The 144,179-nt window shown below is 33.4% G+C and overlaps 1 protein-coding gene across 1 annotated transcript; it reads right to left on the bottom strand.

Annotated features, from left to right (window-relative positions):
- Positions 1-11,481: 11,481 nt before the first annotated feature.
- On the bottom strand, positions 11,482-104,840 carry kug (FAT atypical cadherin kugelei). The gene is made up of 23 exons (XM_023162607.2): positions 104,618-104,840; positions 94,983-98,349; positions 90,410-90,516; positions 88,462-88,669; positions 82,420-82,481; positions 78,405-78,563; positions 77,977-78,129; positions 73,351-73,561; positions 63,945-64,987; positions 57,802-59,059; positions 57,513-57,737; positions 56,747-57,184; positions 48,891-49,745; positions 48,673-48,834; positions 48,301-48,618; positions 47,700-48,242; positions 44,935-45,953; positions 39,190-39,471; positions 37,740-39,134; positions 25,640-27,188; positions 24,058-24,333; positions 20,548-20,739; positions 11,482-15,094 (listed from the first exon to the last, which is right to left on the bottom strand). Exons 2-23 carry the CDS (start codon positions 98,323-98,325, stop codon positions 14,952-14,954), a joined length of 13,941 nt encoding a protein of 4,646 aa, XP_023018375.2. The 5' UTR covers positions 98,326-98,349; positions 104,618-104,840; the 3' UTR covers positions 11,482-14,951.
- Between the last annotated feature and the right edge of the window lie 39,339 nt (positions 104,841-144,179).

Here is a 144,179-nt window from a genome sequence, read left to right on the forward strand (position 1 = left end):
TGAATTCGATCTCTAAGAAATTGCACCGCTTGAAGTTTTGAAAAGTTTAGATAATATGAGGAACAAAAATTCAACTGGTATTGATGATATGTCTATTGTAACTGTAAAGCAAATTATTGATATAATTATTGAACCATTAGTTTTTTGCTTAACCAGTCCTTTTATGGGTTTTTTTTCCCAGATGAATTGAAGAGGGCTCTTGTCTTTCCACTGCACAAAAAAGGTCGGATAACAGAAATTGACAATTATAGGCAGATTTCGTTGATTTCATCCTTTTCAAAACTCTTTGAGAAAATAATAGGTAATAGAATTTTGATGTATATTGAACAAAATGACCTATTCTGCAATAATCAACATGGTTTTAGGAAGAGTTAATCAATTGAATCTGCATCTTATCAACTATTGAACTATATTTATGCACAAGTGGATAATAATAACCTGGTTTTTTCACTTTTTTTAGATCTATCAAAAGCATTCGATACTGTTTCTTCCAAATTTCTATTGAAAAAATTACTTGTAATGGGATTTCCCAATAATGTGTTGTGTTGGATAGAATCGTACATGGAAAACCGTAGTTTGGTGGTTAAATGTAATGGAATTACATCAGTTCCATATGATGTGAAACTAAGTGTTCCACAAGGGTCTGTTCTGGGTCCATTGTTATTCTTGACTTTCATCAATGACTTGCCTGAATTTATATCAGATTATCACATAACTATGTACGCTGACGATACTACAATCACTGTTTCTGGAAAAAATGAGAATGAATTATCGATGAAAATTAATTTAGTTATTGACGAATTCAGTAGTTGGTGTCAACGTAACAAACTGATTTTAAATAAATCCAAGTCAGTGCTGATGAAAACATTTGTTATGAGGGATTTCTGTTGTAATTTAGTCACTTTGAATGACATAAAAATATCAAAAGAAGTTGATTTTCTTGGAACTATTTTAGATGAGAATCTCACCTGGAGAAGTCACATACAAAAAGTGTGCAGTAAACTCTATTCCGCTTATTATTCGATCAAACAGTTGAAACATTGTTTAGATAGGTTTGGTTTACTAAATGTTTACTTTGCGAATGCATACTCCCACATTAGTTTCAACATAATGGCTTGGGGATGCGCAAAGGAATTTTCTAGAGTTTTCATCTCTCAAAAACGACTGATAAGATTGATATTCAACCTGGGGTACCAAGATAGTTGTAGACCCGTTTTCAAAAGAGAACGCTTGTTGACTGCACCCGCAATTTATATAATGAAATGTGTCATTTTTGTGCACTGGAACCTTGACTTGTATATAACGAACTTGAGCATTCACGGTCGTGATACTCGATATGCTACTGCTCTGAGGGTCCCTTCACATAAGAGTGATCATTTCAAAAAATCTCCATTATATAATGCCATAAATTTTTATAACAGACTGCCACTTTCTATAAAGAGATTGAATTCTTCAACTTTGTTCAGTAAGAAAGTTAAAAACTTATTACTGGACAAATGTTACTACAGTCATAAGGAATATTTAGAGGATTCTTTCACAGAAGGATAATAAGATATATAATCGTTCTAAATTTTCACTTGCTGTTTTGCTTTAGTTTCAGTGTTCTGACTGGCGATTTTATCGTTTTTTTTTTAATATGTGTGTACATGTTTGTAAATATATGTATATATGTAAATATATACATATGTATATTTATTTGACTACGGCAAGCAAAATTGCCACATTTTTTTTCATTCATTTTTTAATTAGCATTTTATATATCTATATGTACCTATACCTTTGTATATGCAAATATTAATTTTTATTCAAGCTTTGATCTCCTAATTTTATTCATAAGTGACGTATTGTTTTTTGTAAATAATCATTGACCTACCATATATACGCTATGTATCACAAATGGTGAATAAATATTATTATTATTATACATCTCTCTATCAATACTGCGTCTTTACAAATTACGGGTATACTGCGTCCCCCAGAACCAATAGAGCTAGAGTAAATCTGATTGAAGTATATTAAAAATCACATAATTTTGGGTGGGGCATGATATCACAAAATTATTTTTCATTGAATCTGAAATATTCATTTCTCTTTCATTTTTTTATCATTTGCGATACCTTTCATTGGTCTATGTTTGTTGAATCCATTGTATATTAAATGTATACATTGAAGTTATTCATGCGTCTTACATGAATATTCAGTTTCAGTTATTCAACAATCCTACATCTGCCTTGTTGCCATATTTATTATCGAAGATAACTTGTATTCTTTGCCAGAAGCCTCCAGTGTGTGATTATTGAGATTATTGCAGAAGTGGAGATTCTTACTTCATTCAAAGTTATAGAATATTTCTTGGTTTTTCCGATTGGTTTACGATTTGCAAATGTGCTTGTCTTTACTATGAATTGAACCTCTAGAGTTTGACTTTTGAATTAGATTTTGTATAATTTCACGGAAATTGAATGAATGAATAAATAAATTCAACTGATATGGGAAGAAAATCCATATCGACGTGGACAGTTTCTAGTAAATAAGTTTTTGGTCACTGACACCAGACAGAATTATTTTTTCATTTTATTATGTCATATACGAGACCTTGTTGTTTATTATCACTTTCTGTTATGTACAGGGTGACCCTCGAGTGATGACTTCAGACTGAGAGCTTGCATCGAAAACGCTGCCCTTTAACATATAACAAAACAATTCACTAGATATTGTTATTTTATGAGTTTACAAAAAAAGTTCGCGATGGCATATGTCTATCTTTCAATGGATGCTTATGAGATCCATTTCAATGTTTGAAATAATGGTAACATATAAATTGGTAAGTAATTGGAGAACTATTTAGACGGAGATGATATAATTTTTTATTAAATAAATGCATTACTTGCCTTAAGCATTTTATACACATTATATTATAGTTACCTTTTGCCATGTAATTCAAATGAATTTTTTAGAAGTTGATACAAAATTGAAACTATCACACAAGAAAATGATTTTAGGCGGCCTGACAAACCATTGCGACAGATCTGATGAAGAAAGGTTTCAAATGCATTGGTTTTGTTTTCCGTAGTGAACAGATTTTAAACAGACAGACATATTTTGAAGGTTGAGGTGTATCTTTACTTTTTGTTGTCTAAAAGTAGATATATTTTCACCTTTTTCAAGCATACTTTGGTCAAGCGAATTTTATCAAAAGACAGATTAGTAGTTGCTGAGGCCTTTGCTCAAAGAGTCAAATGAGATAATATAGTTGAAATAAGAGTATACATTTTCAATCATAAGGGGTCAACGGAACTTGCTCTATATATCTTTATCAATTGGTAGCCTCATCCACACTAAAAGGACTTCGAATGGTTCACAATGTTCCAAAACATCCCACAGTAATAAAGACTGTTCTGAGATGTTTCACAATGATCTGGTATGTTTCAGAATATTTCCGAACGTTTCACACTATTCTCAAACATTCCAGAATATACAGGTATGTTCTGGAATGCTCTTGGTAAAACTTCCTCATCTCTTCACAAGCAAGTTATCCAGATAAAAACGAGAAGTTTTTTCATGGATTGGGCACAGAGAATTACCACGTCATATAATTATCTCCCTTTATCGTGGGATGCGCCTGAACATGATTTTTCTCTCTTATCTGAAGGAAGACTCTTTGCCTTCTCTAGATCATTTGGCAATGAGTTCTCTTTTTCGTCGATACTAGTAATCTCCATCAGTTTAAAATTTTTGTTAGAAAAACAATTTTCTCGACACATTTCCATTTCGGCATACTCATTTTTATCAGCAACCGTTACTTCTTCCAAGGGTTTTTTACAAAACCACCTTTTCTTAATTTTTGAAGAACATTCTATAAATTCAAACGGTTTCCTCTGAAATATCAAAAATATTAGTAAAGCTTATTTTGTTCACTATCGATATAAAATTGACTATAGATGTATATGATGGAATTGGCCGATATTTGATGAAAATCCACAACACTTTATTGTGAGATTTTCACTTAAAAATTTTATGAAAACGCAACACGTGATTTGCGATACAATGGCTTCTTCGGGCGTATCTTTACTAACAATATTCTACATAACAATGCTTAATATATCTAGTTTTACAATTATACGTACCTACATTTCAAGTACCTGTTTTTTACCTAAGTTTGTGATGAATTTAAATTTCTGAGCTATGTCCCAGTTTCCACATTTGAAAAAATATTTAGTGAAGGGGAGTAATTCAATTCTAATTGTTCATTCAGTAAATTACCCCAATTCCTGATTATATTGATTTCTAAACATTCTAGAATTTGAGTTTCAAACTCTTCTCTTCTTACTGTAACACGTCGCTTTCATGATTGAACTCATGTCCTTCTGCTAAAAGGTGGTTTGCAAATGTGGAATTGGTCTTTATATTTACAAAACTACTTCTATGCTCTTTAGAATAGAAAGGCCAATTCCACATTTGCCAACCACCTTTTAGCAGAAGGACATGAGTTCAATCATAAATACGACGTGTTACATTTAGAAGAGAAGAGTTTGAAACTCAATCTTCTAGAATATTCAGAAATCAATAGAATTAGGAATTCGGGTACTTTACTGAATGATCAATTGGAATTGAATAACTCCCCGTTACTAAATATTTTTCAAATGTGAAAATTGGGAGATAAGCTCAGATGATTCAATTCATTACAAACTTAGGTAAAAGTCAGGTACCTACTTCTAATTGTAAAACTAGATATATTAAGCATTGAATAATAATAATAATATTTATTTTGAGTCGCTAAGAAAATTTACATTTTATGGACCAGTCAGTTGATAAAATACAAACTACACACAATAATACAAACTACAATTAAATATAACAATTTCAAGTTACAAGAAAATACATTTATCAGTTGCTATTTTAGTAAAATCGTCAATACTATAAAGACAATGCTCAGTCAGTATGTTTTTCAATTTGTACTTGAATATTTTAAACGATAAGTTGCGAAAATGGATGGGTAGGGCATTGAAAAGGTAAGTGTCCACTTTTTGCGTCTTTTGCAACCTCAATTGTGGTTTTATCAGATTGTTCTTTGACCTGGTGTCATGGGCGTGAACATCAGAATGAGCTGAATACTCATAATAATATGTTTCCTGACATATAGTAATTTTTCATATACAATGACGGCATATAAAGTCATGATCTTCAGAGCTGGGAATATTACTTTACAGCTCGAGTCCCAATTTGCTTTGACAATTTTTTATTGCAAATACATAATTGTATTTTTTTTTTGCAAATACACATTTAGCAAGTTTGTTACAGAGAGTACTTATGTGTTCAGACCAGTTTAAGTGACTATCGATTAGAAAACCAAGAAATTTGGTGGAAGTATAATTACAGCTGTTGTTTAAGGCTCTCGAATCAAAATTAAGAGTTACAGTTTTTGTTTCATTCAGTAAGAGATCATTCGCAGAGAATCATGTTTTGGCTTGATTCATAATTGCCTCAAGGGCAATTTCGGGATCCTCCCGTCTATCAATACTAGCACTGATTGTAGTATCGTCAGCAAAGAGAACTGTTGCTGTATTATGGTAGGTAATAGAAGACGTCATATCGTTGATATAAATTAGGAAGAGTAATGGTCCCAAAACTGATCCTTGAGGCACACCCCTCATTATTTCAAGGGGATTACTTCTTACATTATTACATTCAACAGTCTGAGTTCTGTTGCATAAGTAAGAGGAGAATAAGTCAAGCGTGTTTCCCCGAACACCATAATAATTGAGTTTACTCAATAAAGTTGAGTGATCAACACAATCAAATGCTGCTGATAAGTCAGTGAATAATCCTATACAATGTTGATTGTTTTCAAAGCAATTTTCAATAAATTTGGTTAAAGAAAGAATAGCATCAGAAGTTGAAACACCTTTTCTGAATCCAAACTGTTGAGGTATTATTGTATTAAACATATTAAGATAACTAAGTTACTATAGATTGCTATTTCAAAGATCTTTGAAAACGAAGGTAGTATTGATATTTGTCTGAAATTTATTGGTTGAGATGGATCTCCTTTCTTATAAATAGGGATGATTTTAGCTTTTTTTAGTTTAGTAGGAAAGTGACCTTGTGATATACAGCAGTTTATTATATCAGCCAGGGGATCAATAATCCATAATAACATTTTTTTATAATAAAAATATTTATACCATCAAGATCTTCAGTTTTTTTTATTTTTAAGACCGTTTATTATTACTCTCACATCATCTGGAGTGACTGGTTTAATGAATAGAGACTGTGCAGAATTAAGTTTCATATTAGAGAGTAAAGTTTCAGAGTCAATAGGGGATTTAGGTATTTTCTGAATCATTCTGTCAGCATTTTCTACAAAAAAAGAGTTTAACCTGTCTACAGATATGTCATTGGGATAAACCTTTTTTTGGGTTCTGCCAGCTTCACGATTTATAACTTGCCATACAGCTTTGTTATAATTATTTGATTCATCCAAGAATTTTTGATTATGAGCTTGTTTAGCTGATATTAATAGAAGATTGTACACTCTTTTGTACTCATTGTAAGCTTGTTTATTATTATCAGATGGATATTTTTCACAGTAAGAGTGCAGAAAGAGCAATCTGTTTTTTGCAGCAGTCACTTCAGCTGTAACCCATTTTTTAGGAATATTTTTACGTTTTTTATTTGGACCAATGAAGCAAATATTATAGTAATATAAAAATGTTTCATAAAACGCATTATATTTATCCTCGCTCGAGACTGCATTATAGGAGTCCCGCCACTTTTCAGCTTTCAGGTAATTTATTAGCATTTCAACGTTGCCTTTGCTATAGTTTTTACTTTTAATATATTGTGTTAGGGATTTATCATAATCACACACATAATTCATTTGCTGACCGTAGTGATCCGACAAGCCAATATCGATTATATTGACGTCAGAATAATTGAAGTTAGCAAAGATATTGTCAAGACATTTACCTCTATTATTTTGAAATCTAGTATTCAGAAACACAACTTGATTTAGACCATATGTTGAGAATAACTGTTTTACTTTGCTGCTATTGTTATCATTTACATCCAAGAAGTTCACATTAAAATCTCCCGCAAGAAGTATTCGGTTTTTAAGATTTGACTTATAAGATTCAGCAATGTCAAGAGCATTTACCATAATTCGTAGAAATTCATCAACATTTTGGCAGAATGTTGATCTATAAATTGCAATTACTATTAATTCTAATTGTTTTATATAACAAGCTGCTAGTTCACTTACTCTTTCTTTTGACAGCTCAACACAATCAAATGTTTCATGAACAAATATGCATGCACCCCCATTTTTGAAAGAAGATCTGCAGAAACAACTTACCATTTCAAAACCAGTTATATTATAATAAGATTTCTCATAATTATTTAACCAATGCTCAGTGATACAAACTATTTTCAAATTGTCATTTTGACTAACAAACCTATCAATTTCTAGTATTTTATTTCTAATACATTGTGTATTGAGATGGAAAATTGAGATACATTTGTGTGATTGTACTTTTGGACTTAATTGATCTATAATTCTGTTATCATCGCTAATTAAGTAATTTGATTCTTCATCTGCTCGGTGTGAAAATTTGATATCATGATAGATGGTTTATCATCTGCCTTAGGAGCATTTATCTTTTTTCTATGAATATCGAAGTCAAAGCGTCTAAATCTCACACCTCTTGGCCAAAAGTTAGGATCATAAAAATGTTCTTTAAATTTGAAGTCACCTGCCACCATGAATTCCTTGTATTTGTTTTTCGAGTCTAATCTATTTACTATAAATTCTTCACCATTTTCACCAGTTTTATGTTGGAGATATTGTTTTATATCACAGTCATCTACATCAGGTTCAACTCGATACAAATACATCCACACTTTTAGTGTAGCTCCTCTAAATTTGCTAATTCCTTCCTCAGCCAGTCCTTCCTGATTTCGTCGTTTCTTTGTTCTTTTTCTGTGTGATTGCCAGTCATCATTCTTAATGTCACTATTTTCATAAGCTAAAGCACTATTTCCATCCAGGTTGAATAATTCATTGCACACTTCAATTTGTTTTGCTTCAAGGTTAGACATGTTATGATTCGTGGATCCCCCTGTATGATTCGTTTTGTTAATCTTCTCTTTATCAGCTCCGTTTTTTATGTTTATATTTACCTGGTTTTTGTTGGAATGTGATTTGATGTCGGGTATTTTTATTTCAGGAGATGTTTTTCCAGCAACTAGTTTTTTTTTGTAAGTTGCCCTTATTTTGAAGATTTGAATTTTCTGCATTTTGCGAAAAGTAGTGGTGAACAAGTTTTCAGATAGTCTCTTCTACTACATTAGGGCTCTCCTGTCTGTGTGAGTGACAGGGTGTTCCGAATTTTTCTGTATTTAGCTGTTCCAGTGTATGAATTTTTTCTTCTAGTATTATCGTTTTTTCTTTCATCAAGGTATTTATCTCTTTTAGTTCGCTATTCAGGTCTGTCAGTAACTTATTTTCTAGTTTTAATGACTTTATTAGGAGATCTTGTGTTAATACGTCCTCCATCTCTTCAGAGCTATCACTTACTTTCCCATTAGAGATGAATTGTCTGTCACAGCAATTTTTCCTTCCAGCGCAACTATTATGAAATACTGCATCACAATTTACACCTTTTTTCACTTTTTTATTACAATATAAACAGAGCTCATTTGAACGTGAGTCCGTCTCGCCCGCCATCTTTGCTATGTAGAATATTGTTAGTAAAGACACGTCCGAAAAAACCATTGCATAGCGAAACACGTGTTGCGTTTTTGTAAAATTGTTTAGTGAAAATCTCACAATAAAATGTTTTTTAAATACGTTGGCTATGAATGGTCTCAAGAATCAAAAAAACAGAGGTAGATATACAGTTTATTTGACTATATCATATACATATATATGCATATTCATAGCAAGTCATTTGGTCTCAAAAGATATCGAGTAAACTATTTAGTAATACACTAGTACATTTTCAAAAGTAATTGCAAAATATCGCATCACATAAACATAGAAAAATATAAGTAACAGTTAAACAATTAGTACATAAACGGTAAGTATGTTCTCAGAGGCTAAAGGTCACACCTTGAATATCTTCCAAGTACCTACTCATTGATTGAGTAAAAACTGTTTTTTAGCAAATACGATCTGATGATTCGTTTAAACTTATTCACATTCATCGTTTTGATTTGATGAGGCAGTGCATTGTTGAGACTAAAATCTAAAGAATTTTTTTGTGAAATAGGAAGCTTATGTCTAGGAAGTCTGATCTTGTCAGAGTTTCTAGTGTTATGATAGCGAGTGAATTGTAAATGTATAGGGACGAAAGTATCATGATTCTGAGTTTGATGAATATAGGTCTACACGTATTTCTATACCCTAGATTACCTAATATTCTTATTGCCTTTTTTTGTTGAATGAAAATTACATTAGCAGCCGAGGATTTTCCCCACAGTAAAATGGCGTAACCCATATAGACTTAAACAGTGAGAAATAAACTGTTGTCAAAGTTTCGTAGTTTGAAATATGCCTGAGCTGCCGCAGAAGAAATAATATGCTCGACAGTTTGTTTTAATTGATCAATATGAGCATTCCAATTCAGTTTAGAGTCTAAAGTTACACCAAGTAGCTTCACATTCTGGTCTAGTTGTTCACACTGACGGGTCGTTACCAGCAGCCTCTGAGACTTGTTCACATTAAGTTTCAGATTGTGGGCTCTAAACCATGTTCCAACTTTTTCTTCAATTTCTTTAGATCTATCTAATAAGACGTGGTTATCTGGACTTGAACATATAAATGACGTATCATCGGCAAAAAGAACACATTTGAAGGGAATTAAGAAGTTACTTAGCTCATTAACATAAATAATAAATAAAAGTGACCCCAGGACTGATCCTTGGGGTACACCATGATTCATTTCCTTAAAATCCGATGTACTATTATTGAAACGAACTGCCTGAAATCGATTTTTCAGGTAGGATTCAAAAAGTGAAAATGCAACTCCTCTCATTCCATAAAAATATAATTTTTCCAGTAGAATTTCATGATCGACACAGTCGAAGGCTTTCGAGAGGTCCCACAACGTGATAGCTGTATGATTCCGTTGTTCAAGGCTCTCGACTATGCCACTGATTATATCCATTACCGCTGCTGTGGTTGAGCCACCAGCTCGGTAATTGTTTATACATAGTTACTTTCCAAAATGCATATATTCAAAAAAGTTTTTCCACTTATCAAGCATTTTCAGTATTCTGACACCCCGACCACTTGTACTCATTTTTATCAGAAATGTACATACACGAACAGATATTAAATATGAATTCAAATACTAACAACTGCCTTCCGTAGACAATCTGCAGTGTTGCCAAATTGATGGACGCAGCATTATTATTGAATTAAAATTTAAATATTCAAAACGAATATTTATGAGCGCCTCTGGCGGTATTCCTTCCAACTGAAAATATTCATTTTCTTTGAAACTTCCTTGAATTCTGCGTCCGAATGTAATATCAATATGCAGCAATGTTTTCTGATTGGCTGTTGGAAAATGGTCCGAACGAAAGGGGTGGTTCCGATAACCAATCCTCCAACAGAAAAATGCGTTAAGGCGAGTTCATATTAGAACGATTGCGATAATATTTTTGCGGTTCAGCAAATTTGCCCCAATTGTCAAAATACCCTGTTCATGTTGAAGCGGGCAATATCTAGGGATTTTATTGTTGAATTTTAAATTTCATTACATGAACCAGAATGATGAAATACGACTCATACAACTAACGACTTTTAAGACCAGACCCCATCATATCAGAAAATAGGACTAACAATTTTCTCAAGTTTTGTTTAATAGGAGCGTGTCTTGAAACCACTTATCTTAACGTTACTGCTAACTTAAGTGTAGGAGCGTCGCGCAGTTTTTGATGAGTCATATCATTCTTAACTTGGATGAAATGAAATTTGTTACCTTTCACTTAGTCTTTTATATTTGTTGTCAGTAATTAAAAAGACATTTTGAATTATATATGGAACTGTAATAATTTTTTTAAACATAATAGCACAAAAATGAAAAGGGAACTCGGGTAAATTTATCGAGATTGGCTCGCGAGCCGCAGGTTGACCTTCTCTGGTATATGTCTAAATTTATATTTATTCAAGGGAAGTTACTCCTAGCAAAACTAATGTTACCTACTGTTAATTATGATCAGTTTATTCAATAGTATCACCTTCTCTAGTAATTTATTAAATGATAGCAAGAGCTATGCATAAGTATGTAAGAAGTTTCAAATTCTTTTAAGCTATTGATCAAAAGTTTTACTGAATCTTCTTTAGATTATTCTTGGAATAATTTATTGAAGTCCGCCAATTTTTAACAAATGTTTATTCATATTGTATTTGAATTCCCATTGAGTTTGGAAATCAATAGTTACCTAAAGATAGTCAGCAGTAAAAATACTCAGATATTTAGGTTGTAATAGTTTATTATGAAATATACAAATCATACTATTTTTCAAAATGGCAAAAACATGGGTGAAATATGTACAAGCAGTACTGGAAATTAAAAAACCATGGGATCTATGAATTGAAAAGGATTAGTTACATCATTTGGTATAGATAAATGTTCTCAAAAGTGAACCAAAAACATGTTTTTGTTTTCATGGAAGTCACAGAAAAATAAAAAATAGAAAATATGTTGCCCGATTGTATAACATAAAAATATTACATAAGTAAACTTATTCAAAAAAGCTGCTCAAAACAGTCTCAACTTTTTATGAATATTTTCTATGTGTAAAATAATTAAAGAACTATGTAGTCCTCTCATGAAAAATTATTTTTTTTAAATGAAAGATCTAGAAGTAATATATTATATAATACTTGCTGCCCTCGTAAAAAAACTAATCTTTTTTGTCTTTCTTTAATTGCATCGACTTGTATGATCCTTAGATTTGTGTTCTACGTAGGTTATATTAACAACTTCCCTAGTTACCTAGGAAGCATCACGGCTATTCACCATGTTCTGCTAGGGCACAAACGAACCAACTACTCAAAAGACCCAAAACATTCGACCTACTTAAAATTCTATTGATTTCAAATTCAAAAATAAAATATAATATTTGAATATTTGAACATGTTACTATGTATAACTAATAAAAATGTATCAATGTTGTTTTTGTCATTTTGTGAAATCTCTCACAGAATATGTAATTTATGGGAAAGAAAATTTTTGCTTTCTACTACTCCATCTTGATACAAAACAATGTGGGAATCTTCCAAATGAAAGGAAAAAAATAATCAATTTGAGAATAGGTAACTATATGAATGAATGAATCGTGTGTATTTTCTTATAATATTATCCAGATTGGTACTGAAGAGCCCTAAGGCAAGTGTCTTACTGCGAAACATCGATGTCTACCAGTGAGGATGACAGTGTTCCATATAAGTGAAATTTGTTACCATTCATTTAAAGTAGAACTCCTGTGAATGATATTTGATTTTATTCCATAACGAATGTTTGGAATACAAACTGAGTAAAGAAAACTATCTTCTGTATAATTCAGTGTTCATATAAAATTATTTGTTTCGAAAGATTTTTTTTCTTTCATGTAATTCAATGTTTATATGAAAGTAGCTCTTTCAGGAGTGTTTTCTTCCAGTTTGTGTCTGAAAGTTGCTTCTTTGCATGATCTACACATCCATGTATAGAGTTACTTAGTTTCAAATTGATTACTTTCTTCCTTTTTTTGGAAGATTCCCACATGTTTTTGTATCAAGATGGAGTAGTAGAAAGCCAAAAACTTTCCCAAAATTTATTCACTCCTAAAAATATAACCCCTTCAATTCATGTAATTTATTTTTTTCATGTTTCCAGTAAGAGCATTTTCGGACTTTTTCAATATGTATCATTCCAAAGAATTTCCTTTTCTTGGTATTTCGATCTGATGATTTGTAGTTATTTTATGCTTTTTTAATGTCGTTCCATATGTGTGCAACGACCTTAAAAAAACATCATTTATACAATACACAACCACAGCAAGATATACAATCAAATTAGAAGGGATATTTTCCCTTTAGTCAATATCATTGACACATAGAACACATATGATCAAATAAAATGCTCGCCATCCATTAGAATAACAATAGAGAAGAACTCTCCTTCTCATTTTGACCAAGCAACCATAAATTCAACTTTGTGCAAAACTTCTCTAAGAAAATATCTCAGCTATGAGAAAAGTAAAAGGCAAAATAATCTCTTATTTTTTACCTTAGAGGTGAGGAAAGTAAGCAAAATAAATAATATTTCTGAGATTCAAGTTGAATAATTTTAGTGGTAGATTTGATGAGATTTGGTGACCTGTTGAAATAAATAAATATGCAAACCAAAATCTCATTCAGAACATGATTTGCTATAACGAACCAGCACAGCTGGTTCATATTGACATATTGATGTCTTCAAACCTACATAATATAATCATGATATTAGACTAACATGATCTTCAAACATGACTCAACCTCTGACGGAAACAACAAACTCTTACGAAGGTTCGAAATAGATGAACACTTCAATCTAGCAGACCACTATTATAATCTGCATGCAATCATTGTTCACTGTGGTTCTAGCGTTGAATCTGGTCATTATTACGCCTTGATCAAAGGTGAAACGGACTGGTTTAAGTTTGACGATAGTCGTGTCACTAAGTATTCTGGCGATGTATTGAATTTATTGAAGCCTCTGGAGACATTTTGTTTTGAGCGCCAATTAATTTTTGTTGTTCTATAATTTCATGACTTGTATTCAAGAGATGTTGAAATAGAAACAGAAATATGATCATATCGTATTCAATGAATATCTACCACTTCAACCTTTCTAAAAGTTATAATAATATTCACAAATTGAGATACAATAGAAAGGGATATATTTTTAGGAGAATTAATTTTGGGGTAAGAAAGGTTTTGGCTTTCTTCTTCTCCATGTTCATACACGTTATTGTACAAGATAAAAGTTATTGAAAATAGTTTTGTAACTCTTACAAAATTTGAATACAAAGAGATAAGTGTTGATTACTGTTGAACAAAAAAATATTCCTGTTTTGACAACATATCATTTTGATGGAAATATATTCCCTTACCTTATTTGATACTTTGGAAAAGTTAATTTCTTCAAAGATCTTAAATAAATAGTAGACAATATTTTGTCTATCGTGGAATGATGAAGTTCTTTTTCTCAATAATTTCATATTATCTATGTTGGAGTTTTTAAAGAAAAATACTGCAAAAACAAGAGAGCTATGAAAAACACTCAACTATATCTCTTTTATAATACTGATGCAAGGTTCCTCAATGAGGACCTTTTCAAGACTAGTACTTATAATTAAATATGGTTTTTCATTCAAGTTTTCGAGAGAACTTATGTGACATTTTTTAAGCAAAAACAAAAAACTATTTGAGTGTTCAGCTGCCTCTATCACAATAATTATTTTTTGTCAATGATGGATTTTTACGTTTAACCAAGACTGCATGTACATTAAAAATAATATCATCTAACCTAATATTCTTAACATATAACATATTAGAAAAATATTCAATTCCTTTGCTTTTGTTTGTTAAATGAGCATTATTGTTTAGGGAGCAGTACTTGTATCATTTGAAAAAATAAACAGCTAGTCATTAATACAATCTCAAATGAGACACCTATCACAATTCTGAAGATGAATTAAAAACTGACACAATACTAATTGAATACTCCCCCTGAACATCTAGTGAATGATATGCCAATTCTAGATAGAATATTTTCAGTCAACACTTGGGGAAACAATTTTCGTAGCCTAGTCCTAGACTACGAAATCATAGCCCAAGGACAAAATCTTATGTGATTTATATCACGGGATTCTGAAACTTTCCATTCAGCAAGTTAATGTGTTAAAAGAAATGTGTATCATACAGACGTCTGCTGGACTACATTTGCATAACTATTCAACGGTTTATGCTCAGTTTCACACTCTGAATCCTCAATTTCGCAAAGATTAGTGGAAAGGTCACTATTACTCACATAACCACCAAGCAAAGAATGTCTTTCTTCTGAAACAAAAACAAAACAAATTACAATATAATTCACAACATTCCACGATTGAGAAAATGAAATAATAGAACCAAACAATTCTTATACAACATAAAAGCTAATTTCATATGAATTTAAGACAATATATTTGTTTTCACATGATTATTTCGAAAAAACTCGAACTATTATTCCCCTATCATACAAAAAAAATGCTGGAGAAAATAACTACTCCGCAGACTGATGCCTGGTGATTTTGAATTACATAGATACTTGTGCAAGTTTCCTTATAATAATATTTTCCCAAGAAACATACAATGTTTATAGCAGGGAAAAAGAATGATAATTCAAAAACTAACTATAACATAACTAAGTACGAACAGAGCACAAAAAAAAAAGATAAATCAGAATTGAAACTTGGAGAAAATATAAATTTACATATACACATATACATGCATATACACATATACATGCATATACACATATACATTGCATATACACATATACAGGCTATTTCAAATTTGATCCTCACCACTGAGATCTCGGAAAATATGGGAGATACGAAGATTGTTAAATTGAGGCAAAATTGCGCATTTACCTAACTAACAATATGCCGTTGAGAAAGTTCTGAAATTCCGAGTATATTCGGAGATATCCAGGAAAAACAAAAATTTCGGAAAATGGTTTTTATTTTTTTCTGGCTTCATTTTTCGAGGAATTCGATAATAAATTGCACTTCCACATTGCCACTTTTTTCCTGCTACATAATGGTGTGTTCAGATTTGCTATCCGACGTTTCGTCTTCCGGCCACCATCATCAACTATATTTTTTATAATGGGCGCTACATTGGATTCTATCGAAACAAATCAATTCTTATCATAATAGACTTTGACTTTTGATGTTTCTAAATTTGACTTTCAATTTGTTATCAATAACATTTTATTATCGTACAAATCATTGAATTTTTGGCGAAAAATGGCTTTCACCAATGAAGAAAAAAGAGATATGATACAAATTTATTACACATACGATAAAAACAGTGTTAGGACATCGAAAATGTATTTTAACTTGTATCCCGAAAGACGACAACCACATCGAACTATGTTCAAGTTATTGGATCAAAATCTCATCGAGTTTGGTTCATTTGAAAAGCCGAGGAAAAAATACGGAGACAGAATGGACTAGGAAACTAAAGAAAATTTGATAAATGAGGTATGTATGAGGTAAGTCAGACATTGTGCCCTTTTCAATAAAAATTCATAATTTGCAGATAAACATGAACCTGAGGGAATCTACACGTCAAATTCCCTCCTAAATGAATATTTGTCATAAAAGTGCTTGGATACATCTCAAAAAAACCGCTTTAAAATGTTACAAAATACACATATCTTAAAAATTGCATTCAGGTGATCCCGAAAGACGATTAGACTTTTGTAAATGGCTAACAAGAAGACCCAATTTTCCTGTTTTCCTGGAAAATGTAATTTGGACAGATGAAAGTACTTTTACGAATTGTGGGATATTCAACCGAAATAACGAACACGTTTGGAGCATAAACAACCCCAGGCAGTTCCGAGAAATTCCACCTCAAGTGTGATTTAGTATTAACGTGTGGGCCGGAATTTACAAATATAGAATTTTAGATCCTCATTTATTTGACGAAATTCTGAATGGAGAAACCTATCAGCAGTTATTAATGTCGATTTTCAAAAACTATTTGGATGATCTACCTTTGGCTAACTATAACATCTGGTTTCAACATGATGGTGCTCCACCGCACACTACCAGATGAGTATAAATTTGTATATCTCTTTTTTCTTCATTCGTGAAAGCCATTTTTCGCCAAAAATTCAATGACTTGTAACATGTAATTGAGTGTAACAAATTGAAAGTCAAATTTAGAAACATCAAAGTCAAAGCCTATTGTGATAAGAATTAATTTTTTTCAATATCTCCAATTTTTCAAAAAAGAATGATAACTTCGAAAAAGAATGATAACTACGAACGTTCTCACGCATGCACTAACGGATGCACACAACCAAGTTAGCAAATGACTAAGACCCCCTGATCAAGCTAACTTAGTTAGCAAAACGCACAGCGAGACTTTTGCTATGATGTAGGAAGAATGTTTTAATAGATCTACCCAAATTATTGAACAAACTACTTTTCAATGTAATAACCATTAAAGAAATTCAACAAAATAATAATGAAACAAATCATAATAACAACATTACCATTTTTAGTTCAATTCCTTCCATAATGAATTATCATCTTACGATACAAATGAGTTCAAACAATAACCTCATATTAAAATTGCCAAATGAAATATCAAAACAATTATTATATATTCAGGTTGTATCTTAAAAGATGCCATCAATTGCAGGTGGTGATTACTTGTCATGTTTTATGAAAAAAGTTCATATGCAAGTGTGTACTAACTTGCTACGTTTCCAAGTAACGAGGTGTCACAGTTTTACTAAAAATATTGTTCTTTTATGATTAACTCAAAAGTCTTTTCGCCGATTTTAATGAAACTTGGTGTGTTTATGAGCAGTAACAAGGGGCTTCTTTTGATGAAATAAGATTACAGATAATTCCACAGATTGATATTTATGGTAAAATTCATTGTACGCCACTGTTTTTCTCCAAGTTTGATAATTTTATCAGATTGAATAAATTATTTAAAAAAAAACGTGTTTGAAGACAAGCTTTAATACAAATGCATTAAAAATGAAAAACTGATTCATTTTATAGTTTGATCTAGGTTATTCTGTGAGTAAGAGGCTTGCCGCAGAACATGTCATCGACCAAGACCACAAGATGGAACTTTGAGGAATTAAAAATGTAATCGAAAGATAAAATTTCAAAAATGGAAGAAATTGAAGGTGAAAATGACTGACTGAATAAAAAACGGACATAAATCAATTACCAAAAAAAAAAAAAATTCACATTGTTCAAACAAATTCTCAGCTGTATATGTATGTACTGAAATTCTGAAATAATGAAATTATTATTTTTTTTACCGAAGGGTAAGATGGTCGGGCCCTATCCCCGAAGCTCAGACACATTCAGGAAGGCGCGCCAGCATTATTAACCAATGACTACTTCCCACACCTCGGGGTAAGAGATCATTGGGTCCGAGAAATCATGTGCCCTGAGCAGACACAATGACCTGAAATGACAGCCTGCTCCATTTTTTCGGTCAAGATTTCTGCCTTCATGCGGCAAGACAGCATGATCTCAAGATTTGAAAGTGGAGAGGGCATCATTACACCAAGGACTCCAATAACCAGAACAACCATCTTGACAGAGAGGTCTGGATAGAGCCTGTGGAGTTCAAAGAAAAAATCTCGATATTTCAACCATTTATCTTCTTTTTTCGGAAGATATTCGTCATGCCAAGAGCTGAAAACCCCACGACAAATATCATCTTGCTCTGATGGTCGATAAGAACTACATGAGCCTGAGGGTGAGAAACGATTAGTGCGCTCACCAAGCCATCCGAGTGTGAAACGCCAACTGGTGAACGAACGGCAGAATGTCTCGATACAAGTATTGAAATGACCTTCAGGGGACTGCCCTGAGACTGAGACTTGCAGTTATTCCTCTAACCACTGGGTCTCCTTGAGGACTGAACGCTTCAATGCATAAATCTGTTGACTGTGGCGTTCAAGTGTATAGTAGTGGCCGGTAAGCGTTCGAAGATATGAGATACAAATTACTAGCACGCTAGATCGCATGGCCATATGTCTATGATGTTACTAGTGGTTGGGGGAGGTCTAGAATCGGGTTTAGTTTCCAAGGTCATGTGACGTGCGACCCAACAAAGTGGTCGAATCGTTGCGGGTTTCAAAGTCACATCATAGGCGGACGGCTAAAATGGAGTTTTATGGTAATGACGTAACTCAAGGTCATGTGACGTCACACGCAACGCAAGGCCAAGTTATAGACGGAGAGTGGAAAAAGCGTTTTAAAGTCGATGTCAGTGTGGTGGCCCTCGGGGGGATATTGGAAAGGAGAGTTTCAGAAACGTCATTTGCACTCTACTCACATATAAAATATCTCAATGAGAACTAAAAAAATCTTACACAGTGTCATACAAAATTAATATAAAGATATTAGTCAATGAAACAAACATAGTTAATTAATAATTTTTTTGTTTTTCTTTCAAAAAAAGGTTGGTATAACATGAAGTGAATTCGATAACTAACTATCTAAACAAATTAAACAAACTCAAATGACCTCTTTTATTGATTTCATCTAATGCAAAATATGAAAAAATCATTCTCAAATATAATATACCAATAAAAGGTCTGTAAACGATACTGAAAAATCAGAGACCATCGTAACATCTACAGTTGGAAAGTTATGAGAAACGTCTTTTTGAAAACCTTTTTCCATTTTATGAATATTAAACGCATTATTTGGCATCAAAAGTAAGTAACAAAATATGGTAAACTCTTTTATACTTCAACTTGAACGTACAAAGTAAAAAATGAAACACTTAAGCACCCAAAAAAATTCAAATGAATGCTAGGAATTTTAATTATGTTTTTTATAGAAAGGGATGTTAATTTATGTTGTATTTTGAGCATTCATTGTTGAAATCGTTATTTGTCTTTTTACATAGTTGAAACAAGATTAATTTTTTTTATGAACATCCTTACTAGGACATACTCTACTCAATATATATGTGAAGTTTGGTTGACAGTGAAACATTAACGTGGAGGTTTCATGCTGCTTAAAATTTACAGGCATCTATTTAACTTGTCTGTAGAAATAAAATTTCATTGAATTTTGTAGAAATATTTTGATAAAAACTTCAATTATATGTACCAATTGTAGCGTTAATGACTCAAAAGTGAATAAAATTAACTAGCAATTTTTAAAAGATAAATTAAATTCTATCACTATTTCCCAAAATAATTGAAAAGCCGATGAATCAAAAGATTGTTGCATTATGGTCATTATGGATTTCATCTTGCTTCTGAAAGTGGGAACAAATTTTAGTCAAAATAAATTTTCTGAAAAGATACCGGATATTACAAGAAATTGTTCATTACTCAACATCGTATAGTGAATTGACACTGAAAAATAGTATCAAGAACAAATTTATCTATTTTTTCTCCACTACAAACATAAAGGTATCCACGTTTTTTGAGATTTAAATTTTCTAAAATTAAATTTCTAGTTCATTTCGAAACCAATTCCAGCAATGAAAGTTGTTGAAATTAACGTATTCTTAGTAGGGTAGGTAGGTAGTTGGATCCAAAGTGAGTCAGTCAATTCGATCCTCTACTACAATGTGCAAGGGTGGATGGCACCTATTCAAATTCTACTTAATAAATCCAGCTTCTCAACAGAACGGATTACCCAATTTTTCAGGTCAGGTCTTAGTAGGGAGAAAATGATCTTAAAACCGAATCAAGTTATAACGAAATTCTGTTAAAAATGTATCATTTTCGTTGAACTCACCTAAAGTTGTGATTACAGATGTCATATCATCTTCACAATTTTTGATTCTGTTCCGATTACTTGGAAATCCATAAGGTTCAACATCATCTGATTCTGCACCAGGACTTTGTAAGCTATCACCCTCTACTTCGTTTGTGATATTGTATCCATGAAGCGGAAGATACGAATTTGGGTGACGTATATAAATCTCAGCTGGAAGAGAATAAAAATGTATTAGGTCATTAGATTACTTCATTGATGTGAATCAATCGATTATTTATTTTGAAATGCATTATTACCAAATGAAATATTTCAATTCATACACTAACAAATACAATAATAATAATACCATTTATTAACTTCTCTTGTTGAAAATTATAAAATTCATTTCAGAAAATAGTACACAGTAACAAGGAAGACGTCCATAGGGTGTAAAATACAATAATCATAATACAATACAAATTAAAAAACATTTACAGTCAACCATACACATGGACTGTAAAACATAATAAATATATTACAATACAAATCTACAACATTTATAGTCTAACATACATATGAAAGGGTAGATTGTTTAATAATAGCTGTTCAGCTAGAGTGAAGAACTATTGATTTGAAAAGAATTCATTGATGGCATAGCAGTTTATTTGATGAGATAGGCTTTCAATTGTGCTTTGAAAATCGATATATTAGGCGATTCTCTTATTGTCCTGTCCAACTTATTGAAAAATTTTGGGCCAAGGTATAGATGACTTTTTTGAAAAAGTGCGGTTCGATGTGCTCAAGTTGAGTAGCCATGATTTTGTTGATTCGCTTCAAATGAAGATCTATTTTTGAATACATAAATACATGATTCATATACATACAAACTACTTTCGCACAGGCACCGCTCTTAGAATGTCTTAAGGATTTTTCTGTAGTGCTTGTGTATTATCTTAAAAAAAGTAGTGAAATTGTGTGTTCAGATTGAGCTAACTTAGAGTAGAATAAAAATAAACTACTCTTTTTTTTTTGACACTGTTTATTGTTGTGATGTCAAAAATGTTACACAGTTCGATACAGAATAGAAAGACCTATCAAAGTCTCAATATTAACTGTATTATTTAAGGAGGCTCGTTTTAACTAGAATGCACTATGTACGTGTGTGCGCGAGCGTATGTGCGTGTGTGCGCGAGCGTATGTGCGTGTGTGCGCGAGCGTATGTGCGTGTGTGCGCGAGCGTACGTGCGTGTGTGAATGAGTACGTGTTTTTATAATATAAATTTGTGATATCCATAGTAACTTTTTCGAAAGAATAATATCTCTCACAATATATGTCTTTCACAATATAAACTTTATTAACAATATGCCAGTCCCACCGATGATGCTACTAGGTAATTCAACGCGTATTGGAAATAATTTGTGAAAATTCATAATTACTATCATGAATAGTGTTATTGGTTTTCACCAATTGAAAAGGTCAGTATATTCAAAAAATCTACAACTGAAATTTCAAATGAATCATTTCCTCTACATTAGCTTTGTCACATTACTAGCTCTGCTGTACTAATTCTGGTTTTTTGTTTACTTTATCAATCTTATGTTTAATTCATGCTCAAGAAAAATTCAACTGATGCTCATACGGTATTCATTTTGCAGAAAAAGGGAATAATACTTTTTGCTGGTGTCAGATATAGAAAATCTTGTGGGAATCTATTCATACAAGATAAAATTATGTAAGTGAGTTTGTTGGGAAAGGAAGGTTTCAGATTTCTATTTTCTCATCTTTATACGTATGTTTGTCTTCTTGAAATTTATAACAAGGTTCTTCTATTTCAGAAACACTCTTATATATACACATATAATACTCGAAGATTTACTTTAATGAGAACACAACCAATTTTGTTTTTTTGATTTTACATCATAAAATGCCCTGTCTGCCCACATTAAAAAGAATATGTTGTTTTTTTAAATATCAGTTTTACTGTCACACTTTTTCGTGATACAGGAACATCCTCGCCAGACTCCACATTTGAACATTGAAGAGGTGGTGATGTTTTTCATAAGTTCCAGTGTACATAAATGGTTTTATATTATTGGGTATTTAAGGTATCCTGTTCGCTGACCTGCTACAAACAATAACATTTATAATGTAGTGAATAAACTAATTACAGTAGAATTCATATATAACGACTCCGCTTATAACGACTATCCGTTTACAGCAACGATAATGTTTACTCAAGTTTAGTTTTATATTTAGTAATTGAGAAAATATACCATTTAGTGCGACTATGGTTTAAGCGACCAACCGCTTATAGCGAGCGTTTTTCATGATACTACATCCGGTTAAAACGTCGCGCAATGTTTTGTTTACACAATCTGCACACCAATACCTCGGCGCACTCCTTCTTCTTAGATACGTCTAATGATAGATACTACTAACAGATATTAATAGATTGATTTTATGCCAGAGGTTCCAGTATGAAGTCTTTGTCACTTGTAAGTCCATAACGTTCGACAAAATGAATTCTGTGAATCAAAAGTGTTTTGCAATTGAAGAAAAAAGTGCAATATCACAACGATTAGAAGCTGGTGAATCAAATGCAGCCCTCGCAAAGGAGTTTGGCGTATCCCATTCTACAATATTCACAATTAAAAAGAATGAAGATAAGATGGAGTCGCTGTTCAATGCCAACGTTTTGAAATGCAATCGTGTAAGGACTTCTACTCATGAGCAGTTGGATAAGGCATTGTTACAGTGATTCAAGCTTCAGCGTGACCGGAGAATACCCCTTAATGGACCTCTGCTTCAAGAGCACATTCCCATATTATAGACTTGAAAAGCATAACGCTGGTGTTTTTGCCTCCAAACAGGACATCAGTGTTGCAACCCATGGACCAAAGGATCATTCGAACTTTGAAATCACATTTTCTTAAAAACGCTAACGACGCGAATAGCAAAGATAATGACGGTGATGATGCCGCACCAGAGGAGATTTATCCAACCTTGATGTGTCTGAAGGCTGCGGAAACGCTCAATGTGTTTGCTCAGACTAACAGCGAATTCATAATGCTGTACGAAATTCTTACTACCGATCAAAAGTTTGTCAAAAACAAACTCAAATAACAGACTTTTACGTTAATAACACAGTTTTTTCGTGCAATGCGTGTGTATTTTATCTCTTTGTATAACAGTACATATGTTTGTACAGTAGGATATTTAAGAACTATAAAAATAAAGCATATGTGATTCCTATAAAATGTTTTATTCACCTATCGATCAGCAATTCGAACAGCTAAATGAAATACTAATGAACTAATGATGATTCACTACATGAAATTCATTTAGGTGGCATTCGATTTTTTCCAAAATATTCTCCTTAGCCCCCCATCTTTTCAACATATTGATTACATCAGTCAAAACATAAAAGGTGAAGCAACTATTGGATTTTCTTCAAGAAAAAAACAACTCTTAAAAACCAGCTTATGAGGAACAATGTATGTCGTTAAAGAATGTTTTAATGGGGGGTAAATGTTAAATTCATCATTTACCTGGGGTGAAACCATAATCATCATTTCCTGTGTTTAGGGCATTGATTGGTTCATCAGGACTCATATCGCGTTCAGTTTCAATATCTTCAGTAAGTGTCCCAATGTGTCGCTGTGGGTCAATAGGGGCAATCACTGATGAATACATATGGCATCGAGACTCATTGCTTTCATTGCTGTGGAAGCTGGAAGAATCAGGGACTTCACTTCCTGGAACTTCCGTTATATTGGGGAGTGTCTGACTATGACGTACCCAATCGGAACAGTCCCAATGATAACCTGAAATTAGCCAATATTCAATTTTATGTATATTATATGCTCTTACCAAAAATGAACTAGGTAAATCAGTCGGTAAATTCCCGTCGAATCATTACCTACTGGGATAAAATTTACTTCGATATTAAAAAAATATTTTCTTCAAAAAAATTATTTGCTGACAATTGCTAAAAAAACCCATTTATTAATTAAAATCAAAATTCAATATTTTTGACCTATTTCAATAATCAAAACTACACTTGTACCATTTTTGATTGAAAAATTATAACAAAATTATTTGTCTAGTGTTTTCACCGAGTTAATCAAAAATATCTTATAAATCACCTCTACCTGATTGAAAATTGATTTTTTTTCATAAAAAATAATTTATTCATAATTAAGAATTCTAAAAATGAAGTGTCATCAGTATACAACTATATACAAGTTCACACAAGTACAAGTACCTATAGAATATAGAAGCTATAAAGATTTTGTACTACACACTAGTCAGATCGAAACTTAGAAATCAGAAATTTAGTTAGGAGAATATCAAACTAAACTTTTCGAAGTAAAAAAAATTTGAAACAAATTTTGGAGATTTTTTTACTACAAATCTACGTATCTATCCTAACCACAGAATAGTTAGAACAACACAATTGAGAAATTAATTCAGAATATTGTCTCTGGACGTTAAAAGAAACCAAAATACATTTATTTCTATTCAAAATACTGAGTCATGAAGTCAACTCTTCTGAACTCCTTACAAGGATAAGATATAATGTACCTGCAAGAAGAATAAGAAATTCTTTCATGTTTAATATACATCTAGTTTGTACTACTGTTAGGTCACCGCTCATAATCATGTTGCGAGTAGCCAATACATTCAACTTATTGATGGATATAGATTGGACAGATTCATTGAGCACTTTTAGAAAATTCGTTACACAGTACATAAGAAACTTAAATCGAGCATGTATTAGATATTCGACTTTAAGCCATACAAATGTATCAATTTAAATTTATATTTAAATTTTTTTTATTCATGTAATAAGGCCGTGTAGGTCTGTTTGAATAATAAATAAATAAATAACTCTTTTATAAAATTCACAATTTCTTTTTAACTGAACAAGAGTAGTATCCTCTTTTGATCCATTCATCAAGCAATTATTTCAGTACAACTAACAATGCAAAGCAATAGGTCATATTTTGGAACCTTCTAGCAATTTTGGATATTTTCAATTTGTTTTCAAAGGAAAACACTTTTTTGAAGGGTGGAATAGACTTTCATTATTATAATACTGGATGTTAGTAAAATGTAAAAATATCTTACTTTCAATACTTCTTTGTTCGTCTTCTCCACATGACAATCCATTTGGTCTAACATTGATAGTATTAGCCCTATTGTTATACAATCTATTTGCTGTATCGCAGCTGACAGGACTTGAAATTTTGAAGTCTGGTATATTACCATTTTTAATTTTTGACTTATCTGCAAGTGATGATGCTAAATGCATTTGTTCAGCCCACGTGGTTTTATCTGAATCACAATTATTACTCATACAACCAGGAGGTGTATTTCTGTTCAAATTCTTCACATAATCAGGGGGTACATTTTCTAACTCATCTCCTGCAGATCCGTAGCTTCTGAGAGTATCTAAGTTATTCAACATGACATGAGCAGCATTGCAGTTGAATAATGATTCATTCTGAGAATTTGCAGTGTACGAAACTGGTCGTGGCGCAATTGGAATTTCTCTTTGGTTTACTTCAAGATTGCTGAGTTTAGATCCTCTTTTATATTCACATATTTCCTGTGGTCTATTGGAATTAAGAACAATATTGTCTTTGAGATTCTTGTTATGTGCATTACGTTTATTTTTTTTACTGATATAACACTTGCATGAAACGCATACTATGATGAGCAATATTATGATAGTTGCTCCACTACCAAAATATACAAGTTCTTCCCATGTGATGTTGTAGAATGTTGTGGAGATAGGGGTGTTGAATATGATATTTGCACAATAAGTTCCCGTTACATTAGGTGGGCAAACACATTGAAATGAACCAAATTCGTTCATGCATGTTCCCCCATTTTGACAAGGCGAAGAATCACATTCATTCAGATCGTATTCACAGTATTCTCCAAAAAACGATCTACATTTGCATAAAGGTCCATCATCACCTTCTTCACATACTCCTCCATGTTTACAAGGGTTAGGTGAACAATATCTACCATATTCACATCTTTTCCCACTGAGTCTCAAGACGCAATCACATACAAAATCACCTGTGATAGTAGGGGTACATTTCCCACCATAAAGGCATGGAGCAGAGGCACATGGATCACTGTCATGTTCACAAAGGGTTCCCTTATATCTTTCATGACAATCACATTCATAACCATTTTTAGTTTCTCTGCAAGTACCACCATTCATACAAGGTTGCGATCCACACGGACCTGGTGGTATAAGAATGGTACCTATGTCACAACTGAATTCCACATTTGCAAATCTTTTCAATATAACTGCTAAATTCTCTCCCGATTTATGTAATGGAACAGATACTCGCGATATTTTTATATCATCCATGCATCCAGAAAAACCTCTTTGAACATCTTCGAATCCTAGAATAGATGGATGTTGATGGACTTCTGCTCCTAAATACATTTCGTCACTTTGTAAATTGAGGATTTCGCTTATTCCTGGAGCAGAACCTTGGGCAGTGTATGTATTATCAATAACGATTTTTGCAGTATTACGTTCTCTTTCTAATTTGACTTCATGCCAGCTACCATCAGAAACATAAATATCAGAAACTCTAACTATACCTTCTCCACTGCCCAAGTCATATCTGTACTGAACTCCACCATTAACAACCTGAAAAATAAAGACATTTATTCAATAAATATGCAGACTTTGTATTTGTGGATTTTTACCTAATACTACAATTATATAATCTTATCGACATAGATTTGACCAATATCATTGAATATAATCATTTTCATAAAAGATAAAACTGGAACCTGTATTATAGAATAAATTCAAAACAAGCACTTTTCTCAATCATCAGAAATGCGATACTTTTCCCGACGCGCGTTTGACAAACTAAGTTGGCATTTTCAGGAGATGAAGAAAACCGATTTCTAACTGTTAAACTGGTCTCAATTTATATCTAACAGAGTGCACTTTCACTTTCCGATACACACCAATCATTTTGGGTATAAATTTGGGGGAAATTTTCTCTTGAATGTTTTCGAAAATTTCAACAGGGTGATTCATAAAAAGAAATACAATGAGCATTTTGGAATAGGACCTTCGTCACTGTTCATAGTTCTCATGCCACACTTTTACTATTCAAAAACAATCGAAAGCATTCAAAAATCTATTGCCATCTACCAATCCCAATAATTTCTGACAGTTTTCATTTATTCTGCCGCATTTCACCAAGGCGTGTTGAGCAACAGTAGATTTTTCTGGTCTTCAAAATCATTGATCTGTATCAAAAAGTGAAAATGAATTCTGTTAAATATTAATAGACACCAGTTTCATAGTTAGGAATTAGTTTTCTTTATCTCTTGAAGTGAATTTTTCTTTAGAAAAGATAACAGAAAACCAACAAAAAAAATTTTTCCAAAAGCTAGTAAATATACTTTGAAACACATTTTGGTGAAGAAGTCAAAAGTTTCTTACTATTTCCTGAGTGCATAACTTTTCAAATATAACTTTTTGCAATTTGTTACAGTCAGGATTTCATAGAAGGTGGTATAGTCTGAAGTAATTTAATACCTGTGACTGTAACTCATTGTTGAAATACTTGTATATACTATTTATGTATAAAAATATCCATATCTCATGTTGAAGTAGTTTTTTGGACATATGCTGATATAGTATAATTCTAGGTTATTGATTCACAATCGAATGCGCTGAGAACAATAAATATCATATTTCATGATAAACATAATGGAGACCATGGTATAAATCCATATTTCGAGCCCCCACTGATAATTTATTTCATTTCAAGTATCAGCCACGATCGCAAAAATATCGGTAGTATGACTTCAAACCGCCATAAGAGTCGCACCAGTATTTCTACAATTAATAAAAGTACCATCATTCATCATCACTGGGTTGATTCTAAAGGTCATTTTATTTTGCAACTTTATTCAATTATTTGGCCAACGTTCTTTTCATCATTTCATTAAATGTTGCAATGCTTGTTATAAGGTTTCTTCAATTAAATGATACAACTCTGAAGCTCGAATGTTCATAGTTCTACAAGAAACACGGTTAAGGCTAAAGTTTTCTTCTTGGGAATATTTCTATTCATTCTTTTTGTGAGGAAACAGTTAACGGTCGATTGTGAATACAATTTCCAAAACAAAAAGGAAATCGTGTATTTTTAATTATATTGCAATTACTTAAATGAGTTTTCCTAGAATGGAATAATTGGGGATTTGAATTTGCATAAATAATACTGAGAACTTTTATTTGTAACTAACGTTACTGCAGTTTCGTCCTATAGGGACATTTTCAAATGTATACATTAAACTAACAATTGTTCATTACATTAGCCCTTATATAGAACCCCTCTAGGTGATAATAGAGGTACTTGGCTTGATAATCAATTTTGCACTATGCAAGGAAGGGTTACAAACTTAATTATTTAGAATCCTTGGAAATTCACAAGCATAAACATTGCGGGTGCAACCTGTTGAATGATCAAATCGATTTAGTCCACATAGTAAATTGTAAATTCAGGTACTCAATCAAGCCAAGCATCTCTATTATTACCTACAGCGGTGCTATATAAGGGCTAATGTAATGAACTATTGTTAGTTTAATGTATAAGTTTGAAAATGTCCTTATAAGACGAAACTGCAGTAACGTTAGTTACAAATAAAAGTGGTAAAAAACATAGAAAGTTTCAATTATCTTTTTTTCATTATGAAAACTATGTCTTTTGTAATGTATGGATGTGTTCGTCAAAATTCTGGAGACCCAGAGATATCTGTCTTTGCCGTTACTGAGAGTGTCACCACTTTTTCCACTACAATAGTGGAACGACTGGAATTCTGCCTACCGAGTCAGTGTGCTGTGATTGGTCGAAAACATTTGGACTTTTTCTGGAAAATTTTGCGGCCCTTCCTTACGGAACCAGATTTGAGTAACTTTATATTTTTAATCTGTTATATATTTTACAACCTCTTCACTTGATTTAATTCCCACTCTATATACTTTACTGTACTGAAATTTAAATATTGTAGTAAAGATAGGAGATTGATTTTTACGAATATAGAATTAAATAGCTTCATTTATGTACACCTTCTGCAATTGCATAATGGTACCCGTCACTTTTGGTAAGCTACCACTTTGGAGCTCAACCTATGACCTATTTTTTTTGGTAGCACCTAGTGATCTAGAGTTATTTAATTCAATCAATTCTCTGCAATGGTGAGAGTTGGGGTCATAAATATTTGTTTTTAAGGCGATATGCATTGTGATTTCAATTATGCACTATTCAGTGAATGTGAACCTTATTTTACATCTTATGTGACTCAATTGAACCACTTATTCCCAGATTGTGTTGATATTAGATTGTTATTGAGAAAGTTGATAACGTGTTTTGATGTTTCTAGCACAAGTATAAACGCCCTGAGAGGAAGACTTCAGATCTGCCTCAGTACCACTGTTCATAGGCAAAAAAGCCCTGATTTTTTCCCTGATAACTTATTTTCAGAGCCAGAGATGTAGCAAATTGAGGCATTATTTGTATTTTAAAACGGAAAAGATAATTTTCCAAAACGTCAACTATCTAAAGAAAGGTTTCCATTGATAATAAAGTTTGAAGGCAATATTCATGATAACGACTAGTTACTAACTAGTCTTTTTAGTGGTTTATATTACCGTGTCACTTTTCGGGGAGAACTTTTTGATGTGCTCTTGATTACAATATTGCAGATTCTCTATTGATTCAACTTCAATTATTTTTCAGATTGTATTATACACCCAAAAAACAGTAAGAAACGTTTTCAAATGTGTATGTGCATGTTTGTGTATGTGTATATTTATATTAAACGACCAACAAAAAGTTAAATACTAACCACATTGAACTTATTTTCATAAAATTCCGAGAAATGATCGTTATTAATTTGAAACTTTCAAAGAAAGGAAGAAAGCAAATTGAGTTCAATAAACTATTAAGTAAAGATAATATAAAATTTTTAGTATAAAGATGGAGAAGTAGATATCCAAAAAGCATTTTTCCCAAAAATGTATCTCTTTCAATTTATAGATATTAGGAGGTTCAGACCATAGGAAATATTTGAAATAAAAAATTGTCTATTGCAATAATTGTCAAACACCCCTTCTATTCTGAAACTTCCGTAGCTGCAAGTAATATGAATATAAAAACTTACTCAGTTCTGCTGAGTAAATAAATACAATTAATAGGAAAAAATGATTTGTAGAGATTAATCGAATCGTATATATTAGTTTGAATATGTAGCATATTGAATATTTCTTAGGCTAAGGTTGGCACCATTGATTATGTTGGTGTAAAAATGTCATTCGTCATTCTTGTGTCAAGTAGAAATCTGGTAGAGAAATAAAGTGTTCATATTGAAATTTTGAGTGTCATTCATTCAAAAGTTTTATCGGCATCTCGCTTGAGATACAACAATTATTTGGCGACGAGGATGGGATACTGTAAAGTTAAAACCATTATACAATTTACTTGCGAAAGACTCAAAATTTATTTGGAATGATGAGTGTGAAGACTCTTTTCAAAATTCAAAATTGGAAATAGCTTCAGATAAGGTTCTTGTGCATTTTGACCCAACAAAACCAAAAAGATTAGCGTGTTGCAAAAGGAGGCTTTGAGTGTATATTGGGCTATCCAAAAATTTTATCAGTATCTTGCAGAAAAAAGGTTTGAAATTGTATCAGATCACAAGCCATTAGACGCCCTCTTTGGAGAGTTCAAAAGTTTACCTAAGATGGCTGCAGGAAGATTGCAACGTTGGTCATTGTTTTTGTCAGGTTTTGACTACACTTTTCGATATATCAAAGGAACAGACAATGTCCATGCAGATTGTTTGAGCCGTCTTCCATTGAAAACAAATTAATCCTTAACTGAAAATTTTGATTATTTAAATTTTATGGAACAAATAGCAGCTATTAATGTAAATGTAGTACGCTCTGAGACTAGACGTGACCCAGTTGTAGGAAGACTTTATGATTATGTTAGGTATGGGTTCCCTAATGAACCTGATGAATTGATGAAACCTTTTTATAGCCGTAAAGAGGATTGATAATGGTGTAGTTATGTGGGGGTATCGATTGGTAATACCAACAAAATTACGTAACCATTTATTGAAAGAGTTGCATGTGACTCATCAAGGTATTAGCAAAATGAAGGCTAGTGCTAGGGCTTATTTTTGGTGGCCTTCTTTAGATAGAGATATGGAAACTTTCGTGAGAAATTGTAGGATTTGCACTTCATCTAGAGCAGAGCCAGCTAAAGCAGTGTTAATACCGTGCAATCGGTCTTCATATTTTTATGAAAGAGTTCATTCTGATTTTCTTGGACCATTTCAGGGCAAAATGATTCTAATAATTGTGGATACATACTCTAAGTGGCCAGAGGTTTTTATATTGAACTCAACTAACTCTACTCCAACTATTGAAAAATTCAGAGAGTGTTTTGGTAGATTTGGTCTACCTAGGGTAGTAGTAACCGATAATGGTTCCCCATTTTGTTCTGAAGATTTTTCTAAATTTCTATCTTTGAATGGAATTAAACATAATACATCTCCACCCATCTACAAATGGATTTGATGAGAATTTCGTGAAATCTCTCAAAATAGCATTGCAAAAAGGTTTGAAAGATGAAATCAACAAAAACGTTTCTTTGGAAACTTTAATAAATCGATACCTATTTCATTATCGCAATATGGTTCGTTGTAGTACTGGAGTGACACCAGCGAGCTTGGTATTCAAGCATAAAATGAGAAATAGATTGGGTTTATTAAAGTCTAACTGTAATGAGAGATTTGATAAGAATGTTACTTATTATAGAGGAAATAGAGAAGAATCATTTGTAGAAGGTACTAGAGTACTGTGTAGGGACTATAGAAATCCAAATAAGCAAACCTGGGCGGAAGCTTCTATTGATGAAGTACTCGGGGATAGAATTTATTTATGTAAATTGAAAAATGAAAATTTAGTGTGGAAGAGACCTGAATCAGATTTTTAGAGATAGATCTGAATCCGATACAGATGTTCTTGTCCCTCGTAAAGTTGTTGATAATGTATCTTTACCTGTAGCACATAAGTCAGAGGAAGATTCATGCAATCTTTCTCTAGGTGAAAACGAAGTGGTGAAATCGAGTGGAAGTGAAATGTTACTGACTGATAATAGTATAGAAAATAATGATGAGATGACTAATAAGGGTTTCATTGAAGAAAATGTAACATCTTCAAAATCAACTCCTGTAAAAACTATTAGTCCTAAGGGTATAAGATTGAATATTAACGAGCGCCCAAAAAGGCAAATCAAATCCCCCTGCAGTTAGATTTGTGAGGAGGATATGTAGCATATTGAATATTTCTTAGGCTAAGGTTAGCAACATTGATTATGTTGGAGTTAAAATGTCATTCGTCATTCTTGTGTCAAGTAGAAGTCTGGTAGAGAAATAAAGTGTTCATATTCTATCTATCGCATGGCCATCTATCGGCATGGCGGGCCGAGCAGGTTGTTCGTCTCCAGCTCTTACAGAAAACGAGAATTTTACTTGTAAACATTGCTCGAAAAAAGTAGTAAATAAAGTGAAGTGTATCAAATGTAATGATTACTTCCATCCAAAGTGTCTCAAGCAATCTAGTGACCAAAAAAAAAGCGGAATGCAAGCATGAATCAGATAAACAAGCTGATGACCTACTTTATTTATCTGAAGAAGACTTCCTGAGAGAGGAAAATAAATTACTTAGGCAAATTTCTGCTGATAAGGAATCCATCATTGCAGACAAAGAACGAGTCATTATATTACTGGAAGAGAAAATTGCATTTTTGGAAGACAAATTCATTAAAGACAGACCAACCCAAACCATAAAACATAGTATGACAATACCAACAAAAAATGAAGAATCCAATAAAGAAAAACAAATCCCCAAAAAAAAAACAAAATGAATAACCAGGAAAAACACATTCAACAACATATGGATGTATTAGACATTGTGAGAAACCACAACATACAGGGTGTCACAATTAACAAATCTAAAATTGAAAATAAGTCACAAACTGAAAATCAAATAAATGCTCTAGAAAATGAACAAAGGAGGTTTATGACAGATATTATTCATATAAATGATGATTATAAAAGCAATGAAGGTTTTCAAGAGGTCACACATAGGAGTCGTAAAAATAAAAATAAAATAAACATTGGCAGTGGTGAAGGTGATAGTAATTTTCATGGGCATGATGATCAATACAAAAAGATATGGTTATTCATAATCAAAGTACCCGATAATATAAAGGAGGAAAACATAAGAAAACATATAGAAGCACAAACAGAACAATTACTAGAAAACCAAGTAATCGAAGTAAAAAAACTACAGACACTAAGTACAAGGCGTAACAATCAATCATTTATGATAGGTGTTACACAGAGTCTGAAAGAGAAGGTATATGATCCCAGTTTCTGGCCAAAAAATATAGGTTTTGAGCGATTTAACTTCAGGAGAGGCAATCATCTTCTTGAGAACCAAAATACAAAAAACAGAAATCCACACCAGCCTGTTACTTTTTTAGAAGGAAATCAGTCACAAAATATTCCCATGTAAAAGAATTTCTAATGCATCAAAATGTTCAGTCTTTGGGAAATTGCATCAACATGATGCATAAGGTCATTGAAGATCTGAATTGTCCTGTAGTGTGCATTACAGAACACTGGCAATCACAACATAATATCAAGAATTACAATTTCAAAGATTACATTCAAGTCTAGCTATTGCAGAAGAGAAGGCCAACACGGAGGCTCAGCTGTATATGTATCCAAGGAGATCGTTAGCAGTCCAATCGACGAAGTGAACGCCTTAGCTGAAAACTATGTTTTTGAGTGCTCCAGTGCAGCCTGTAAAATTGGTGAAATTAAGTTCAATGTAGTTTGCATCTACAGGTCCCCATCAAGTGAAGTTAAATTGTTTATAACTAAATTTCAGACCATGTTAGATATTTTATATAGAAAAAACTGTATTTATTTTATAGCAGGTGATTTTAACATAGACACCCTTTCTCTTACAAGCAATACCTGTAAAGATTTCATAAATCTGTTAGCTACTTATAATTCCATTTTAACCATCAACAAACCGACAAGGGTTACCTCCCATTCCAGTTCCTGCCTAGATAACATAATTACGAATCTCCAAGGTGATAAAAAAGGGATAGTTATTGAAACAGGTATATCTGATCACTCAGCGCAAGTGTTGTTATGTGACTTAAACAAAATCCAATCAGCAACAAAAGTTCAGAGACGATATTATGATTCCCAATCAATAAGTGAATTTTGTACAAACCTAATTTCCGAAAACTGGACAAACGTATACAGTGCGAAAGATACAAAAGAAGCTTTCTCAAATTTCAGTAAAACTTTCAATTTTTACTTTGATCAACACTTTCCAAAAACGCATAAACACCAGAAACGTATTGAAAGTAAAGTTTTCAATTCACCTGAGATTACACAAATGAAAAACCAACTTGTCTTTTATCAATCCATTTCTAAAATTGATCCTGATTATAAAAATGCATATAAGGAGATAAAGAGAAAGTACATCAATCACTTGTAATCTGCAAAATATGACTATTATAAAAATAAAATTTTTGAGTCGGATAATAAATCCAAAACGATGTGGCAAATTATTAGAGAAGTGACAGGTGCATCCCAAACCGTACAATTTGAATACGATAATCCATGCGAGATAGCCAATAGCTTCAACATATACTTCATCGAATCTGCTCCTAAACTCTTGTCAACACAGAAGGATATTGGTAAGGTGAGTGGCTTTGAAAGATCTACAGCTTTTTACAGCAACACTCTGTTCTTGAACCCTGTCACAGAAGATGAGATACTCTCAATAATAAACAAAATGAAGAACAAGAGAAGCTCAGGTATTGATGAAGTACCCATACACTTACTGAAAAGCTGTGCTCATGAGATTGTATGTATTCTGACCTTCCTGATCAATTAATCTTTTGAGGAAGGAGTTTTTCCAGATGAACTGAATATAGCGATAGTGAAACCACTTCACAAAAAAAGGGGATAAGTCGGACATTTCCAACTTCAGGCCAATCAGTCTTTTAACATGTATATCAAAAATTTTTGAAATAGCAATGGTAAATCGATTAGTCAAATTTTTTACAAACTTCAAAATGTTTTCTAATAATCAGCATGGCTATCTGAAAAATAAGTCAATTGAAACTGCTTAGATGTATCTCAGCAATGAAGTCCTAGAAGCAATGGACAAAGGAGATCTATCATGTGGAGTTTTCATGGATTTATCTAAAGCCTTCGATTGCATAGATCATGACATTTTATTATGGAAACTCTATAATTATGGAATTCGTGGAAAATCGTACGACTGGTTCAATTCATACTTGAAAAATAGAAAGCAAATAGTAGAACTGAATCAAAAAGACAAAACGGCTCACTGCTCACATGATCAATTATGCTGATGATACCAATCTTTTATTAACAGGTGCGAACTTACCTGATATTATAAAAAAAGGTAGCAAAATAATAGAACAATACAAAGATTATTTTTTAGAGAATAAGTTAGTTCTGAACGATGGAAAAACAAATTGTATCATGTTCAAAGTCAATAACAGTATAGAAACACCACAAAACATAATTATGCACAATCAAAAAATCATTTGTAATACTTCAGTGAAGTTTCTAGGAATATACATTGATGACACTTTAAGTTGGAGTAGTCATATAGATAACCTTTGCAATAAACTATCCTCGGTAACATACGCCATGAGAGTTCTAAAAAAAAATGTTGATCTTGAAGCAATAGTTGCAGTATATTATGCGAATTTTTACTCCGCTATGAGACAAGGGATAATCATCTGGGGCTCATGTCATGGGTTTAATAGAGTTTTCCTATGTCAAAAAAAAATTATCAGAATTATCTTTAATATAAATACAAGAGATTCCTGCAGAGGAGCCTTTAAAATCAACAAACTACTTACTGTGTCAGCAATCTATATATATGAATCGATAAAATTTATTATCAATCATCCAGGCCATTTTGACATACATCGCAAAACGCATATTTACGAGACAAGACAAAAAAAAGACTTCTCATATCCCATCCATGCAAAATCCCTATATGAACGTAGCACTATCTACGCTGGAATGAAATTTTATAATAATCTTCCGAAAAACATAAAAGATATTGTCGTTGCTAACAGATTTCTGAAATCTGTAAGAAAATTCTTATGTAATCTGGAGCCCTACAATACTGATGAATATTTTCTGGCCTGTGGAAATTTATGAAACAAAATTTTATTCAAAATTGCGCTATGTATTTATAGAAATTATTTCTACTTTCAGTAATCATGCGCAATATGACGCACATTTTACTATGTTTGTAATCGTGTTTGAAACTTGAAGCAATTCATTTTGAATGCTTCATTTTTAGATTTATATGTACACATATTTGATATCTTTACAATTTTCCTTTTGACGTATTTCTCAGACAAAAATTTTCTGCCACTCCTGTGAATGATTATAAAATACTCTGTTGAAATAAATGTATCTATCTATATTGAAATTTTGCTGTGTGATTTATTCAAAAGTTTTATCGGCATCTCGCTTAAGATACAACGGAATAAATCAGAATAACTAGATGAACTTTTCTGTATTATCCATAGAAACAATTTAAATTGAAATTATGAGCGCGTGCAAGGGATTATAATTTCAAAATTATATATTATAATTAATGTAGGGAGCTGCCATCAATGCTATTCAAGTTTACAAATATTACAAAAATGAAGTGTATTTTCAAGTTATATTTTCTGGTGAAATAGAACACGCTGAGAAATCCGTAAAAGCTGTAGCAACTAATTAAACTGAAAATATGTATTTATTCATTCAATTTCAATCAATATAAAATATTTTGCATTGATATTTATTCCAAACTGGCGGTCATAACTATAATACAAGACAATCAAGTAACTAATCAAGTTAAATTTTGCTAAAATATCACTTTTTCATAATGGAGTTCATATTTATAACTTACCAAAAAAAATTTAAAAATTTGATAAAGCTCAAATCTTATTTGAAATCAGTAGGTAATGAAAACAATTTCTCTATATTCTCCTACATTTTTCTGAAAGTGATATATATATATATAAATTATCATACATACCTCTAGAATATTGTAGTCCACTTTGCCAGCAGCATACATCAGATTTCCAGTGGGTTGTACTGTTCGAATTCGCAAACTCAAACTCAATTGATCCTCAATTGATTTTTTATTTATAATTCTATACTGGGAATAACTCTTTCCACTAAATGATATTGGATTCCTGGCAACATAACAACTCTTGCTATGACATTTGGATATATCAATTTCACAAGTTGGCCCAGTGTAGCCTTCTGGACACTGACAAGAGTATCCCACTTGAGATGAATCTGGTACACATAGTTTGAAAGTTGAACATGGATCTCTGGCACATTCATTTACAATGGTATCACATTTGTCTCCTCCATAGCCTTCCTTACAAATGCATTCCAGCCATGGACGATGTCTAGGGGACACAAAGCTTGTGACATCTGTGAAGATAGGATCAATAACATCATTTTCTAACACATAATGGTCCTGACAAATGCCATACAGGCAGTATTTGTCACTACATTCCAATCGAATAATTTCTTCTACAACCAATTTGGTGCTTTCCTCTAACTCATTCAATCTCACATTCAGTCCCTTTCGTATGGCATCGGACGAGAAAAAGCCACCATCAGATTTACGAACAGTGAAAAGTACATCCAAATTTTTGCTTGTGTAACGTTTTGATCTTGGTGATTCATTACCTGAGGGCTGTACACTAACTATCACCACATCATCAGACCTACACTTCATTGCATTCCTAACTGCTCTAATAAAACCTTTTCTATGGCTAAGAATGAATGTTTCAGGTCTAACATCGCGAAATCTCAGAGCAACCGAGTTCTCTAACATATCTTCTGATAGCAATTCAACACTTATTTTTACTATAGTGTAACTTGAGAATTTTCCATCGGTCACTGTAACGTTGAGGCGATAATTTCCAATATCCAATCTTGGCAAAGCAGTTAAAGTCCCATCTGTTTGAGTTATTTCAAACAAGTCCTGTGTTGAATATGATGATCCAAATGTCGGCGACAACGACCAAGTCAAAGTATCATATTGATCTTGATCATTTGCATAAACTTTTCCTATAACACCACCAGGATACTCCTCTAAAAATGAATTGATATTCACTTCTAGAGGTGTTATTATTGGAGGATAATGTGATTCTTCAATTATTTTTACTATTACCCATGTATCTGAGTACAGAGGAGGAATTCCATTATCAAATACTCTTATTTGTAATAGGTATGTATCTTTTATTTTGTGGTTGAATTTTGTTGCAGTTCTTAAAATACCATCTTGATCCAATCGGAAAGTGTTTCCATCATTTCCACTTCGAAAATCAAAAGTGTAAGGAATTGTGTTTGGAAAGCTATCTTTATCCGTGATTTCAAATTTGACAACTGAGTATCCAATCGGCTTATCTTCCTATAAAGTGAAATTGAAATATAACAATAGAAAAAATCTCAAAGAAATATAGTACCTGAATAACTGCAGTATAATTAGGCATTGAAAATAATGGTGGGTTGTCATTCGCATCAGAAATTTCAATATTCAATAAACACTGACGAGAAAGAACTGGCAGGCCATTATCTTTAGCAAGAATTTCTATGACATAGCTTGATATATTTTCTCTATCTAATTCTGCAGCAACTGAAACATAACCTGTTTTCTCATCAATTTGAAAGTGTTCCATTGTATTTCCTTTCAAAATATAATATAACACCTCTCCATTTTTACCACTATCCAAATCTGTTGCAGTGATCTGAAAAAAAAATACAATTACATGAACAAAATTGGAGTTATCCATGATAATAATAATATAATTTTCACACTATGAATTTCATTCAAGACGCGTTTCACTACACTGTAGTTTCATTAGTTGGACTGATACATCAAACAATTCTACAATGTATTTTATATAACGGTAGAGAAATACAAAGCTCAATTAGATGATTATATGAATATTATTATTATTTCTGGACACAGTTAACTAATAAATATGTTGATTATTAAAATTTCATTTACGAAAACATATTCGACAATTATTAAAGTGAAAAACTTCTTGTTGCTCATTTGAAGAAAATTTGAATTATTCGTTTTCACAGATACTAACAGATAAACTTATGTCCCTTATTTTATGTATCTGAAATGTCGTAGTCCATGTTGAAACCGTGGTTGTTCTCTTAAAGACTCAAGCATAGGTGGAATTGGTTCTCTTTTGTTCAAACATTTTTTTATGATCCTAGTAACGAAGCACCTACAAAACGCTCATATATACAATGAAGTTATCAGATAAAATTAAAAGACGACTAATAAATGAGCACATTAACATAGCATATAAGACTGGTAACTTCTCCATATTAAGAACAAGTTAAACATGGACAAAGATAACAAATCATTGGTCTACATAATAACATGTGGATCATGCCTAAAAATAAATATTGTTGTAAGTCATCCGCTACAGAAAATAACGCCGGCCGCCACTGGTAGCCATAAACCAATCGTGACATAGCTAAGAGCACGCGAATGTACGATGTTCCCTGCCGCTCTAGAAGCAGAGAGAATAATGCAACCGATTCCGATGGAACTTTGGCGAAATTTCTACTGCATTCGATTACGATATATTAATGCTAGCCACGAGCTTATCGACAGAGTCAAGTAGAGGTTACAGTGCGGTACGCGAAGCGATCAGTAAGGCGATAGACATTCGAGTAATAGTTGAAGTTTTATTTGATGTGATTGTTGTATTTAAAGTGAAATAAAGTTAAGTTTGACTATTGTTCAGTGTAGTCAGTTATTGGTCAACCCACAGGGAAAAACGTAACAATATAGTTTTCACATTTTTTGAAGTCCTTCCTACAAAGAAATTTAAAATTTCTTGAATGCCTTCTCATGCAAACTTTGAACACAATCCATATGTTGGTTTGTAGGCACTTCATTTGTTATCTTTGTCTATATTTGACCTGTAATTCTTTATATGGAGGAGTTACCAGTCTTATATACTATGAAGTTTTATTTTGTTGGTAGTCTTTTTGTTTTATCTGATGATTTTTCTGTATGTATGTGAATGTTTTGTAGGTGTCTCAAAACGAAAATCTTCGGCCATAAAATTTTTGAAATGAAGTAAACCAATTTTATGTATGCTTGCCACCTTTAAGACAACAACCAAGATCTCAACACGGTCGACATATTACATACAGAAAATGAAGAACAAAAATTCAACCTGCTGGAATCACTGGAAATAAATGCAAACATTCAAATTTCCTTTTAAACGACCAACAATAAGTTACTCACTCACCAGTTGAATTTGTTTTTATAAAATACCAATAATTAACATATTTATTAATTAGTATTTGTTTTTTCAATGCTGCTATTTTGAATATTTCAAAACTTACTGTTTTGATGAGACTTTAAGCAATGAAAGGATATACCATCAGGGGTGCCAGGACCCTTGATGGTCTGAGCCATTTTCCAAAATTTGAAATTTTTCTCGTGCCGAAATTTAATACGTGTTTAAAACGTATGCAAAAAAGGTAACAGATATTTTTTACACAAATTATGTTTATTGAAAATATATAAATATTAGGAATCACACGTTAAAAGGTAAGACCTCGTAAAGTTTTAGCTCGCACAAGTTTCTCAACTTCTGAGAGTTGTCGTTCGTATGGGGGCGACAGCTGATTAACGGAAAAACATATTTTAAAAAACAAATTTAACAGAAAGTACAAAATATGTGTATTGAATTTGAACATTATAAAAATTAAACACATTTATATTACTTTTCTTTTCTTGGTAATTCTTTGACATGCTGATTAGTTAATTTTGACTGGTATGTTTGGATTTCACGAATTTTAAAATGAAATATAATGATTCTCATAAATACGTTGTTACGAATATTGAAATAATTCGACAAGCAGCTTTTTTAATTTTAATTTAGGATACTTCGATTCTGATACAAATTTCCAAAATTTAATAATTGACCTCGACTTATATGTCAATTGTAGAGCTTGATCTTCTTGCATCTTATTACTTCTTGCATCTTATTACATCTTGCATATTTCTAATTCTCCAGATGCTTTTTAGGTCATAATTATATTGGAAATGAAAAACTCATCTTGAATTATGTTAGTTTTAAATGGATTCAGAAAAAAGTTCTTGTTTAATATGGGGAAAAAAAAATTTAATTCGAGAAAAATTACAAAATTACGCCAATGTTTATGTTCGTTCGCGCAGTTTTTGATGAGTCATATTATTGTTTGAAGGTGGTTGACGATGTTTTTTGGTGCATCATCAGTTCGGACTTTCATTGTTTAATATGATATTGAATTGATTTGAAATCCCTGAAATAATCTGTAAAAAATTAAAAAGAGAAATAACAATTATATTAAGCAAAAAACTGAAATTACAATGAAATGACATACAAGCAATACAAGGCCATTGAAAGTTCGCATTGCCGAGCACAAAAAAACACCCACAACGAGGAGAAACCAGCAAATCCGGAATAGCAGAGCATGTTTGAACTCATCAACATAACATCAAGTGGGCTTAAGCTGAAATCATCCACAAGGAGGAACACTGGTTTAGGAGAAAATTCAAAGAAGCCGCATATATGTTGTCCAACAACGCATTTAGCCAAGCTAGCGTAGAGATACGTAACACATGGAAACCTCTAATCAAGCGGAACACGACCAACTCCCGCCAAACGGTCAGCTCCCGCTAAAAACCAATGAAGCGGAGAGAGGGAAGAAACAGTCGAATGACCTATAAATAGTCAGATTTTGAAGGGACAAGTCCAGTTATCACCAAGACGATTGTGGATACTAACAATCGAAACGTCTTGAAGTAACTTGGTTTGGAGTCTTTTAATTTTATATTTTCAATTTTCATTTCTTGATCATTTTTTAATTTTTCAGCTCGTGTTTACAGTTCAATTTTATTGGGTTTTCTTGGTTGTTGCTTGTATGTCATTTCATTGTAATTTTTTGCTTAATACAGGGTGTAACTGAATAAGTGTAAAACATTTAAGGAGGTGATTCCTCATCGAAAAAAAGTTAGGATCTTTCATATAAAGAAATTTCATTGGAGCATCCCTTGTTAAGATACAGCCCCTTAAAGGGGGTATATAAAATTTGTATAACAATTTTTTTCACAAGCACTGAAAAAGTTACAATATTGAAATTAACCTGACGTTTTGTACTATCAAAAAGATACTTAGCCAGTAATTTATTTGGTTTACCCCATGGTTGTAAGGGGTGAAAAACGCAATCCCTAAAATTTATTTCCAATGTAACTTTTTGTCTTATCATTTGTTTACCATTTAAAAACTTATTTCCGATAGCCTGTTTCATTCTAAACAAAAAATGTCTCTGGGGTTTTTTGCCCAAAATAAACCAGTTCGCAGCAAAAATTTATTTTATGAACAACTACAGAGATACATTGTCATAAATGCGAACTGGATTTATTGTTATTTTGTAGTTAGTACCTGCATTTAACGATTAAAGGGTAATAAACAAAACTAATTTATTAATAACAAAACACACAACTGTAGAAATCATAGTAAATGTTCAATATGTCTACCTTCAGATATTACGCATGCGTCTAGACGTCGGCGCATTGAGCCACATATTCGCTCAAATATTCCTGGAGTCTCTCTGATTACCCTGCACGCATCGATGATGAGGTTTCTTAAGTCCTCTACATCGCGAACAGGAGTACGATAAATCAAATGCTGTAAATGGCCCCAAATAGAAAAATCGAGAGGATTGAGATCCGGGGATCGAGCGGGCTAGTTCTGTGGTCCTCCTCGACCTATCCACTGATTTGCATATATTTCAGTTAAATGCTGACGTGCTACTTGACTAAAATGGGCGAGAGCCCCATCATTCATAAAAAACATATCCCTTCTGACGCCCAAAGGAACTTCCTTCAGCAGTACTGAATTCACTTCTCTTAAAAATTGAACGTACGCCTCACAAGTGAAATATTAAATTAACAAATTAAGAACAGAACAACACACAATTAGTATTAATTCAATATCGAAAATTCACAAACTAACAGCGTCATACCAATTTAATTGTCACTATCGCTAATAGCGACCTACTAGATAGATTAGTTTCGTATTTTCGCATTTATGACAATGTATCTCTGTACTTGTTCCTAAAATAAGTTTTTGTTGGGAACTGGTTTATTTTGGGTAAAAAACCCAAGAGACATTTTTTGTTTAGAATGAAACAGGCTATCGGAAATAAATTTTTAGATGGTAAACAAATAATAAGACAAAAAGTTACATTGGAAATAAATTTTAGGGGTTGCGTTTTCCACCCCTTACAATCATGTGGTAAACCAAATAAATTTCTGGCTAAGTGTCTTTTTGGTAGTACAACATGTCAGGTTAATTTCAATATTGTAACTTCTTTAGTGCTTGTGAAAAAAATTGTTATACAAATTTTATGTACCCCCTTTAAGAAGCTGTGTCTTAACAAGGGATGCTCCAATGAAATTTTTTTATATAGGAAAGATCCTATCTTTTTTCGATGAGGAATCACCTCCTTAAATGTTTTACACTTATTTAGTTACACCCTGTATAACTGTTATTTTTCAGCTAATCTCTTTTTATATTTTTACAGATTCTTTCAGGGATTTCAAATCAATTTATATTAGACAATGGAAGTTTGAACTGATGAAATGCAGTCATATTATTCTTGACTTGAATGGAAATGAAATTTGTTACAACGTTGCACTTAGTCTTTCATATTTGTTGTCAGTAATTTAAATGATATTTTTAAACACATACGAAACGATATTTTTTTTTAATATAATAGCACAAAAATGAAAAGGGAACTCTGGTATATTTATCAAGAGAAACGAAAAATTCTTTAAAAAGCCGCATGTGGCTCACGAGCCGCAGGTTACCCTCCCTGCACTATATCATTGTTTGAAAAAATTAACACTATTGGTCTTATATGTTCAACCAGAAAGATGTCAATCACGTCCTACAATTTTTTTGTTATATTTTTTATGCAGCCAGTGAAAAAATACCACCATTGAAATGTATGCCCAAGAGGGATAAAAATCGTAAGATTTATTTAAACGAATACAGTGTCGATAAACCTCTGATTCATCAAAAGTCTAATTCTCCATACAAAACACAAATTGTGTCAAAATAACTCAAAGTTTAAAAATTGTATCTTCATATCTTTTCTTTCTAGACTATATATGACCTTACCTGTATTATTTTTTCACCTATTTGAGAATCTTCTCCAACTTTAGCATTATAAGACTGTTGGCTGAAAACAGGTGCATTGTCGTTACAATCGGTTATACTTATGTTAACATTAGCGATATTGCTCAAAGGTGGTATACCACCGTCAATAGCCTGAATAGTTAGAAAATAGTCTTTGGCCCTTTCGAAGTCTAATGTATCAGATACAATTATGACACCAGTCGTACTGTCTATGCTGAATTTTTTATGTTCGTTTCCTCCTATAATTGAGTAGTGAACCTCAGCGTTTGCTCCAATATCTTTGGATGTAGCCAAAACTCTAACAACTTCTGTACCGATAGCATCAATTTCAGGAACAATTGCAAAATAATGCGATTTTTCAAATTCTGGAGGATTATCATTTATATCTTGTACGTTTACAACTATATAGGTGCTGCTTGATAATTGCGGAGTTCCATAATCCACTGCCTGTACCGTTAAATTGTATTTAGATTTCATTTCTCTATCTAACGGTTTAGCAAGGGTAACTATACCACTGTCAGAAGATATTCGGAAATGATTATTGAACGAGTCGATAAATGAGTATTTGATTTTTCGATTAATTCCTGCATCATCATCAGTAGCATGTATTTTGGTAACTAATGTTCCAACTTCCACATCTTCATCTAATGATACTGAATAATATGGCAGGGTAAAAACGGGAGCATTATCATTGAGATCTAATATTATGAGTTCAATTTGAGATGAACATTCCCAGTTAGAATATTCTTTATCATGTACATTAGCAGTTAGTAAATATTTCGGTTGCTTCTCTCTATCCAAATATGTTGCCGTTTTCAAATGACCAGCTTCTTCATCTAAGTGAAAGTCTTCTGATCCACTGCCAGATAAAATATATTTTAGTTTAGAGTATTCTGGTCCATCCATATCAGTAACTTCAATAGACAAAATGAATGATCCAGGTAATATTCCCTCGGACAATGTCTTGTAGTATCGATGTTTGAGACAAAACGGAGGATTATCTGAAAAAAATTACATGAAAGTAAAATATCGTTACTACTGAAAAAGAAGTGAAGTATGCAGATTTTTGTATTTCGCAGTTGTGACATGAAAAAATAACAAAATCGGTTGAGAATTTCCAAATTAATGTACAAATAATCCTTTAGAAACTATGTGTTCAAAAACGAAAAAACTACATGTTGGATACAGGAATCTACAAAGGGTAGACATCTCTGAAAGAGCTTTTGCAGATGACATCATACAATGTCACGAAAATTTAAAAAATTTACATAAAAACTTAGAAGTATCGAACGAAGTATTAAAGAAAAATGGAATGGCAATAAATAAAAACAAAAGAAAATTTATGATAATATGCGAACAGGCAAATATAAATATACAACTTGAGAACAAAAAACTTTGAACAAGTGAAAACTTTTGAGTCTTCAGGTGTAGAAATAGTTCACAATGGAAAACAAGAGAAAGAAATTAATAAATGAATAGAGAAAACAATCAAGCTTTATTACGCATACATTAATGAACAAAGAGGAAATATCTAGAAAAACAAAAATTAATGTATTCAAGTCAATATACAGACCTGTTCTAAAATTCGATTGCGAGTTCTGGGTACTAACACAACGAAAAAAGAACAAAATACAAACGGTTCCTTAGAAGAGTTAGAGGTGTCACGAAAAAAAAATAGAATGAGAAATACAAAGATCGTGGAAGACCTGGAAATAAAATAGGTGAAGAATTTTATCGAAACAAGGCAACTGAGTTGGTGGGAACATTTACAAAGAATGGCGAATACAAAGACAGGTGAAGAAGACATGGGAAGCAAAAGTAAATAAGAGAAAAAAGAACTAAGCAAACATGGATTGGAACACTTCATAAGGTACTAAAAATGAGAGGAATAACATGGACGGAGGCTAAGATATTTGCAAGAAATTAGAAAGAATGTGTAAAATTCGTAAACAAAACTATGTAAACAAGAAGTATCGTTGAATATTTGAACATATGACCTAACACCACACTGCGGTAACAGAAAATTTGTTGATTGTGATAAACTTGATAACTAAACTTTCATGCATTCAAATCAAATCAAATCAAATTTATTAATCTGAAGACCATAAGTGGTATAAGACATGTCAAAAATTTGGATTATAGAGACAAAAGCAAAATTACAGAGTAAAAAGTTAAATATTAAAATGATAAGAACAAGTACAGACAGAGTAGGTACACTACAATTTAAATATCAATATCAAATATCAAAATATCAGATCAATAAAACTGTGAAAATGTGGTAAAGAAATGTTTTGGCTCTCTACTTCTCAATATCTTTATACAAAAAAATGTGGGAATCTTCCAAAGAAAGGAAGAAAACAATCAATTTCAAAATGAACTCTCTACAATGATGCGTAGATCATGCAAAGAAGTAACTCTCTTAAAAACGACTTTTATATAAATATTGAATTACAGTTTGTCTAAAAGTTACTTACATAATGTACACATCTTTCTAAAGAGTTTATTTTGAAATTATTTGTTTTCTTCCTTTCTTTGGAAGATTCCCACATTTATTTGTAGAAAGCCAAAACCTTACAATATACCCTTTTCAATTGAAATTGTAGTATTCACGAGTACCTGTAGCACAATTGGTCCCACAAAAACTGTTTCTCCTATGCACATTGTACCACAAATATAGAGAAACACACACAAATACATACAGACCCACACAAGTACATACACCTTTCTATTATTTTTTTGTGACTTACCATTGGCATCTAAAATAGTAATCTCCAATTTGGTTACATCTGTGAAATAACCATCTGTTATAATCACATCCAAATTATAGAAAGGAACAGTCTCCCTATCTAACAGTTTAGCAACATAAACTTCACCAGTTTGTCTAATTTGGAAATGTGAATTGGGATCACCAGATACAATGTAAAAGTCAATTGTTGTGGATAAGTCTTTATCATTATCCACAGTATCAAGTGTCACTATCACAGTACCTGGTGGTGCATCTTCATTCACTGAAGTTTTGTATATAGTCTTTTTAAATTTTGTTGGACAATCGTTATAATCTTTCAGCCGAATTATAACCCTTGTTCTGGTAGAATGTCGTGGGATTCCATTGTCATTAGCAATAACATAAAACTTGTGTTCCGACTTAGTTTCTTTATCAAGTTTAGCTATGGTGGTTATCCACCCTGTGTGGGTGTCTATCGAAAAAAAATTCGATGTTTCTGCTAAATCATTTGCGAAGTCGTATCTTACTTCTCCATTGTTACCCTGATCTTCATCATATGCCAATACTGAAATATAATATGTAGCATTATAAAAAAATTAATATCATGAAATATGCAAGCTTGCCTCTTAACACTGAGCTGCCTTCTTTTATATTTTCAGCTACATATAAAATATAAGTTGAACTTTCAAACTGTGGTGCATGATCATTTTCATCCTGTACCTGTAACATAATCTCTGCCAACGTAGCTAAGGGTGGGCTAGAGTCAGTTAAAGCTAAAACACCAATCAAATGAAATGATTGAGTTTCAAAATCGAGGGGCCTAGCAATAGATATTTGCCCAAGTGAATCAATATGGAATTGTGGATTTTCATTTGAATCAGAAATGATCTGAAAATTAACTGGAATATCTGGAACTATTTTCAAACGGGTAATGACAGTTCCTGAAATGTAATTTTGAGTGTGTAATTGTTACATTATATATTTTGGTATATTACCTGTTGGAGAATTTTCTGACAGAAAAAATTTTGCAACTCGTCTTTCGAATATTGGAGGAAAATCATTGGGACCCATAATTATAACATTCACTGGTACATCTGAATGTTTTTTAGGTTTACCTTTGTCACTAGCCCTAACAAAAAACTGAAAAACTTGACCAACTGAAAGAAAAAAAAGAAAAAAGTATTTTTCATGAGGTATTTCAAATATGACTCACCATGGTGATTAACAGTTGTTAATAAGTAAATATCTCCAGTAGTGCCATTGATTTCAAAAATATTTGCAATATCAGGTGACTTTCTATCATAAAGTGAGTATTCTATTTGTGCATTGATACCCTCGTCGACATCAACTGCTCTTACTTTAGTGAAGCTAATACCTTTGGTCAAGTTGGCATGTATACTGATTTTGTATTCTTTTAACAAAAACGTTGGTTCATTATCATTTTCATCTGTGACCTTCACTCTTACTGTAATGAAATCAGATAACCCACCGCCATCAGTTGCAGAAACCAAGATTTCATATATATTTTTTTGTTCTCTATCTAATGAAACTTTGGTTGTTATTTTCCCAGTTTTCTTGTCAATAAAAAATAATTTATCCAATAATTCCGAACAAATACTATAACTTATAATTCCAAATTCCCCCATATCGTTATCGGTTGCCATAACCGTAGCTACTAAATAACCAGCTGGATGATTTTCTGGAACTTGAACATCTCTGATTACCTCATCAAATTTTGGTGCATGTATATTGGCGGCTATTAATTCTACTTTCAATTTTGCAAAGGTGGTGTAGACTCCATCAGAAGCAGATACATTAACGAACATAGTATGCTGTGAACCAAAGTTTTCTATATTAGTTAAAGTCATTATTCCTGTCTTTGGATTCATCGAAAATATCTGTTGGTCATTTCCAGCAACTATGGAATAGCGTAAGTTGTTTTGATCTACTTCATCAAGATCACTTGCATGAACCACTGTCATAAATTGATCTCTTTTTGCATTTACGGATAACCTACACGTATATGTACTTTGTCCAAATTTAGGTGGATTGTCATTCATATCTAGTACTGAAATAAAAGAAATAAAATTAGTAAATATACACAGAAGTAAAAACAATGGGAAATTATAATCACAAAATAATAATGATTTGTCTAAAAATTGATTGTTGAGCCTATTTAAAAATAATTTCTTTCATATATTCTATAAAATCTACTGAAATGTATTCGACAATGTTAGAATATTATCGTGTGTTCAAAATAATCAAGCAAGAGTTTTTATGTAAAAATCTACTAAATGAGACATAAAAAACCACTCAGTTAAAGTTTCAAATTTTACAAAATGGAAAAATACCAAAATGAACATATAGTCTAACAAAAAAAAACAGATACAAGATGCAATTGGGAATCATAATTGATGGTCTTGAAACTGGATTTTGAAACACCAATAATGGTAATACGAGCAGAAGATTTTTTTATGCACTATAAACTCCTAGCAGAAATATTGGACTAAGTGGTCACAAAACATTGATACTGAAATATTGGAATTCTTTGTTCAGACTAAGTCAAACCATATGTAATTATATATTTGTCATCCAATGACACCGACTCTCTACAAACTATTGCGCCAATCCACTATTATTGAAAAAATCTGTTACCTTTAGGCATGATATAGAGAAGCTTGTAATTATGATGCCATAGTCTACAAAAATCCTTTTTTTTTTCTCGAAAGGTGGAATAAATAGGTTTTTGTGTCTTTCAAAGCTAAATTAGTCACAGGAGAGTTATAAAAATTATGTTCGAAGTGGAAAACCTCATTCTAACCTATAGATATTTGGTTAAGTTTTTGAGAATAATAAGCGAGTAATCAACAGGACCCCAGTACAATAATAATTTCATTTAGTGATCATCAAATTATAGAGACTTTAGGAATTACCGAAAAAACTTCTATTTTACGATATTATATGAATATTGCCTATCAAAAATTGCTATAAAAACAGATCCGTGTTTAGAGTTTCAAAGTTGAGGGTGTTCTAATGCAAAGTGTAAGTAAATTTTCAACATATCTGCATTTAATGAAGCTAGAGCAAATAAAAGAGCTTAAAAATTGTTTTTTTTTTCGTATATCTCCGGAATCAAACCAGTCAAAATCGATTTTTTGGTATCATTCAAATGTTCTCGAAAATAGTGAACTTTGTCACAATTTAACCTACTACCTAGCACTTATAGTTTACGTGATCCGTATGCATAGACTCGAATTTGTATATTCCTATATATTCTCATATTGCTAACAATTATGTATCATTTTTTGACGTATCAAAATCATTCAGTACGGTTAATTTTGAATATCTTTTGCAAAAAATCAAAATGTCGGGTTTTTCTCATGAAATAATGAATTGGATAATGAAGTCTCTCATGATGAAGAAAAATATGTAATTTTATATAATGGTTCAGTTTCTAGTCCTCAGGCTGTAAAACTTTGTGTCCCAGGGATCGGTTATCGGACGCTCAATGTTACTGCTGTATGTGAATGATTTACCCCAAAATATATTAAATCGTCATCTGTTTATGGATGACAAAACTATAACCATCGCTTGTCTGCAAGAAACTGATTACATCATTTTTTACAGGAATATTTAATGACATTAGGAACTAGTATTTTTTTGATTGTTGATATATGTTTCATTTAAATAATGCATTTGAATATGTTTACATATGATCTGTGATGTGGTGTTTGTCTGTATTTTTTATTATTATTTTGACTAACCATTTGCACATGCAACACCAGAATTTTCAGTGGCAATCATATTTTGACGGTTATTTTCATTTATATTTTGAAATGTATTATGTTTGCTACAAATAACTTTTCATTGTTTTATGAAAATTCATCTGAACGTGAACAAAACACAATATGGAAATATTTTTTGAATACCTCTGCACAGAACATCACTGCATAACAATTCCCTACAGTATAATGCTATCAGTCGTTATAACAAGCTTCCAAATGAGCTACTCATTTCACAAATTGAGTGAGCACACTTGGAGACTGGCTGTAAATCAAATTATCTAAAAGAACAATTCGTTCGGGCAAGTCTCAAATTACCTACACTGTAGGTTAATGGACTGACACCTATCAGAAAACAACTACTCCCTTGGTTAATACCAAGAAGGTCGTTGGATTATATCCGACAGGCGTCAGTGCAGGATTCTTCACTGAAGTTATTCCTGCATATGCTGTTGGCGATACAACTGCCGTAATCAATTTTCAATTATTGAAACACACCTGCAGACCGGTTTCGGCCTGTTTGGGACACTCGACAGTGCAAGGTAGTGTCCTGCATCAACATAAACTCAATGATTTCTGATAATTTAAAATTCAATTCCTTCAAGTATCATTCCTCGAACTAGGCTGAAGCGAACCACAAACAACATGTTTGTCATCGCCCCATCTGCCTGAGAACGAGATAATAATAATAATAATAATAATAATAATACCGTCTTTATTATCTTCTAATACATTCAAATCAAATTAATCATGTACAGTTCATTTATTATAAGAAGACAAAAGGCGAAGTTCAATTTACATGATGACAAGTCATCATTCAATTGCTCTTCCACTTAACCTCAAAAATGTCGCCTAGTACGCAAAGGAATAAACAAAAAGAATTTTTAAATATCTTAAAATATTATGACTATTTATAGATTTGTAATAGGTAGGTAGCTATTGGGTCATTAATAGTTTGAAGATAATAAGAATCGTTTGAAATTGATATTAAAATGATTGAAGTCATCTCGTTTCATGGGCTCGGGAATGTCATTATAAATTGCACAGATTTGGTAGCTGAAACTCCTTCTAAAGAACTCTGTGCGAAAGGATGGCGGAGTTAAGTCGGCCTTTATACCTTACATTAATATTATGCACATCAGTTCTAAAAGTGATTTTCTGGTGTAAGTAAGACGGCACTTTACTATTAATTATTTTGTGAAACAAAGTTGCAGCATGTAACACTCTCCTGTCGTTCATATTTAACCAGCCTGTATCCTTCAGTTTATGTGATATTCTTTCTCTTCTTCTTATACCAAAAATTAACCGTAGGCAGGAATTCTGAACTTTTTGTATCTTTTTCTTGAATTGGTTGGTTAAACATGGACCATACAAAACATCAGCATAATTGAATATAGATATAACTAATGATTCGCACAAATTCGCCTTCACCTTCATGGGTAGGAAATTTCGGTGTCCATATATAATTTTGAGTGAATAATATGCACGCCGAATAAACTGATTAACCTGGCTTTCGAATGTCAAGTCCTTATCTAAAATGATGCCCAGGCTTTTGGCTTCTGGGACAACCCCAAGTACATGATCATTTACTACTACTTTCACAGATTTGCAAATATCATTTCTAGTGCCTTTTGGTCCGAAAACAATAACATTGGATTTACTACAATTTATATTTAAGCAGTAATCAGAAGCATTTTTCACAAATATTTTAAGTCACTATTGATTTGAGTACACGCAATATCTATCATTTCAGGTGAGAAGCTACAATACAACTGGATATCGTCTGCATACAAATGTATATTACAAAATTTTAAACATTTTGCAAGTTGAGATGTGTAGATAGCAAACAAAAGGGGTCCCAAAATAGAGCCCTGTGGCACTCCACATGTCAACTTCAAATATTGTAAGCTGTTTCCTTCTATGGTAACCTTTTGTTGACGGTTGGTGAGATACGATCTGATTAGTGATAAAGCATTTTTAGAGAGTCCTATATAGCCAAGAATTAATAACATTAAATCGAAGTTAATAGTATCGAACGCTCTACTGAAATCAAGAAGTACCAATACTGTATTATTTTTTTCGTCACGTGCTCTTATAATATCGTCCACCATATGCAACAAAGCAGTTGTACAACTATGTCCTTTACGAAATCCGGATTGAGTTATTGGAAGTATAGAGAAATTGTCAATGTGTTCTTTCAACTGAACTTCAATAGCTCTTTCAAGAACTTTTGACAAAGTTCTAAACTAATGGCGCGTAGGTCTTTGTATTCTGATGGATTATTTTTTTTTGGAACAACTTTTACAATTGCTTTCTTCCATACCGTGGGAAAAATATTATTTTTCAGACAAAAATTCACAATATGTGTTACATATGGAATTATATGTGGACAGCACATTTTTATGAGTTTTATATTCACTAAATCATATCCCATTGCATTTGTTTTTATATTAGAAATTGTTTCAAAAACGAACATATCATGTATTTCTTGAAATTTAAAGTTAAATTCTATCATATTATTGTCAGTATAGAAAGAGGTGAGTTCGGGGGGTGGTTCATTAATAGAAATTGAGTTAACAAAAAAATCATTTAACTGCGAGGGATTCTTCAAATTCTCTGGAATGCTGTTAATTGTATTTGGTATGAACTCATTAGATTTTATGGATTTCCAGAGATCTTTGTTGTTTTTTTTTATTGAGCTCTGAAATAAAATATGCCTTCTTTTCTCTCTTAATCGCCTGATTTTTGACGTTCCGCATGTCCTTATAGAACTGAAAATGAATTTCTGATTTATTTCTTTTGAATCTTCTGAAAGCTTTATCCCTTATTAACATCATCTCTTTTATTGTACCAGTTAGCCAAGGGGATTGCTTCTTAGTTATTCTTGATGTTTTCAAGCATATGTCTATCGAAAAAATTGGTCAATTGGTCAAAAATTGGTATTTTTTCATCAGCTCCTTCCTGATCAAATATATTGAAAAAAGGAATACAGTAAAGGTCTCTCTTGAAATCATCTTCATTGAAATATTTGAAATCCCTAAATTCATGAATTTTAAACTTATCTTCATAAGTCCTAATATTTACTTTACAGGAAACGAGCATATGATCTGAAACTCCATTAGTGTCAATGATATCTTTGTCAATAACCCATACAGCTTTAGTTATAATTACATCTAAAAGTGTTGATGTTGTTGTAGTTATTCTTGTTGGGGCATCTATAATTTGATCTAAATCAAAGCACTGTATAACTGACAATATTTTTTCGGTATTGTTATTATCGTAATCTAAAAAATTGATATTGAAATCTCCCCCACAAATAATGCCATCTACTGTGGGATATATAAGACCGAGAACATCTTCAAACTCCTCTATAAAATCTTTATTATCAAAATTAGGTGGCTTATATATCACTCCAAATGCAATTTTCTTTTTCTGAATAGTTGCTTTAATCCACAATTGTTCACTGGAATGGCAAGTCTGAAGCAAAATAATTTTTTCACTGGAATATTTTTCCTTCAGAAAAATACACAACCCTCCACCTCTGTTAGCTCGATCCAATCTGTACAACTTATAATCATCAATGGAGATATCATCATCACTTATATTGCTTGTGAGCCAAGATTCACATATAAGTAAAATATCAAAGGAATACTCCGAAACTAATAATTTAATATCTGTTAACGAAGGTATTAAGGATCTAGTATTTAAGCTACCTACCTGCAAAAATCCACGGTTCATGTTTAAATTCCCAAACAATAAAAAAGAAAAAAAACAATGATAATACTTTGAAATCCTTATCTACAATTTAAGATAACCAACCGCGTATTCGAAATTTGCCTAATTCCTCGTATAAAGAAGAAAACTTTACAAAATGAGTTTTCTTCACTTCAAGTCATGCATTAATAAGTCAAGTATTAAAACCGTAACCAATAACAACCCACTGATAGGTACGGCGGGAATTAACAGGTAATAACACTTCAGCCAACAGCAACACATCAACAATAGAGACAAACTACCTGAGTCAACATAAATACAACCTACGAACTAGAAATCACCAGCCATCGGTGAATCATCAAGATGAAAAAACCTCTGAAGAAGCCAGACACTCGTCTTGGCGAAACGTTGGGATACAGTTCCAAAGTACGACGGCCTTCAAATCCGAATGAAAATAGTAACACTGAAAATCTTGGCCGCGAAAGCCTTAACCAATTTTTCCCTTGAGAGTTTACAAAACCGCGACACGTGTTTCGCTATACAATAGCATTTTCGGGCGTCACAATAGTAAAGTCGATATATTGTGACGCCTGAAGATGCAATTGTATAGCGAAACAAGTGAAAATCTCACATAAAAGTGTTTTTTTAATAAGTTTTAACGGATTCTCATCAAATGTCGGTCAGTTATATCATATTTTTTTATAAAAACAACATGTAAACCTATGAGACATTTCTTTAAAAACCCAAAAGTTAGGGTAAACCTAGAAAACCTAGGCATATATAAGATCGCATGTGGAGATTGTAGCGGAGAATACGTCGGCCAAACAAAGAAGCCAATATAAGTCAGATTAGAGGAACACAAACTCTCACTTTGCAATGAACAACCCCAGCCCTATACAAATACCACCTTGATGTAGGTCACAACATCGACTTCAAAAGCTGCAAACAGATTGCACCAGAACACCAGGATCATAAGGAAGGCAATCGAAATTGAGAAGATCAGCAGCTTAAACACGAGAGATCATGCATACTACCTCTCAGCTGCATGAAAAACCATCATATTCAAAACTAAGGTCACCAACAGCGTACGCTTGGCCGGAACAATAATCAATGTGCCTTCAGTCGAGCGAGACACATCACACCTCTCCAACTAACCAGAACAGGACATTCCATGCCACAATTACAGTCTATGGCAGCGTATGAATAGGCAACCATCGACAAGAACGACATCAGTTTCGATTTCAGCTACCAAGCAGAGCACACGAATATGCCAAGTGCTATTTTGTTGAAACGTCGTTAGTGTATCAAGGACGGGATGTTGACATTCAACAAAACAAATTTTTCTTCTTCACTAATATCTCTGAAAACGTTTTGTTTTTTTTCAACTTTGGTACATGCAAAGTACACCTGAAACTGTGAAAGACTACGCCAGAACAACACTCTAGTGCTGTTCCGTGAATTCTCCTCTTTTCTGATTTAAATTATTAGTGGAAGAATGTAATGAGTTTTTCGAAATTAAAAAGAGTTGTTGAAGTGATAGTGTATGTATCAAGAACATGAAATGTGCACCTACCTTTCAACCAAACATGGGCTGTACTAGATATACTGGGTACTCCTTGATCCGTAGCAACTATAATAAGATGATGCATATTTGACAGTTCATGATCTAGAGAGGTTTTTAAAAATATTGTCCCTTCTTCCTCATCAATGTAAAAATAATCAGTGTCGTTATTGTAGTCCTTTTTGATAGAATATCTGATTCTTCCGTTTAGACCAGTGTCATTATCAACTGCAGATACTGTTAGTAAAGCTGTTCCTATCTGAGATGCTTCTGTAATGGATACTCTGTAACTTTCTTCAGTAAATTGTGGTGGACAATCATTGAAGTCTTGAAGTTCAATTGAGACGGGTACTTCAGAGGATATACCAGATACACAGTCTGTTGCTCTTACTAATAATTCATACTGTGCTTGTTGTTCATAATCCAATTCATCTACGACTGATATTACACCTGTTGAAGAAAAAAAAAAGGTGCATAATTCAATTTGAATACCGCTGTATATGAATGAATTTGATATAAATAAATCAAATTGAGGATTCATGGACAAAGCTCCCAAAAATGCAAACTGCAGATACATGTTTTTGACCTATTGGCACTCAACAGTACTTAGCCAAAGGCAAGAATAAGCAACACTTGATAGCAGGAAACAGCACAAACTTACAAAGTCATCAACAGAAGCCATTCACTCTTTATCAATCAGTACACCAATTATTCATTGGTGTACTCTACACAATCAATTCCAAATTTATTGAAAAGTTTTGACATAATTTAAACTCACCTGTATTGAAATCAATTGAAAATTTTTCCATTTCGTCCCCTTCAACAATGCTATAGATGAGTTTACGTGACAGTGGAGATTCAGCTTCTATAGAAATAGATAAAGGAGAATGTAAAGCAATATTTTCTGGAATACCAACAGAGTAGAATTGTTTCTTGAAAATTGGCATGGATTTGTTAATAACTTTGATGTGTACAGTAGTATCACTCCTACACGGTGTTATACCTGTAAAATATATATTGGTGTTACTCTTGTAAAATTCATTTCTATAATAGATATATAACTTCACCTTTATCATACGCTGCAATTAGTAATTCGTATTCCTTGTTATATCCTTGCAAACTCTGTTTGATTTCTATTTCACCAGTTTCTCTCTGAACCTTGAATAGTTCACCTTGACCTTTAATCAACTCGTACCTAACTTCTCCATTTTCAGCACTATCGAGATCTATAGCAAGAACTTTAGTTATAACGCTTCCCTTCTCAGCATCAAATGAAACAACCGCATAATAAGGCAAATTAACAAACATAGGACAGTTATCGTTGATGTCTAATACAGTAATATTCACTGGAACACGAGCTACTTTAATTTCAGAATGTAAAGATCTGCTTCTAGCTTCAATGATGAGTTCATATTTGTCTTGTAGTTCTCTATCAAACTTCAATCCTGTTGTTCGTATCACTCCAGAAGTAGGACCAATTGTAAACATATCTATTGGGTTCAAAATTCGAAATTCCAAATGTTCATTCAGAACACTGCCTAGCACATTCACTACACAGATATAAGAAATTTTGGTTGAATTTTCTAATACAGAGCCCTCGTAAAAAGATTTCTGGAAGACTAAACTGGAATTTTCTACTTTTTCTGTACGGATGTTCACTTTGGCTACATTGGAAAATTTACCATCGGATACTCTAACATGGAGTTTATGAAATGATTTTAGATTTTCGGGCTCTAACAAAGTGACTTGTCCTGTTTTCTGATCGATTTTGAAAGTTCCATGTTTATTTCCCTCAATGATATCGTATCTTAAAACTCCATTTTCAGAACTATCAAGATCTGTCGCAACCACTTTTATGATTTCTATATCTTTATACGATGGCAATAAGAGTGTTACATTGTATACAGACTTAGAGAAAATTGGTGAACAATCATTAACATCGGTTACAGTGATGTTAACTTCAGCGGTAGTATCTGAAAATAATCTTGGCTTTCCCAAATCAGAAACTTGCACATGGAAAATGAAGTTGTTGAAGGTTTCATGATCTAACAATCTTGTAGACTTAATAGCACCAGTATGAGGATCAATTTGAAAGTATTTTCTAGAATGAGATTCGATTATTTCATATTGCAGTAAAGCATTCCTTTCAGAATCTTCGTCAAAAGCTTTCAAAACTAATGGTTCACTTGAGTTCGTTAGTACCAAAGTTCGTGCTGGGGCAGATTCACTTATGAAACCCAAATAGTGCAACTGGAGGAATTTTGGAGGATTATCATTCCTATCCAATATATGAATTGCCACGTTACAGGTTGCTGAAATCGAGGCCTGAAAAATAATACGTAAGTATACATAAACGTAAGTTATATAAAATAATAATAAAAAAATCATTGCTGTTCTTTATAATTTAATTGAGATGTGTGTGAGTGTGTGTATATATCTGAGGATCCTCAGTCCTCGCTTGGGAGTAGGCCATGTGAAGACCAGTGATAAAAACTGGACTTCCGATTTGGACTGCATGTCCATCCACTGACCACTGAATTTTTAAGAAATTTGTTTAGGTAAGGTACAAATTACTTAAATACTAGGAAGTTTAGGTAGGAAGAGACACATATAGACTGAAAAAAGAATGACAATAAATGGATGCTTAATGAAAGCATGCTTGTGTAATAAAGAAATAACGATTTAAAAAGAAGATAATTTAAAGGGTTATATTTTTAGGAGTCATTAATACTTGGGAAATATTTTTTTTTGGCTTTCTACTAATCATCTTGATACAAAAAAATGTTGCAAAACTTTTCTCATATTTATGATGCACTGTTTGGAACCTTTGGTGTAGTAATAAATATTACTGGAATTTTTTCCAACACCAAATCATTATTTTTAACACATCGACACGTGTTTTGATCACCAAGCGATCATCTTCAAGAGGAAGATTTAAGATGATCACTTCAAGCGATCATCTTCAAGAGGAAGATCAAAGATGATCACTAGGTGATCGAAACACTTGTCAAGGTGTTAAAAATAACGATTTGGTGTTGGAAAAAACTCCAGTAATATTCAAAACCTTTCTTACAATAAAAGATACGTTTCTAAACTTGACACAATTTGCAGTTAGAGATAGTGATTTACCACATGTGGACAGACATTATTAAAAAAAGTAAAAATACTTCAAAACAAAGTCGTGAAAATGTTATACAGGCTTGACTACAGAACCTCAGCTGACACTTTATACACTATAACCAAGATACTGCCTATTCAGGATGTTCTAGAAATCGAGCAAGGTAAATTTGCATACAAGGTTATACATGAACAAGTCAAATGTAATACCAACTTCACTTTCGTTAATCAGCTTCACGAATACAATACTCGTACCCATTATAATGTCTTTTTAGAACCTGTACGTACTAATATTGGCTTAAATAATCCCATTACACTATCCATGAACACTTATAATTCTCTTCCCAAAGAAATAACAGATAGCCCTAATTTCAGTATCTTTAAGAACAAAATAAAGAGTTTTTATACTAGCATACTCAACGAAGGAACGGTTTAAATCTATTTAATTCTGTATTAATTACTATTAAGTTTTTTTATTCACATTTGTATTATGTATTCTCAAGTGAATCTAAATAATATTCTTTTTTTTTTTGGGAAAGAAAGTTTTTGGCTTTCTACTACTCCATCTGATACAAAAAAAATGGATGAGAGAATCTTCCAAAGAAAGGAAGGATTAATCAATTTGAAAATAAGTAACTCTATACATGGATGTGTAGATCATGCAAAGAAGTAACTTTCAGACACAAACTGAAAGAAAGTCCTCCTGAAACAGCTACTTTCATATAAACATTGAATTACACGAAAGAAAAGAATTCTTTCGAAACAAATACTTCTATATGAACACTGAATTATACAGAGGATACTTTACTCTATTCAGTTTGTATATCGAACATTTGTGGAGGAATAAGAATCAGATATCATTCACATGAGTTCTACTTTGAATGAATGGTAATAAATTGTACTCACATGGAACACTGTCACCCTAACTGGTATACACGTGTTTCGCCTTAAGACACTTGCCCTAAGGCTCTTCAGTACCAAATTAGATAACATTATAGAAAATACACACACTTCATTCATGAATTACGATTTTGAATGTCACGGAATAAGCTTGATCTGCTTATGTCATCGATGACATCGTAATGACATTCATTCACCTATTTGATTTAATCCCAGCCATGAGGAATCTTATTTGATTTGAAAGGGTTATATTTTTAGGAGTGATTAATTTTTTGGGAAAAATATAATCAATTACTATTTAAAATGTTTATTGTAACCATGATTGTATTATCTGAATAAAGTTCTTAAAAAAACACAAAGTGACAATATAGAAATGTAGGCTTTCACAGCTGGCGTCAATTTTTTGGTTGGTTTCCGAGTTTTGCCGTGGTCTTCTTCGGTTATAATATACAAAAGTTTCAACTGCAACTCAACTGAGTTTCAGTTGATACGTCAAGAAGAGTACTTCGACCACGCCACTGAAGATGGCTGCCGCAGTTCCAGTTGAAACATTTGGAGATTATAACCAAAAAACACCACAACAAAACCCGAAAAGCAAACAAAACATATAATTGTTTATTTAAATTAGTTTCTGGGAAGAGTGGGGAAAACTTCACCTAACTTTGAAATTGAGGAAGAGGAACCTGAAACTGAGGAAGAGGAACCTGAGATAGTTTCAGTGACGAATATCTCAAACTTGAAGTCTTTTAAATATTAATGGACTCGCTATTGAAGATTCAATCTTCTCGTTCACGGCATTGTAAATAATCTGATATTGCTGACTTTGCGACTATTGAGATTTAACAATTTGTTATGTGAGCACAATCATAAATGTCATAACCTTACTTGTTTTTGCGTGCACCATGACAACTCTCATTACTTTATGAACCGACGTTGTTAATTTGTTTATGAGTTATTAATGGTGTGAATAACACGATTTTACAACTTTTTTTTGTATATTAGAATATACACAGGCCGTTTTTCAATTGATAACACTATTGCTTTATCTGAAATTGTAGGTCCTACAAGGTTAGTTGCCTTTATGAAGATGCAACAAAAAGCTAATATCTTCAGATGGAACAGTTTTTGAGATTTTTCCAAAGACTGAAAATGACAGATTTGGTTTTTTGCTATAGCCCCACCATTTTCAATAGTATCAAAAAGGTGTGAAGGAAATGTTTGGCTTTATTTCATGTTTGTCATAATCTGATTGTACCCAATTTTCATCACTCTATTTTTAAATACGGAACTGTATATATTTTTTTGATTTTGGTAGTCCTTATAATTACATATTCATTGATGTATTACTACACATGTATTTCTCGACTTTTATTTTCAAAAACGAATCACCAATATTCAATAATAATTAATGGTACTACATTGAATGGCCACCACATTTATTTGACCTTTCTCTTTCAGATTATTCATTGTGACATCATAAAAGACAAGGTATTTAGAATAAATTTTGAAAATATTGATGACTTGAAAGATTCAATGAATATATTTTCATAAACTACACCTCACGATTTGATCTCCATAAACTTTGTGGATCTTCATCAAGTAATGGCCGAATCAATCAGAAAATCAATGAATATAGCCTGCATGCCTTTAAATTCCCAAATGCAAGAAAAATGTTACAAGCACACTATTTTTAGGGTAAACATTTGTTTGAGGAATGATGCATTTGATGCAATAACACGTGCTATGATAACTTAAAAAATATTACATGAAACATCCGGTTATGATGTTCATTTTATAGTTTATTATTACATTCATTCTTCTTCGAAACTGTCTTTTCAATAACTATGTATCTGCAATAACAGTCGGAAATTTGGATTCTTGATTATAAAATTATAATGGAATATTGATGATGTGTGTTTCTGAAAAGAAATGTTGAGAAATACATGTGTTTTAATACATCAATGAATTTGTAATTGAAATGACAGTATTTATAAAAAAAAATAAAGGACCGGATTATAAAAACTTGCATGATAATGTATTTCAATAAACGAAACGTCGCATTAGAAATTGGCTTCAACCAGATAGTGACAAACATGAAATGAAGCAAAAAGCTCTTTTACCAATTTTTGATACTATCAACAGAATTTTTTTAATCTTAGAAATATCATTTAACCATCCTAGCAGGACTTACCGTTTCCGAGTAATAATGGTGGTAATCAGCTATGTGCATAGCTGCCTAAATATCTCCTGAAACATTGAGCAAATTCGAGGCACTCTATTTTCGATTTTCACCAACCGATGAAGTAATTGCATTTGAATCGTGCATAATCAGCAGAAGGTTGTCAAACCTTCAAGTGTATTCTTTTAAATCTTTATTTATCAAATGACGATTAATTCTTGAAGAGGCCCTGGTATAAAGGTACTCCCGACAGCATTTTTTCAATATTTTCTGAACAATACTGATTATAAATATTTGTCAATCTTTAATAAAAAATATTTTCTTTTCATTATCAGTGACTTTTTTTTTCAGATATTTTCTTGCACTAAAACCAATGTCAATTCCAGTGAACTTTATTAAATTATTTGAATCTTCGCAATTCACTTCCAATATATTAGAAACACGATTTTGTGCCACATCGGGTTTGACAAACTCTGTGAAAGGTTTCTCAAAAAATTTTCTAAATTGTTATATAAAAAAAGTTTACTTATTTGGTATCACCTAAAAATATTTCTAATACCTCTGCTATTGTTGAAAACAATGCCAGTTTCACTAACAGAGAGGTTTCTTCTCATTTGTAACAGAAATTAGAAGGCAAATGTGTCTTCTTATTGATCAAAAACATCTTTATACTATCAAATATTTTCAAGGCCCTATATGCAAAGGAGCCGTTTTCTACCCATTGAGTAACACAAAATATCTTTGAAAATATATTGTCCTTGGTTGTACATGAAAAATTGTTGGGGAGCACCATGTCCATGTGGTCCACATGATCCTAATCTAATAGATTCAGAAAATTATAATTTTGTGGAATTCCTTGATGATTTTCTTTTTCCATTTATGTATGCAGTCTGTTAAATATTTACTGTTTATTTAATTTTCAATCCATTAAATGATTTATAAGATACATTATATTTATACAAGAAATGACTGAAATCAGAAAACACATTTCCACTGTAAGAAATGAAGACTTACCATATTTGTAGCCATCACAGATAAATTGTAGGACTTTGTGGACTCGTAGTCTAGGTGTTTCATTGTTGTGATAACTCCTGTATTAGGACTTACTGCAAAAGCACCATCTACGTTACCAGATAATATTTCAAACTGTAAGGATGATGTACTCCTAACATTGAAATGTGCTACATAGCTGAAAAGGGGTTGATCTTCATAAATTTCAGCAACAATTTCTTTAGTCATGAATTTTGGAGGTTCATTGTCGGACATTGTAATCATTATATGAGCAGGTACTGTAGAAGAAAGTGGAGGTTGACCATGATCCGTTGCTTTAACCTGTAGGGTATACTCTGTAATGGAGGTAAGATCCAATTCTTTTGCTGTACTGATAATTCCTAGTTCTGAATCAATGTTGAATAAGTTTCCAACATTTCCAGAGATGATGGAGTATGTAAGTCGAGCGTTCTCCCCATTATCATGATCGACGGCATAGGCACGAAGAACGGCACTGCCTATGGCAGCCGACTCAAATATTTTTCCAACCAAAATTTTGTCAGAAAACTGAGGACTATGATCGTTGTGATCGTGAACAATAATTTTTACGCGGGCAAAATTCTTTTTTGCCGGAGTTCCCCCATCCCTTACCATGACTGTTAAGATATGTTCACTCAAAGTTTCCCTGTCTAAACTAGCAGCTAAAGATATTACACCAGAAATTGAATTGAGCATAAATGTTCTTAGTGATATGCTATTTTCTGCTGAGTGAAAACTATAGGTGAGTTTTCCATTCTGATCCTTGTCTGTTGCCTTCAACTTCAAAATTTCGGTATATAAGGGTACCGATTCTGATATTTCCACTTTATACATACTCTCGGTAAATGAAGGTCTCTCATCATTGATATCCAGCACAGAAACATTCAATACAGTGTAGACGGTATTTATTGAATCAGTTACACTTATATTAAGGTGGTATTCATTTTGTACTTCATAGTCTAGCTTTTGAGCAATTAATATATTTCCCATATCTTTTCTCACATAAAAATCGCCACGTGAATTACCACCTGAAAAAGGAAACGTGTCATACAAAGTTATTTTTGCAAAAAATGATTTGTGTGCAGAATATTACTAAATTTTTTACACATACGAATGAACAAAAATAAACGGTGAACAGAATAAATACCTTTTTTTTAACGAAATTTATATATTGAATTTGAAGAAATATAATGAAGCTGTATAAAAACTTTCCTGTCTTCGTATCAAATTATTTTTAGTCTTCATAGTTTATAAAGATAAATATACTCAAGAAAATACCTATTTTCAAAGATTCAATTTATTGAATTTTATATAGAAACTGTTTAACTTCTAATCAGGATTTTTGATTTTTTTCAATTATAAATGATCTTGAAAATGCTAGGTCGAGATAAATTCAATTACCACAAAATTTCTCAGGATCTTCTTGCCATGCCAGGTTTTCTTTAATAATTATAATAATAATAAGCGTAACCTCTCTATGGCCTGGATCGATTACCGTAAGGCATTTGATACAATTTCAGATGCCTTGCGGTACCCGACAACATAGTGAGATGCATTGAGTCCAAACAGGGTGGGTCACTTTCAGAAGGGCTGTATTTCAGAGTGATTTCCTTAGTCCCCATCTCTTCTGCATCTCACTATTGCCATTATCCGTTGCGCTCAGAAATACTCGAGAATATAACTGTGGCACCCCCGGAAACCGTAGGCACAAGGTCACCCAACTGTTTTATATGGATGATCTTAAACTTTATGCCTCTGGAGAGAAGCATCTCCATCAGTCCTTGAGGGTGGTGGAAGAGTACACGCATGCAATGGGTATGAAATTCGGGATAGACAAATGTGCAATGGTCCATCTCAAAAGAGGATGATGCGGGGACTACGGAGAGGATGTGCAGCTCGTAAATGGAAGCATCCTACACCATCTGGATGCCGGAGAAACGCATACTCACCTCGGGGTGGAACAACGCCACTTACAAGAGGTAACAGCAGTGAAGACCTCTCTCCGCGGCAAGTATCAGCACAAACTTCAACAGATCTGGTCATCGAAACTGTCGGGGAAAAACAAAGTTGCTGCAACAAATATGCTTGCCGTTCCAATCTTACTCTACTCGTTTGGAGTACTGAAGTGGACTCGGCAGGAGCTGTATCAACTCGACGTAAAGACCCGAAAAATGATGTACCTCTATAGGAGTTCGCATCCCAAATCGTCCGTTCCATGGTTGTACTTCCCCCGACAACAGAGAGGCCGTGGACTTTTGAGTTTGGAGTGTCTACATGACAGGATGGTACTGGATACAGCCTGCAAAGTCGTCAGGAATTCGGATCCCCTTCTCTGCATGGTCCGTGACCATAAAAGAGCAGGAATTGGAGCATTCCTCCTTAGGGCAGCTGCCCGAGCAGCTGATGAACTCGGTACAGTTTTCGACTCTCAACGAGGTGACCACAACTCTGTCACCGAGTTGGAACCCGTTCAGCAAAAAGCTCAGATAAAAGCTGCAGAGATCACCTTACTTCTGCAGAGACACAAGGATAAGCCTATGCATGGGGTCTTCTTCAATAAAATTGGATAATTTGGCTTATCAAAGAGCCTGACGTTCCCTTTTCTCAGGTCGAGTGGGCTAAAGTTAGAAACTGAGGGGTTCATCATGGCTTGCCTGGATGGTGTCTTCAACACCTTAGTCTACCGCAGTCGGGTGATGGGTATAAAGGTTCCTGACACAAGGTGCAGGGCCTGCCACGAGGCGCTCGAGACCCTAATGCACTTGCTATCAGCATGTCCAGCATATGCAGTCTCGGCTTATATCCATCGACATAATGCGGCCCTCTTACGGCACTCTCACGGTATTGATGAGACACCAATGTTGCCCTACGCTCCGGGGGATATTGAATCCGTTGTGGGGAAGGAGAAGTGCTAAATTTATTGGAACTGATCGTTCCACACCCTCAGGCTCATACAAGCTAATCAGCCTGATGTAGTCCTTCTCGACCACCAGAGCGAAACGATATTTGTCGGGGAGTTTTCAGCTCCTGGCGAGGCGAATATCGTCAGAAAAGAGGAGGAAAAACAGATAAAATATCGAGATTTTCTCTTCGAACTCCGCCGACTCTATCCAGGTCACTCTGTCAAGATGGTTGTTCTGATTATTGGAGTCCTTGGTGAAATGATGTCCTCTCTACTCTCGAATATTAAAATCATACCGGCTTGCCGCAGTAAGGCAGAAATTTTAGCCGCACAGATGCAGAAGGCTGTCATTCTTGGCTCACTGCGCTTGCTCAGGGCACATGATTCTCGGACCCAATGATCACTTACCCCACGGTGTAGGGAGTGGTAATTGGTTGATAATGCTGGCGCGCCCTCCCGAATGTATCGGGGCTTCGGGGGATAGGGCCTGACCAGCGCACACTACGGTGAAAAAAAAATTCTGAAGAATAATCATAAAAGGATACAAAATAGAAATAACGTCACCAGTAAGATAGATTATGTCAGACAGTATGTATATAGGCTAAGCAATAGTGTAGGGTTCTATATTCAGTAGAATCTTATGAATTCACCAAGTTTATTCATTTGTTTGATGCTGGTGGGGAGTTTGTTGAACATTTTCATGCTTTGATAGAACGGGCTCCTTTCTGTAACAGTTAATCTATGTTTTGGGTGTACATAGTCAAAATTTCTAGTGTTATGTACATTTTGTAGTAGACTATTTTCAAAAAGATGTTTGTTTCTGAAAAGGAATAACAAGAGTTCCTGTAGACTCCTATAAGTGTAAGTATTTTAAGATTACTGAATTTGCCTCTTGAGTTCAGTTTCAGCATAGTTTTTAAGGCTCTTTTTTGTACAATGAAAATTTGCTCTGCATTTCTACTACCTCCATAAAAAATAATCCCATACCTACAAACAGATTCGAAATTTAAATGATAGATCATTCGGATTACATCTGTGTCAACATACTGATCAGTAACTTTCATTGAATACAACACTGAGTTCAACTTTTGACAAACATTTTGAATATGATTATTGAAACTCAGTGTGCTGGTTATGTGCAGTCCTAAGAATTTGCACTCATTTCCTATGTTGAGTGAAATATTCGTCAGCCGAATTTCTTGAGGTAAGTCAAATCCTGCATGGTTTGTTTTGAACATTACAGTTTTGGTCGTATTGTCATTCAATATAAGTTTGTTTCTCCTGAACCACTCATCTGTCTTACAGAGGCTTTCTTCAGTTATGGATATCAGACCGGGATAGTCTACTGCATTGACCAGCAAGTTTGTGTCATTCGCATAATTTGTCATTTTGCAATTTTCCCCACAAATATCCTCCAGGTTATTTAGAAAAATGATAAACGTCATTGGGCCAATTATACTACCTTGTGTATCAATTGATTTTATATCTGATTCAGCTTTGATTCCTTCCTTGTTAATTAACACCATTTGTTTTCTACCTGATATATAAGATTTAAGCCATTTCAGCCCAGGGCCACGTATGCCATATGAGCCAGCTTTTGTATAAGAACTGCGTGGTTCAAACAATCAAAAGCTTTTGACAGGTCTAGAAATAATCCCAATGCCAATATCAGAATCCTGAAGAATCCAAAGGATGAAATGGGAAACACCTTGACTAAGGACGAGAATGGTTTGAAAAGTTTCCGACCTCAACATGAAGATGGCAGCACTCGTAAATAAAAGCTAGTGAAGTTATTTGTTCATCTGTTGACGATTACTCACCAAAGTTTATGTGATTTTGGACAGTTGTTTGAGTGAGTTGATGTTAGTGTTTTAATGAAAATGGACAAAATCGAGTATCAAGATGTCAATAAATATTTGTTTTTGAAAGGCAATATGGCAACGCAAATCAAAGATGAGTTGGATTCTGTGTATAGGGACTCTGTACTATCATTTACCACAGTGTTTGTCACATATTAAATCAACATTTAGATATGAGAAAGCTGCCCGCACGTTGGGTGCCGTGTTTGCTCACGTTAGACCAAACACGTGTTTGAATGAACAATCCAACGCTCCGTTGGCGCAGTTCAGGGGCTATGAATCCGAATTTTGGCAACGATTAATTACTGTATATGAAACTTGGATACACCATTATACGCCCAAAAAAAAATTACAGTCCAAACAGTGGACTGCAAATGGGGAACCGGCTCCAAATAAGCAAAAACTGTTTTTCGGCTGGGAAAGTGATGGTGACTGTTTTTTGGGATAGTCATGGAGTTATTTTAATCAATCATCTTCAAAAAGGAAAAACCTTTACAGGAGCACACTATGCACCATTACTTGACGTATCTCATTCGCACCGCAAAGTGCCTCGGGCTTGTATCTAAAGCAAAGATGTGAAAACTCCTCGCCGTATTCAGAAGGAAAACGCCCGAGGAAGGCTATTATGTAGTGAAACGTTTGTTGCGGCTTTGTGAACAGCTAACTCCATAACATATTCAAGTAATACTGAATATGTTATGGAGGATTTTCATCAAGTATTGACCAATTTCAACACATAGTTTCGTAGTATTGTTACAATGTGTTTTTGTGTTAATCAGTTATTACCCCATTGTCAATAATAACAATCAGAAGCGGAAACTTGTGCGACTAAAAGATTACCGAGATCTCACCGAGAATATGACGGTCTTACAGGCATGGTCCTTAACTGGTTCTCTAGCTATTTGCTAAATAGGTCACAATGCACCTGAATGAATGATACTGAATAAAACAAGCAAATTATTGGTGTAAGTGTTCCTCAACAAAGTGTGCTTGGCCGCTTGGCCTCTTCTCTTTATTCTTTATCTGAATGCATTGACAATTGTAAATACTAAATACTAACCTGTCAAGAGGTATCACTAAAATTAATTGTATGCTGAGCAACATTTATAATTTTTTTAATACAAATTGAAATTGAATATGAAGAAGAGCAGAGAAATAAAAGCAACAAAATTACAATTTGTTAGATATTAGTACAATCAACATCTATATTTATCGTAAATCCACTGAGATTGTTTATAATTTTAAATACTTATACATTAGGAATTTTAGGGGTTTCACCTCGGAATGAAACAAAGTCATCTTTAAACCTTTATTATGACACTCTAAAACATCTCAAAACCACTTACCATAGGTTACCATAGGTTGTTCGTGACTACAGATATTCCAAGGTCAAAGGATCAATTTTTTACATATTTATTGCAAATATCTCGTTTCTTATGGGTTTATGCTATTCGTATGTAATAAAAATATTGTAGAGGATTAAATTCTCTACAACTTTTTTTCAAGCATTTTTTTCATATCTTGAATAATTTTCGAGATAGAGGGCAGAGCGCGCGCAGTGTTAAACTATTTAGAGTACCATTCGTGTAATTATAAAGTTATTGAGGGAAACAATTTAATTTTTTTAATTCTAATCTTATCTATACTAATCGCTTCCTAATTAAATAAAAAAAATAAGAATTATATATTTGAATAATATTTTTATTGAAAAATACCATTTCATACATTGAATAATAATAAAAACTACACATTCTAATTTCAATTCTCTTCGTCTTCATCATCGTTTTCCAGTCGCTAAAAAATTTCAAACTCCTCTGTGTTCTCGTCTTCTCAATGACATTTGTCTCCTGTTCTTTCAGGATCAAAAGTACTGTCTTCATTGATATTTCATATGATATTTGTCAGTCGGTAGCCAAGCGGTTCGGCGTGGGTGCTTTGTTCACTCACTCGAATTGACTGCCGTGTTGGTCGGTGGTTCAAGCCCTAGTCTGAACGATCGATCTTCACTTGCTATCGTCCAACCCGTGTTAGGAATCGCACAAGTTTCGACTTCTGAGGGTTGTCTTTCGTAGGGGTGCGACAGCTGGTTAACGGAAAAACAGATTTTAAACAGACAGACAGATATGAAGCCAAGCGGTTCGGCGTGGGTGCTTTGTTCACTCACTCGAATTGACTGCCGTGTTGGTTGGTGGTTCATGCCCTAGTCTGAACGATCGATCTTTACTTGCTATCGTCCAACCCGTGTTAGGAATCACAATTTAAAAGGTAAGACCTCGTTAATCCTTAGCTCGCACAAGTTTCGACTTTTGAGGGTTGTCGTTCGTAGGGGTGCGACAGCTGGTTAACGGAAAAACAGATTTTAAACAGATTTTTTTTAAAACAGATATCACTCTGAGGTAGAGCATAAAGACAAGCTTGCCCATTACACTTGCAGCAAGCTAATAAGCACTGCAAGCAAAACCACTCTTGCAGTTGCAGAATATTGTGTTGAGCAATTCCTCCGGAGCTGGTGGATTCATTGTCATAACAAGTTCCAGGAAATCATCATGCATAATCCAACCCCAATTCTGGGGTTCTAAATCATACCCTAACCAAGTCTGAACTTGATAATAAATACGGTAGAAATAGTTGATGAAAAAATGAAAATTGTTTGAAGTTATACATTTATCAATAATTCATAAACTCAAATGAGTTAAATAGTTAAACACTGCACACGCTCTGCCTTCTATCTCGAAAATGGTTCGAAATATAAAACAAAAGTTGGAGAATTTAATCCTCTATAATATTTATAATGAATACAAATAGCATAAAACTCATATGAAACTCAAATAAATGTGTAAAAAATCGATCCTTTGACTTTGGAATATCTGTAGTAGCGGACTCCCTACGATGAGTAAGTTTTAGGGTGCCAAAATGAAGGTTTATACAACTTTCTCTAATTCCGAGATACTTGCCCTCATTTGACTAATATTCATACACTATTAGGTTTCATAACTGACGATACATTGAATTTATAAAACACATTCAATATATTTCTAACAAGATTGCAAAAATGTTGTTCTTCTTGACGAGAGCTAACTGCTATCTCAATATTAAAAAATCTGTTACAGTAAATTGATGGATGAAGCTGTTATTACATGGTAGGAGACCATCATGAAAAATAAAACTTTATTTGTTTTTTTACCACTTGTATTTTAAGTGCCTTAAGTTTTTTAAGTTGAGTTTGGTACTTTCAGTAAATAAAATTACTAATTCTAGACCCAACTTGGTCATAAAAATACATTTTTCATCTGTTACAGTATTCAAAACAATTATACAGCCTCATATTGAATACTGTGCTAGCTTACTATTTTTTGCTCGATGGAAATTGCATATCTTCATTACATGGGTTACAGAATAGGAGAATGTGATTGCTTTTGAAGTGTAACAGATATACGGACTATGCTGTTAGTACTGGACTGGTTTTCTATCAAGGATACAATATTATACTTCTGCATTATTTCAATATTTAAAATTCTGTCTGGATTAGCACCTCCATTCGTCAACCACTTTATTATTTTTCAACATGAAATCCATGACTATCCCACAAGAAACAATTACATATTGTAAGTTCCTCCTAATGATTATTCATGAACAATGAACTTCTTTCATAGAGGTCTCTTGGTATACAATAACATCACATCAAGAGTCAATCAAAGTTCTTCTTTAGGAGTTTTTTAATGTGAACTAATATATCACTTGAAACCAAGGTTGTCATGAGTCGTCTTTTTTATAATTAGTTAGTGTGACTTCAAATTGTTTTGAATTATATTCAGAATAATCATATACTGTCTTTATAAGTACTACCTTTAAACTATGTTGAATAAATATTATTTTTATCATCACCTTTTAACGTGCAATTCCTAACAGGAGTCAGGTGATATGCAGAAAAAATCGAAAATCCCACTCGAACGTTCACATAGCTCTTTATTGAATGAGTATAATGAGTATAACAACTCACTCTGATCAACCGACCGCCGCGCCGTCCGAAATCTTCAATGTGTTTATTATTTTACATCCTGTATATAAAGAATATTTGATAGGAAACGTTGTAGACAAGACAGAAAGTTAGGATTACATTAGAAAAAAAAAATAAAATCCAAATAACTATTTGACTCGCATCTGCTAGGATGTAAATTTCCTCGCATTTGCATCTAGAATCAACCGTTGGTTGGTCTGACCAGGTGTTCGAACTGTTGAAACGGTCCGCCTATTGAGGAAACGTCTCCATATAAAAATTTCAAATTTTATACTATGACATGAGTACAGTTATAATTAACTAAAATTCAAGGGTATCTGGCGAGAGGTTTTCACCCTTTGCTACTTGTTACCTGCCAATGCACTATTATTGAAAACTTCATGCTAGTCCATCGTTTCCTAACTATGTCGGGGCCAGGCGCTGAACAATTTCCAGCTATCATAAAATAACAAAGGTCTGGCATCAACAGTTACTTGTTTCATTTTATTTGTAGGAGAGAACAAAAGCAACAAAAAACAATTGAAATGTGGTTAAATGATTAAAAAATGGGTTTGTCAATAATATTCCTAAGCAAGTGATGATTGTCACTATAACAATAAGAGTCACACTTACCGACAATATCATACCAAATTGTGTTATTGTCACGATCATTTGCTGAAATGGACGAAACCAATAACCCAATATTATCTCCTTCAGTAAGTTTAACAGGTTGAGGTGTTTTAACTGTCGGTGCAGATTTTGATTGAAGAGGTGCAGATTCAACATTTACAGACACCTTGCATGAACTATGCCTCGGAGGATTGCCACCATCACTTACTTTTACCTACAAAAAAGTATGATCAACAATTGAGTTCGAGTATATTCTAACATATTGCACCCATGCAAATACAAACAAATTATCTATTACAGTACACATTTACATAAAAATAAATTTTATTTATCATATACCACATTATATGCAAATGACTCTACTCTACTACTAAAAGCTGAAGATTATGAATCACTACAAATAAAAATTACAAATTCAGTCAATCAGTTATCTGCATTGTCCTTTGACAGACAGATTCTTGTTACTGAACTCCAATACAGTATTTCATACCCATTAAAACTTAAAAAAAATACCGACTCTGAATATCAATTTAAATAACAATATAATTGATACAGTAACTGATATTAAATTCCTAGGAGTATTCTTCGATTCCATCCTGTCTTTTAGATCTCACTGCACTGAACTAAGTAGAAATTTGAAATCAAAGTGCTATCAATTATGAAATTTAAAGAAAGTGCTGATAGTGTGAACCATCTCCTCAAATACTATCATGCCAAAATCAAGTCCAGAATGGAATTATCGTCTAGTACACGTCAGTCTTACTCCGTTTCCCTTCCCACACCTTCTCTAGCCCTTACACAAAATTCTATTATTTTCAATAGCAAGAAGTTATTTAACCACCTTCCCATTAATTTAAGGCGAATATATAATGGAAAGAAATTCAGAAAGAAAGTGAAAGAAAACCTTGTTGGGAGGCCCTATTATAGTGTGGACGAATTCTACCAAGGCTCTATCGAATAATTGACATGTAGCTTTGTGTAAACAAGTTATTGAAACCAACACAAAATGGCTATCAATGTTCATTATGTAGAATTATATATTTACGTTTACTTAATATTCATAAATTCATGTACTTATATTTGTAGCTGTTCAGCTGGACTTAATATTGTTCTGTCCATATACTCTGCTCCGGTGTTTAAGCATTATTTTATAGTTTATATTTGTTAATTGTCCCTTATACATGTTTTACTTTACTAGACTTTGCCAATAAGATGTTTATATCTTGGGTAATAAAGCATATTTTGATTTGATTTAGGGAAATACTCCAGCGGCACATAGTGTTTTTGTGTCTCAGATGCGTATCCTAAGATGTCTCGTGGGCTGTCCACCTGATCACTCAGGTCAATTTTTTTTTAAATAGAAAATATATATTGACAGTTACTGGCATATTCGTTCTTGTGCTAATGACATACATACATGGCAATCGAAATACCTTTTTAAGACATAGTGACACTCACAGTTACAATACAAGGAAAAAAGATAACTTTTACATGTCCTTCAAAAACTAGAATCATCCAAAAGAATACCAAATACTTTTAGTTTGTACCTTACAACTTTCTACCATACAATCTAAGAAGTCTGCCAACTTATACATTCAAAAAACATCTAAAAAAAGGCTTAATGGATCTGTGTCCTTACTCAATTCAAGAATTTCTAGAATTGATTTTAGTTTTGATTTCATACTATCTGACTTACAGACTGTCATAATCAGTTCAATTTTAGTTATATGCTTATTTATATACACTATTCATGTTTATTAGTGTTGATACTCTCAAAGTTTTGCGTTTTCCAAATTGACTTGTCCTATAACTTTGTAAGTTCTACAGAACATAACACAAAATTAGAAGTGGAAAAGATGCACTAGGTATTTCTAAGCGAATCCTTGAGTGATAAATTGAACTCACTTATAGAAGCTGATTTTAGTGAGAATGTTTTTAACATTTTTCGGGAAAGAAAGTTTTTGGCTTTCTACTACTCCATCTTGTACAAAAAAAATGTGGGAATCTTCCAAAGAAAGGAAGGAAATAATCAATTTGAAAATAAGTAAATCTATCCATGGATGTGTAGATCATGCAAAGAAGTAACTTTTAGACACAAACTGGAAGAAAGCCCTCCTGAAACAACTACTTTCATATAAACATTGAATTACACGAAAGAAAAAAAATCTTTTGAAACAAATACTTTTATATGAACACTGAATTATACAGAAGATACTCTTCTCTACTCAGTTTGTATTCCAAACTTTCGTTATGGAATGATATCTGATTTTATTCCATAACAAATGTTCCTTCCTTTCTTTGGAAGATTCCCACATTTTTTTTTGTACAAGATGGAGTAGTAGAAAGCCAAAAACTTTCTTTCCCAAAAATTAATCACTCCTAAAAATATAACCCTTTCAATTCAAGTTTTTAACATTATTTCTGATGAGTTTGAGAGGCAAATTTGATGAGTAGAATTTGGAACCTCTGGTGTAAAACGAATTTCTCTCACTTCATCAGCACAGAAATATTGTCTCTTGACACGCGTTTCGCTAATTAAGTTAAAATGATCAGGATATGACTGCAACTGAATTTTACAACTAAGTTTTAGCCTTATATTATTTGTAAAGTTATTTGCTGATGTTATTTACCCGTTTTCTACATGTAATTACGTAAGAGTGTGAACAGTGGGAAAGGCACCTCAAAGCGAGCTATTAGTTTCGCTTAGTTTAAGAACCGCCTACCCTGTACTTATGTTGCCCAACAGGTTAAAATAGCTGTCTACCGGTGGCCCTCAAATTGAAGTCCAAATGTGAATGATCATAATAGTTCTCATCTATTTATTATTTCATTGTCCTGTATTATTTTCCAGCGGCTTGATTGCATTAACGTTTCTTAATGTTATATAATTTTATCTACGAATGCTTTATCCTCTGAAGCAAGGTTTACTGCTACTATATTTGGTATTTTTTTGTAGTGGTGGTGTCCTAACTTCTTCTTCAACAGTTCTGTTGACTTTTTTCCAAGGTATATGTTGTTTTCTTTCAGTAACTGATTATTTTCTGATCACTTCATTCTGGTGTTGCATAGTTTCTAACTGCACGAGGTGTGTTAAATTAATTTCCTCATTCAATGCTCACTAGAACTTTGGTATATTCAGTTTGACAACACTTGAAAAACTTTTTCTTTGAAATTATTACACTTACATGCAGACTACATATTCAGCCTGCTCATTAATCAGCAATGGCAATGTTTGAGGTTAGCACCATACAACACTTCCTAACTTACGATGAAGTTGACGACTTTTTTGAAAAAGTGTACATGACCTCATGAGTTTGATCCCCTGACAATCAGGAACTTCTTTCTTTATTACACATTACCCCTTTCTGATGGAACAAAAAAATATCAAGGTGTATCAAAATACAAAACAAAATTGAAAAATAATCATAACTGGAGTCTAATAATGACACAAAAGATATGGAGTGGTATGTTACAGGAAACCCACTAACTTTCCCTCCTTTTTGTTCTACTCACTGCAATTCAATGGAATAAAAACGAATAATATACCCAATATGAAATGATGACAATTATTCGACCAGGATACACTCAAATCATTAAAAAAATTACCTAAAGCGGGTCGGAAAGACCCACACCCTAAATCGGTAAGACCAATCAGCCTTACATCCTTTCCGTTGAAAGGACTTGAGAAGATACTGGGCAGACACACTAGGAGGGTGACAATCCCTTGACAACAAGGAGATTGCGGTTGCTGTATTTCTCGATGTTGAAGGAGCATTTGACAATGGACTACCTAAATCTATAGTATCGTCTCTGGCTAGGAAAGGTATCGAATTGACCATAACTGGCTCAGTATGGTTGTTGTATTGGAAGAATCAGCTTAGCTCATTTCGTATAATTGTTGAGTATTTCTTATGTAGATATTATTTTATTTTGAGTGTTCTTCGTTGTTTTTATTGGTGTTTCTAGTTGAATTCTGATGGTGTTCACAATATTTGTAATTAGCTGGTTTCTTTGTTTTTCGCAGGTGGCTGTGTTGTGAAAACCTCTATATTTGGCACTTATGGCTGGTTTGCTCCAAGATGATTTTGAATTATGCTGTTTTTTGTGTTTGTGGCAGCTCTATTAATACTACCCTATTTTAAAGACCTGTAACTTTTGTAAATGTCTTTATTATTTTATAGATTGAGTGTTTCTTTTGTTGTTCTTTGTTTAACGTTGAATATGTTTCTCATTCTGTGTCTTAATCGATAAGGTTGGTTGAATGGTGCAGGTATCTAATTATAATTATGCATCCAACATACTAGTTTCATGAATGGAATTCACTAACTGACTAGCAACTGAATGATACATCCTGATAATTTCAATACTTCAAAACAGCTTCATTTAGATATATTATTGTTTTAGAGTCAGTCTTCTTTTGTTACTATATACTCCTTGTGAGTAGAGGATAGAGTTCTATTTATTGAAAATGATGTAAATATTTCAGGAGTGTGCTGTTAATATTTAACAGCAATCGACATGTGGCTTGAAAGTTCATAACATACTTTTAGCTTTGTAGAAGATAGTGAAATTTGAACAACAAATGAATTATTGAAAATACTTAGAAAGGAATTCATAAAAATAACTCACATTGAATTCATAATACTGGCCAGGTTCTAGTTCCTTCTGCGTATATATAATTCCAGTGTCGTTGTTTATTCTAAATTTTGATCGACCTTTTCCTGATTTGATGTGATATTTCAGTTGGGCATTTTTTCCTATATCTCTGTCAAAAGCCAAAACCTAAAATCACAAATTATTTATTATAATCTCAAATATGATATGATCCTTTTTTTTTTGTTGCCTAGCAGCTGCTCAGCTATGAGCAGAAATTTTCAGGAAAATTGTTAAGCTAAGAAAAGGCAAGGGTCTTACCTCTTCTTAATGTGCGATCATAAGCAAGGCCGACAATAATAAATCGAAAGTTCGTTCAATAATCAATTACCCATTCAAGTAATAGCCGCACCTAGATGTTACTGTTTACTTTTATAAATTATTAATAACATCAAAATACTCACCTGAAATAAAGCTCCACTGGAATCTGTATTAATTGCAGGTACCCGAATATGGTAAAACTCTTCCTCGAATTCTGGAATATTGTCATTTATATCATCAACTTTTACAACAACTCTGGTTATTGATGATAGAGGCGGAGATCCATTATCAGTTATCAATACCTGAAATGAAAATATACATTAGTACATCAATAGAAAGTATAACTCAGAAGCTCATTTAGAAGTCAATAGAAACAATAAAGATATGAGAAATGAGATGAGCAAGAACATTTCGCTTTTGTACTAGAGTAGCGAGTTGATTGAAGAAAATACTCACAATTTAAGAATGTCTAATTTGTGGTGTTGCAAACCTGGTATTTTACCAGAGTTGGTTATGAAGCATTTTTTCCTGTTAAACTTGTGGATTTTTTAAAAAACTCTTTCAATTATTTCAAAAACAATTAAATTAAAATGGTATTTTATAGCAGTTCACATTCACCAGAAGTAGGGTCGGGTGTCTCAGATTGAACCAGGCAGCTACAGTTAACCACAATCGTATTTGGGAAATGCGACCTTGCCAAACTGTGCTAATATAGGTAAAAGAGAGGTATTTACGTTCTCTTTCTACCCACTAGTTTGCGTGACAATAGCGTGCGAAGAGGTTGTATGAGAAGCATTTTGTCGAAAATTGATTGTAAAAGTAAGTTTTGTCTGCATAATTCTTTGTTTTTTCATTTGTTTGGTTTGTTTCTTCATATTTACTCTGTTTAACATAGTAATCTAGCATTCAAATACACTATAATTCGTTACTCTGCAAGATTATTTTCCTGGTAAAATGTTGAGGTTAGTTGTCGAACTTCGGTGTGTCCCACATTGAGCCACATTGGTGTGGTACACATTGAACCATGGTTCACTGTGTACTCCCCAAGATTATAAGTAGATATTTTTATTCGTTACAGGATGGCGCGAAAAAAAGTATTAGTGAGAAAAAGAGATGGCCATTCGGCTGCCAATATGCTAAAGGCCATTCAATTGCATAGATCATATGAAAGTATTAGAAAAGCAGCAAAAACCTATGATATTGCGTACCCAACTTTACCTCACTAAGTAGCACAAAATTTACACGTCAACGTAGAAGACCTTGCTAAGAAGAGATTGCTACCGAATTATGAAAATCATCTCGTAAAGTAGCGTACCAAATGGCGAATGTGAATAATGTAACAATCCCAGAGAGTTGGCAACGAGATAAAATGACAGGAAAAGAGTGGTTTCGGTCAATCAGGAAACGTCACCATGATCTCTTAATAAAGAAGCCTGAATCTTGCAGCTCATTCCTCGCAACAGCTTTCAACAGGAAGATAGTCCAATCATTTTTTGATAATTTTAAAACAGCAATGGGTCGTCATCCGTCCTTCAATTCTGGTTGCCGTTTGTACAATTTGGACGAATGGCACACAAAACCGGAACTCAACATTTAGTTTCCCGATCAGAGTTGCTCCAACTATTAACTTACGTTAGGTTCATCAATATTAGCTGAAAATTCTGACTGTTTTTTCTGTTTAATAACTTTATTACTGTTTATTACAAAAAATATTGGTGTTGGCTAGAAGAGCTATGGTTTTTTTAAATTTCCTTTCTGTTTTGAGGAAGTCTGAATATTGCATCTAACTTTTTATGAGTCTAATTATGTTTCATTACTCTTAATATTTCACTTTTGTTATTAATCTTTAAAAGTTTATTTATAGCATTATTGTAATTATAAGTATTTGACTAAAAGCCTATCGAACCAATGTCTTTTTTTATTATAAATTTCCAAAAAAAAAAAAATTATAAAAATGTTTTGTGATTCATAAAGTGCCTTTAGGTTGTATAAGATTTGGAACTATTTTGAGACAAAAAATATGTTATTCAAGTACAAATAAAGACTGATTACATTGTAAAACCATACAGATTTGTAGTAAGATAATAAATATATAATATTAAAACACAGCTTTTTATTATATTACAAATAGTTGAGTTTAATAGATATGGCTAATAAGGTGGTTCAATGTGGAAAATACCTCTCGATGTATACATTAAACCAAATCTAGTTTTCCATAAATTCTTTTTTTTACGCTGAAACCAAACGGAATTCAAAAAATGTATATTCACACAATTGTTGTTAAATAAATTCACGAACTACACACAAAAAATTGAAGGCATTTATTGAAAAATGGGCGCGCTACGAGACTTTGTAATTTACCTGGTTCAATGTGAGACAACCTACCCTAAATAATTTTTTACTTCTATCGATCATATTTCAATTTCAATCTGTGGCTGTGGTTGAAAATTAAGACTTTCTTCAAATCCGTAATTTATAGCCACCAAATAAAATCAAAATTGAATGTTATATTTCCTATCTGAAACATAAGTTATCGAAACAAACTATTTCATTCAATTGTTTTTCTATTCTACAAAATATTGAGGTTATTATTTGAATTCTCGAGCAATCTGTATGCCTATGGATGACAGAAAACGATGCAAACTCGATCTATCAACCTTTACATTACTATTTAAATGTTATGTATGTAGCAAATTAAGAATATAGGGTAATGATATGGTATCCCCATTTTTTTAAAGGACACAAGCACTACAGAAAAATCCTTGAGGTGCTCTAAGAGCGGTGCCTGTGCGAAAGTAGCGATTCACATTGGATTTGAATCGCTGGAGAATAAATCCATTTGGAAAAGCGTTCTCAGGAAGTTTATTCCACATAAACTCAGTTCTCCAAATGGAAGAGTGAAGTTCGAGGTGTACCGCGTATCTCTGATATGAACCGCTCATGGTGGAATCGAATGTGCCAAGTCACTTGAACACACCCAAATAAGTTTCATAGAATGTGTTCAAAGAAAATTTTTGAAATATGTATATTTGGAAAAAAATATCATTTACCCAGACTGCAACATTGATTACTCAATACATCTCAATGAAAGCAATTTCATCTCACTGAATACTAGACGCATTATTCCTGCTAATGTACGTCAACTAAATAGTAGACGTGCTAGAATAGACATATCAAAGAGATCACCTGTTTCAATCATTTGCAATAATTTCAATTTGAAATGTGGTTCATGTGACATTAATACAGCGTGACTCACGGTCGATGGTATGTTAGATGTTTATGGTAAACGCAACGCAGGATTTTTATGAAAGTTTCACATCTTATATTTCCTTACCTGTATATTTTTAGAATCGCTCTTTTATTATAATACTTTTTTGTTAATAATGTCCTATATCTATCTCTATCGGTTTTCAAAATAAAAAATAATTCACGAAAAGTTAATATTTTGATGATAGTTTGGACAAACTCGAAATATTTAATTAACACCAAGAAATCGACTCTATATCATACAGGGCGTGCTAAAATTACTATTATTTCCATTATGCATTACAGTGGTCAAAAGTTATTTTTTTCAAATGAAACCCACTGTATATCACTCGATAAATTGAAAGATGATAAAAATGCTTCAAGATGATATATCATGTTCCTATACCTAAATCGTAAAGTTTTCTTAATAAAGTCATCTCTTCTGGAAACATTGTTTTTTTAAGAATTTTAGATAGCAGTGGAATTAACAAGCTTATAACAGTTTGCTTACTTTTTGTAAGTAATTTACAAATAGTTTTATTGATGGTCTTTCAAAACATCTTCCAAAATGATTGCAAATATCGATTATTCAAACGAAGTTCTTGTGAAATTATTCATTACACATGAACAAAATAATCAAATCATTGTCAGTGCTTCAACATTACCAAAACCTGTTACTTTGAATGAGGACAATTTTGTTAACGTTTTGGCATATTTTTATGCATATCCAGAAGCTTCCATTTGCAGTGTATATATTTGAGTGTATCACATGCTTCAGTACAACGAATTTTGAAAAATCACACACAAACACGCACACACACACACACACACACACACACACACATGTGAATATGTACATTTCTATCGCATTTAAAACACATTTTCCAAAAAATATAAATAACAACTATTTACCTCTAATATGTGTTCCTCTTGGGTTTCTCTGTCTAATTTCCTTGAAGTAGTTGTTATAACACCTGAAATCAAACTTTATGTAAGAGAGAAGTATAGAACATTTTTAGGCTGTGGAATAGATTTTTGTTTGTATACAATGTGTGTCACGTTGAACTCCCATTAGAAATTTAAGATGAAAGGACGAAGTTATCAAAAATAAAACTTTTGAACTGTTATGTACTTATCTATACAAACCCATATTGAAAGAAGATTGAAATACAAAGGCTCAATTTGAGCCTCAAAAATTATTTTGATTCACCCATTATTGGAAAAAATATATGGTATATAAAAAATTGAACACACTTTTCAAAAGAGTTTTCATAAAAAATTGGGACAACTGAACAGGTCAATTTTACCTATATTTTTTTAAGTAATCTTGGGGAATATGACTTTGGAAAGCAATATATCTCATGTCATTTGAAAAAAATCTAAATGTGATATCCAATACGTCAACTGGGTGCCTTGTATATTGGATATTTATAAAAATCTCAATTTATTGATATCTGAAACTTTTATAGGAAATATTTTTTAAGTTTACTCCATCCTAATTTTCTAATGGAAGCTCGATGTGCCACATAGTGTACACACTGTATTAGAAAAAAAAATTGTTGAAGTATTATTCGATAAAGAAAAAACTACATAGAAATTGTGGACGACTGAATGGATCAATTTAATGATGTAATTTTTAGTGTGACTTCTGAACCCATAAATACTATATTTTTTAAAAGTACATCTTTGACGAAACATGAATTTGGAAAGCAATATATCTGATTTCATTTGAAAAATCTAACTACGCTACACTTCTAGTGGGTACCATATATGTTGGAGAACAATTGAAAGAAAAAAGGAATTCATTGATATCTGAAACTACCATAAGAAATATTTTTTGATAAATTCACTTCATGGAAGCTCGATGTGCTACATACATATATATATATATAGGGCTATTCAAATTCAAGTCTCTATATGGGCATCTCGTAAACGATAAGAGATAGAGAATATGTGAATGCACACAAATGAAGTGGGCCTACCCTTTTAATGTCATCAGAAATATTACTTTCGGTCAAAACGGAACTCATATCTCAGTCGCGATGTTTATTATTTTACTTCACGGCAGTGGCTGCATAACCTCAAATTTCTTCAGATGTTCAAAACTTAGTCGTTCTGCCAGTAGACACAAACATACTTTTCGAACGAGTTAATTACGTTAACTTTGCAGACTTGGAGTCTTCAAAAAAGTGAAATCAGTTCCAGGTAAGACACAAAACATACCCCCAGGAACTAAAATCAAAATACCTTATTTTGAAGCGGAGGCTTATTAATCTATCGGATTATTACCAAATTCAAATCGCACTTAAATTTATGTAGGAACAAAGATTAAATTTTTCTTAGATGAACTTATACGAAAATGTCTTCTCAACCTACTAACTTTGTGTTTGCAAAGCTACTCATATTCCTAGTAGACACAAATGTACCTTTGGATGGAGTTATTTACGAAATCTTTCACGGACTTGGTATCTCCACCCAAGCGAAATCAGTTCCAAGCAGCAGACTTAAACATACCTTTTGAAATTAAAATAACGATACCCTCATTTGAAGCAAAGACTGATTATTCTATTCAGAAATAAAATTTCCCCCAACTTTGGCAACAAATCTCCTACTTTGAGAAATATCATACGATTTTCTGTCTTAACTGAATATTCAGGGGTTGTTTCATGATTTATATTTCAATGTTCAAGATATGATCATTATCCAGCAAACATAAATATACCTTCAGAATCAGAAATTTACGTTATTCTAGCAAACTATGTCCCTTCATACAAGTGAATTCGTTTCCAGGCAGCACACACAAACATACACACAAAACTAAAATCTCGGCAATTTCTTGAACCCAAGGAAAATAATTATCCTATACTTTTGCTTCAAGGAATAAAATCTCTGTATCGAGCAACATATATATTTTCTGTAGTGTGATAATCACGGTCAAACCCTCAACTGTTTCAGGAAAAAAAGAGCTCACAAAATTGCAATACGTTGGAGCAACTGTTATACGTTGGACAGTGTTGTACCTAGGCCAATCGTAATTTTACTAAAATTCCTGTGCTTTAAAATATTAGTGTCTATGGCAGCCGGAGCGTCCTTGGTCGATACTAATGTGAAGTTAGTTGTGATTCGCCGGCTCCGTATCAGTCCACATAAAAAAGTTAATTTATTATTTCTAGCTCTAAGAGTACGTTCTCTGGATTTTACTTATTGTCTATTTATTCAATATGATATATATTTATAAAAAATCTTCAATTTGCACTTTACAAGTAGGTAATAGATGGTATGAGTGTTCGAAGCTAACCTCAATTTTAGGTGTGTTATAAAACTTGTTAAAAGAAATTGTAGTGGTGTTGTACCTTGGTCCCCAAACTAATTGTGTACCATGGACACTGGCCAAGGTACAACATATTGGTTCTACCTTGGACACCAAACTTATTTCTCTTTGTTTTTTAAAGTTATCTAATTTCTTGTGACATTGTAATAGGAAAAATGCCGCGAAGCCAGCAAAATATAAAAACAGGCTTTATTTGACAAGGATAACATTGAGAAAGCAGTCAAATTATTGAAGGAAAAAAGTTTACTCTCCATGCCGCTTCCAAACATTTTCTAATACCTCAAACTACCTTGACATTCTACTACAATTATAGCATGAAGGAAATATCTTGGTGGAGGATATATGTGAAAATCTAGCTGTTAAAAGGCAATCAAATTGAATATCCTTCTACATGGGATTCCGAAAATATAGCAGGAAAATATTGGCTGTGTCTATTCAGGGAACACTTTTAGAATGAAATCTCACTTCGGAAACCAGAAGTTGCAAGCTTAGCTCGTTCTTGAGCGTTTAACAAGCACACGGTTGGATAGACGTTCAAAAATTACAAGAAGGCATTGTCCCAATGTCCATCAGATTTACAAGCTGTTGGAATATAGACGAGACGGAATTATCAACAGTTTACGTCTCTTCAAAGATTCTGGTGACAACTGGAGTTAAACAAGTTGGGTCTATGACGAGTGCCGAAAGAGAATACACTGTAACTATGATAGCTGCTTGTAACGCTAATGGAGATTTGTTCCTCCAATGCTTATATTTAAAGGAATAAATTTTAAAGATTTTATGATTCATGGAGCACTAAAAGGCTCCTAGGGTGCTGCAAATCCATCAGGATGGTCTAACGAGATCACATTCTTGATGTTCATGAAACACTTCATAAAATATGTAAGACCCACCAAGGAGCGCTCTGCCATTGTTTTAATGGATAACCACCAAGCCATATTTCTGTTCCAACAATTATTTTAGCATAAGAAAATGGTATAATTCTGGTTACGTTACATCCACACACAAGTAATAAAATGTAAGCACTGGATAAATCAGTCTTCGGGCCATTCAAAACTCATTTCAACAATGCTGCCAATGAAAAATGTATGACACCAGGACCTTTGACCATTTGCAACATCACTTGCTTGGGTGGAAAGGTATTCCCACGAGCATTCACACCAACGAACATTTCAAATGGGTTCAAAGCTACAGGATTCCATCCCCTTCTTCTGTACAGGCTGAATAATCCCAAGAAGCTCCAGGTTCATCATTTGCTGTCTCGAGAATGTCCTGAGCGGACTGATAATTTTTTGACAAGTTAAAGAATTATCAGTGCAGCCTGATCATCCACAGCTCCAAGAAACTAATGCCCAAATGAATCAACAGCCTCCAGAATCCTTGTCACAGGCTGCTGCTGCATTGCTTACCCCTGAAATGATTCATCCTCACCCAAAAGCTGCACCACGGAAGGTTACAGAAAAAGGGTAGACCAAAAGATAAATATAGAATATTGACTGACACGGCAGAGAAGAACGCAATTGAGTTTTTAAAGTCTGCTGAAAAAGTTGCATTTAGAAACGTCCCTAAATCAATAAAACTGAAGAATAAATAGACATAAAAAGAAAAATATTGGTTGAGTCTGATTCTGAAGTATCCAACTACTTCTATTCATAAAAAAACTCATTAATACAATTTGTTTTATGATTTTCACTACAAAGGATTTTTCAATAACCGCGACATGTTTTGCTATAAAATAGCTTTCTGAAGTGTTACTAATTAACTCTTCATTATTAACGCTTGAGAAAGCTATTGTATAGCGAAACACGTGTCGCGGTTTTTGTAAAACCTTTTATAGTGAAAATCATACACTAAACTGTATTAAAGAGTTTCAATATGGATTTTCATCAAGTATCGGCCAGTTCTATTCAATTATTGAAGTATTCTATTCATGATACTGATGATTCTAATGGAGGTGAAATAAGTGAATGTCAAATAGAAGAGTAAAGTGTAACATATAAAATTGGGGACTTCCTGAAATTTGTTTATGTAAAAAAATTTTTTGTTGGTTAGATAAAGCCTTTAAAAGAAGAGTGTCATAATAAAGTCTATGCAACAATCTCTAAAAAATTGGAAGTGTCCTGATAAGGATGATTTAAATTTATATTTATATAAAGATATTAAACAAATGAATAACATACCTAAGAGAATTAATACTAAAAGAGAAGTGTATTGTGTTTTCGAAATGGCTAAATATCGGCCTTTTTGTTGAAACATAAATAATCTAAGTTTCCTATAAGTGATATCCAAATAATACAAATATATAGATAATTCAAAGTCTAAGTAAATAAATATTTTTTTTTTATTTTAAGTTTTTAAGTTGTTTCTACTGACAGTCAAACAGTTTAAATAGGTAAAAAAATTATAAAGAAAATGAAGAGAGAAAATATTTAATGATAATGTTTTTTAAATATTGCTATAGTGTTCAATGTTGATTAAAAGTGTTAATCTGATCAACCATCATAAGTACAAATGAAAAATAAACTCGTTACAGCAACTGCAAGTGTTTTATCTTCCTTTGATCTCACTAGGTCCAAGATACAACTTGTACGGTCCGAAGTACCCTAAGGCTGTTGTACCTCGGACAGTTTTATTTTTTTTGGCGGCATTTGTTCCCAGCTTTACCAAAAATTCACAGATTTTATTGAACCATTTATAGTTAAACAACTGATCTTCCCATATATACATATGGGAAGATCACATTAAAAAAAAGAAATGTTGGGAACTGTTCTAGGAACATTAGGTTCCCCTACCGTTTCCATTGCAAAAGATACATTCATTTATGGCATGAGTAATGACTGATTCATACACAAAACTTTTGCTTTATCTTTTAGTTTTACTCCAATAATAAGAATGGAAAATTGATAAGTTGTAGATGTGAATTTAAAGTGTTCCGATTTAACAAATTTCCTCTCAGCATATTGACAGGGGACAAATTGTCAAAAAATATACCTAATACCAGAATGCCAAAATCAACAAAAGAAAGGGATATAATACAAATAATATTAATCGCACTGTAGGTTAACGCATGTGCCTCAACTGGATACCGTCCCACTTCATCCTTTTTTTTCAAATCCCCTTTATAGCACCCACTATGGCTATCATAGCTGTATGAAAATGATTATGCGTTTCTTGTAATTTATTTTTTATAAAAATATTTCATCAGCCATACCTTGTAGAAATAATCAAACTTTATAATTATTCTTATACCTCGTATTACTTGTAAGTTTTATGTGTATTGTGTATGCAGATTGGGCTTGTTCTCGTTGATTAATGAATGAGTTGAAAAAACGAAAAGAGTTTTTTGTTGTACGACCTCTATGAAGACATTCTGGAAACTACCAGTAATCAATCGCTACTCACTATTACACTCTTCCCAGAAACTAATTTAAATAAACAATTATATATTTGATTACTTTGAAAATCTATTACTCAACTACTAATTTCAATAAAATAACGATATTCTCAAATGTTTGCAAGCAGTATAGATATCAATATTTTCATTAGGATTTTCATATTGAATAAAATCACACGTTGATTCTATCAACGATTATCAATATGACACTGATATGTTGTTTACTTACCTGTACTGGAGTTCATGGCGAAAAAACCTTCGGGATTGCCAGAAATTATCTTGTAAGTGATTTCCTGTTTTGGGTCTATATCTCTATCAAATGCTCTCATCTGAAGAACGGTTGTGCCTACAGGACTTTCTTCTGTAACTGATGGATAATAAACTGCTTCTTCGCTCAAAGGAAAATTGTCATTTTCATTGAGCACCTCAATGAATACCTAAATTGAAAAATAATGTAGTTTTCTTAGTTAAGTGGTGGAATAGTTGCTTGTATTATTTTTGAATAGTCCAAATCCAAAATCATGTTAGAAACTCCATAATGGAAAGATATTTTTTGTGGAGTCAATATTTCTCACTTGTTTTTCTGGATTGTATCTGTAGAGTAGGGAGGGTGAGTGTAGGCCCACAGCACTTAGATCATATGTGACCCATTGTACATCCTCCCGAGAAGTTGTACATCTAGGTCATCGTCCATCCTGTCCTTTTCAGGAAGGTGGAGAGGTCACTAGGAGACATATTCTTAATGTCGGCAGGTGTAGGCCAAGACTCGCTGAACACACACTCTCTTATTGACGATAACTCCGGACACTCGCATAGGACATGCCTGACAGTTTCATCTTCCTGTTCACACATCCTGCATAGAGGTGTGTCCACTAGTCCCATATTGTGGAGGTGTTTCCTTAGTTGGCAGTAGCTTGTCAGAAATCCTACTGTAAAGCGTAAATTTTTCCTGGTCATCGCCAGATATTTCTTGGGCGCAGCTTCCCAGGGTGACCCAGGGTTATCCTGGCAAGATTGCATCCTTTGATTCCATCCCATCTCTTTAGCTAGTTCTGTTTGAACCACGCTGGTATTTTTTCCCAATCCTCACTTAATCCTTAGGCTTAGTGACTTGGAGTACACTCCATATCCTGAGCCTTCTTTGGTTTTTGAGCCGTCTGTATACATGCATTTTGCATTTGTAGCATCTGACTCTGTGTTCTGTTTTATTTGTATTTTGTAGGGTTTATTAAAGACAAACCTGGGTTCAATTGCATTACTGGTTGCCTGCAGCAGAGATTGCGCAGTGAGCGCTTTTCGCTATAGGCTCAGCCTCAATTGACCCTTTCCTACTTCGAGGTTTACACCAGCCGTGCACAATCGTAACATGGCCATTAACGCAACCTCCTTAACATACAGGTCCAGAGGGGTCAGACCAGATACTCTGGTTTCTCTTAGTGCGAATAAATCTTTCACCTTTTTGGATAGTAAACAAAGAATATAAACAAAGCTAAATCAATACAGAATCTGCTGAAGAAGTGTAACTTGATTGGACTTTGTTTATTTTTCAGATCGTGGAATGTTATCAACTCAAAAATCAGGTTATAAACCCACGGACCATCGATGTTACATTTTTTTAATGTGATGGAGATAGAAGTAATTTATCTCTCGTATCAAATTGAAATCATCAGAGAACTGATTCTCGATTCTTCAATCCATTGTTGAATTTGATCTCAGGTGCCTTGAACAGTTTAATTTGCAGATATGTAGGGTTGATTTTATCGAATGCACCTGTTGGAATAGAAGTAAATTTATATTTATCTTGGTTTCATAGATATATGTGAAAGGGTGCCACTGATGTAATTGTACTTGCATCACATTGGCAACCATGTTTTACAGTTATATGTAAAAGTGAATAATAGAATACTCCCGTTTTTCGGTTGGTTGCATCCTAGTTGCATCCTATTATGTGTATAGTTGATTTTGTGCATTTTTGATTATAAAGTATCATTTAGTTTTCATATAATGATCATAATAATTGTAGTGTGTGTGCTCCATTTGATCCACTTGAATTCGTATTTCAATAACTTTGTAAGGTATCACAATGATTTGAAAGACAATTTTTCTGACAAAAATATCTTGGAAAAATCAAGCTGTTAATTTTTTCAGTATACTCAGAAAAAAAATTGTATTCTTACCTCGACGCTAGAAAAGAGGGGGACAACGCCGTGATCTTGGGCAAAAATGGTAATCCAATAAAAGCCTTTGGTTTCAATATCTAGAACAGCAAGTGTTCTTATATTTCCTGAAAATAAAATTTTTATAAATCAAACTATCGAAAACTAACAAACAGTTAAGTATTTTTAATAGAGTGTGAAGTTTACCATTTATTTATTCATATTTATAGGATATATTCACTACCTAGCACAGATATTTGCACAATGCATGTCTGGAGTAGATTTTATATTCTAAATTGAAGTCACCTAATTCATCACCATCATTAGTGTTGTGTTTATTTTTCATTTTACTTCGTCTTAACCATTCAACTTGCTTGTTTTATATATTTTTTTTGCATGGCATGGTCATTTTCAGTTTTCCTATTTTTATTTGTATTCATAGTTTCAATTGATACTCAATGCATTTCACGAGGAGTTGTTAGAAATTTAAATATTCAATTGAACACTGTCAGTCTTCTTCACTGACTATTTTATCTCAGAATTTTTCAAGTTAACTATCACAGTACCTATTAAAATAATTTCAACAGTGACGAGAACAACAACAAATATCCTGATCACTTGAAGTGAAATCAGGATAACTAGGTTGTGAAAGTCATTATACGCAGAAAAACCCTATGCATAATTTGCAAAATACAGGTTTAGGCCAATTTCAACTGAATCATATCCCAAATATTAATAAAGAATTCATAGAAGAATCTAATTCACAAATTAGTTTTTATTTTATACATATTTACAGTATGCATTTTATATATTTTCATTTAAATTGAAAGGGAAAGAAAGTTTTTGGCTTTCTACTATTCCATCTTGATAGAAAAAAATGTGCAAATCTTCCAAAGAAAGGAAGGAAGCAATGAATTTCGAAAGAAGTAACTCTATGCATAGATGTGTAGAGCATGCAAAGAAGTAACTTTCACACAAACTGGAAGAGAAAGCCCTCCTGAAACAGCTACTTTCATATAAACGTTGAATTACATGGAAGAAATATTCTTTCGAAACACATACTTTGATATGAACACTGAATTATACAAAACACTTTTCTCTACTCAGTTTGTATTCCAAACATTCGTTATGAAACTGAATCAGGTATCATTCATAGGATTTCTACACAATATACTAAATGAAAGGTAAAAATCTCACTTACATGGAATACTCACTGGTAGAAATCGATGTTTCAACTTAAGCCTTGGGGCTGTTCATTACCAATCTGGATAAGATGATAAGAAAAAACACATAATTCATTCATAAATTAAGATTTTATGTCATGGAATGAATTTGATCTATTCATGTCATCGATGACATCGTAATGACATTCATTTGCTTATTTTATTAAATCCCAGCCAAAGGAATCTTGTTTAAATTGAAAGCGTATATATTTTAAGAAGATTAATTTTTGGAAATGGAATTTTTTGGCTTTTTACTACCCCATCTTGATACAAAAGATGTGGGAATCTTCCGAAGAAAGGAAGGAAGCAATCAATTTCAAAAGAAATAACTCTATACATATATGTGTAGATCATGCAAAGGAGTAACTTTCACATAAACTGGAAGAAAAACCCCTCCTGAAACAGTAACTTTCATATAAACATTGAATTACACAAAATGAAAATTCTTTCGAAACAAATATTTTTTTATATGAACACTGAATTATACAATAAAAAAAAACACTTTTCTCCACTCAGTTTGTATTCCAAACATTCGTTATGGAACGAACTGTCATCAATGACATGAATAGATCAAATCAAAAGAAGTAAGTCTATATCCAACTGTGTATTTATTATATATGAAATTTATAGTTACTTCTTTTGATTTGATCTATTTATGTCATCGATGACAAGAAAAGATCAAATTCATTCCGTGACATAAAATAGTAGTTAATGAATGTATTGTGTTTTTTCTTAGGTTATCCGTATTTGCTACTGAAGAGCCGAAAAGGCTAGTGTCTTACGGCGAAACGGGATAACAGTGTTCCATGTAAGCGAAATTTTACCTCTTCGTTTTACCTACTATATTGTGTAGCAATCCTGTGAATGATATCTGATTCACTTCCTTAACGAATGTTTGGAATACAAACTGAATAGGGAATAGTATTTTTTGCATAATTCAATGCTCATATAAAATGAGTTGTTTCGAAAGACCTTTTCTCTAATTCAATGTTTATTTGAAAGTACCTGTTTCAAAAGGACTTTTCTTCCAGATTGTGTCTGAAAGTTATTTCTCTGCATGATCTACATATCTTTGTGAAGAGTTCCTTTTTAAACATTTAATGCTTTTGTTATTTTCTTTGTATAAAGATGAAGAAGTAGAAAGCCAAAACTTTTCTTTCCCAAGAAATTCTAAGCTAATGATCATAGTTATTAGTTTCATTAGTTGACAGTACATACAAACTAATAACGAACTGAGAAACAACTGACATTTCACATGTACCTTTACTGCTGAGGAATTATAACTGAAGAGATAATTTACTTTGGAGAATTATCAGTGAAATGAGTGGCCTTGCTCATATGATTTCAATTCATTTCAATTCAAGAGAATTTCAAGAAAAAGAAAAAAGATTTAATTAAAGTTTCCTAGTGACCTTATCACCAAGTGGTCTCTGACAAAGCCGGACACCCTCTGGGTTGGTGACTGCTGCCATATGCAGGCGCATTCGAAACGTAATAAGCTCACGGCCCCACGAAAGGAAAGAAGAATCGCTTGTTTGTTCGATAATTCCTTCGTCTACTATATTTCCCACAATCTACGTCAAGTCAACCGTCGATCTCATATCCGACACTTCAGTTTCTTTTCAAATTTCAACTGCAATACTGTTAATATATTTGTCCATTTTTTACATATGATCTTCGTTATTTATCTGTACATGGTTATCAAAAATGAAGTTTTATTTTCTATCAACCCTGTCCCTATGGACATGTCGAAGGATTTGTGGTGAAACTTGGAGTTTAGGTCCCAAACAAAACCATTGGATATATGTGATGATTGTCAGACCAATGATCACTAATGGAGCAATTGCTTCAGAAAACGGCTCAGGCGAAGCTCTCTGGCGCTAGATGGCTAGACTTGGGCACATCGCCAATTGCACAAATCAATCTAATGCAGAGTACACTAGACTGCTGGTAGACACTGAAATTCACAGCATTCTAGGAATGACCTCTGACATCATGCCTCCAACTGTCAACTACGAACTGCCTCATACAGTACTTTTCCCAAGTAGAGACGACTGGATCCTCCGGGAGAAGGAAATATTGAGAGCAGATAGTTGTTGGTTCACAGATGGATCAAAAACACCTTCAGGCTCTGGTGCAGGTGTTTTCAGTTGCAGACCCAGGAGAGACATATAAACCTGCCTAGGGACCTATGCGACTGTATTTCAAGCGAAAATCTATGCTACTGAAGTGTGTGCGGAGAGATTGGTAGAATCCAACCTCACACATAAAAATATTCTCGGAGAGTCAAGTGGCGCTGGAAGCTTTTGGCTCCTACCGAGCAACATCTAAATTGGTAGCAAATTGCCAAAAACGAGTCTTCCCAATAGGAAGACTTAACAAATTGTCTCTGGTCTGGATTCCTGGCCACACTGGCCTGGAAGGCAACTTCATCAGACCAGAACCTGTCATTGGCTTAGGTTTTGCCAAACAAACATTGATAACCTGGATGGCACGAATATTTAAAGACTTCTGGCCAAATCTTCCAGGACTGGCTCACTCCAAGGCATTCATTCACCCTTTGAAGCTTGAAACTAAACAGTTGTTGGACTACAGTAGGCGTTAACTACGATGTCTAACAGACCTTCTCACAGGTCACTGTTGTCTGAATCATCATATGTAGCGACTCGGGCGGACTGTCAGAAGACAGTGTGTCGCCTCTGTCAGGAAAATGATGAAACAGCAGGGCATATACTTTGTGCCTGCCCCGCTGCGGACAGAATCAGGTTTTCAGAGTTTGGCAGAACCACACTCTTAGAATCTGACCTGAAAGATAACTCACCATATAAACTAATCGGCTTCATTAAGAAGCTGGGTTTATTTGGTAGAGTTTGAATAGGTGTGAGCCACAATAAACCCTTGCGGGTTGCGACGGAGGGTCGAATAGACTACTCACTTTTAATCTAACCTAACCTTGTACCAACCGATGTGCCATTCTACTTGTTGAACTCTGGACATATTCTCTTTGAGTTACCCAGAAGAAAAAAAAAACAAGTTGAGAAGAAATGACGTTACAAATGTAACTTTTTATTTTGAACGTCTTAGTTTATGCATGATGAGTTCAGAAAGAAAATAGAAGTTATTTTCAAAACATTTGACAATAATCTGACATATGTCTTTATTTTTGATAGTTTTCAAACTTCTTAGAAACTTGGTGAATGTGTCAGTTCTGATATAGTTTGAAAGGTCTGCGTCTGAAACTTATTGACGATGATGTTTTTTATTTAATTTTTGTTTTTAAACGTAAATATTCGTGTGGAAAAATATTTAAAAAAATAAATAGAAACAGTTGTAAGAGTTAAACACACATATAATAAATACAACTTCTTTACCTTTCTTGTCAATGGAAAATACCCCAACTCCATCTCCAGATCTAATAGAGTAGTCAATATTACTATCTCCGCCAGGTGGATCAAGATCAGTTGCATTTACCTGCATTACAAAAGTACCCACAGGTTGATTCTCTTTTACTTTTCCAGTTAATACAAAATCTTCGAATTGAGGTGTGTACATATTCTCGTTCACATCTACTACATTAATAGTCACCCTAGCTTCTGATGATAAAGAAGGAGTTCCTCTATCACTGGCAAAAACCAATAGACTGTGGACCTGTCTTTCTTCAAAATCTAAAGCTTTTGTTGTGCGAATGCTTCCAGAAATTTCATCAATGATAAATATATCATCTCCGTCATTATTTTCCAGGAAATAATATACTTCACCTTCTGGACCCCAATCAGGATCTGAAGCCATCACAATGGCAACAACTGTTCCTTTAGGTAAATCTTCACGAACCTTAACGACATAGTTGGGTAAACTGAACTTAGGAGCATTATCATTGATATCATCAATTGATATTCTAACCAATGACTCTGAGTAAAGGGGTGGGTTATCAGGACCTCTTCCTCCACTATCTGTAGCACGAATTCTAAGTTCATATAAATCTTGACGTTCACGATCCAAGTAATTAGATACTATTAGCACACCTGTTGTTTTATCAATAGAAAAATCTTCAGTTTCTGTAACTAAAGTATAGATCACTTTTGCATTATCACCTTCATCAGCATCAGTTGCATTTGCTTTAAAAATAGCTGTGCCATTTTGAGCATTTTCAGTAACCCTGAAACTTGCTAATGTTTTCTCAAACTTTGGTGCATTGTCGTTAACATCCAAAACAGTGATGGGAAGTATTCTTGACAGTGATTTTTGTGGTTTACCCAAGTCAGAAACTGTGATATTGAGAAAGTACTCATATTCACGTTCTCGGTCTAAATATCCAATTACTCTTAGCTCTCCTGTATCCATATCAACACAAAATTGCGAGTGTTTATCTCCTCCACTTATTCCATAAACCAACTTCCCATTATATCCTAGATCTCGATCTTGAGCAACTAATTTAACCAAACTAGTACCAAGAGCTACAGATTCATTAACTTTAATTTCAACAGGAAAATCAAGGAATTCTGGAGAGTGTAAGTTTTCACCATAACGGGTGGGCATCATTAGAAATTCTTGTTTCAGGAGTTTATTATTTTCCTCTGCTTGGGCTAAAACTTCTGTCAATCTCCTAGCAACACCAGTATCTCTACATTCGAATGTACCAATTCCAGTACTATATAACTTATTATTCCCTTCAGTAAGTTTCATATGAATTCTTGAAACATCAGCAAAATGCGTGCTATCAGTTGCTGTTACGTTGAGTTCTCTTTCATCTACCTTCAAATCCTTCAAGTCACAAATGACAGAAACTGTTCCAGATGTAGAGTCAATACTAAAACAGCCATCTTCATTTCCAGATACAATTCGATAACTTATAATATTTCCAGAATCAAAATCAATAGCTGATAGGGTAATTATTTCCGATCCAATAGGAATATATCTGGACACTTGTCCAACACAGTCAATTTTTTCAAACTGTGGTCTATTATCATTTATGTCTCTAATGTTTACAGTCATTTGTATTTCTGTTTGACGACGATAAGGCAATCCCCAATCAGATGCTCGAATATGAAGGACATATTCACGCCTCATACTTTCATAATCTAGGAGCTGTGTTGTTTTGATAGATCCAGAAAAGTGGTCAATTTCAAATGGAGTTTTGTTTAGATTTGCGATAAGGTATGATATATAGGCATTTTCTCCACGGTCCTTGTCTTTTGCCCTGACTGTCGTTACAGATGTACCTGCTGGCATATTTTCATCAATCCAAACAGTAGCTTCGAATTTCTCAAAAACTGGATCATTATCATTTGTATCCTCCACATATATTTTTATTTTTGCCGATGATTGTTTTCGTGTTCCAACATTGCCTTGGTCAACAGCTGACACGGTGAGACTATAAAACTGTTTGTTCTCAGCATCTAATGGCACACTTGTATATAACATACCAGTTTCGGGATTTATACTGAATTCTCCACCTTCATTTCCACCCACAATTTCTAGAAACACCAGACCATTTTTACCATCATCAGCATCAGTTACTTTCAGTCTTATCAATGGTGTATTTACGGGGGCTGTTTCAGGTACCTTCACTTCGTATATTTCTTTATTGAATATGGGGGTGTTATCATTGAAATCTGCTAAATACACTGGTACAGTTTTATAGGTTTCTCTAGGTGGTATACCGTTATCTCTAGCCCGTAACTTTAATTGATATCCATTTGGTGCCGTTTCTCTGTCTAGTAACTTCAATACCTCTATGGTATACTCACCTTTTTGTTCGGTAGAACGGATTCTAAAATGTCCGTCAGGATCGCCATCAACAATTTCTAAACTGGCTATTTCTCCATTTTTACCAGTATCTTTATCTGATACATTGACAATAGCATAAATATCAGCATTGGATGTTTCTACTATTTGAGGATGTCTTTTGATTCCAATTTCAGGAGAATGAAAGTTAACTTTCTGTACTCTGATTCGTACTTTTGCCTTACTAAACATTCCATATCCTCCATGTTTGAAGTTCTTTCCTCTATCTTGTGCAAATACGGTTAGTTCATAATATGACCCTTCTTCATATTTCAAAGGTCGGCTCAAAGATATAGTACCTGTTATTGGGTGGATTTCAAATTTATTTGTTTCGGTGATGAAACTGTAATAAATTTCTCCATTGATACCTAAGTCTGCATCCTCAGCAACTACCCTCAAAATACTTTGATGAATGGGTGTGTCTTCAAAAACAGTAGCATTATACTCAGTAGGGTAAAACAATGGATTGAGATCATTAGTATCTAATACTGTAACGACAACTGTTGTTTCAGAAGTAAGTTGAACTTTCTGTTTACCTTCCTTGGTATAAGCCGAAGCACGCAACTGAAGAATGTATTTGTCTTTACGCTCCCGATTCAACACATCATTATTACCAGTTTTTATTCTAATGAATAAAAAACAAAAATCTCCAACTATTCGATGTTCTGCTTTGAAAAACTTATCTTTATCTCCTTCAACTATCTTATACCGCACATCAAAAAATGTGTTAGGTGGTAAATAAATGCCCATGAAATCTGATCCTGGAGACTGTGTTGCATATGTTTTGGGAATGCTGTTCTCGTTGATATAAACATTATATAGTTGTTTTGTGAATTCGAAAGAAACATTGGCATTTTTTAATGTCTGACTATCCAAATCCACCTGGTCCACTAACAGCAGGATGCAGCAAATCAAGACGCATAAGTTCATGACCCAAGCACATTAATAAGAAATCTGAAACAAAAATACTGAATTATAATTTAGTCTTCTTTAGATCGTTGAGATTCAAAAGAATATTTTATAAAAAGTTAGTCAAATAACATGAAATTGAATGAGCCATTTTTTATAGAGAAAAATCAGTTTTATATCGACCTTCTTTGGGTATTTTCAGCTTCCACAATCTAAAAAATCTAAAAATTATAATGGAGAACTTTATACACGTGTAGAAAAGGCAAACTTTTTAGTTTATCCAGATAAGTTACTGCGTGAATTCAAAGTATTTTTCACAATGAAAAATATTCTATTTATCAGTAACTTGTCATATTCAATAATTTTTCCTATAAAAAAAGAGCTAGGAAATTATACAATACTTATCTTAACTTGTTCGACTGATGATCTATTTATTTTGTAGAAATTCAAGTTCACTTGAAGCAATTATGGTAAGAGATTCATTAAATCCTACTTACTTCAAAGTGAACAGTTTGTATCTTATAACAGCTATGATTCTTTTTATTACAATCCTTCATCTGGAGTACCTCAGACGTCGAATCTAGGACTACTTCTGTTCTTATTATTTATTAACGACCTCAGTAATTATGTCGATTGTAATACGTTATTTTCTGCAGATGATTTAAAAATATATTTACCTGTCGAAACTATCAAAGACTGTAATACACTGCAACGACAGTTAAAAAATATACAGACTTGGTGTGAAGTTAACAAACTATAAACTTTCAGTTTTTTAACACATTCATTTTCAACTTACGTTACTGCAGTTTCGTCCTATAAGAACATTACTGCAGTAACGTTAGTTACAAATAAAAGTAGTAAGAAACATAGAAAGTTTCAATTCCCTTTTCTTCATTATTTCTTCATTCTACCGCATAGTAACGGCTACATCCATCAATTTATATCTGCTCTATTTACTCTTTATGTAGCCTACGTAAGGCCAAAATTAGAATATGGTTTATGGTTTTGTTCTATGGTCTTCATTCTACAATTGCTATAATACATCAATTGAAAAAGTTCAACGTCTTTTCCTAAAGTTTATTCACTTCAAATCTCATTATCTATCCTGATAGAGGTATTCCATATGAATCTCTTACCATAACATTTAATATTGAAAGTCTTGAATTACGCAGAAAACTTGCTGGAACAATTTTTCTGTATAAATTACTGCACAACAATGTGGATGCTATGGAGCTGTTATCTCTTATAAATTTCTGTGTTCATTTCAGAACTAAGAGTACAAAAACTTTTTATTTCAATTTAACTTCAAATTTGTGCGATATCAATTTTGATTCCCTAAAATATATTGTTGACACTGCATCTCAGTATTACATGGAGAATTTTTAATTTTCTGGTATAGTTTTTTTATTTTAGTTTATTATATTATAATTTTGTTATTCATTTTCTCAAGTTGTAACTTTGTAATTATAAGGATCTATATTACTTTAACATACCCTGTAGATAGTTTTTAACTCTTGGGCAACAAAGACTATTATTATTATTATTTACTTATGATGCACTGTTTGGAACCTTCGGTGTAGTAATGAATATTACTGGAGTTTTTTTTCCCAACACCAAATCGTTATTTTAACACCTCGACACGTGTTTAGATCACCAAGTGATCATCTTCAAGAGGAAGATTAAACTTCCCCAAGCTTCCCTAAAATAAGGATTTGGTGTTGGGAAAAAACTCTAGTAATATTCATTACTATTATTATTTAATTGAAAATGGTTCAACCTAAAACGGTAATAACAAATAAAAACTTAATATAAATCAGACTATTATTATTTTCTTTAGCCTATATCCTCTTATCTAACGTATTTTTATTTCTCAACTTCTTCGACAAATTTCAAAGGAGTTTTTTGACATCTATCAAAGAAGCAGAAACGCTGTGTATAAACTTAGGTTTTGTCCGTTTCTGAAGACGGAGACATATTTTAGCCTCCGAAACGTTAAGATAAGTATTGCATAATTTCTTATTTTTAATACAATCCGTCAAAATAACAGCTTGAGATTACACTATAATAACATCTAAAATGTATAGGTTTTCTTCCTGTTAACATTAAAAATATTTTATTTATCAGCATATTCATAAAAACAATATTATAGTGATAACATGGTTATTTCACATTTTTCGGACCTAACAAAAGCATTCGACTCTGTTTTCTTTGAATTTTTTGTTTTCGTAATTTGTTGGTCGAATGCAATAGAATTACATCAGCTCCTTATGATGTGATACTAAGCATTTCACAAGAATCTGTTTTGGGTTCATCGTTTTCAGTGATAACATGTCAGGTATATTACTGGAGTTTTTTCCCAACACCAAATCGTTATTTTTAACACCTCGACACGTGTTTCGATCACCAAGTGATCATCTTCAAGAGGAAGATTAAACTGGAAACATCCCTAAGCTAACGCTATTTATGCTATACAGGTATCCATACAGGTTAACCACCCTAAATTAATTTTACAATTTGCCTTATCTGTTAATTTAAAATATGTCCTTATGTAATGTTTAAATGTTACAGCTAGATATATATATATATATATATATATATATATATATATATATATATATATATAATAAAAATTAATTTCACAATATTGCCTATCTAAATTTATTTTTACAATGTTACCTTATGTAGTAATCAGTAAATCCAATAATATTATTTTAACAAGCTATATAGTATGCTATTTGGTATTGGTTCGTCATCGTTATTCATAATATTATTATGTTTACTTATTTCTACACTCTCTACACAACATAATAATATGATTATTATTAATATTATTCATAATATTATTATGTTTACTTATTTCTACACTCTCTATACAACATAGGTTGATATAATAGAAAATCGTTTAAAGTATCTTCACCATCTTGCCATACCAACCTAAGTACCAACTGAGTACCAACCTGAGTACCAGCATCCACGACAAAAGAGGAGGGTAATCAAAACGTTGATTGATAGGGCCCAACGCATCTGTGAACCTGAGGATCTCACTGAGGAACTCAATCACCTAAAAATTCCTTCAAAGGAAATGGGTACAGCGAAGTACCCAAGTGCACAAATCAATTTCATGCAGAGTGTAACAGATTGTTGGTCGACACTGTGAGTCACACCATTCTGGAAATGACTTTTGTCTTTATGCCTCCAACTGTCAACTACTAACTGCTTTATAAAGTACTCTTCCCGAGTAGAGAGGACTGTATCTTCCGGGAGAAGGAAATACTAGGAGCAAATAGTTGTTGGTTCACAGATGGATCAAAAACAACTTCCAGTTCTGGTGCAGATGTTTTCAGTCACAGACCCAGGACAAAGATTTGAAGCGGAAATTTACGCTATTGAATTGTGTGCGGAGAGATTGAAAGAATCCAATCTCATACACAAGTCAATAGAAATATTCTCGGACAGTCAAACGGCGTTGGAAGCTCTTGGTTCCTTCCGAGCAATATCTAAATTGGTAGCAAATTGCCAAAAACGACTCTCCTCGATAGGAAGACTTAACAGATTGTCTCTGGTCTGAATTCCTGGCCATAGTGGCCTGGAAGGCAATGAGGCTGCTGACTCCCTTGCAAAAGAGGCTGCTGACTCCCTTGCAAAAGAGGCTGCTGACTCCCTTGCAAAAGAGGGTGCTGCAAGCAGTTTAATCGGATTAGAACCTGTCATTGGCATAGATTTAGGCTTTGCCAAACAAAGATTGAACACCTGGATGGCAAGAAAATTTATAGACTTCTGGCAGAATCTTTCAGGATTGGCTCATTCCAAGGGGTTTATTCACCCTTCGAAGCTTGATACCAAACAGTTGTTGGACTACAGTAGGGATGAACTACGATGTCTAACAGGCTTTCTTACAGGTCACTGTCATTTGAATCGTCATATGCAGAGACTCGGACTGCTGACAGACACTCTGTGACGCCTCTGTTTGGAAAATGATGAAACAGCAGAGCACATACTTTGTACCTGCCCCGCTGGAGATCTAATCTGGTTTTTAGAGTTCGGCAGAGCCGAAAGACTGCTCAGCATACAAACTAATCGGCTTCATTCAGAAGCTGGATTTATTTGGTCAAGTGTGAATAGGTGTGAGCCAAAATAAACTCTTGTGGGTTGCAGTGGAGGGTCGAATAGACCCACTCACTTTGGTCCTAACCTAACCCTAATAGCGAAGTACGATAGAAGTCGAACAGGCTGTACAACCCAAGAGAGAGAGAGAACGCCAAAGTAACTCCAGCTGGGCCTGTTGAGGAAAAAGCTTTCCACCCCTACGTTAAAAATGTTACAGACCGGACTGGGAGAATTTTAGAGAAACATGACGTGAAACCAATATTTAGGCCAACGAAAACCATCAGAGAGAATTTAGGGTCAGCTAAGGACCACAGAGAGTCTCAGATTAGTAAAGGTATAGGTACCCCTCTCTCTGAATACAAGAGAAATTATCGCCTCGGACAAACCGGCAAATCACCTGTAGCCGAACATGCCCACAAAGAGGGCACGCACATTTTCTAAATGTAAAATACACAAATACTCAATAAAACTCAAAATTACTATCCAAGAATATATAGAGAACCAATAGAAATTCAGAAACACAAGGATAATTTCAATAGAAAGGAAGAGAAAATAAACATTAGTAAAATCTAGCTAGCAGTTGTTAATTGTACCAGGTCATTTAATCCAATTGAGAGAAAAAAAGCGACGCCCACAAAAAATGATATTAAGACAATTTACAACAGCACGAGGACTTCGACCGTTACCTCAGCACCTTTGATAATGTGTACCGCAGTAGTAGACGAAACGTCAGGCATAAAAACCTGCAGACCACGGCCTTAAAACCTGGAGAATAGCTTTAACATAGTTATCTCGGTCGTGAAAGTTCGCACTCTTTATTATTGACATGTTTGAAAGAGTTAAATGCGAACTGAGAAATGGAATATTCCATAATGATATATTTCTTCAACTTCATAAAATATAAGATACATGCATGTGTTTCAAATTATTAAAAAACTATCACTCTGATATCTAAAATATAAACACCAGGTTTGATTCTCTCAGTATTCTTTCAAGTATTTCACACCAACATGTCGAAGTAATGGTCTTAATCAAAGTATTGTGAAGCCCAGTAAGACCAGTCCATCAGCCAAAATCAATATTTATTTCATAAAAGTTTGCATAAGGAGGCGCATATGTGATGAAACTGAATGATACTTGCTAAAAATACATGATGAACTCGTTCAACAACACTAGTGTGAAAAAGAACTGTTTTGTCTTTCTACTTCTCCATCTTGATACAAATGTTAGATTTTCATATGACAATTTACAAAACTGCAAGACTTATTTCACTATACATTCATTTATTATATAGTAGTGAAGTGTTATCTGAAATCACACATTGATTTCATATTGAAAAAAAAATTGCGTGATGGCAATTGCTATTTTATTATAATATTTTCATCATGTTGTTACATGGTATTATTACGTAAAATTAAAGAAATAAATACATTTCCACCACAAATATAACTTTTAAAGTTTCTGAAGAAGAATTTTTTTAGACAAAAATAAATTACGTTACTGATCTGTTCTCTATTTGAATGACTCTTAAATAAAATGGCATCTACATTGAAATCAATTTTTAGTTTGACATGCCTAATATTCAATGTTTATGAAGATCTCACATGTAAAAATGAAGATTGCTTTTCTAAGCTCACACCAATCTATTTATTACTTTATCTGCCATTATAGTGTATGTGATGGTGAATGAATAGATCGAGATACAAATTGTCTCAGCAGGGTCGATGAGACAAAGATCATTTTTGTGGTCCAGTATGAAAGAGATCTGAAATTGACTATGGATACTGGCAGAAAACCTTGCCTAACTATTTTGCACAACTTTACTGAAATTCTTGATAGGCAGTTAGGTTTTCGAATGCATCGACTCAATTTTGAAATAATATAAAATGTCATCAGAAACGTAATTAATCAATTATTGGCCCTTCCATGTGCTAATAGAATATATGTTGACAACATAATTAAATATTAGAAAATGTTCGTTCAAGTTCTAGTAAATTATAGTTTTTATATTCCACACTATATTAATTTATCATCCTTTAGTTACAGACATTGTCCCCACTGATTTGTTGAGTTTGTTTATCGTTTTGAATTCTATCGATTTTGATGTATAGGGTTATTTTAATAATATATATTTTTATTATCTAAAGGCATTCCATCATTCAAGCACGATTGTAAGATAACTACTTTGAGAGTTCAAAATACTCACTTAAAGAAAAATAACTTCTAGTAACCTACATCCCACTTCGTTCTATTGTCATAATTCTTTGAGTAATGAATTCTCTAATTATGTCAGGTCCAAGAAAAGTCTTCCAAATTCTGTTAATTTTAATGAAAATCACGTTTTGTTCTTGAAAGAATGAATTTGCGAACATGAATAAAAAATAAAAAAATTCAAAGAATAATGTCAACAAACAACTGTCAAACTTCTATTTTCTGATGGTGATGGTCGTCAAAGGAAAGAATACAGCAGTGTTGCCAAGTTTCCGTATTTTTTTATCAATATGACCTTTTAACTAGACATTCTAATAATTAACAAGTCAAAAATAATATCAAAATGCTAAAATGAAAAGTTGGATTCAATACATTGGATCTTTCATATTTTGTTTTGTGAATTATGAAGGTGTGTTTCATTGACAGTAATCTCATTCCACATTGGGTAATTCCAGTCAAAAGTTACAATCAATGCTTGATCAAAGAAGATCGATGTCGCAGATAGTTCATTTTCTGATTTTGTTGAACTTTTTTTGTAGGTACACATTGCATTTTCTCAAACAATAATTGTCAAGTTACTGTCATTGATAAGTCAGTTGTACTTATTGAATTTTCTTTTGAATATATTTGAGTTTGTTAAGTACTTTCAAAGTTTCCGATCCATATTTCGTTCTACATTCGACGTATTCAGTCACCGGGTAGATGTATTTCGAATATTTAGCATTTGGCGACCGTGACAGGACACTGAACGGCAGCGAAGAATGTTCGACCAGGTTTTCAATGATGTTTTGAACTTTTTCAGGAAGTTTGGTGGTGAAATCAAAGAATTGCTTCCCTTTTAGAGTCAATTTCAGAGGGTGAATGATGATGAAGACATTGCACCAGAGGACAAATTTCAGTATCTGATCCCAAGCATCGATCCCAAGCATCGATACCCAATTCGAAAGCTCGTCAACTCATAGATAGTTACCTTCCCAGTGCAGAAAACTACCCAAAAGTAATTTAAAGTCAAAAGAAAATATTTGGGAGGAAAGATCTTTTTGTAAAATTCTACGTGCGAGAGTTGTTAAAACTAATACTGAACAATTTGTCGACTCGAAATAACCTTAGCATCCTTTAAGACAGTCACTGTCTTCACGATAGTAACTCTTCACTCAAAGATCGCCTAGACAAGTTGATGAATTTCCTCAGAAAAAAGTCGAGATCGAGGAAAGAATAACTTTAGCTACGTCTGGATTCGGCATTCAGGGTAAATTCAAGAAGAAAAATGATTCCCAAAAAAATCATTCTTCTCTACCAAGCGCAACTGGATTGATAAATAACAAACTATACGAAAATTATAATTTCTGTAGTGGAAATCATCGAAGCGAACTCTGCACCGAAGCAAAAAAGTGGACATTATTTGACCGCAAGAAGAAACTTCTTGGAAAAGCCTGCTGTTATATCTGCTTGAATTATGGACATATTTCCAAAAAATGTCGTGTGTCCATAACTTCTTGCGGTGGTAAACATCATGCCATCATGTGTCCCAACTTCGAAGATTCAGACTTAAAAGCAAATGTTATGAGTACGAGTGTAGAATACAGTCTATCAAACAGTTCATATTCCGAAGTTTTTCTACAGATATTGGTCGTCAATTTGAATGGATTCGACAAATTCAGAATAGCTCGAATAATTTTTGATACCGGTTCTCAAAAATCATACATTACGAAAACTGCTTGCGGCAGGAAGAAATTAATCTCGCCCTTTTTGGTGGTTCAAGAACGAATGAATGAACATAATTGTTACTGCATAAAATTGAGTGATTTGAAGAATAAATATGCCTGCAATTTTGAAGCCCTTGATCAAACAATCATATGCAGTAATTTGAACTATATTCATAAAGGTCCGTTGGCACCGAAATCACTGATGTCAGAGAAGGGTCAATCGATATTTTAATTGGTGCTGATATAGCTGAGAAATTATTCACTGGTAACCGATATGAGTTGGAATGCGGCCTAGTAGCAATTGAAACTCTATTAAATTGGACCCTGACGGGAAAACTCAAAGAAAACCATGAAGAAACTCCGAAATCATCGATAGTGATGTTCATGTTTTCCAAATACGAATCGATTACTGACTTATGGTCATTGGATGTGCTTGGGATTTCTGATCCGTCAGGTCTCAATTCTTGAAAAACATTGTTAGGAACGAAAATGGCAGATACGAAGTTTGTCTGTCTTAGCTCGAAGATCACCCTCCTTTACCGAGTAATTATGAAACAGTCAGAAGACGACTAGAATCCTTGCTGAAGAAACTCGATTCAGATGGTTTACGTGATCAATATGCCCAGATTTTCATAGAATGGTAAACCGAGGCAGGGCCGTCGCCATAGGGGGATGGGGGGTGCCTCACCCCCCTGCTTTTTCGACTTGAAAAAGTTGGGAGAAAATTGCGAAATTTTGGGCCGTGAAGATTGAAAAAAATAATAGCAAAAACATGAATGAAAATTAAAAGAATAACAATGGGAGAAAAGAAAGGAAAAGGTAATGAGAGAAGGGAAAGAACCAGGAGAAGGTCGGGATTTCTCAACATGCATAACTTGGAGATCCCATACTTTGAAATTCTGAGTTGTTTGCAAACTTCAAAAAAGTTTAGTTTCTCTCAAGTAAGAGAACAGCCCTGAACAGTCCACAAATTCTTAAGTGACAATTTTACGAAATTCCCAACTTTTCGCTGTTTTTTAGTCTTGGAAAAGTTGGGAAATTTCGGGCCGTGAAGATAGACGAAATAATAGTAGAAAACAATAAGCACAATATTATTTAAGTGTAGTTTCCTTTCCTTTGTATTGAATATTCCTATACATGGTGGATATGGTGGAAGACCAAGGACCTTGTGGTCCAAAGTAGAATAATTCCCATTATTATTTTCATAATTACCAAAATTTATTATTGTTTGTGCATACCCTATCGTGCATAAGCATTCAGCCAATCTTTGGATAGCTAAGTAAGGAAATTAATATATTATAGTAGTAACTAATCCCTCGGTTTTCATTTTTTTGAAAGTTGGTAAATTTTGCTGGTGGGGTTGGGAAAATTTGGATTCCCTCACTCCTCTGGTTTTTCTTTTCGCTACGGCCCTGAACCGAGGATATCATTGAAGGGGTACCCGAGTCGGATTTACTCGAAGAAGGGCATTACCATATCGCCAACGTGTTAAAAGAAAACAGCGCGACTACGAAAATCCGACCTGTTTTTGATGCCTCTTCTCGACAGAAAAATCAGCTATCCATAAACCAATGCCTAGAAAATAACATTATAATCTCATTGATTTAGTACGGTCTCTGTTGATGAGATTTCGTTTTTCACGATTTGGACTCAAAGTTGACATAAAGAAAGCTTTCTTGCAGATAAACTTGAATCCCAAAGAAAGAGAATTTTGCGTTTCCTTTGGCTAGATGATACAGGATTGCTGAAAACATATCGACATACAAGGGTTGTATTTGGGATTTCCTGTAGCCCGTTTCTGTTAGGAGCTGTAATCGAATGCCATTTGAAAAGTTGCCTCGAAAATTTCGAAAATAGTGACATGATATAACTCAGTTACTAAAGAGTTTTTATGTAGATGATTGCGTTGTCAGTTTAGACACCAGAGAAGAAATCCAGAATTTTATTTAAGTTTCCACAAGGCACTTTGCTGATGCCAAGTTTGATCTGAGAGGGAGGGAACATTTTACCTGATGACAACACTTTTTCTTCGGTTTTGGGACTTTCTTGGAATAGAAACTCTGATATATTGCAGTTGACATCAGAATGGTTTCGAGATCATACTGAAATGATAACAAAACGGGTTATTTTGTCGATAGCTCACCGAATATTCCATCCCATTGGATTTTCATGCCCAGTTTCTCTTTATCCTAAGATATTATTGCAGAAGAGATGTGTTTTTAAATACTTCGAAGATATTCCAATTCTTTTCAACCTAAAAGTACCATTGATTCCATTGAAGGAAAGAATCACTGTTGTTTGCATGGTTTCTGTGATGGGAGTCAAGTTGCCTACGCTACAGCCATATTTATGAGATCGGAAACATGCAATGGCGTGAATGTACAACTCGTACAAGCCAAGAGTAGAGTCTCTCCTGTTAAACGAATGCCCATTCCCAGATTGGAATGACTAGCCGCTACCACAGGGGTAAGATTATCTAGATCTGTTACTGACAGTAGCGATTCCAGAGTCTTGGTTTATTATTGGTCTGATTCGACAACTGTCTTAGCTTGGATCAAAGATGAAGAGAATTGTAAACCCTTCTGGAATCGAGTAAAATAAATTCGAAGCCCAACTAATCCAAAAGCCTGCTTTCACGTTCCAGGAGATCTCATTTCCGACGATCTTCCATCTCGTGGTTGTTCTCCACGACAATTGATTCAATCGAAATGGTGGGAGGGACATGAATGGTTGAGAAAATCTCCGAAGGTTTCCAAAAGAACTGATTTTCTTGATTTTCGTTTTCCTATCATTCTGTCTTCTAAGCATCCTGTTGTGAGTAAGCTAATCTACGAAACTCACTTGAAATCATTGCATGTCAGAGTTTAGGGATTATTTCGCAGATTCAACTCCAGACGTATTGAGGTTTCAGCCATAGCATTTCCAGAAAATCGTGTGCGAGAAGACAACGTTTTTGAAGTCATCAGTGTAAATTTAGCCGCTCCACTCTACATTCGAACTGGAGAGAAGGCCTATATACATGTGCCATTTATAGAGCTGTTCATTTAGAACTTCTCTCATCACTTCTACAGATGTTTTCTTACAAACATTCAGAAGATTTGTGGCCAGAAGAGAAAGACCATCGACTGTATACAGCGACGATGGCACAAATTTTGTTGATGCTGAAAATGCCTTTTCACAATTGGATTGAAAAATGATAACCGCTTACAGTATCATCAAGAGCATAGCGTGAAAATTCAATTCTCCAACAGCTGCCCCGTGGGGTGGTTGGTAGGAGAGGTTAATAGGAATCATGAAGGATTTACTGAGAAAAGTTTTGGGAAAAGCCAGTCTGACATATGAGGACTTATTCACGACACTTTGCAATTGTGAATCAGTACTGAATTAGAAACCCCTCACTTATATGCCAGAAGATAGCAAAAAACTTCCTTTGACTCCTGCTATGTTTCTCAAGGAGATTTCAGAGTACCTACGGCGTTCCGGATTTGGACGCCGTGGAGAGTTCAGATCTGAGAAAATATCTGGGATACAGGGTCAAGATTTATGTTGGGGTTACATGTATGAAGTATTTTATGTGAAGCGGAAATAAGGGTGTGTTAATTTTCTACCTGTATTTTAGTACTTATATGGTACGCGCCTGAGCTCAAGCCATACTGAATACTTTCATAATTGAAAAACCGATATTAGTAGCTTTTATTTGTGGACTCCCTTTACATATATATTTTCACTTTTTTATGGTTCTCTACTTGAATAAATAGTAATTTATCATGGTTTTAACCCATTATGATGAACGATATAATATAATTACTCATGTCTGGTTCATTTTGTTGAATATTGAGTACCTATTTGTTGTTGTTTGCAAGCAGTGACTTGAACTACACATCAATCCAGAGATATCTCAATTATATAGGTATTATATGCAGTTTAAAATTCTTCAAATTGTTTAGTAAGTTTCTATTGATGTATCATAGTTTCCTAACTATCAACTTTTTGATATTTTACAGAATATAGTATATATTTTACAGAATAAACTGAACTTTGGTTTTATTGTGGTTACTTTAATCATTCTGGAATTCAAACTGAAAACTCTATGGAGGAAAGATACATATATTCAACCATAATATAAAGATAATATCTTTATAATATGATACAACTACCTACACAGTAGGTTCTGGTAAATGCCTGCAGAAAACAGTTACTTCCCCGGCTAATTTATTTTGAAACATGCATTTTCTTGTATGTATCTCTCCTCAATACAATATTCAGCTGTTAGAGTTTTGGCAAAGAATACATAGCCCATAGAAGCTCTGAACTGGCATTTTCGTGTCAACTGAAATTTTTAGTAATTACCCTGAACACCAGAGGGCGATGCTAGTACGATGTTAGTATTTAATGTGATTATCCGATTATTTGGAAAACAATAATCTTTTATCACAGCTTACTTACTATATACTATACTATATATAGTAAGTAAGCTGTGCTTTTATAGAGTAATCATTATGGTTTTCGCAGCAGCAATGGATGCCATTTCAAACATTCAAACAGAAATTGAAAATAATAAAAAATGTTGTCTCTTGTCTTTAGATTTGTGTAAAGCATTTGATACTGTACAATATGATATTATATTGAAGTCAGAACTGAACAATTAGATGTAATATCCTTATAATTCGTTTGTAAATTATATGAGTGATAGACAACAAACAAGGTTTTATAAGAAAAATAAATTTTGGGGTACCGCAGGGATCTACTCTTGGTGCACCCCTTTTTTTTAATATACCTACATAAACTCAATAACAAATTCACCTCTGGAGGGATCAGTTAAATTATTTGCTGATGATACAAAAATTATATACTCTTCGGATAACTTCGACAAAATTCATGATGATATAAAATCAGACATGAAAACTATTTTAGATTGGCTTGACGAGAATATATTAACTGTAAATTTACAAAAATCTTCTAAAATATTATTAAACAGTTGTACCGATCCTATAATTGTTGATAACAATTCAATAAGTTATACCAATTCTATTGAATTCCTAGGAATATATATCGATGAAAATTCATCGTGGACAAAACATATTGAAATTATTAGAAAAAAACTATATCCCCTCCCTGGTATTCTATTCAAAATCAGGAACTATATTCCTCTTAAATTTTTGAAAAATATTGATTTTAGTCTCATATTTCTATTAGGGGATCCGTCAATAAATCCACAATAAAACCTTTGAAATCTTTACAAAACAATACTTATCAAATGCATATATAAATTATCGTACTCAGAATCAACAGTAAATGTGTGTAAACCAAAAAAAAATTATTAGATTTGAACACACTATACAAATGAATGATGTGTTGTTTCATTTATTCATTAATAAATAAATCAGAAATTTCAAACATGAATTTCATAAAAATCAATAGTATTCACAGTCATAAACAGTAGAAAAACAAAATTATTATCGGTTGATTATTTTAAATCTAATTTTGGACAAAAATCAATTTATCATGATGGAATTATAGTATATAATACAATTCCTGAAAAAATAAAAAATTAAAAATGCTATCGAATTCAAAAATCAAGTGAAAAATTATTCAATGAATTGACTGAAAAAGACAATAATAATAATAGTATCAACAGAACTGGGTAGCAGTCGCTGACAAACCAGTACGCTTTATAATTTAATTTGATTTTGGCGTACATCTCGACTTCGATATGATCCAGCCGATTGGTTGTCCGCCACTACTAACTGCTAGCTGCCCAATTCTGTTGAAACTCACATTAAATACTGACATCTTACTGCCATTAACCTCTATCAAGGTGAGTACTAAAAATTTCAGGTGCCACGAAAATGCTACTTCTGAGCTTCTATGGGCTTTGTATTCTTTGGTTTTGGTACATGAGTTGTTTCTTCTCTGCTTGGGGCTTTGTTCACCAGATGGTGCTGTTACTAGTTAATAATCTTTCGCTTAGACGAAGGTTTCATATATGCAGTGGAGCTGCGTTGAAATTAATCGAGTCCCAGGCACTTTTTGTCTGGGTAGGTTTTTTTCTGTACTGACGGGAGGTAATACCTCGAAACCACGGTCTGCAGGTCATCTACTTGAATAATTTCAGCATGGTTCTGCTGAAAGATGACTGCTGCGAGACGAACCTCTGTGAGGTAACTTGCATATATGTATGTTGGATATAATTCAATATCCAGCGTAATATTAGCCGGGAAAGTAGTTGTTTCTCGGCAGACATTTACCAGAACCTACTGTGTAGGTAGTTGGGAAAGATGAATGTTTTGAAATTTATTTCGAAATATTCATTTCCTTCAATCCTTTCGGTTAGTTGGGGGGTTGAGTTTGGTAACTGGGTATTTAAGTGGGGAATACCCATAGTGAGTCATTAATTACCCACAGACTCATTAACATACCAATGTCCACAGGGAATTTTAATACGGAATTAAATCTAACAAAATAAATTGCAATGAATAAAAATTTCAACCCGAATGTAATTCATCACATCCTTGATAAAAAACGTTTGAAAGCAAGTTATTAACCAAGTATACCCTTACATAAAATATAATACTGGCACCTAAAATAAAAAGAGACTACTGAATGAACAACATATTAACATAGCATATAACTAGTAACTCATTGGATAGACATAAAAAACAAACAAGTCACAGATAGACTAGAAATATCAGGTGTCTACATACTAAATTGCGGGTCCTGCCCAGAAGTGTATGTAGGAAGGTTTTCAAGAAATTTCAAAAAACGAGAATCTCGGAACATAAAGGAAGTTCTGAACTGAAGAAGACCAATCCCACCTAGTATGTACAACATACTCCATGTAGAACTGAGGGACGGAAGTTGAACCTGCTGGAGTCTCTGGAAATAAATGAGGGGAAACTTTCGGGTTCCCTGCTGAACGACCAACAGGCAGGGACCACTCACCAATGTGAGTGATACCAATAAGTGTAATTGGTTTACAAATTCTACCTGGTTACGCTTTCAGTACTAACCAATTAAGTTATGATCTACTGTTATTGCATATAAGAGTTGTAGCCCAGTTTGTAATTATCATTTCTAGCGAGGAAGCTACGGTGTTAGCGAAACGCATCTAGAAATAAAAATTGTTAGTAAAAATTGTGTAATTATCATCATGGAAGATAATCTTGATACTGATGAAAAAAGAGAAAAAATTTGACAAAAGTTCAAGTAATGAAATCATTTTTACCAAACAGGAAAACTTTAGGATTTGAACTTTCGATGCGTTTTGTGATTCAATTATAAGAGATTGAAGTCGCATCATATGAAACAATTGAAAATTATAGACTCGTCAGAGTATAATAATTGAATAACAAATAAAAAAAAATAAGGTAACATCAGTATGAGGTCTGTTCAAAAATTATATATTAGCGTTTTTTAAATTTATTTTTGAGTTTTTTAACCTTTTTTAAAATTTCTGTGGCCCAATTCCTGTGGCCACCTAGGACCCGATGACACCTTAAACCAGTACTGCATATGGAACATTCATAATGAAATATTTCTCATCAAAACCGTGGATAACTCTTTACGACAAATTCATATTCATTTTAAACGAGAAAAACTTGACTTTCAAGAATCATATAAGTACTCGCTCAAATATATTGTATTTTCAATTATATGTAGGTAATACCAAAGTTCCTCTCCACAATGTGTTCAATTTTGATGCATATTAAAAAGGTATAATTTTTCAACCCTTGGGATAATCATTCTCTGAAATATATTTAAGGAATTCACAGCTTTTTGAATGAACCCTTTGCGCTCCATCAATTTTATAGACATTTGATGATCCGTAGAAAATTTCTAAAGATTACAAGGCGTCAGAATAATGCGTTTCTGAATTAATTATGAAATTTATCATATCAGGGATAAGGTAGATTCTTTTTGGAAGAAAGTAATGGTGTAATTCATCTTAAAGACTCATTTGATCAGTTATTTTCTTTCTTATCAGTATCGCTTCACTAATGAATTTCTTATAAAAATGACGAAATGAGCTGAGAATTGAATTGAATTACTCAACTGAAATAGATGTTTTTCCGTGAAAAAAGTAATTTTTGTGAGTTTATCATGAAAAAGATTGGTAATTATAGTGAAATTGTAAAATAAAGACATTATTTTTTATTGATATACATTTCATTCTGTATAACTTGGTGATATAGAAATTCTGAATCAAAATTTCTGAAATCAGAAGTATGTAGAATAAAAAATTCAAAATGAATGCTAAGTTTCCAAATCTTGAACAATTGTAAAAAGTGATTTTAATTTATGTAGAAATTACTTCATTGATATTTTTTATGTTCCACTGAAATTTCATCGAAGTCAATAAATAAATTTCAGAGTTAACAGAAAAAACTAAACAAAATTTCAGCAAAATATCTTTGAGTGGACAAATAATATTTCTACAACAAAATCGATCGTTATTTGTACACATTTTTGAATGAAGTTTTTATAAATTTCGAATAACATTTCGCTCATTAAAAAAAACAGATTATTTGAATAGTGAGTAGAAATTGTGAGTTGATTTTATAGAGAAATTGATATTTCATACAAGTTTTTTTAGTTTATGACAAAAATTTATCGAATCTTAAGAAAAAATGTGGTCCCAACTGAGACAGACGCCACTAGACCCAATAATTTCACTCTAGTTCGGGTTAAATAAGCGCCTTATTACTTCAAACAACTGCAGAAAATTTGAACCAAATAGGTGTAATGATATCTGTGATATTTTATAAGTACCGTTTTTTAAACTTCAACGCCCTGTATCTCAGAAACGAAGCAACTCCGGATATATGTTCATTGGAACTTTTTTCTTAAAACGACCTAACGAATCACCCTCTGGAGTTTCGTACCGTAGTTAGAAAACACCCTATATAACCAGTGAGCGTTACGGTAAATTTGTGGTTTCAATCATTAAAATCTGGTTTTTCTATTCTTATTGTATCTGTTCCAACGAAGCACTGTTCATCTGCAGTAGTGATGTCAAATTTTTCTTTTTGATTTTGCAACATTTCTTCATTGTCACTTATGCTAGTAGCTACTTTTCGTCTCCCAGGGCAGGTTTCTGCTCACTGAGACGTGTCATAACTGTTCTTTCCTCATCTTTTTGGCTCGGTATGAAGTCTTTTGGTCTCGGTCAAGTTTGCCTCCTCCCAGGATTTCTACGCTTTCCCTGAGTCATAATTTTGTTTCTAAAATAATACATGATACGTATAGAAAATCCGCGCTAAGTGAAGTTCTTTTTCAAATCTATTTAAATGATGGTAAAATAACTCATGATCCCTAACAAATTTGTAATGAAGTCGTCGGATACTTCACGAAAGTTGGTCAAAACCTAGCAAATGACATTCTTAAAAGGCCAAATTACAGAAAAAACTATCTGAAAAATAGAAAAATGAATTTTTTTTCCCTGGAAGAAACCACTGAATCAGAAATCGAGCAAATCATACTGAACCTAAACAATAAAAAATGTCCCGTAATCGACAACCTCCGTGCAGAAACTATCAAATTAATAGCTAAAGAACTAGCAAAACCATTAACTTACCTGATAAACTGGTCCTTCAGTAGTACCTCAGGGAAACGTTTTGGGTCCGCTACTTTTTAACATCTACCTGAACCATATTTTCTCACTGAATGTGGATGGTGATATAAACAGTTTCGCTGACAACACTGCAATTATTTATCAATTGGAATCATGATAATTCTCTGAAACGAAAAGCAGAAGAACATTTCAAAACGATAATGACGTAGAACTTTCTGTTTCATCAGTAGATAAATTGAAATACCTTGGTATATATATTGACGCTCATCTAAAATGGGATGTACATATTGATTACTTAGTCAAAAAACTATACCTACAAACAGCCCAGATGCGAATATACTATACATTGTTCGAAACCCACCTCACATACGGAATAATTGCTTGGGGAGCAGAAAACACAACTTTTCTGAAACACCTAGAACAAGCAAAAAAATCAGTATTGAAAATTATCCACCTCAAAAAAAGAACTTACCCGGCCGACTCATTATACAGGTTGTATCTAAATAAGTGTAAAACATTCAAGGAGGTGATTCCTCATCGAAAAAAAGATAGGATCTTTCATACAAAGAAATTTCATTGGAGCATCCTTTGTTAAGTTTGTTAAAGGGGGTACATAAAATTTGTATAACAATTTTTTTCACAAGCACTACAAAAGTTGAAATATTGAAATTGACCTGACGTTTTGTACTACCAAAAAGACATTTAGCCAGAAATTTATTTGGTTTACCCCATGGTTGAAAGGGGTGGAAAACTCAACCCCTAAAATTTATTTCCAATGTAACTTTTTGTCTCATTATTTGTTTACTATTTGAAAATTCATTTCCGATAGCCTGTTTCATTCTAAACAAAAAATGTCTCTTGGGTTTTTTGCCCAAAATAAACCAGTTCGCAGCAAAAAATTATTTTAGGAACAACTACAGAGATACATCCTCATAAATGGGAAAATACGAAACTAATTGGTATGATGCTGTCAGTTTGTGAATTTTCAAAATTGAATTAATAATAATTGTTTGTTGTTGTTCTGTTCTTAATTGCTTAAGTGCTTCTAGAAGATATGCTGAAATGTATCCTCAACGACAGCATCCTTCACATAGAATATTTGCTCGACTATATCAACGATTACGAGAATATGGTTCATTCGACAAAAAAACGCAGGATTGTGGTCGCCATCGAGAAGTACGAACACCATAGCTTGAGGAAGCAGTACATAATTTGATTGAAGAACAACCTACTACCAGTACTAGAAAGATTGCATTCCAGCTAAATGTTGATCATATGACGGTATTTAGAATTTTAAAGGAACAACTCTTATACCCTTACCATCTGCAACGAGTACAGGCACTGTTACCGCGAGACTTTCCGAACCGTCTTGAATTTTGCAATTGGTTGCTGGAAATGATTAGAAGAAATTATGACTTTCTGAAGACGATAGAATTCATAGACGAATGTAGTTTTTCTCGGGACAAGATTATTAATTTTCATAATTACCACATATGGGCTGATGAAAACCCTCACGCTATTGTCGAAACTAACCATGAAGAACAGTTTTCTTTTAACGTGTGGCTCGGAGTTATTGGGGATTTTTTAATTGGGCCTCAATTTCTACTTCCTCGATTAAATGGTGAGGCATACGTTCAATTTTTAAGAGAAGTGCATCCAGTACTGCTGGAGAAAGTTCCTTTGGGCGTCAGAAAGGATATGTTTTTGTGCATGATGGGCTCGCTCCCATTTCAGTCAAGTAGCACGTCAGCATTTAACTGAAACATATGCAAATCAGTGGATAGGCCGAGGAGGACCACAGAACGGGCCCGTTCGATCCCCGGATCTCAATCCTCTCGTTTCTCTATTTGGGGCCATTTACAGCATTTGGTTTATCGTACACCTGTTCGCGATGTAGAGGACTTAAGAAACCGCATCATCGATACATGCAGGGTAATCAGAGAGACTCCAGGAATATTTGAGCGAATACGTGGCTCAATTCGCCGACGTCTAGACGCATGCGTAATGTCTGAAGGTAGACATATTGAACATTTACTATGATTTCTACATGTTGTGTGTTTTGTTATTAATAAATTAGTTTTGTTCATTACCGTTTAATCGTTTAATGCAGGTACTAACTACAAAATAACAATAAATCCAGTTCGCATTTATGACGATGTATCTCTGTAGTTGTTAGTAAAATAATTTTTTTCTGCGAACTGGTTTAGTTTGGGCAAAAAACCCAAGAGACATTTTTTGTTTAGAATGAAACAGGCTATCAGAAATAAATTTTTGAATGGTAAACAAATATTAAGACAAAAAGTTACATTGGAAAAAAATTTTATGGGTTGCGTTTTCCACTCCTTACAACCATGGGGTAAACCAAATAAATTACTGGCTAAGTGTCTTTTTGGTAGTACAAAACGTCAGATTGATTTCAATATTGTAACTTTTTAACAAATTTTATGTACCCCCTTTAAGGGGCTGTATTTTAACAAGGGATGCTCCAATGAAGTTTCTTTATATGAAAAATCCTATCTTTTTTTCGATGAGGAATCACCTCCTTAAATGTTTTACACTTATTCAGTTACACCCTGTATAAAGAAACATCAATTCTAGACATCAGACATCTCTACTTTCTCAAAACTATAATAAGACAACATATTAATAGACATGAATGACGGAAAATAGAACACCATATGAAACTAGACACATGTTCCAAATTCAAGGAAAACATCTTTCAAAGGTCCTACTCATACCTAGCTCCTTGATTATATAATCTCGTTCCACATCATATAAAAAGTATTAGGAGTAACAATTCATTCAAAAATAAACCAAAACCTGGATTTTAAGCTTGCCAAGGCTTCAGATACACCAGTACGAAAAATGTTTACTATCACAGTGACATGTACAGAAAACAGAAACTGATTCACATCTTCATACAGAAAGTTTGAAGATATAATTAAAATAATATGTCTAATACTTCTAAAATGCTTTACCTTTTATTTATTCAGTTTTACTATTTTATATTTTAAATTTTGAAATTGTATTCATTAGTACTCCAATTTCTGCAGAACCCACGCACAGGTATATCCTTCTGTGGGATTTCTATATTTATTCGTTAATTGCCTCGTACAACTTGTGACATTGAAATATGTATATTTGCCAATAAATATTATCATTACTATTATTATTATTATTAATATGTTTGTGTGGCTGCCTCAGGAAGTGTTTTCCATTACGTGGTAACCTCTCGATGCCGCTTGAGTGTTAACATGTGCCTGCACACTAAAAGAAATGCTTTCGGATTATTGATATACATTTCAGAAACAAACAACTGAACTAAAATAACATTCACAATTCTAGGTAATCATGAAATTAATATTTCATTATCCACAGTATTTTAATTATGGTCTGGCATGGTCAGCTGAAAAGCTTGTCATGTATAATTCTGTTGTTTTCGATATAATGCTCTAGGGCTGAGGGATGGAAATATTAATTCTGTATATTGCCCTAATCATCATCGAATATTCACATAACGACCATTATTACATGTAAATTTTAGATAAAATGCCAGCGATACTAGAGTCTGATCAATCATTAAATTGTTCTCTGTCACGGGTGGCGTGGCGATCAAATTTCGAACGAGGTGTGAGCATCGTAATTTATACATAATAGCTCCTATAAGCCTAATGTGGCTTTATAACTAATTTTTCTGTGGATTATTATGTTGTTGCTCCTAAAACATTTTTGACGCGAAAATATTTCATATCATACTTTATCTACCCATTAAATTTTTAAAGTCATGAAAACGTTAGATGACAGGGATAAAAAAAAAGAATCTGAAAAATCATACTCAAAATAAATATTTCGTTCTGTATTCTAATCGTTGAGCACATGAGAAACAGATTTTAAATATTTCAAATAGAATTGGAAATAATGGTGAACGTCACAATAAATGTTTCATTGTTTTTCTTTTGAATGAGTAGTGGTCGACAGATGATGGTTTTTCAGTGAAGTCGCTAAGTTAGGGAAGAAGTAAAGTGATATATAAATAATTTTGATATATTCATTGACAAATGAAAGTCTGGTAGGTATTTGAAATCAAGAATGAGGAGATAGGGTAGACTGGGTAGGTATGCTTATAACAATTTAGCTTTTATCGTTTACATTTTTTTCATAATGGCTGTATCATTATAGTTCCCGAGTTATTATTTAAAAAAATATATGCATTTGAAAAAATATATGTTTGTTTTAACCGTCCCCATGCCAGGGGCGGTTGAAACAGCGATTGGGGTCAGTTGAAACACATACAAATAATACAATATGAAACATGTTTTATTTGTCATCAATACAAATTATATGAATAATTAAGGCACCACATGACAACATTAATAAGTTTCGAAGATTTTAATACCCCTGAAACATTCATCAGCCTTTGACGAGTAGTAAACATTTAAAGAAATTACAAAAAACGATGATAATTTCAGAATAAACTCAATATTTCTGAAAACAAATAAACTTTGAAAATAAATTAAATGAAATACATTTTTGAAATCAAATAAACATCAATAATGGAATTAAGTGAATTGAAAGAGTATATTTTTAGGAGAGATTAATTTTTGTGCCAAGATGTATCAAAAAATAAAATTAACTTTCTGAATAAACTGAAAGATAACTTTTCAATCAAAGAAGCTTTAAAAACGAAATGAAAAAAACATTTTTCAAATCAAATAAACATTGAGAATAAACTTAAAGAAAACATTTAGCTTAGAGATTAATCAGAGTATAAGTCGTAATTGTGGCAAACGTAGCTAAGACCATCTTCTGTGCATTCTTCGTGAGCCCACTGTTTACACAAAGTACATTGCATCCACTTTTCTCTGGAATGTTCTCTGAGTATGGTGCTAAGCAAACACTACAGTAGCATTATTTCACTTCTGATTCTTCCGGTGACAATTCCTGGTGAATTTTTTTATTCCTTTTTTAATTTTTCTTTTACCTTTTCTTCCGTCTGATCTATTCTCGACTTGCTTAGCTTTGGTCCGTTTTAATTTTGCTTCATGATCTTTTTATATCTCTTCTTTCTCTGGTGTATCAGTATAAATAGTCAATTTTCTAGTTTTTTGCCCTTCATTAAATTTCTTTGGGGGTGCTTTTAGTAATGGCCTCACTGTCTCCGGAGTAATGACGATACGATCATCAGTAGCTTGCGCACTTATAGACGGTGTTGGTGAAATTTTTTGATAGATACCAATGGTGGCAAGTCTAGGTGGTGTATTAATAGTTTCTTCAGGGTTATGCTGAATTAGGTTTACTTACTGAATTATTGGAATTAGTGAGTCACAGAGAGCTTGTTGTTCAACTGTTGTCTGGAGAAATAACTGTAATTCTTCAGGTAAAAGAGAAGGTGATAATGGTGGTGTTTCATCTTCAGTTGGATTTTCATTAGATATATAGTAACAACTGCAAATTCAATAGGATTTTCAGGATTATGTCTATCTTTTACCAATGCAGGAGAATGATCGATCTCAGTAAACAGATTTCGGTTATATGGGTAAATTACCGTTTTGTAAAAGCCGGCTTGAATGGGATCGTCTTTGCCGGACACATGTTTCTTTTGAATGTATCTCAACAGCGAACATGCTTGTCCGCCGCTTTCTGTAGTGAATCTCCAACTTTTACCTCACAAGTCAATTTCTCCTTTGGAAGTTGTCCTCATCCGAACTGTCGACATCTACAAAAAATAAACATCAATTTATTTTCTATTCCTACAAAAAATGTTTCAACCGTCGCCAACTCCAAATACACTTACAAATACACTCCAAATACACTTAATAGTTACGACTGTAATAGTAAGTAAATATAGTTTGAAAAACTAAAAACCCCGCTTTCGAAGAACATCGAACTGAAAAGTTAAAAATATTTTTTTGAATACGTGGGCGCTTTGTGCCATATTTCTTGTTTATCAAGCGCCCGTCGCTTTTTTCACAATAATACTAGTATTTTTCGTTCGTTATTGTTTTAAGCTTATTTAAATTTTTTTTCGATGTTCTTTAAAAGCGTGTTTTTTAGTTTTTTAAACTATATTAATTTCTCATTTTTCAGTTTCGTATTCTATAAAAGCGTGTTTTTTATTCTTGTTAAACTATATTTATTTTATCTAAACTTTTGGATCAATCAGTCGTATATTGTTTGGAAAAAAAAATGACCATTGATATTTTCCGATTCCGGAGAGAGAGCCTGAAAATCAGCTACCAAGCCCAAGGAAGCAGGCGCGCGTGTTAATTAAAAAAATACTTTTTTAAATGAAGAAAAACATGTAAAGTGAGTTCGAATTATATCAAGGAGGTTACGTACAGCGCCATCTGCCCGCGAATAGATCAAGGAATAATGTCGATATATCAAGGAGGTTACGTACAGCGCCATCTGCTCGCGAATAGATCAAGCAATAATGTCGATAATTCTGTGAAATACAGATGCCAAGCTTGATAGTTACAATAAAACAAACTTTTATATATGTCTCTAGATACCCTGTATGAAGGATTCCTAAGATAAAAACGTTACCTTTTTTATATTCGACTACTCATCTGGGATATGTCAAATTGTATGATGGGAAGTGAGTAATGAATAAATCTCCAGTCAAATTACTTGGTAGTTTTCATTGTTGAGTTTACTAATTCACGTTGATTATTAAACAGAACATTGCCGACGAGGATTTTTCGTTTTCACGCAAAATTACTGTTCATTGGGAATTGTGAGTAGTGCAATCAGATTATTGACAATGACGGAAAACATTGTTGGACTTCTTGGATCTCTCAACATTTTTCATCATAAAACTTCAAATCTCTCGGTGTTCAAGGAAAGACTCGAACAGTTTTTTGTGGCTAATAAAATATCGGAGGAATGTCGCAAAAAAGCAATTTTTTTAAATACGCTGTCTGAAGACGCCTATGTGTTGGTTCGTAATTTATGTGTACCAAATTTACCGGACACAAAAACTTACGAGGAACTTATTAAGTTGTTAACAGAGCATTTTTCTCCTGTTAAATCATATTTCGCTGAACGGCTGAAATTTTATACGGCCAAACGAAACAAGGAAGAAAGTGTAGCAGAATGGGAAGCAAGAGTAAAAAGTTTAGCATCTACCTGCAAATTTGCAAATGAATTGGATATGGTCATGCGCGACATTTTTGTACTTGGAATGAACGATACAAAAATTATGGATCGTTTATTCGAAGAGGATGCATCTACCACTACAGTGACTTTTAGGAAAATTGTCATACTGGCTTTGGCAAAGGAGTCGGCTTCACAAGAACATCATTCTAGAGAATCATCAATGGGGGTGAATATAAAAATAGAACCTGTTAATTTCCATAAGCAACTTCATCATAGGAAGGGACTTTTGGGAAGGCACCAAAACCATACGGGACCAAGTGTTTCGTTTGTGGCAGAACTAATCATGTGGCTAGAGAATGTGCTTTCAAGAATTTTACATGCCACCGTTCTGGAAAAAAAGGGCACTTAGCGCCTCAATTTAGCAAATTTTCATAGAATTTTATAGTTGAAAATGATGTAGCTGTTGAAGAGTCAAATTCAGATTTTCATTTGGAATCCATTTTTAATGTAAATTGTTTTAATATGATGGGTTCAAATGATAATATAAAACCTACTTACGTGAAATTGGTTGTTGAGAAAATTCCCATAAGTTTTGAAGCTGATTCAGGATTCGCCCAATCAGCTATTTCTGAAAATGTGTATAGGAAATATTTCACACATATTCCTCTGAACAGAAATGATTTAAGTTTGAAAGATTATATCGGTATGACTTTTGAATCTTTAGGATATGTTAATTTTAAGGTTATGTGTGAAGGTGATCCGTATGTTCTGAAAACATATATTATTAAAAATGGTGGCCCTCCACTTACTGGACGAAATGGATTGAATATGCTCAACCTGGGAAGATGTAAAATGCAGTTTGTTGAATCTAAATTGGATATTTCACAGAATAATGTGGTTGAAACTCCAAAAAATATTTTTAGGTAACTAACAAAATATCATGAGATTTTTGAAAATAAGTTGGGCACATTCAACAAATTTAAATGAATTAACTTTAAAGGAAGGGACCATTCCGAAATTTTGTAAGGCTCGCCCTGTACCATTTGCCTTGAAATCGAAAATTGAGAAAGAAATAGATAGGTTAGTAAACAATAAGGTTTTAGTTCCTACAGAATTTTCTGAATGGGCTACACCCATCGTACCGGTTCTCAAATCAAATGGTGATCTGAGATTGTCTGGTGATTTGAAAATAATTTTAAACCCACATTTGAACGTACAGCATTTTCCTCTGCCACGGATCGAATACTTGTTTTCACAATTGGACGGAGGTGAAAAATTTTCAAAAATTGACTTGTTTGAAGCATATCAGCAAGTAGTACTAACCGAAAATTTTCGGAAATTAGGTACGATAACAACTCATAAAGGAAATCTTTCTCACACCCGCCTTCCATACGGAATTACTAGTCCACCTTGTATTTTCCAAAATATTGTTGAACAAATGTTTCGAAATATGCCTAGGTCGTTTGCTTCCTAGATGATATTCTCGTAACAGGAAAAAATGATAACGAGCATTTCGAACGGTTCGAACAAGTATTTCAACGGTTGCAAGATTGTGGTCTGAAAGTAAAAAAAAATGCTTTTTTTTTTTAAATCAGTAACATATTTGGGTCATGTAATTCGTAAAAAAGGACTTTGTACATCTGACGAAAGAGTTATCGCAATCAAAAATATGTCACTTCTCACAAGTCTTAGTGAGTTAAAGTTGTATCTTGGTATGTTGAATTTTTATTGCGAATTTTTGCCAAATATTTCTGAAATTCTCAAACCTTTGTATTCACTGTTAAAAAAAAACCTATAATGGGTATGGTCTGCAGAATATAACATAGCGTTCGAAAAATCAAAACAACTGTTAATAACAGCTCCCGTATTAGCCCATTTTGATCCTGAGAGAACAGTCAAATTAGTTGTGGATGCGTCACAATTTGCCTTGGGTGCATCAATCAGCCACATTTATGAAAATAATGAAGAAAGGCCTATAGTCTTCGCGTCACGGTTGTTAAATTCTGCTGAAATAAAATATTCTCAAATTGAAAAAGAAGCAGCTGCAATTATTTTTGGTCTAGAGAAGTTTTTTCAGTATCTTTTCGAAAGGAAATTTTTATTTTTTACTGACCATAAACCGTTGTAAGGTATATTTGGAGAAAATCGTCTCCAAAGATGGCCTCACATTTTATCATCATTTGATTACGAAATCAGGTACGTCAAATCAGCAAATAATACAGCGGATTTTTTGTCAAGACTGCCAATTAATTCTGATAAAGAAGATGATAACCTTTCTTTCATTTCTTATTTAACACATTTAGATGATTCTCATTTTGAATTGGATTTCAAAAAAATTAAGCAAGCTACAGCTGTTGATACTACTCTGAATAAAATTATTTTATATACCAAAACTGGTTGGCCTGCCACTTGTCCTTCCAGGGATGTCTAATGTGGGGCTATCGATTAATCGTGCCAAGCAAATTTAGGGAATATATCCTATATGAATTACATAGCACCCACATGGGAATAGTAAAGATGAACTCTTTGGCGAGGTCATATATTTGGTGGCCTGCAATTGATAAACAAATGGAGGATATGGCAAAATAATACATGGTAACAATCCACCCAAAGTAAAACTAGTAACGTGGAATTGACCAAAGAGCCATGGACGAGACTCCATGCCGATTTCCACTATTAAACAAAAATTTTTTACTCGTAGAAGATGCATCGTCCAAGTGGATTGACTGTTTCGAGGTTCAAAATATCACTACTACGAAAACCATTAACATTTTTCGAGATCTTTTTTCGAGATTTGGTCGACCCCTTCAACTCTGTACTGACAATGCCACTACTTTTATGTCTGAATCATTTCAGGATTTTCTAAGTAGTAGTTCTGTTGAGCATATCACTGGCGCACCTTATCACCCATCAACTAACGGTCAAGGTGAAAGCGCTGTCAAAATAATGAAAAAGGCGATTTTGAAAGCAACACACGGAAAAAGAGAAAATGATTATAATTCAATAATAAATCGGTTTTTGTTTCATTATAGGAACACTCCTCATACATTCACGGGGGAAACGCCAGCAAAATTATTATTAGAATACAATTTACGCTGTAAATTTGATTTGATGATTCCATCAGTACAAAGAAATGTTTTAAAAAGTAAAAATTTACAGGAAAACTATTTCAAGGGAAACAGATCAGAAAATTTTGAGGTAAATGATGGTTTGGGCTCGCGATTTTCGGAAAGGTTCCTATAACTGGTGTGAGTCCAAAATACTGGAAGTTCTTGAAAAAAGAATGTACATGGTTCAAACACATCAGGGACTTATTTGGAAACAACATCTCGATCAACTCAAGAGAAAATTTTGAAGAGAAAATGAATCAGGGGCGATCGATGGTGACGTAATCAATATAATCCCTCGCTCAGATTTAGATGTAAATATAGAAAAAAATTATGGTATAAATAATAGTAGTAAGGACAGTGAAAGTGAGGTACTTATTAATAATAATGGTGAACAAGAACATCAAAATGTGAACTCGAAAGTATTGAGAAGAAGAAGCCAATTAAAACCACTTGATCGTCTAGTTATAAGTTAGTTATTGATTTTCTAAGAATGTTTATTTTTTTATGACTTCTGAATTGAAGGGGAAGGTGTTATATATATGCCTCTAAATACTCTGTATGAAGGATTCCTAAGATAAAAACGTTACCTTTTTTATATTCGAGTACTTATCTGGGCTATGTTAAATTGTATGATGGGAAGTCAGTAATGAATAAATCTCCAGTCGAATTACTTAGTAGTTTTTATTGTTGAGTTTACTAATTCTCGTTGATTATCAAACAGAACACAAAAAAACATATATACATACATACATACAGGTGAAGCTAATAAAAGCGTGTTAAAATAAAAACAGTCACCATCCCTTATTCTACAAGCGTAATAATTATTACAAACACACAATCAATACATTCACTTGAAAAGAACAGATAATATAAGCGTTAGTGTCAGAAGGAAAATTATTCTTGGGAAAAATATATTGAATTTACGTAGTAACTCATTGATGTGAACTTATGTTCTTCTCACAGCTAAATAAAGTTCTCCATTACAATTTTTTTCTCATAATGTGGAAGGTGAAGGATCATAGAAAAAGTTAATAAAACTCCACAAAAAATGACTTGTGATGGATAGTTCAAAATTGTTCGAAAGAAAAATCGGTTGCCTTCTTATGTGTAGTTTGTATCTTAAACAGTGAGTATCAAAAAGTTTGCACCATAGGAGAAACTTTTTTATTATCCATTTGTCAGAAAATGTTATTCTTGATAAAAGTTGGTGCACTGCAGGAAACTTAGATTTGAGTTGTCAAAATTTTAAATTTCAGAACGGTGTACAGGGGAGAACAAAAAATAGAAATTTTGATCAAGCATAAACTACCCTTATTTTCGACCTTATTGCAAAAGTTCATTTAAAAAAGTTGTTTGAATTTAAAAACAATATTTAGATTTCAAATCACAGCCACCTACATGACAAAACAAAAAAAACCATTTTTTTATGGTTCTATCCTCGTAAAGAGTACTAGTACTACTTACAGATTTGTATTACTCAATTGTTTCGCATTTATTAATTCAGTCAATTATTTCTTGTCATCAAATCATAGTTATTATGGACATACATACAGAGTGAAATATTAATATTGCACCAAAAAACTAGTATAAATTCAAACCATTTTCAACAAACATCGATATTCTAGTTCGAATAATAATTTGGACTAAATTTCGCATTGAAATATTATTGAAGTAATATGAGGGAGGCGCCTAAGGTGTATATGAAATACATAATATACTAGTACTCTTTATGAGGCTAGAACCATAAAAATTTGATTTTTTTGTTTTGTTAAGAAGGTGGCTGTGATTTCAAATTTGTTTTTGAGTTTAAACAACTTTTCCAAATGCACTTTTCTGACAATGTCGAAAATGAAGGTAGTTTACTCTTGATCAAAATTTCTATTTTTTGTTCTTCCCTGTACACCGTGCAGAAATTTAGAATTTTGACAACTCAAATCCAAGTTTCCCGCCATGCAACAATTTTTATCAAGAATGAAATTTTCCTGACAAATGGATAATAAAACAGTTTGCCATATGGTGCAAACTTTCTGAAACCCACTGTATATATATATATATATATATATATATATATATATATATATATATATATATATATATATATATATATATATATATATATATATTTAATATAAGTTACAAAAAGTATTTGAAGTTTTATAACTCCTATTTAATTATATGCGAGCGCTTTCGACAGCTGGTCGTACTGTCATCATCAAGGCTCTCATGTAGAGCCTCCTCTCGAAGGAGGGGATATTGATGAAGAAACGCATGCATATCGTGATTTATTATTTTCCATAAAGAGTCCTCTTTTTCACATGATATTAAAGACAAATCGCCAGAGGGTTGATGAGCGGAATACTAAAAATTCTTAGGATGAAATGAATTTGTTAAAATAATTTTGAGTGCTTACTGTGGCCAACGCCACTTTTTTAACAGGTAGAAATTACCAAATCAACTCGCATGAGTAGTAACTGTGGATGTGAATCAATCTGCCATTCGATTGTTTTCGATGTTAATTACAGTGATCACTAACAGACAGTATACGTTGGCCCTTTTGCGTAAATGACGGCTTTCGAAAAGAACAATCTCATATCACCAATTGGGGCGTGGGGTATTATCTTGCTGATGTGCGATAAAAGAAACAAAGAAAAGTGAAATGAGGTTGGTAGATTCACTTTATTAGTATTCTTCGTTTATTGATTGGAACTAACGAGCTTGCAGTATTTTCTGATTGACTCGGCCGTTACTTGATGAAGATCTGGTAAAGTTTGTGAAAAGAGCTTGGAATAGTTTCTATAACTTTTGCTACAGTTTTTCCTAACCAAATAGTGGTGTAGAAATAATTTGTTAGAGGTAAACATCGATAAGTGTCAAATCATTACGTTCGCTAAAATTAGAAGTTCAATATTCTTTAAATATAAATTGAATAATATAGCTCTTAATAGAGAAACATTCATTCGCGATCTGGCAGTTAAATTTGATAGAGATATTAAATTTTATCTTCAAGTATCAGAAATTGTGGCAAAAAGTCTCAAAGTGCTAGGTTTTGTGTTGAGAATTTCTACTGATTTTTCAATTAAAACAAAAAAGATTTTATAATGTGCTTTCGTAAGATTCATTCTTGAATATTGTTCGGTTATATGGGACCCATACAATAATGTAAATATCGATTTGATTGAGAATGTTCAAAAGAAATTTTTAAGGAATTGTGCTTTTCAATTTGGTATTCAACGAAATGAATATGAGTACAGTCAATTCTTAACCAAGTTAGATATAAAATTATCGGAAGACAAGAGAATTTCTATGAATTTGAGTTTCCTCTTCAAGATAATAAATAGTGAGATAAACTGTCCAAAACTACTTCAACTAATGACTTTTCATATCAAACAAAAAGATAAAAGAAATTCAGGAAAATATCCTGAATTTCAGACGGCGAAAGTTGCCTTTGAAAAAATAATTCTCTGTTGGATGCTGTTGCTAAGTTAATGAGAATGGTAAATTATGGGATAATGTAAAAATCCATCCGTAACAATTTTGACCACGTTAAACGGTACTTACGAATTTTGAAATTTGAGAGGTGTTATACAATTTTCTACAAAGCTATAGTGTATTAGGTACCATCAATGGCATCCTAAGTAAAACTGACAAGACACCATTAGGAAAAATCATTTTTGAGCTGCATTCATTGGGGGTCAGTTTGACTTTCCATTAGTTTGAGATGAAGAAATAAAGTTATCAAAAAATAAATTGATGGATGTAGCCGTTATGGTAGGAAATTATAATGAAGAAAAGAGAATTGAAACTTTCTATGTTTCTTACCACTTTTATTTGTAACTAACGTTACTGCAGTTTCATCATATAAGGACATTTTCAAACTTATACATTAATGTATACATTATACATTGTAAATAAACTGTAAATAAAAGTGATAAAAACATAGAAAGTTTCAATTCTCGTTTCTTCATTATCAAAAAATGTTCGAAAGCGAAAAAAAATTTTATCAAACACATTGATGTTTATTATTGTTCAGTGGGTGTACACTGAGCAACTAGGTCGAAAAAAATGTCAAAAAGCTGATCTACCCAACCGTCTCTATTTAAAAAAAAAGATTTGTTTTATCGATTTTTTCGGAAAGTAGTTTTTTCATTATTTAGGGTCTTTCTATTTTGAAAATTGAATGAGATATTATTGAAATTTTTTATTGGTTTGAAAGACCTATTGATGCCATTACGTGTGGAGTATAACATCGTTCAAATGTTTGCCACGGCTTCTCTGGGTGGAGCACATCCAGAGCGTCCAGTTTTCCATGACTCTGGCCCGTAAATCAGGCTGAATTTGACTGATGGCGTGACTTATGTTGGCTTTGAGGACATCTGTGGTTCGTGGCTTAGGTTGGAAATGACTTAGGGTGCTTACAGACTGAAGCTGCGATAAGAACGAAGAAGGAGAGCAAAGATAAGAGCGAAGAGAGCTGAGAGTTGGCATTTCAGAGTGGAGCGAAGAGTCAGTGCGATTCAAATCCTTCTTGAGTATGGACGACGACTACCTACTTCTTTGCGGAAAACTCGTCATTGAGATTGTGGTTCTTACGTGGGGGGCGAAAAATAGAAGGGATTCACGAAATAAATCAATCGCGACATGAACACGGTGAATTCCACCATTTATATGAAGAACTTCGAAGAGATTCTATGAAATTTTATGAATATTTCCGCATGGATATCAAGACATTCGACTACTTGCTCAGTAAAGTACAACGCAGATTGCTGAAGAGGTGGCCGAACTGCATTTTAAATCCAATTTTACCTGTTGAACGTCTTGCAGTTACTTTAAGGTAAGTACAAATTTTTAATACAGGTTCGTACCGTAAAAGTTTTATTAATGAAGGTTTAATATTAATAACGTAATTATTTACTAAAAATTAACTTCAACGTTAAAGCAGACAAGGTAGGTTTATACAGGAATATTTACAGATATATATATTTTGTTTCAAAGTAATATCGCAAACAAGTTTGCCTTTTTATTTATTTAAAATGCAATTACAAATGAAAATAAAACAAAAATAAAATAATACAATAAAATACAGGAATATATAAAACACGAAAATGCATAACATAATTAAGGAGGGGAAGATATAAATGGTTCTTCGCCAGAATAATTGCTGAAATACGATGCAACAGAAGAAGGATTTGATAGTTCATGATCCGGATTATGTGGACGAGAAAATTGTTCATTTGAAGTGCGTGCGACATGAGCATAATGGATTGGCTGCATTTCACAGTTACCGCGAGCATTGGTTGGTCTCTTCGTGATAAAGTCGTACACAAGTTGCTGAATTTTAATTCTCAGTAGTAGCTTATCAGCCTGAGGAAGGGGTTTGACATGTGGAAGTAGACTTTCGAAAAAAGCCATGTCCTCATCAGTTTTTTTTGAACTTTTACTTCTTAATTGAAACAATTCCAGTTTTCTTTGTTCAAGTTCGATTAATGCACGCCCAACTTCATCACTTGGTCTTTTACGTTTTCTTTGGGATGAACCTGGTGTTTCACTGCGATCAGATGGACAATGATCAGCACCTACTTCTTCACAATTGGAGACAGTAGGATATTCGGTAGGCTCTGTGTCCAATGAATCGGTAGGAACTTCAGGTTCGGGCAAATTCCCACCAGCTGTGCGAACAGTGAATTGATCTTGCAGGAAAAGCAGGTTGTCAAAATGTTTCCACGGCGATTTCCAGTCTGCTTGTGACCCACCACCGTCACCAGAACGTGGCACTGGCTTCTTCTGAAATTCTTCACGAAACTTGTCACGCACGGCCTTCCATTTACCTCTCACTGCCTCTCCTGAAATGATAAACAAAATTATTTAATATTATATAAAGTAACGAAAACTGAGATTTAATTCAATTGAAATCAAACTATTAATTTTTTCATATTTGTGTAATACCTACCTAAAATAGTTAAATAGTTTAATATAGTTAAAAAAATCGAATTAATATTTTTTTTAATTTAAGTTCAATTTGTTCCAGGTATCTTGCTACTGGAGCGTCTTTCAAAAGTCTTGCTTTTACCTTTCGTATGGGCACAAGCACTGTCTTAAAGATCGTAGACGAAATCGCGGGAGCTATTTGGGACGTACTTCAACCTATTCACATACAAGTACCAACCGAAACGATGTTCAAGGACATTTCTCAACAATTCTTCGATAAATGGAATTTTCCCCTCTGCCTCGGTGCCATAGATGGCAAACACATCCGTGTCAAATGCCCACCAAATTCAGGGACTATGTTTTATAATTATAAACACTTTTTTCCATAGTTTTGCAAGCTGTGGCCGATGCGAATTGTAAATTCATTGCTATTGAAGTAGGTGGGTACGGAAAACAAAGCGATGGAGGAACATTTCGCAATTCTTCCCTTTTCCACTTGATGGAATCAGGGCGTTTAAATATCCCTTGTGATAACGTCCTACCTACAACAAGCATTGTAGCCCCGTACGTTTTCTAGGAGACGACGCCTATCCACTTCTGAGAAAGCTGTTGAAACCTTACAAACCTCCCCGAGGAGGTCGGTTGACGTCAGAAGAAGAATATTTCAACATGCGGCTTTCTTGTGCGAGGCGAGTTGTTGAGTGTGCATTTGGTATTATGACTGCCAAATTTCGTATTTTGTTGAAACCTATTGAAACCTCTTCGGATTTGGCGGGCAAAATCGTTAAATGCGTCTGTGTCTTGCATAACATGATAATTGACTTGGAAGGTAGCAACAGCACACAGATTGACGAAGTCCCATATTTATCAAGTGCTTTCACTAGTGGAAGAGAAAATAACAGACCTACCGAAACAGCTACTCACGTCAGAGATGTTTTCAAGACTTTTGTTTGTGCAAACAGATTACCTACTTCAGAGTGATAAAAATTGGAAATAATATGTACCTCGAGAAAATTTTATTTTGGATTACCTATATAGATATACCTATTTGCACTTTCTACGGAAAAATATATAGGGAGGAAACGAAATAAAAATAAATATTAGAAAATATGTAAATAAAACTTACTTGTTGAATTCATTGAACTGGCTACTTCATCCCACAACTTGTCAAGAATGTACCGGTTATGGTGCATCGGATCCCTCTGATCCCATAAAGGTTTTTTCATAAAAACTATGCCAATCAAATCATCAATATTCATGATGTTGATGATGAATGTTGTATTTTAGCGCGATGTGGAACAACGATAAGAGCGAAGAAAACAATCTGACTTGATTTCTCCGCTCTTAGCGCAGCTCTCATCTTTGCTTGACCTTGAAGCGCTGCCCCACTATGAACGCCTCCCTCTACCTACACACGTTTGTTTTCTTTGCTCTCCTTCTTCGCTCTTATCGCAGCTCCAGTCTGTAAGCACCCTTATTCGCTTACACCTGCGACCTAAGAAAACCTTACAAGAAAAAGTCTAACGAGGTCAAATCGCTCGTGTAGAATATCTAATGTGGCATGAGGTGTGTGGCACGTAGCGCCGTCCTATTGAATCCACATGTCCTTGGTGTCCAGATCATCCAATTCAGGCTAAAAGATGTTGGTGATCATTGACCTATAATGCTCGTCGTTGACAGTGATGGCCTGGTTAACGTCGTTCTCAAAGAAATATGGACCGATGACGCCGCCATCCTAAAAATCACACCAAACAGTGACTTTTTCGGAATGCATTGGACGCTCTTGGATCTCATGTGGATTGGTATCGTCCCAAATTCGACAATTTTGTTTGTTCACGTACCCATTCTTTCAGAAATGGGCATCATTGCTGAAGATGATTTTTCTATGAAAGTTAGGGTCAGTTGACAACTGCTCCAGGGCTCATTCAGCAAGCACACGTCGTTGTTTATGGTAGTTTACTTTCAGTTCCTGAGTCAGTTGTAATTTGCGAAAGGCCAAGTTCTTGTGAGCGACGCGAAATCGACTGCCTCAGATTCTCCTGCAAACTCTCAACAATTTTACTATTTGCAGGTGTTGTTGAATATTATATTCGTCCACGGTGATTTGGCAAAACAGACTGAATAAATGACAACTAACTTGAATTCCGAGGAATGTTCCGGCCAAATATATGCCAAATATAAGCGCCATCCACTCTCCCATCGAGTCAGTCCAGTGGAAGTTACAGTGCAGTACGCGAAGCGATCTAGTAAGGCGATAGATATTCGAATAATAGTTGAAGTTTTGGTTGAATTGCCTGTTGTATTTAAAGTGAAATAAAGTTAAGTTTAATTATTGTTCAGTGTAGTCAATTATTGGTCAAAGCATAGGGAAAAACGTAACATTTGGTGTCAGAATTGACTGAAAATTTTCTGTTTCATGGTGAAAATAAGGAGTGTCGATTACGACAAAAATGTTTGAGGCTTTGCAAGCGAGCCTTGCGGAGAATGAAGAACGAAGGAAGAGGGAAGGACGATTACGCCGAAAGGAAGATCGTGTATTATTACTGAATATTCTAATATACTGAAAAAACACAAAAGAAACAGAATAATATCATAAACTATTGGTAAATATCCAGGAGAAATGAGAAAAAGACAATAAGATATACCTTCATTTATTTGAAGATTTAAAAATTTCTCAAGAAACAAAGGCAGGATTGGAAAAAGTAGTGGATGAGAATCTTGATGGGGTTGAAAGGAAATGTGAGGAGAAGCTTGAAGGAGTCGGAAGAAAGTTTGAAGAGGTTTTCCGGGAACTTCGTAAAGAATCGCCGACCCGAAAAGGATTACTGAGGATGCCCAGTTAACAGGAAAAAAACTTTCCACCAGACTTGATAAGGTAGTGGACAGATACTCCTTCATGAACAGCTCTGATGGGGAGATAAGCTCTCCTACCTCCCGCCACTTCGGGTTATCTCTGACCCGGAGGGTAGCAACCCGTAAGGGTTCCTTGTCCAGGTATACGGACAGGAAACCTGAGGAATCACCTGACCATGGTGTGGTCAGGTGATTAATAACCTCTGAGGGTGACACTATCTTCCTGACGAGGCAAGAGAGCATCGTAGCGCAGAAGGAGGATCCGGTCTTGAATACTGTACGATAATGCATTGACAAAGGAGTGAGGCCGTAATGGCAAAAGATTTCCAAGTACGGCCAGCAGAAAAAGAGTTACTGGATCCAATGGGATTCCATGTGCATTCGAGATGACCTACTTACTCGGAAATGGGAAAGTCCGGATAGAAGAACCCACAAATTCCAAATAATCTTTCCAAAGACGTGTATCCCCTTCCTGAAGGGCATTTCGGAGTGAATAGAATTCTAGCGAAAGTGCGTGAAAAGTACTATTGGGTCAATTGCCGTCGAGACGTGAAACAGTGGTGTAGGCGCTGTGACCTGTGCTCTTCAAGAAAAGGTCCAAAGACAAGGCGAAGAGGAAAGCTGAAGCAGTACCTCAGTACCCTTTCGAAACCCTATGACCAAATCCGGTAACAAGTGGTTGTGATGACCTATTAATCCAAATGGCCTGAAGTAGTAGCCTTACCCAAACAAGAGGCTAAAACGTTGACACAAGCCCTGTTGCAGAAAGTAATTTCCAGACACGGGTTACCCCAAGAAACACACTCGGATCAGGATCAGGATGTTGTTCGGGGCGAACAACCTCAGGAAAATAACGCCGGCAAATGTATATAACGTTTTTCTCTGTGCGTTGACCAATAATTGACTATACTGTACAATAATCAAACTTAACTTTATTTCATTTTAAATACAACAAACACTTCAACTAAAAGTTCAACTATTATTCGAATGTTTATTGCCTTGATAGATCGCTTCGCGTACCGCACTGTAACTTCCACTTAACTGACTCGATGGGCGAGTGGATGGCGCTTATATTTGGCAATCGAAGGCGGCGGAACATTCCTCGGAATTCCATCGAAGCCGGTAGCATTATTCTCACTACATCTATGATGGCAGCAAACATCGTACATTCGCGCGCTCTTAGCTACGGCACAATTAGTTTATGATTACCAGTGGCGACCGGCGTTATTTTCTTTAGGGCATGATTTACAACACTACTTATATAGATTATTTCCCTATGAGAGTGTTTGATAGTATTCATGAGGATTTTTGTATTCAACGACATACTTTATCTTATAAATTTTTATATTTCCAACAGAGTTGGTCACTTGAAGATGTATTCATTTGACTAGAATTTCAGGCAGAAATTTCGATTCATATTTTTTGCTGGAGATATATGTTGAGAATAATACATTTTTAACACTATTAAAATAAATATGTTTAAAATATGTTTTTCCGTTAACCAGCTGTCGCACCACTACGAACGACAACCCTCAGAAGTCGAAACTTGTGCGAGCTAAGGATTAACGAGGTCTTACCTTTTAACGTGTGATTCCTAACACATATTCTTAAAAAATTATTTAATTACTAAAAAAAAATTAAAACTCGCTGAAACTACTTTTGGATGCTTTCGAAAGTTTGGAAATAACAAAGTGTGGCATGAGAACTATAAACAGTGACAAGGGTCCCATTCCAAACAGCCCACGAGAGCTTTCATAAGAAAATTTCCCGCAAATTTCTACCGAAAATCATTGATGTGTATCAAAAAATGAAAGTGTTCAGTGTCAGACTCCACTGAAGAGTTTCAGAGTTAGAATTAGTTTCTCTTTCTCATGAATATGCCAACTTGGTGGTACGCGCGTCCAGAAGAGTTTTGAATTTCTGGTGATTGTGAAAAATGTTCATTCTTGGATTTATTCTACGTCGGAGGATTCTTTTTTACATTTTATCATGAATACATAGTTGGAAATTCATTTATTGAAAATCATGAATTCAGCAATTTTAGCTCGTGTTTGTCCTTTTCTTATAAAACACCTTACAGTATCAAGACTGGGAAATTTTTTATTATCATCAGAATTTTGTAGAAATACGGGAACTTTAAATTTCAGTGAGCTAATAGTAGAGTGGAAACAGGGTTTAGGGTGCAACTAATTCCCACAAAGGCGCGGTTTGATTTTTGTGTCAAGAAAAATGTGAGTGTGCGAAATGCGTTTTTGGCCGCCATCTTGGATTTAAAAAAATCATAAAAAATTTTGTATGGTATCAACTAACGGGAAATTTTATGCTGAATAGTTCATTACTAATATCATTTCAACATAAAAACAGTCTAGAAAAATTTGAGTGTGCGAAATGCGTTTTTTGGCCGCCATCTTCAATGAAAAAAAATCATAAGAAATCGTGTGTGGTATCAATTAACGGGCAATCAAATGCTGAATAGGGATGAGAAAATGATTTAAAAGTATAAAAGTTATTAACAACATAGTATGGAGAAATCATAAGCCTATTTTAAGCCTATTATAAGCCTATACTACTATATGCAACATATTCAAATTCCATTTTGTTCGATTCATGTTCAGTGACGAAAAATTTGATGTTAAATCGATGAAACATGTGCTTAGTGAAAAGGGGTGCAAAATCATTCTCTTTTATCATGCTTTGACCGGATGCGACAAGCTCCTTATTTGGAAAAAGTAAATCGGCAGCATATCGACATTTTTGGAAATGCGCTACGTTGATTAGACCCGAAAATGCAAAGAGAAATAAACTTATGGATGTTGTCACCAAAGCATTGGTCTCGTTGTACGGAGGAAATCTATTAAAGACAGAAACTTTATATATGCTACGATATAATTTCTACTTGAAAAAACCATAACTACCAAAATTACTGCTGCTCAGCACCTTCTTCGTGTACATTTACAATGTCTTTGTTTAAAAACCCCGAACTCCAATATTGCCAACTCCAAAGAGTGGGGTTGAAAAAAGAAGCAGACCAGCTAAAGTCCATAGCATGTAAAATGAGCCCTTCACCAGAGTTATTACTGAACACAATCCGCTGCACCTGCAAAACGGATACAAATCAGCCGTAGTGGTAAATGTATTTGTCGACGGTATGGTGTGGAATGTAATAAGATATGCTGCAATTGTTCTGGTAGCGATTGTACCTAGAAATAGTGCCTTGAAAGGAAGTGTTAAAAAAATGATGAAGACTATTAGATATGATTTTTGCATTTTTTATACCGCCATTTGATTTCAAAAAATATAATTTTCTGAATTAACTTTCGGTTTTCTCTCACCACTCTGTTATTAATTTTTAAACTTCAAGATCATTATCTCAATCCTGTTCAGCATAACATTTCCCGTTCATTGAAAACACACTACGTTTTATGAATTTTTTTAAACAAATTCAAGATGGCGGCCAAAAAACGCATTTCACGCACTAACATTTTTCTAGATTTTAGGTATGTTGAAAAGATATAAGTATTAAACTTAAAAAATCAATCTTTGTGGAAATTACTTCCAGCTTTAGCAATGTTTTTGCGTGAATCTACTCTACTATTAGTTTGCTGACCAAAATTATCAACACATAAATTATCAATAATATAGACCATTAACACTGTAACTGAATACCAGTATCCCATTAACATTCAAGTATGTTTTCAGGATCATTACCAGGTCCAGATGATTAAAAAATTTTTTTTTTCGACAGAAAAGTTCTAACCATTTTATTTATTTATTTTTTTACCATCTTTCACAAGAATGTTTCTACTTTCTACCTTTCTGTTTTTTGCAGTTTTTGTGTATCGCCTGTTTTATCAAACGTCATTTATATTTGTCAAATTGGTCTTGTATATAATGAATATGATATTAGTAGCGATCCGCCCCGGCTCCGTGCGAGTGCAATGCTGATGCTGAAAATAAATTCACCCATCGAAAATTTGAGGGCATGGAGAAACAGTGATGATAAAAATCCTTTCTTATTGTACATCTACAACATAAAACGAACCTACTAGAGCCTCCGGAAATATAGCGATAGGAAGAAACAGTGATGAAAAGGTAACTTTATTTTATGAACCCAACTTTTTACCCCGCGGCTAGCGCCATAATTGGAATATTCAAAAATCCTTTTTTTTGCTTAGCTACAACATAAAATGAACCTATATACAAAATTTCAGCCTCAGAAAATATGACGGTACGGAGAAATAGTGATGAAAAGGTAATTTTCATATGTAAGCGTGCCCCTTTTATCACCAAGCGGGGCGATCCAGTTGGAATATTTGAAAATTCTATTTTAGTGCGCATCTGAGACTTAAGAAGCCTATATACAAAATTTCAGCTTACAGGGACGAATGAGTGTTGGGCGAGTGACTTTCGCGATTAAAGAAAAAGTAAGCACCTTGCAAGTAATGGCTCTTGGTAATGAACAATTCAAAAATATATACAATGAATACAGGGAATCATACAGACTACTTTTGAATCAATCAAAAAGTGACTATTTCAAAAACATGATTAAAGAAAGTGACAATAAATCAAGAACCACCTGGAATGTGATAAATACCCTTAACAACAAGGCAGGAAATAGCAACACTGTTTTACCTAATACTCATGGGGGCGGACTGAATCTAGCGAATGATTTTAATGTCCATTTTGTAAACTTTGCACCAGCTATCGAGAGTTTTCATAATAAGTAAACTCCTACCCCTAGCAAAACGAACCACAACTCGATATTTCTTTATCCAATGAGTGAAGAAGAAATAATCCAATCCAGCTATAAACTCAAAAATAAAATGAGCAGTGGTATAGACAATGTGCCATCAAAAATTCTGAAAAAGTGTATTCCGTGTGGCAGTTCTCTGCCACATTTTTAACGATTGCCTAGTATCCGGTACTTATCCAGATCAAATGAAACTGGCCGTAGTTGTCCCCATATATAAAAAATGTGAACAAAATGATATGAATAATTACAGACCAATAAGTTTGGTAACAGCTTTCTCCAAACTATTTGAAGTTATTATATCAATGAGAATTATGAGTTTTTTTGTGGCACATGGTTTGTTCAATGATTTCTAACATGGTTTTCTTAAAGGGAAAAGTACCGAAACAGACTTGTGCAAGTTTGTGGATGAAATTCAATATTTAATTGAACAAAATTCTTGTGCCTGTGGCGTCTTCCTGGACCTCAGTAAAGCGTTCGACTGTGTTGATCATTCCATTTTACTTCGAAAGCTTTTCAGTTACGGAATAAGAGGAAATACCTTCGATCTCTTGAAATCGTATTTAAGTAACAGGAAGCAAAAAATACATATTAGGCAACGAAATAATGAATTTTTCTCAGACTTCACTTAAATAGAAAAAGACGTACCACAGAGAAGTGTACTTGGACCTTTATTATTTATTATATACATAAATGATTTCTCCGAAATTAACAAACAGTCAAGTACTAAAGTTGTGAGCTATGCAGATGATTCCAATCTCATTGTACCAGTAAATAGGAACCTCAACTTGGAAAAATCCATTTCAAATAGCATTTCTATAGCATCCACATATTTCAATACCAACAAGTTACTGTTAAACACATCTAAAACAGACTGCATTTTGTTCAAAACTGTTCACATGAATATTTCTATTCCGGAGTATTTTCAGCTCAGTTGTGAAAGACTAGATATTTCAACGAGTACAAAACTGTTAGGAATTTATATAGATGATAAACTGAATTATGAGGTACATATTGACTATTGCAAAAAAACTAGCAAATAAGTGTTATGCAATTCGAGTGTTGAGACGTCACTTGAAAATCGATGCACTGAAAACGGTATATTATGAGACTGTTTATCCTCTGCTGAAATATGGAATATTAGTATGGAGAGGGAGTACACAACTGAAACGTATTTTCATAATGCAGAAACGTATATTGAAGACAATCTTCAATATGAATTACACAGACACTTGTCCTGGTACCTTCAAGGGTAACAAAATGCTTACTGTATATGCTATATATATATTTATGTTTGTGTACTTTTAGTAAACGAGAACAAATCGAATTTTGAAGATGACAAATATAGACATGAGTATTCCACCCGACAGAAATTCAATTATATTGTTCCTAAACATAGATTGAAAAACACAGAGCATGGGCCGTATTACGCATCAATTAAATTCTACAACCATTTACCCTTGAGTATCAAAGAAGATGGGACAAGACAAATTTCCAAAAAACGTATTTTCGATCTGTTGTGTGACATTGAGCCATATTCATTACAAGAATTCATGGACAAATTTAAGCTTCCTAATAACTTCAATATTACATATTACATTCTACTCATTAATCTTTATCTGTGATATTTACTTATTTGTTCCTGTCATTTTTATATACTTATTGTATTTACCTATACCAAGTGCTTTTATTTATATTAATATTAAGTGACATTTGTAATGTTAATGTAATAATTTTTATGACTTGAGCTTTATCAATTGTTTAAATTGAAAGCTTTAATAAATCTATCTATCTATCTATAATATATATGTTATATATATATATATATATATATATATATATATATATATATATATATATATATATATATATATATATATATATATATATATATATATATATATATATATATATATATTTTACCAAATATAGCGATCCGCCCGGCTCCACATGGTTGAAATGCTGATACTAAATATAAATTCACTCACTGCAAATTTGAGGGCATGGAGAAACAGTAATGAGAAGATAATTTTGTTTCCCCCGTTGCTGGCACCCCATTTGGAATATTCAAAAATTCTTTTTTATTGCACATCTACAACATAGAACGAACCTACATACAAAATTTCAGCCTCTGAAAATATACTGGTATGGAGAAACAGTGATTAAAAGGTAACTTGATTTTATGAACGTGATTTAAAAAAAAATCCTTTCTTATTGCACATCTAAGACCTAAGACGCACGTATATGCTAAATTTCAGCTTTCTAGGACTTACCAGTACGGAGAAACAGAGATGAATGTGTGAGTGGTAAGCGAGTGACTTCTGCATTAATAAGTGTAGATTTAATGTCATCCCCAGTTTATTTATTATAACTTTCAGAGCTATCACACTAATAAATAACTAATTATGTTGAAATCTCTAGATATTTATTTTGAAGAAAAGATCCTGAAATTCAGCGTCATATAAATGATGTATCAGGATGAAGAAGTAGAAAGCCAAAAACTTTCTTTCCCAAAAATCAACCTCTCCTAAAAATATACCTAACCCTTTCAATTCAAAGGTGATGATTGATTTTGTAAGGAATAAAATTATTCAATTCCTTATTCATCTGCCTGTTTCAAGATTCTGGTAATTTGAGAAATATATTTCCATGAAAAGATAGAAGGAGGTTTACGACTGTTTCCTATTATTATAATTCACCCACACCAGCCGTCATTTGTATACGAAGCTGTCGGGATAACCTCACGGTAATACAGTGGACATCTCGATGAAAGATACCATCACACAACTAGATGGATTTATGAGACGTATGTTTTAAGCAGGTGACCTTTTCTCCAGGTGATCCTTTTCAGCTCCCACAACTTGTAAATGTCGGTGTAATTAAGATTCAGATTTGTGTTGGGGACAGTCGCTGAAAGGAACTAAACTATTATTTCCTGTCCAAATTTAGTACCTAGTGATTCATTTTGATTTTCGTCATTCAAACGGAAAGTCAGAAATAAAAAATGTCATTAAAACTTTATTTAAATCATGTATTTTTCTCAGGTACTAAAAGGAAAGAAGAATTTGTATGAGAGTTGAAGAAATTAGAATCAGTAGAGATATCTAACAAAAAAAAAATAAAAGGTCAACACGATGCTACTGGAGGTTTTCTCAAAATCGACTGTAGAAAAGTATTGCTGTTTGTTACGGTTAACTGCAAACACTTTCTATTAGTAAAATAAATTGGCTATTTCGGCGGTTGTGCTGACATGCCCATGAATTTAGTTGTCTTGTAGGCGTTTTTATAGTGGGTAAGAGTGCAAAATAAATTTGGATTTTCACATTGGAATATTCCTGAGAAAAACCCGCAAATTGTAAGTAAAGTTTGAAAATTTTATTTATAGAAATTAAACTTTGATCAAGTGAATTCTTTTGTGAGGGCCATAAAAAAAGTAACAACATATCCACGAAAGAAACTGACTATTTCTTCTGTGGAACAGGAGGTGATAAGAATAAATAGACCAGGGAAATCATGACTGATATCTCGAATAGTGATTTAGTATCAGAACTAGAGCAACTGACAAACAATACAGAGACTGATCTGAAACTGAGATACAGAGTATGCGTGAAAGTTTTGAAAACAAAACGAAAGAACTTGAAGAGAAACGTAACAAATTGGAACAGAAAATAACTAGTTTAGAGAGATACAATAAGAAGAATATGTTATTTTTAGGACAGAGACAAATAGAGGTTACCTTCTTACAGTTACTATAGACAAAGTAAATGAAATTTTTGGAAACAACATAACTGAGAGTAAATAACACATACGCTATCGAAAAAAAATACAGTCATATTTGAATTCATCTGAAAAAATTACAAGGTACAGGCATATCTATAACCCATGATCTACGACCAGAGGACCAGGTAATTAATAAACGGCTAGTCAAAAACCTAAAAAATTCCAGAAAATATACTTACCAGGCATATATGAGAAATCAAAATTTATATGTAAATGAAACACAATATACTCTAGAAGAACTAGAATGAAGTAACAAAGGCTGCGAAGTTGAAACTGAACCGAAACTCAAATCAAATAGTGCACCATAATGCACAAGGAGCATTCAGATGGTGTTGAAACTTGTTATTCAGATTTTCTTATAATTTAATTTGTTGCTTGTTTTTATATTTTTTTGCTCAGCATATACTCGTTATAAAAAATAGACTGTAAGAAGTTATTATGGAAAAGTCATTAAAATTTTGTTAGACTAAAAATACAGTTTTATTGACGATTCCTGAAAGGAAAAATAACTAGAGTCTTAACATTGATTACCCCGACAAGCCCACGACATGGAAAAAATGCGTCGATAAATTTACAAACATCCTTGCTGGACATACCTAGATGAGGAACTGCAGGAATTAATAGGAATCCTGATGATGACCTGATGAATTTGGCAAAGAAAAAAGTTGTATATCGTCAAATCCTGTCTCAGTGAAATCAAAACAATCAAGAGACAAAATGAGTAAAGTTTTCAGTCTACATTCACAATTATTATATATTATATA

The sequence above is a fragment of the Leptinotarsa decemlineata genome, unplaced genomic scaffold (genome assembly GCF_025532065.1).
Source record: "Leptinotarsa decemlineata unplaced genomic scaffold, Ldec_3_MD MMD2_P_RNA_scaffold_2, whole genome shotgun sequence".
Lineage (NCBI taxonomy): Eukaryota > Metazoa > Arthropoda > Insecta > Coleoptera > Chrysomelidae > Leptinotarsa > Leptinotarsa decemlineata.

What these genes read in the sequence shown, in the direction of transcription:
- kug (XM_023162607.2), bottom strand. Translation starts at nt 98,325, where the DNA reads ATGAACTTATGCGTCTTGATTTGCTGCATCCTGCTGTTAGTGGACCAG. An exon ending in CCAGTGGAGCTTTATTTCAG is followed by an intron (nt 78,130 to 78,404) that starts GTGAGTATTTTG and finishes TTGTGATTTTAG; the next exon opens with GTTTTGGCTTTTGACAGAGA. An exon ending in TACTATTTTAGATGCCAATG is followed by an intron (nt 45,954 to 47,699) that starts GTAAGTCACAAA and finishes AATTTTTTTCAG; the next exon opens with ATAATCCTCCGTTTTGTCTC.